Raw genomic sequence first — 142,007 nt, 5'->3', positions numbered from 1 at the left:
AACATAATAACTGTGCGAATGCCAGTAAAAAGTTGTCAGACATCGCTGGACTTTCCAAAAGAAGCCGCATACAATAACAAACTGGCCATTAACATCAAGAAAATGGATAATTTAAAAAGTCTTATCAATTACATTCCCCAAAAATTCAGAGACTTTTATGAAGAGATTTATGAATGGCCAACAACAACAGCAGCTGATGATGATGACGTGGTTCCCGTAGAAACCGACTAGTAAAATCTAAAAGAAAACATCTAGCCTATTATATTGTTTGTTATAATCCATAACATTCCTTAAAATATGTTTGTAGTTAATAAATACAAAGTTTTTTCAGTCAAGTTTTATTATTTTTTATCCTTTGGCACTAAAAAATTAAAAATCTAAAATTTCAATTATTGGTTTGGTGTAAAAACAACACAAGTACAATCATTATATTTATAAAAAAAAGTGTAGAAATTTTTTTTTTTAATTTAAAAAAATTAGAGAAGACCTGCAGAGAGGATGTTAACAACATATTATGAGTACATAAAATAACTATGACCTTTTCAGAAAATAAACAGTTTTTTTAATTTCCCAAAAGTTGTGTTTTTGCACTTAGGTTGTTTTTACAATTCAGCATTCATTTGTTGATAGTGTAAATGTTTTTCATGTTTGTAAATGTAAAAATCATTTATTTTAAATGTAGGCCTAGGGCTAAAGTTATTTCTTTTAAATGTTTTAAAATGGTTTTATAAGGTGGCCACCTAACCTAACTGAAGTTAAATTTGTTTGAAATAGTACATTTAAATGTTTTCGCCTTATGGCAATTTCAGGCCTAACCAAAATATAGCATTTCTAATTTTAAATTAAATTGTTTTTATTAAAGAAATCTTTTAATATTTTAAAGCTTTAATTATTATCTTGGCTAGGGCAATGCCTAATGTTTATTGTTATTTATTGTTGTTTTGTTATATATATATATATGGTTATGAAAACAATCTAATTCTGACCCTTCATACAATTCTGACCCCGGTGGGTCAGGATTGTATTGGTTTTATACAAACAAACACCAGGCGGGTCAGAATTGTATTAAATCTATATTCAGCGGGTGGCTGAGAAAGTAATTTGCAACCCCCCCCCCCTAAATTTTTAACTATTTGAGATATTTGTAATTAGTACAGGTAAAACTCACCTAAGAAAACATAAAAATTAGTCCATTCATGAAACTTGCAGGAAACGTAGTAATTACCATTAGGTTTTAAAATCTGAAGAGTCCCTAGTGATTGTGGGGGTGGAAGTACCATTTTATGGGGGTTAAAGTTTATGGGGGTAGTGATTTTGAGAAAATTTTTATTTATGGGATCCAAGCAAGTGAGGTGTCGTTTTCTATGTTTCTTAGGATGCATAATCGAAAAAGAACATAATAAAAGCAATACAACCGACGGTTTATTAGAAAAAGACTAATTTATTAATGAAAAACTAAATATGACAAATTAATTAAGGTAAAATAACCCAGTTAATATCAATTATTACAAAACTGACCATGAGTCTGTGTCACATGTTAAAGTTGTGAGGAAAATTAACCACCATTAATTAAGCACTTGTAGTGCTTGAATACGATATATAATCCCAGTTTGTCAACGGTCGAGTTTGATTAGGTAATTTCAAAATGGCGGCCGTTAATCACTAAAATAATTAAAAATTGTTTAGTGTTTTGTTTTATCAACTCTCTCCAGAAATCTGCAGCAATCTTTAATTTTCCTTGCAATCATAGGTCGTGATGCCTTCTCTCTATTTCCTGGAATAGGCAAAATACCCCCAGTGCAGCAAACCTGCAGATTAGTGAGTTTCCATTTGCCTGATTTTATTTTCAATTAAATATATTTTAATTGAGTTTAATTAGTACCTAGGTTTGCTGCTACGGAGACAATAATAAAGTGTGTTTTTTTTATTAAAATATTAATAGCCAAGGTCAAAATAAATAAATTTGCCAAGTTTTATCAAAATATAACCTTAAACGAGCAAAATACAACAGTTTTCTTATTCTCCATAAGAATAAAATGAGAATGATAAATTAACAATTTTTGAATTTTCTCGGTAGGTAACCAATATTCGTACAAAAACACTTTAATAAACAAAATTATTGGTTTTTAAGGTATTTATAATCATTATTATATCCAAAATTGTTTAGAGAGATATTGGAAAATTTTATGTGTAGAGGGTTAATCATGACAAAACCCAATTTTGACCCCATAAATCCCCCCAAAAACCCCGTTCCCATGGTCTGATCATGCTGGATTGCGAACTCGCTCAAATCAATCTAAAGATGTTTTGTACTTTTCTATATGACAAAACATAAAACTTTAACAGCGTTAATGATTGTAGACGTGTCCTTTTTAAAGAACGTTAGCACGATAACTCAAGCAAAAATGACCCAATGTTGACGAAATTTGGTAAAAACGTGTAAACCTACGTTTACTCGAACGAGTTTGCGAACCAGCATGATCGAACCATGAGAACAGGGTTTTCTGGGGGATTTATGGGGTAGAAATTGGGTTTTCTCATGTTTGCCCCTCTAAACGTAAAATTTTTGAATTTCTCTCTAAGCCATTTTGAATATCATGATTGGATATTTTGCTAGTTTATGGTTATATTTTTTTAAAACTTTGACAATTGATTTATTTTAAACTACTCATATTTTAATTAAAAACGCACTTTATTACCCTCCCCGTAGCAGCAAACCTAGTTAACACTAATTAAACTTTAGGTTATTGAAATAGATTTAATTAAAAAATCAAATCAGGCAAATGGAAACTCACTTAATCTGCAGGTTTGCTGCGGTGGGGGTATTTTGCCTATTCCATGAAATGCAGAAACGGCATCACAACCTGTCATTGCAAGGAAAATGTAAGATTGCTGCAGATTTCTGGAGAGAGTTGATAAAACAAAACGCTAAACAATTTTTAATTATTTTAGTGATTAACGGCCGCCATTTTAAAATGGCCTAATCAAACTCGACCATTGACAAACAGGAATTAGATATCGTATTCAATAACTTGTATGCCAAATTTCATTAAAATTCTGTTCAGGCATTTATTAATTCATAGCGACCCAGCATCCTCTTACGAGCGCCATATTGATGACGTCATTACGGGCGACCAAGGTCCTTAAAAATTGGGGTCCGAGCGGTTTTACATTCTTGGTCTTATATATTATTTCACCCTAAGTTGCAGGATCACCGCCAGAACTGAAATATTTTTGCTACCCATACTTAGCCGTCAGTGTTAAGTCAAGACGATGATGGAGAACGAGTTAGAGACCCTTCCAAGAACGAGTCTGACCATTCCATGGATGGTGATGATGCATCAGTAGCCGATGAACAATATGACGAAACTACCAGTTTCTTGGTTAATTTTTCTCACAACTTTAACATGTGACACAGACTCATGGTCAGTTTTGTAATAATTGATATTAACTGGGTTATTTTACCTTAAATAATTTGTCATATTTAGTTTTTCATTAATAAATTAGTCTTTTTCTAATAAACCGTCGGTTGTATTGCTTTTATTATGTTCTTTTTCGATTATGCATCCTAAGAAACATAGGAAACGACACCTCACTTGCTTGGATCCCATAAATAAAAATTTTCTCAAAATCACTACCCCCATAAACTTTAACCCCCATAAAATGGTACTTCCACCTCCACAATCACTAGGGACTCTTCAGATTTTAAAACCTAATGGTAATTACTACGTTTCCTGCAAGTTTTCATGAATGGACTAATTTTTATGTTTTCTAATGGTTTTTTAGTATAATTTTACCTGTACTAAATTGGTTTACAGGAACCTCTTATACATGAGAGTCTTCAATAATTATTGATAATTTATAAGATTTTGCCCTAATAAATAACTGTCACCATAAAATGATTCAAATCCAATTAACCACGAGGGTTTAAAAAATAACTAGCACCCCCTGCCCTTAACTTTTAACTATTTGAGATTAGTTTGCGGCAACCTTCTTAGATATGAGGAACTCTAATAATGATGTTAAAAGTTGTAAAATTCAGGCCTTAGGCGTAGTGGGGGTAGGGAGGATAGTTCAATATTTTCAAACGGGAATTATGGTTGAATTTAGTATCATTTAAAAGGTCTTGATGAAACCAAACGATTGATATAAAGAAAATATAAAACTGACTACTTATTTAAAAAGGCAGTCAACAATTAGCCTACCTTTAACAAGTTACTTAAATATTTTTGGCTGTCATTTCGTAATTAGTGATCTGATTTATATTTTCTTTAAATTAATTTTTTAGTTTCGTCAAGACCTGTAAAATGAACCTGTAAAACAGTGAGAATAACGCTTTTCCAGAATGTACAAGAGTCTTGGAACTCGATTTACACAGTGCCCTCACCGTTTTAGATTTTGATAAAGAGACATGGTTCTTGGCTAAAGTTATTGCATTATTACATTCCTGTTATTGTCCCTCATTTGATAACTCAGGAGTGACGGGGAGAATATCTGATGACGTTATAGCTGTTTACTCGTTAAAGACGTTGCTTACTACAAAACATTAAACATTTCAGTGAACTAGTAGGTAAGTTGTGAGTATGAAATATGTTCAATCCTTCGTGTGTAATGTAAATCTTTCCCATACCTTCCTCCCGTACTCGACAATTATTTTTCTGGGATTGAGTACACTGTGTTTACAAATTTCTCAGTCTACCATTACTCGAACCTTTTAGCACGTTTTATTACCCGCGCCCAACTACTGCAGTACCCTAGTGTCCCAGCTGTAGTGCGGAGAGCTATTTGTGCAGGTGACAAAAGGTTCGAGTGTGTTATTTTGTTAAACACATCCTTCAAATACTAGGCTAAAAATGGCGGATGTGTGACTGTGAGTTACTAAGGAATTCTGGAAATTTTTAATATGATATTTAGATATGTTTCTTACCCAGGAACAATGTCCTAAAACATTGGTAGGGAGCTCTGAAAAGCCCTGTATATCGAATAGGCCCTGTTTATGCACGAAGTGCGGTAGTGGGGCGGGAGCCACTACCGCTATCGCTGTAAAACTTTTGCCTAAAACTGTGCAAGCGATAGCGGTAGCGGTCGGTCAATGGCGAACGGAGTGGAGGACACAGTTTTGCCAACTCTCTTCCAAATACACATTTACAGTACTGGTCTAGCCTATGAGTGCAATGGAGTATTTGGTCAAGTTGGTAACCATGGCTGCAGCCGCTACCGCTTCCGCCGTGCATAAACAGTATGTTTTGACTCATTGTAGTTGAAAACCGCTCACTCTCAAACAACCGCTGCGATTTCTAACTACAGTGTTCGTATTGGAAACCGCAGCGGCAAGACAACCGCTACCGCTCTTCGTGCATAAATAGTCTCATTAAACTCATAGGTGTTGAAAACTGCTCCCGCTACCGCAACCGCTCCCGCTCTTTGTTTAAACGGGGCTTTAGGGTAGAAACACACATACAGGGATAGGGAGCGGAGCGGCGCGGGACGGAGTGGCACGATTTTTAGTGACGAAATCAAACCCATACAATCAAGTAGGAACGCGCACACAAACAGCTGTTGCGAGCGCATGTTAATTCAGTTATAGAATTTTTGTTTTACCTTTGACTGTTTACGCAATCTCAGAAATAATGAAAATCCAGATGTGCTGCTAACCGCAAATTATGGTCTCATTTATCCACATATATTCTGTTGGAATTTTGGAATTTTAGAGCAAACAAACAAAATTTATTTTCAAACTCCAAACGATGGCTGTGAGAACTTGCCTAAAATATTTTAATGGGGGGGGGGGAGGTTAGCCTGTGTTCATTGTTTGTTGGAAAGATCGTCCTTGGGTTATCATTAAATTCACAAACAGTTCTTTGATACCTGTGAATCTTTTTTGAATACCCAACTAACAAATAAGTAAAAAGGAAACAAAAACACAACACTTTCTTAACATTTCAGTTTTATTTATGCCATGACTGTTATAAAAACTTTAGAAACACTTAAACTCCAAAATGTGAATAATTAATTATGGATAACTTACAAGTGCAATGCAAGTGCATTAAGTCACCTAGCGGCTAAAAATAATTTGACTCCTGCCACCGACTTGTACTTTAGATGTTCTGATCAGTCATTAAAACCTATGACAGTGGGAAGGAAAGTTCTATATAGGTTCCTTTTTTTACACTCTCAGCAGACATCAGTCCCCCTTTTGCGGCTGAGATAAAAATTCCTCTGATTCCATCATTTTCACGTCCATGATGGGAATTTAATAAGGCTAATTGGTAGAAACCCACACAAATACTAGAAAACCATATAAGTTTTATCCCTCCTATTTCCGAAAGTTAAAGGAATAATTATAATGTGCAATAAGAGGTCCCTCTCAATTCAATTCCTTAAAATAATGAAAACAAATATTACTAAGTATATAAAAGGTTTGTAACATTTAGACTGACGAGACAGAATATTTAAAAGGCTGTGAGTGTTGTACGGCTGCGGCTGGCATTATGAATTTGACTTGTGCCAATCATAAAAACAGATTTAAGCTTTGAAGATGTATACTATCCTAGCCCATTGGTCTGTGTCGGTTTACAGACCTGTGTTGCATGTGATAGTACATAATCAACAAACCCATATATATCTCAGGTTATGATTGTGAGTTTCCTCCGGTCAGGCCAAACAGTCATTTGAAAAAAGACAACATTTGACATCCTAATTGACTGCCATTAGTCAAATAGTGAATTTAACTTTAGGCAACTACAAGACATCTTTAGCTCTCCTTTTTCTACAACCAATGGCCTATCCTGTCACAAAACTCTCAAGTCTGAAAAAAAACACTTAAAATGTTATAAATTGTAACCCTCAGGCTGTTTAGTGTCGTTGTAGCGACTCATAACACACCCGTTGGGGTATTATGATGTGCGAGATATTACGAGCTATTACAAGCTATTATTATAGGCTTCAGCTATTGCTAAGGGTGCAAATTATGTTTTTGATCCATAATTTATTTAGTTGCAGAATCAGCTCCCTATATGATAACATCTTTGAAAACCCCATAAAATGTAGAACTAAGTGGCTATTTTCTTCCTTTTTTTCTCTGCTATTGTGCAATAAACAGGGCAATAATGAGCCCTTTACTGTAGACACTTGGAGGGCCATAAGACATACGTTAAAAATTGTATGTAAAATTAAACTTGTCAAACTTCTTACATACAGAACAATACCTTATGCATAAAATGATACCAGTAAAAGTTTATAAAAATAATATTAATACAGTAATGAGAAAAATGGTACGACAAAAGTTATTTCTAGAAAATGTGATTAATTATAAAGGCAAGTACAAAATAAAGACAAATAAACACTTACAGAAAGCTATATAAAACCAAACACCATTCCTTTCATGAGCTCTAGTCCCATCAAACAATCATCAGATAATACACAGCTTTCAATGATACAACAACTGCAAAATATAACCCAATAACAAGGCTCTCAAGTGTAGAACAAAACACTGGAAATATAATAAAATTGAAAACATCATAAGGTATGGAATAATGATACACATGTAAAAATTCTTAGATATATAAAATGTTAGAAATAAATGTTATTTAGGTAAAATATTATTAATGACAAAAAATGGTACGATAAGATTTTTTTTGTCTGGTTAGTTACAAACCTAAGTAAAAAATGAAGCTAAATAAACTAGTATACACTAACAGAAAGCTATCAAAAACCAAACGCCATTTCATTCATACATATACTCGTATAAAATAATTAACAGATACACAGCTCAGCTGATTTGCTTTTCAAAATTTAGTAAAAAAAATGTGTCACTAATTTATCCTACTTCAATCCTATATGTAAAAATACAATACATATTTTTTGTTTCATCTACGGTGTTCAGTACCGTTAAGACATTCACCACATTTAGGAAAAAATATGATCAATTACAAATACAAAGTTATTTCTAGAAAATGTGATTAATTATAAAGGCTAGTACAAAATAAAGACAAATAAACACTTACAGAAAGCTATATAAAACCAAACGCCATTTCTTTCATACATATACTCGTATAAAATATTTAACAGATAAAGCCCTGTACACACCGGAGCGATACTTTATCGCTAGAGTGGCGCGATACTACTCTTAGAATTTTATCTGCGATATTTGGGCGATAATATCGCAGCGAAAACAGGTGCTTCCACACCAGAGCGGGAAAGGGACGCGCGGGAAAGCCAGTACACCTCAGAGGGTGCGGTGGTTGTGAGACTCTCTAGTTGCAAAAGTGTTGTGTTATAGTTAGTGTTTGTATACTGTACTGTGTGTAAACTTAAAACTATGACATGGTCTGATGAAGAAGAAGCTTTTCTGTTAACTAGCCGTACTATTATAGAAGATGAGAGAGCAAGGAAAATGTGGGTATACGACATAAATAAAGAACGGCTGCGATTTGGCGAGTACCATATACGCTCATGACCCAGTTAAGAAAAGATTAAACAAGATTCTACATATTCTGGAATTAATCAGGAATGTTTTGACGAGTTGCTGAGTTTGATTTCTGGCATTATCGAAAAGGAAAGTACCCACTACCGTGAAGCGAGTGCCGAAGAACGGCTAGCAATCACTTTTTTTTCCTAGGACGCTAGGCACGAGCCTGGGATTGTTTTTCACATTACTTCAGGCTAGACCTAGGGGTTGCGGCATTACCAGTTAGATAAAATCCATTGGTGACTTGGCGGGGATCGAACCCGGGACCTCTGGGACTGAAGTCCCGCGCTCTAACCACTACGCCAGCTCGCTCCCCAATCACTTTAAGGTAAGACTGGTAGGTAGATATATTTTTCAATGAGTTGACGGATCAATTAGCATTCCACCCACCTCCATTACCATTACCATTACCTACCATCTCTCTAGTTCGTCTAGTCTGACTAGCAAAACCTCTACAATATGCTGTGCTATAGCTAATACAATATTGTATGAACTATTAAATAGTAATTTGAATCATCATCAAACCAGTATTAAATACGTTATTCTGTCAGCAATCACCCAACATTGGATTGACAGCGGCACTGGAAAAACTATTGATAATTCAAATCAAATGTTTAAGTGTTAAAATAATTAATAAATCCAAGATGTCTGAATGTTTGGGAATTCTATTGTAAATTCTTCAGAAAAACGTAGTTTAATAACAAATAATGAAGACGAACCCTATTTTAAATTTCTAGTTGCTAAAACGTGATATAAAATCATAGTGCATCGGGTATGTATAAACAACTTCAAGTAAATGTTCGGTGATACACGACATGTTGTTGTTGTTTTTACACGTACAGAGAAAAGACAAAACTGAGTAGTTCATCGTTTGGCCACATTGGTATCGCCGCGATACAGCGCTGCAAACAGTGCATGCAGCGTTACCGCGATACTATCGCTACGGTATCGCATTCGCCTCGGTATCGCGTATCGCGGTTCGCTCTGGTGTGTGCGGCTCCATAAGGCTCCATGGTATCGCACGGACCACTGGTATCGCAAGAGAATTTCCAAGAAAAAGTATCGCGCCCGCTCCAGTATCGCACGGAGTATCGCTCTGGTGTGTGCAGGGCTTAAGCCCTGCACACACCAGAGCGGTACTCCGTGCGATACTGGAGCGGGCGCGATACTTTTTCTTGGAAATTCTCTTGCGATACCAGTGGTCCGTGCGATACCATGGCGGCTTATGGAACCGCACACACCAGAGCGAACCGCGATACGCGATACCGAGACGAATGCGATACCGTAGCGATAGTATCGCGGTAACGCTGCATGCACTGTTTGCAGCGATGTATCGCGGCGATACCAATGTGGCCAAACTATGAACTACTCAGTTTCGTCTGTTCTCTGCAATTTTCAAGTAAGAAAACAGTATTTTATTTATGTGCTTCTTGACTTGTGATTTTATTTGACAAGATCTTAAACCAACGATGCTGGTACCTTCAGGTCAAGTAACATTAATAACCTACTACAGTATTACAAAACTACATGATGTATAAAATTAAAATTAAAGATAATTTATATAGAATTTATAAAGGTATGAGATTTGACCGAAAACGTATCTATATACATTTACAGAAAATAACAAAGTGTATTATAACAAATCATTTTAACTTTTCATTAAATCACGTTTTAGCAACTAGAAATTTAGGATAGGGTTCGTCTTTATTATTTGTTATTAAACTACGTTTTTTTGAAGAATTTGAAATAGAATTCCCAAGCAATCAGACATCTTGGATTTATTAATTATTTTAACACTTTAACATTTGATTTGAATTATCAATAGTTTTTCCTATTATCGCCTAAGTATCGCAGATAAAATTCTAGGAATAGTATCGCGCCACTCCAGCGATAAAGTATCGCTCCGGTGTGTACAGGGCTATACACAGCTCAGCTGATTTGCTTTTCAAAATTTAGTAAAAAAAATGTGTCACTAATTTATCCTACTTCAATCCTAAAATGTAAAAAATACAATACATATTTTATGTTTCATCTGCGGTGTTCAGTACCGTTAAGACATTCACACATTTAGGAAAAAATATGATCAATTACAAATATAAGTACAAAATAAATACAATAGTTGTAGGCCTAACTATCAATATTAATTTTCAAGTAGGCCATAAAAGTACACAATATATTTTAATACGTTCTAGAATGCAATGATAAGTTCTTGTTACACATACCTTATATAGTCTTGACTATTAAAGTACCGGTATATCTTTACTATTATTGTATAATACTGAAGCCTGCATATCTCATAATGTAATTGCTGATAAAATAATTACGGTACATGCATCATGAATGCAATTGAATACATTGATATTTCAATATGTAAAATTTGCTATCAAACACATAAACAAAGACATCATTATTAATGTAAATAGACAAAATTCTTAGCAGTATTTTTTATAGCGACCAATTTGGTTGGCACAGTAAGTACAAATATTCATAATTTTGGAATAATTATTTAAATGTAATTTATAAATGAATCTAGTAAGACATTAACAAATTTAAATATGGTGTAGGCCAGGACATGTAATTCTTTTTAAATGTAAACAATGTTCAGCTATAATAGTGAGTACTTGATTAAACTGCTAAAAATCTAGTCCTTTGACATTTTACAAAATTTTTTTATTTTAGGAGACACACCCAATTGCTGTCTAACGCAATGATTCCTTACGAATAGCATAACCTTTTTAATTTTTTATTTTTGCCTTGTAGAAGTTCTCATCTATCCACTGAACTGGTCTCACATCCCCTTGTTGCAAAATTGTAGAATTTCTAACTCTACTTAGAATGCAGGTGTAACGGATACTATCTTCAATAAATTCAACATCAACTAATGGTTCTGAAATTAAAAAAATATATTTTTTTAGTTTTTAAACTCTTTAGTTTAATGAGATACATACTTACACTGTTTATCTAAGCAAACTGTTATTACCTATACTACTGTAAGTCTGAAATCTACTATTAAAAATGTATTAGAAGAAAATAATTTTATTTACAATAAAATTGAAACACACGTAAAACTGTTAAAAATAATGTAAATAAGTATAGATGTACTTCAAATTATATATACAATAATTTGAAAATATTTCAACTTCTTATCCGTACATAATTTTTGTTTTATCTAAGTCCAAGATGACTTCAACAATATAATTAAAAACATAAGCTTTGTCAAAAAAAAATGTAAACTTCTAAAATTCAGGATCTCTTAAAGCTATAAGAAGGGTTTACAATCATTGTTTATGACATTTCACACGTAAAACCTAATCCATACCAAACTTAATGGCAAACTAGCATGTAGAATACGAGTTTATCCACGTTAAGTAATAAATAAATAAATATACGGTACAAAATATAAAGCAACTTATTTTTAAAGGTAAGTAGTTATGATAGGAGATGATTTTATGGAGAATTGAAATGTATTTGAAAATTTTCATGTAGATGTGTTTGTGTTGATATTTTTGATTGTAGAGGTACCTGTGATTGAAAATTGAGGGTGGGGGTGGGTTATTGAAAGAGAGAGAGAGAATGAAAGAGAAAATGTAGGTGTAAGAAGGTAAATGAAAGAGAGATAGGGATAGAGAATGTGTGGGGTGGTGGGTGTGATTAAGAGAGAGAGAGAGAGTGAATGAGAAAATGGGGAGGAAGATGGAGAGAGAGAATGTGGGTTGGGAGTGAGAGAGAGAGATAGATTGTAAGAGAAAATGTGGGAGGAAGAGGGGTATTGTAAGAGAGTGAGAGAGAGAGAGAGGGGAGATAGAGGAGTGAGAGGGTGAATGTTCATGATGATGATGATGATGTCATTGTTATTGCTATTGGTTCATGTGTGTGTGTGTGTGTGTGTGTGTGTGTGTGTGTGTTTTATTACTGCTTTATTCTGTATTACTTGGTATAGTTTATTATCAATTACTCTGTTATAGGTGTTGTACATTTTAATGGATAGTAGTATGTTTTTATAGTTTGTAAAATTAAAAGATTTGGGTAAATTCTTTAGTCGTGGTATGGTATCTTTCAATGTCCTGTACCCGTATGTTTTACTTCTTACTGTTACAAATTCTAGAATGGGATTATTAGGAGATGTATCTTTGAATTTACCTAAGAGAGTATTAGAAATGAAAGGTTGATCTTTTGTAAATGAAGTAGTATCAGTAGTGAATACTTGTATTGCAAATGAATCGTTGTCTGTGTATATTAAATTGAACGGTGGGAAGTACTTTTTCAAGTTATTGTAATACATGTGGTACATGTATCTCTTACTTAGATCTAGTATTGAAAATCCTACAGGTATGGGTTTCTTGCACTGGACCTTTTTCTTTTTCATGAATATTATATAATTGTTTTCATTTAGAATTAGTCTGTCTATGAACGTGGGTTGTTTTATTAAGTACATGAGTTTCTTAGTGTTGTTGTAGAGGAAGTATTTGTTTAGGTTTTCAGTTACCTTTTCTATTGACTTGCCATAGATTAAGTTTGATTGTAGTTTAAAGAAATTTGAGAGGGTTTTGTCATGTGAGTAGGTTGTTCGTAATTGGGTGTTTATGTCTATGTAGGGTTTTAACCAACATGATTGGTTAAATGAAATTACTCTATGGACTTTCTCTAGTATCATGCCCATTGACAGAGCTTGTTCTAAGGTCTTGTAATGAATCACATAATGTTTTCTATCTTTAAAAGAAGATATTAATGTACCTGTTTTTTCATCGTGGTAAGGGCACAATGGATAGTCTATGTGATTGGTATTGTAAGGGTATTTTAAATCAACTTCTAGAATATAACCTGTACCATTATTATTATTGGTGATGGTGTTGTATATGTTAAATGTTGATGGTGAAATCCATTTGAAATTGTCAAGTGGAAGTGGTTCTGTTGACATTATAGTGGCATATAGACCTATTATATCATAAAAGTATATAAATGAATCTGGATCTGAGGCATTATAGTTTGGAAGAGTGTGGTGGTTTGATTTTGTATAGCTTTTAATTGCAGATGTATATCCACCTCTTATTCCTTTCATTATCATTTTATACATCTCTATGTCATGTAAAAGTTCTATTTGGACTTTAGTGACTTTGAGCATGATGTCAAAACAGTAAGAACCTATTGTCAGGTAGTGGAAGATATCAAGATTATAGTGTTCTAAACAGATTAATCGTATAGTTTCTAGTTTCTGGAATGGTATATCATCGGGGATGAATTGGAAGAAATCTAAAAACTTCATTGTCGTGTTTTTGATTTTTTTGGATATGCACAAGAACTTTTCTACCTGTCCCTTGAATGGGATGAATTTTATGTTTGCATTGACACTGGTGAAGTAGTTTAACAGTTCTATTCCAAAATCTTTAATTATTATAGGAACAAAGTATGGTAGACGATAGTTAAAGTTACACGTTGAATGGGTGTAACCTCTTACTTGTCCATTTATATGATTATGGTCAAGCACATAGTCATTGTCAAGAATATAACCACAGATGTGACAGGTGTCATTGATTTGTGGTTTGGGTGGATAACAGTTGGGAGGGATATTTCTTTTATATATCCTTCCTATTGATTCACATTCACTTTCTAATGATATCATGAATGTGGATATGTCTGGAAAGGTAAGTGTACGTATTATTTTACTTGATTCATCTATGATGTTGTATGTGAGACTAACTATTGAATATGTCCCTATACGATGAGTGAATGATGTATTTGGATTTGGTTCACAGGTATCCTCTTTGACTAACTCAGTTTTTATGTCACAGTAAATGACAAAGGGTATCTTCAACTGTTTGTGGTAATTTTTAAAGAACAGTTTAGTACCAGTTTTTGGTAGTGTGACAATTGGATCTGAGGGAGTTGTTATACAGACAATTTCATGATTCAGAAGATGGAGTTTCTTGTAGAAATGTTTGAAACACTGCCTACAAATGTACAGTCTAGATGATGTTTTCACTAATTGTTTACCTATGAATGCTTCAAAATTTCTTATCCACATGTAATGGTTACTGTACAATAGTATGTCTCGATGATCATGTTTTCTTTGTGGTGTCACTTTTAGGGGAATTATTTTTTTATTCTTACTGTCTAGTGTGTAGACATTAATTGAAATATTATTTGTACTTTCAAATACTTGTATCTCGTCAAGTTTAACAGGAAAGGAAATACACCATTTATAATGATTATTTATAGATACATATTTGAAGTAATTTGAAATATTATGGTAATCCTTTTTATAATCTGCTAATAATTTACCCATTATGGCTATTTTAAAGCAAATGTTGTTACTACAACATTTAGTTTTCATACTACTTGTACGAAAAGGATTTACAAGAGATTTCTTACCATTTATGAAAGAGGGTAGTTTAATTCTTTTGTAACAGTGTGATCCCCAAACTGGTTCATATCTGTTTATGCGAAGTTCAAGTTTAACTATCGTATAAATGGCCCAACCTGATCCACGTAGTTCTAAATTTGATTTTTCAAGTAATAATTTTTCTATATTATTTGTATATTGTTGATTTATATCAGTTAAACTGAAAACTGTAAGGTTTTGAGTTTTAAAACTCTTTATTTGTAACTCATCTTCAGATTTTGAAAACTTACATTCCAACAACATGTTGTATTTTATACTTCCATGAATTTGTTGATAGTGTTTTAGTTGATAAATTACATTATCTCTCAACCACTCCATATAAGTTTTAATACAAACAAAACCATTTGGATTGCCAGCTTTTAGAGTAACAAGTCTACATTTTGCTGCTGATTCAACTTCTATAAAATGGTTTTCAAATGTAGAGTCATGTTCATGCTGTATATCTAGTATAGGATCATAAAGAATTCCACACACTTCACATAGTAATGGCATGATTAAAAATAAAACTTATAATGACAAACATTGCATTAAATAGGTTTATTTATGAAAATTTAATTACTATATTTTTCATTTGTTATTCGAGTTAATACAAGACGAGTAGTGCAATCAGATATTGGTCTATTTAGTTTTAAATAAATATCATATATTTTATTATTTTCCAAATTAAACATATTTTGAATATCATTATCTATTCTTAAACAGCCTAAACATTTGAAATCTTTATTATTCAAATGAAATGCAATTACATAGTTTTCTATGGTTTCTTTAACTTTTTCTGAAATAAAACCTTCTATATTCTTCTTTGTCTTCTTCATATGAACAGTTTAGATATCAATAGCATATTTATATACACTCAAATCAAATGTATGGTGAATCTTGAAAATTATCAAATGATTCTATTTCTTTTTTAAATTCTTCAAGTAAATCTTTAGCATTCACTTCACTAATTTCTTCAAACTTTCTTTTTTTAGATGTTGTAGGTTGATCAATTCTCCAGTCTTCTATTGTTAAAAGGTTGTAGTGAGTGTCAATTATACTTGGGGCTTTTAATTCAAGTAAATCTTTAGAATGTTCTGTTAGAAACAGATTTATCTCTGCTCGAGGAAATTTATTGAGTAATAATAGAGCATGTGCATATGTTATTTCATATGCATTTTCAATATTAATACATTTAACATTTATATTATGTTTGATATAAATTAATTTTCCAAGTACCTCTTCAATATCTGATTTTTCTAAAATACTTTGAATAACATCATGATCATATTTATCTAAAACATCTTCAATTTTACTGAATTCTTCATCACTAGGTAAATTGTCTACAAAGAATAAGTTTAACCTCCGTGGAGTATCAACAGAATCTGACATTGTAATGAATGGTTGTAGAAGCTCTAGGGATATTTATATGTAGCTTTATTTTAAATTTAAGTATATAAAAATGGAAATTATTTTTCTAAATGTTAATAGAAATATTATTGATGAACAAAATGAATAAAGTTACAAATAATATTTCTCTGAAGAATTGTTATGTTATGAAAACTGACCGTTGAGACTGTTGAGAGCCTAGACAATTGAATGGGTCATGGAAGTTAACAAGACTAATAAACTTAGATTAGAAACGCTGGAAACAACCACCATAGTAATATGATGTGAACATTGCCTTTCTATATCTTTTACACCATCCAACTTATAATCTTTTTTGGAAACCTTCCACACTATTAAAAAAGGTTTAGGAGAATAATTTAAATAGTATGGACTACAAGTAAATTATTATTGTTTTATGTTATTTATACAAAAATAGAATATTATCAGTAGGTGATGTTTGCAGAGGCATCCACAATATTAAACAGAGCCATCAGTGTTTCATTTATTGACCTTCACTATCAAACTTCATTAAATACCAAATGAACCCAGAAAAGAAAATCACATTTAACTAGTGGTTTATAGGGACATAAGTACCTAAAAAGTACAAATGTAAAACAAATTATTGTAAAATCTAAACAAAACTCAGAATCAAATTATGTGTATCAGGATGGATATCCAAGTACAATCTATCTTTTGCATGTAAAAAACAGTTTTTTGATTGTTTTTGTTTGTTTTTGTTAATGTTATTTACAATAACTGATCTAAATGACTTCAGAGGCTCATTAACTCTATTAAGACAACAAACATGTTTGTGAATAAATATTGGTTTACTAAGGTAGCTTTGGGGTCTTTTAGTTAATGATAATTATAAGGCTTCTCTGATTGAAATATTAAAAACTGTCTTTGTAAAATATAAAAAGGCAAATAAAGATGTGTTAAGATAAGCTTAGTTCTTGGTCAAAACTACTAAATTAGCACATCAACCTAGTTATTATTTCTAAGTTTATACTCTTTTTGTAAAGGTTTAACAAAATTAGTGTAAAGTAAAGGCATCCCATTGACCAACTTAACCTATATTTGTTTCCAATCAATATTTAAAACAACTACTATTAGCCTAGTGTAAGTTTATGTGGTAGTATTCCTCCTAAGGGTGCATTTGACTTTACATATTCTATTAAAAAAATAGCCTAATCAATACCTGATTACAAACTATTTCATGTCTGGTTAGGGTTCCATTACCTAGTTATCAAAAACAATCACATTTATGGTTAGTTTTAAGAAACGTAAACTACCTCTAGGTTTTACTATTATATATGGTACATTTGAACTTGCGATATTACTTACTTAATGAACAAATACCTATACAAAACTATTTCATATTTATTTCCAGATTATTTTCTAAGAGTGGCCAATGAGGTTATTCTACTTCATACAAAATATTGAAACACTACAATAAATCTCAAATATAAATGTTAGTACTGTAAATTAAAAAAAGTGTAGAATATATCTTTAATATATATGTTTTGAAATCAAAATAAAGGAGAAGTTTTCTATTTAATCTTATTTGAATGATTTATTATTTGGTCAATGTGGTTATTTCATGTTAAACAGAATTTTCAACACAGCAATAACCTTCAAATAGAATAAAAAACTTTGATATTTTTTAGTATTTTAAATTCAAATTTTTTGATTTATGTCATCACCTATGATTCTACTATTTATCATACTTAAATATACATGAGTTTGCTAATTGCAAATTATAACCTTCAACCTTCTAATCTGTAACTAAAAAGTTTTAGATAACATTATTCCTGATTTTATACAAGTATATTGCAGAATTTACTGGCAAATAAGTAATCCAAATAAATGTAATATATTGCTTACTTGTTTGCAAATTCTAACCTTTAACCTTTTAATCTGTAACTAAAAAGTCTTAGATAACATTATTCCTGATTTTATACAAGTATATAGTATATTGCAGAATTTACTGGCAAATAAGTAATCCAAATAAATGTAATATATTGCTTACTTGTTTAATGATAAAATCACAATCAGCTGTATTAAAGTAAACTAAAATCAGCAGCAAATGCCTTCTAATGTTATTCTTATGGAGAATATTTTATGTTATATCTAATTTTGTATCCACATTTTGAGAATTTTGCTGTTTTTCTTCGCTGTTACAGGAGACCTTTATTTTGAGCCCTCTCCTGTTGTTTTACAACTTACCAGTCACCAACAATTTTGACACAAAAATCGGCATCAATATATTACATGCAAAACCAAAGTGAAAGAAAATAAGTACTAAAAAGTTTAAATAGAAACATTGACCAATCACACGACAGATCACCTATTCATGAACAGGTACAAACTTATTACAACAAATCAGCAAGCAAGATACACACTATTAACACTTCCTTGTTTTGTTACAGAACCATGATGATGATGAAGAAGAAGAAAATTTGTAATGTTTCTAAATATTTTTAGAAGCATGTAAATATAAATTGTAGATGTATATATAGTAACATTAAAACATATTGTAAACCAAACAATGTGTATAATTATCCAGGGTATATCACTCAGTAGAGGTTATTTCATTTAGCAAGAGTTGATTATTACAGAGGTTATATAAGTTGACGGGAACCTACGTATAGAATATGTAAGGTTATGCAACTTGGCACGAAAATAAATTTAGACAACATAGGACACCAGGAGGCATGGCTGCCTAGGGGGAGGGGTGATCTCTAATTATTAGCTGGGGCCATGGCCTAGGGGAGGGGTACTCTCTGATTGGCTAGGAGGCGTGGCCTAGGGAGAGAGGTGAGGATAAAATGCTGCTCTCTGATTGGTGGCTTGAAGTACTGCTTTTCCTGTAACCCATGGGCTTTGCCCCATTTAACTTCTTAATTTTCAAGATGATCTCATTTGCATGGCTCAATCATGTCCTGATTGAAATTCTCATTCACCTTTAGGTTGGAGCTCGTTCGCTATACTCACTTACCTTCAGGTAAACTCATTCACTACACTAACTTGCTCCAGGTTGAAGTTTGTTTGCTACACTCATTCACCTTTTGGGTGCAAATTAGCTATTGTTATAAATGTAAAAGAAATAATAGTGCTGCCACCTATTGGTAATCTTTGTAACTTTAATGCTATTGAACATCATAGAATAGAACCAACTTGTTTAATTAAAACAGCTGTTAAGATTCATTTAACATGGGAAACTCCAGAACCATTGGGGCAGAGCCCACAGGTCGGAGGATAAAATCCTTTTTTAGTGAGTGTCTACTACTCAAAAGGAAGATGCCTGCCAAGTTTCAGGTTTCTATAGGTCTTATGGTTTCTGAGATTTCATGATGAGTGAGTGAAGGAATCAGTGGTATTTGAGCTTTATATATAGATTAATATATAAACTAGTGGCTTATAGAAACATAAGTCCTAGCACGACAAATTCAAACTGCACATGGATGTGTATACGCACCCGTAAGATTCAAGAGGTTAATGAGGTTAAATAAAAACTTCCCTGATAAATATTAAAAGGCAAATATAGGTGTTTTGAGATAAGCTTATTTCTTAATCAAAACCACTAGATTATTCCAGTTATCATTACTAAGTTTATACTCCTTTTGTTAAGATTTAACAAAATTAGTGTAAAGTAAAGGTATTCTATTGAACAAACTTAACCCTAGATTTGTTTCTGATCAATAAAAAAACTACTGTAAGTTTACATGGTGGTATTCCTCCTAAAGGTGTGATTGACTTTACATATTCTATTATAATATGCCTAATCATTGGCTGATCTCTACTTATTTTGCAACCGGTTAGGGTTTTATTACTCAGTCATAAAATCATAAAATGTCTTTTGCTCAACATCTTTGACATCCATATTTTTAGTTAGTTTTAAGAAACAGAAACTACCTCTAGGTTTTACTATTATACATGGATGCTCCCTTTACCACTGTACATGCTAGGCTATATTATCTGAACCTTTTTTGTTTAGAGCAAAAGAAAAGCTTCAAATCTCCTCCAAACAATATTGTTTTTTCACCCATTAGAGCTTGTTATAGTACTTACTTAATTGACAAATATATTTCTTATATGAACATATTCTATCTTTATTCCTAGGTTATTTGGTAAGACTAGTCATTGAGGTTATTTCACTTTATACAAATTATTGACTAAAGACTTTAATAAATCCCAAATTTAAAATGTTAGTAAATTTATAAAGAAAGTGTGAAATAAATCTTGAACATATGTTTTGAAATGAAAACAAATCAGAAGTTTTCTATTTAATCTTGAATCGTTAATTATTTTACATAAATTTGAAAAGTTTCACAGTAAAATATTTTTTTCAATATTCTATAACATAGCCTATACAACTAAAAAGTCTTAAGAAATACATGGGGAGCAAATTTTGTTTATGTATAAGCTGTATAAGCCAAGTGGGACTGTAGATATATATGCCGATGCTTAGTTTGAAATCTGTGTATACTGTAATTTAAGACCTCAATTATAAAAATCAATCAGGTAGAAGAGCTAAACAAACTCAGAAAAGAAAACATACATTTTTAAATCATATACTAATTAACAAACTAATTCATAGCTGATATAGGGGTTACTATAATATTACATAATGTTTCCCAAGTAAACCTAGAACAAGCCTCCAAACATAACTTCAATTGTAAATTTAGTTAGATGGACTCATAGCAAACATGTTTATTTTATTATTCAAAATGGAACTGTCAATAAGTATCCTAATAAGATGTTTAAGTTATTAGTATATGATTCAGGCTAGTGTCATAATTTTATGCAAGTATCATTAGTCGGATCAACAATTAAATTGGTCAACTGATCAGCTGATTAGTTGGTGTTCAAAGTGGTTCAAAGCATTACAATTTTAATTCTTTTCTCTCAATACTTGAACCTCATTGGTCCATTACCTGTGTGGATAGGAAAAAAACTATGCTGATGTGAAATGAAACTATGCTGATATGAAAGTAAACAGCTGTTAAGTGAAACTTTTTATTTACAACACCTTGTCTATAGCAAAGATAATAGAAAAATTATTATAGTTTTCTTGAAATAGCCCAAACACTGTATTCATGTGAAAGTTCATTTTTTTTAGGAAAAAATAAGTAAAAAGTAAATATGAAAAAGAAAATAGCTTAAACAAGAATAAGAATATTTATTTGTTTCTATTAAATGTACAATATATGAACAAAAATATTGTTAAAAAATGTTAGGTCTAGGACTTATCATGGTCATAATGTAGATCCACAGGTCTGTTCCTAGATATAATTCTTCTGGGTTACAAGTGGACAACTGGAGTCAAATAATCCAAGGGTTGAGTAGGTAGCAGTCGAGGAGAGATCAACAATCCGTAGAGCTTGGCAGGTTTCTCTTCATCCTGGTCCAGTACTATTTCCTGTACAACCCACAATGATTAGAGATGTACAAAAACAAGAAAATGGGTTTAAGTAGTTTTTTTTTTAAGTCTGAATCAATAGTAACAATGATCTTAGTCTTTGATAGTTTTTCAAATATCACTGTACTACCTAGGCCTAATCTCTGTGTATGAATCTCTTTATTTAATGAGAATATGTTTAGCTGAAAGTTAGGATTCAAATGTCCTATTAGCCTATAATCTTTGCTATTTAATCTATAGTGTCATTAGCAAAATAGTCTCTGAGTTCATAGTGGATTGAGTGAGCACAATACCAGATATACAGTTTAGGGTAGTGACTTAATTGACTACATATATAACATAATAAATCGATAAGCATAGAGCTGATTAAAATAATTGAATGTTTTTAGATCACTAACATATATTGTCCTAAACTGAGAAATTTTAGCCAGGTAAAATTTTAACCAAAGAATGAATAAATGTTTCAAACGAATTTTTTAGTTCTACTATCTATATACCTATACCTATTTTATAAACCCTTAGCATTGGAACAATATAACATAAAAATGTTCCCATATGATTCCGTAGGGTACTGCAATTATTTAAGGTCTTTTAGGCCTTAGATTTACTTAATGTTAACAAACTCAAGACTTGCATATCCATTTTGGAATATAACATGTTCTTCAACATTTTTGAGAAACATAATAAAATTTATAAAATATCTAGTTTTACATTATCTTTCTTAGTTCCAAAAATAACCATCATCAGCATATTACAAGGCCTATCAAACTAAAACTATTTATTTTTATGTCATATGTGTCGTGTGTAAATGTTGTTTGTCGTGTAATGTGTTGTGAGAATAAAATTATTCAAGCAGATCTACATATTCCTGTAATAAAGTATTTGACAATGGCAGTTTGCTAAAACATGTAACACACTGATAAATATAATATAAAACCAAATATTTCTCGGGCTTCAACAATGAATTTTAATTTAATTTAGCTGCATATAAATGTCAACTTTAATTTAAATGGTTTAAACAAATACTATAAATAATTAAAATAACCAAGATAAATCTAAACTCACCCTGATTAAACAAATCACAAGCTAGGTGGTCTATAGAGAAGCAAAGACAAGAAGAAGTTTTTAGTCATCGAAATGAGAAGATCAAACAGGTTGATGGTTCCCAAAGAAGTTCCTGTTGACTCCAAAATAATACAGTATTAATGCTTAAGAAATATAACTTTGGATGTATGTTAATCATTTATTTATATGGGGTTGAGACCATGATAACTAAATTATACAATTTCAGATTATATAATTAAAACTCTTAAAATCTAATTGGTAATTAATAAAGAAGTTAAAATTAACCAATTTTTATATAAGTGGTATAGATTATAAGAGTTTTAATCATTGAATAATTTAATTATCCCGCCTTAATAGAGATATATTTTTTTCATTTAAAATGTATTTACTTTTAAAATTTGATTTTTAAATGTGTGATAAATATATCACATAAAAATATATTAGAAAATATTTTTATAAATTATAATCTATAAAAATATATATTAATATAAAATACAAAAATATATCTCTACCTCTCAGCATTAGCTTGTTATAGAGAGTATATAACATGCAACATGCAATATATAACAAGCATTAATAACTATACAGCTGTAGAATATACACCTTCAATCTGTAAAAGAATCAATACAATTAATATATAACAGTTATAATTTCATTAGTTTATGAATTGATACTTCTTTAATACCTGCAACAAATTTAGACAATATAATTATTATGAAATAAAAAAAAAACATTTGTGTATATTTTATATTTATGATAGAATAAGACTCCTTTATAAGCCAATTTCTTGTATAGCCTAAATTGGCTATTAGAAGTAGACCATACTTCTTCATCACCTGTAACAAAATGAGAAATATAAATATTGTGAATTGGAAAAAATATACTTAAAGTAGGCTACAGAATCTTTATTAAGTATTTTACTCTATTCTGCTTCCATTTCTAGGATATACTCATTTTTTGAAAATGAAAAGATTTTTGTATTTGGATAGAGGATGGAAATAGCTTTATTTCCTTTTGAAAGAATCCTATTTTCACCTAACACTTCAACATTTAGTTTATCTAAATGATTGTAGAATCTTTTAGTAGTTGTAATAAACACATTGTTTGTAAACATTTGAGATAGATTGGTAATTTTTCTGGAAAATGTTTTTTTACATTTATAACAAGCTTTGATAACATATTTTCTATGTAAAGAAATAATTTTAAAATCAATTCTTTTTGAATACTCTACAATATTTTTTTTTTCAATAAGTATTATGTATCTTACTAAAAACCCAGAATTAACCTTAAAAACTTTAAAGATTTGTTCAGTTTTAAAAGGGATGGTCACTGCAATAGTGTTGGCTATATTAGATTGGAACATTAACCCTAAGAATAGCTGCTTTCCTTTAATTGAACATAAATATTCTGGAGATTCAATTTGTTCAAATTGTAAATATGCAGTTGTGAAATTACTGAAATTTAGTCTGGGTATAATGTTGTTGTATTTTAGATAACACCACCAAAAATACGAATCTTTGATCAATTTTACTTTCCTAAATGGAAGCATTTGAAATATAATATAGAAAATTTCGATTGGTAATTTTTTAAATAAGGTGATATCCATTATAGATTCTTAAGATTTGTGAATACAAGTGAAAAATTTGAATTTCAGTGTAATTCTCCTGAGATCTTTTAGTTTAATATCTGAATTCCTTAGAAGTCGAAGAACTGATTTAAATTTACAATATAATTGTGGTAGAAGATTATCTTTTGTATTTAAGATATTAAAAACTCTAGCTATATTTGGATTAGATCTTGTTTTAATTTTTACAAGAACGATCAAATATTTACTTTTATTTTCAATATTTTTAACAAGTTCTTTAATAATTCTATGAATTAACTTGGTCTTAGTCTTGAAAGATCTAATGTATCTTTTTTTTAATTTTATCTTTTTCTTTTTTAATAATAAAGGTTTGAACATGAGTAAGATCAAAATGAAAAGGGTACTTACCAATGTACTAGTCTGAACACTGCTATGTTGTGGTTAGGATAGGATAGGAGTGTGGTTTATACATACCCATCCCACTAATTTGGATAGAGGCATGGTAGGAGAATATGGGCGTGGTTTATACTTGACTAATTTGACAAAGTATAGAGGGATAGAACAAAAGATGAAATATATATTTTTAGTTTTGAATTATAAACAAATTAGTATTATGATTAATAGTATTAAGTGTTTAAAATATATTTGCCATTTTTTATGTTTTTAGCAAAATTTAAAAATATTTTAAATCCAATTTTCATTAATATCTTAAATTTAAAAGAAGTGTAACTATTATCAGGCCTCTAGGAGAATTAGAAAAAATAAACTAATAGATTTATAAATCATAAATTATTAACAATGCTAAAGATTAAGATGTTAAAGTTTATATTTATAAAAACCTTATCTATGAATTCAAAATGGTATAAGAATTAAATTTTTGTATGTTTAGTTTTAAAGTCATTAAAAAAATTTAAATTGTAATAAACTGCTCTATCTCATGGTAATCTATTCATTGAAAATTATTAAAGAACTTATTGACTTTGAATTTAAGTTAAACATTTATGAACTATTTGAGATTTCCCGGACTTTTAGTAAGGATCAATGGGATAAAGGATTGGATGATTTATATCATAAAACCCACTCCAAAATCCTTTCCTTGTTTGTGCTAAAATATTGGTTAGAAAAAGAAGTTTCCTTAAGTTTTCCTGTAAATTTTTTTCTTTCTTCATTTTATGGTATGTTATTGTCATAATATCTATCATATTTTCATCCATTGAATCTCAAATTATCTAAAACAAAAGAAAATAAATTCTATAAATAATTACAAAAAATTTGGATTGTAACAATCTATATTTTTACTTTGTTTAGATTTATATATTTATTTGTTTACTTTAAAACTCTTGAGTGTGTTTTCCTCCATACTTGTAGTTTTTGTTAATATAAATATATATAGTGGATTTGGTAGTATCTAGCTCTACACTTCATACACCTTATCCTGGGAAGTCCCTAAGCTATTTTTACTCCTAAATTTCTCCTCATTGTAGAATAAAACTCAACATGTACCTACTCCTGTTTTAAAGGACCTTGTTTGTTTGTTTGACCTTTATGGACTCCAAAACTGCTTGAAAGATTGTAATGAAACTTTCAGGCATTATTAAGTATTATTTAAGGATGTTTTTTGAGAAGTTTGGTGCAGATCTATCAAAAGGGCTCTGCCTTAGTAGCTTTGGAGTTTCCCATGTTAATCTTATGATTTTTATATTTTAAAAGAATTAATAAATCTCAGTAGCTATTTCAATTAAACAAATTAGTTCTTTTTATGATGTTTAATAGCACTAAAAAGTTAATAGGTTTACCAACAGGGTGCAACACTATTATTTTTTTATATTTATGACAATAGCTAATTTCTAACAAAATGTGAGTGAATGTACTGAATGAATTTTAACCTGGAGGCAAGTTAGCATAGCAAACAAGCTAATCTAAAGGCAAGTGAGTACAGCAAATGAGCTTAAACCTTAAGGTGAGTAAGCATAGCAAATGAATTTAAACCAAGATGGGATTGAGCCATGCAAATGTGCTCATCTTGAATATAAATAAGCATTGACATAAAACCACATTAGGACAGGACAACAATTAGCAAGTATTACAGGTGTTACTTTAAAACAAATAACAATCATAATTTTTGATGACTTTAAAAGATTCGACTCAAAGATTATGGAAATACTTAAGATGTGATGGATTGATATAATCAACATTTCTTGTAAAAATCTTATAATTTTTCAAAAGCTAATCTTGTTTTTTAGTGTTTTCTACAAATAGCCTTACTCATAGTTGCATTAGGTTGTCCACAGTAATGATTTAAAAAAATATATTATTTTCTATTTCTTTAAATATGAAACTTTAAAGGGTCACACTCTTTAATTATTTCCCTGAAAAGATAGTTTCTACAACATTATAGATTTAAAAAGACTAGAGGAATTACTGTTTTTTTAGAACTGGGGCTGTGAGAGAGGTCCAGAGGTGGAGCCTGGCACTGACCTGTAGTACTGAGATTTGGGTTCTAGATAGGATGAGGGGAACTTGGGACAATATAGATCTGACAAATGAGGGTAGTAGTCTAACTGTGGGTTGTATTCAGCCCTTGAATGGGTGACAGCTGAGTAATGGGCAGGGGAGAGATTTTGGGCACTTAGAGATGTGAGTTCAACATAGAGTTGTTTCTGTATGGCTTTCTGCATAAGGTAGAGATTTAAAATATGAGAGTGGTAGTCTAACTGTGGGTTGTATTCAGCCCTTGAATGGGTAGTAGCTGAGTAATGGGCAGGGGAGAGATTTTGGGCACTTAGAGATGTGGGTACGACATGGAGTTGTTTCTGCATGGCTTTTTGCTTGATGTAGTTGGAGAACTCCATGGGTGACATCCTGCAATGAGATATGAGATTAGTATTGGTAAGTGATGTTGGTGTGGGAAATTGGAGTAGACAATAGAATATGAAGAGGTTTTGGACAAATACATTGCATCAAGATAGATTGGTTGATGATTTGGAAAACACTGAAGAGGAGAAAGTTAGAAGGGTTTCTATTTTCAAGAACTGCATTAGCAAAAAATAGTCATTGAATAGTAAATGGAATATTGTGTATTGTAGAGAAATGGATATAGTTTGGCCGCTTAAAAAACAACCTGCATGCTAATGCTAAACTAATGCTGGAGGAGGTCACTTTCTAAGCGGCTGAACTATAGTTTGAAAATATACTAGAAAACTTACATGAAACATTATAGAAATATTATCTAGATGGGATGAATTTGCTGAGATAACATGGACATAAACATACTTCTGAAGAAATCTGTTTTAAGGAAGTTATATTTATTTTTATTATAGAGTAGATAAAATTATAAGTTTTTGTGGAGCTGCATCCATTGAGGAAAAAGAAGAGTTCTAAATATGATTTATCAGTGACAAATAAGAGCTTATAGTTGATTTTATTAGAGACAAGTAACTTTTGATTCTAGATTGAGAGGTTGTCTAGTCAAAGTTTATTGGCTGCATATAAAGTTACAGTATAATAAAACCTTTATTCTATCAATCCTAAATTGATTTAGAAACTCTTGTTTAGTTACTTTTGACATAGAATGATGAATTTCAAATTATAAAATAGATGTTCTAGGTTATGTCTTTTTAATATTTTATCTGTGAATATAGACAATATCAACTTGTGGTTTGACCTTTGAGTTGTATCAATAGTTAAAGATGGAATTGGACTAGCCAATTATTATACATAAGTGATTATAGACCACTAAGAACTATCAACAACAAATATAAAAGACCATTAAGTCATTGGTCATTTAATAAACAACTTTTAGTTAGTGTAAATAAATTTGAAGAAAACTATACCCACCAAAGAAGATAGAATGTACCAAGCTTATCACTGGTTTTTGTACAATCTTTTTAAGTGGCAAAGATATCAAAGAACAAGGATCTAGGTTAGATTTCATTTATATAAAGTTACTAACTGAAGTAAGATGATGTTACTTTACCTGTTAGTCATCTTGCTGTTGGTTTTAGGTTTGGTGCTGTCAAACTTGGTCTGGGCAAAGGTGGTGTAGGTGAAAGTGAGTGGCTGGGTAGGCCAGGTCATGAAGGATGGTGCTAAGCTGAGCAATGTCTTAGGAGGTGCTAAGGATGTAGAAGTAGAGGATACTGCACTCATGGGATGTGGCAATGCTGGCTTGTGAGGTGATAGACTCATGTTGGCTAGTCCCATACTAACTGTATTGATAGGTTTGAAACATTGAGCCTCTGGGTTAAGAGTCTTGTTGACCTCTCTGTTGGCAAAGTTGTCTTTATGGATGTTGGTAGCCTCACTGAAGAGTACCTTGACCACCCCCTTCTCGCTGATCCTGTAGCTAACCTCACCAGGGTCCACCCAAATCATCAGCTCCTGAGGGAGGTTCTCTAAGATGTCCTGGAAAAGTACCCCACTCTTCCTTACAGCTTGCTCCAGCACAGGGTCAATTAAGTTCCCAGTCTTGAGACACCTGAAGGCTGACCCCTTAAATGGCTTCTCCGGGTACCAGTGACCATTGAATTTTTCCTTTAATACTTTCTCTAACTCCTCACCAAAGATGTTGACTTGCCGCCTTGGTACCTTGTTGTACAGGTAGGAGATGATGAAGTTTATTGCAACTTGGACTTCAATGTGCATTGTTGTTTGTTTCTATGTATCACTGAAAGGGGGTAGGCATGAACTTGTACTCACAATAGAATGTGTCCAGCAGTTATTACCAAATTACCTGTCTTAGAAACATGGACAAGTTAATTCAGCAACCTACATTGTCATAAAATATATAATACAATACATACACTATGCATGTGTGGTAGTATTCTATTCAATAATAGAGAAAAATTTGAATTAATTTTGACACTTTCAATCAACAAAATAAACTATTACAGTATCCTCAAAATATTAATGAAAAATATCTTATAATATTTGTCAGTATCTTGTTTTAATTTTTTACTGACCAACATGCAGTGCTGACAGTTTTAATTGTAATGATGAAAATGAGTCTCCATAAAATATTGATATGAGTTTTTTTATTTTATATCCGAAATTTTCTAAACAAGTGTTATAGCTTGATTTGTTTAAACCCAGTTAAAAAATGAAATTAAGTTTAAACACAAACTAGACTAAGACATAGTTGAAAGGAATCCTTATACAGTAAACAGTATATTAATATTGATTTTTGTTTTAAAATTGACTAAGTTTTATAGTTAGAATATACTAAAAATGGTATCACGAAAGAACAAACATTTATTTGAAAAGAACACCAAGAGGTATTTCCTTGAATCCTAAAATATTTGTAAACATATCTTAACATATGTTATTGCATATACTTTTTTAGAAATATCAAACTAACTTCATTTAAAAACTAAATGTGTTTGAATCCACCTAGTTTAAAACAAATCACCACTCACAATCACAAATAAATCTTAAAATCCACTCTCAGCACAAACACTTCATGTTAAAAGCCACCAAATCAGTTTAACTTTTAACTTAACATTAAGTTTAATGAGTACCTAGGCTTGTTGCTACAGGGAGGGTAAAAAAGTGTGTTTTTAGTTATATATTAATTACTTAGTATCAAATAAATAAATGTATCAAGTTTGATCAAAATATATCCATAAACAAACAAACTACAACATTTTATAATATTGTCCATAAGAATGACATAGGTATTTTAAAATAACATTTTTTTTAATTTTCTCCATAACCAATAATTTTACAAAAACATTTTAATATACTAAATTATTTGTTTTTTTAAACTCTTTAAAAAGGTCTAGAGAAAAATTAGGAAATTTTATGTTTAGAGGGTTAAAAATTAGAAAACCCTATTTTTACTCCATAAAACCCCGTTCCCATGGTCCCATCATGCTGGTTAACAAACTTGTTCAAGTTTATCCTGCCTTATACCTTCAAACCAAATTTCATCAAAATCAGACAAAAATTACTAAAGTTATTGTGTTCATGGACACACATATATATATCTATATAAATTTGAACAAATTATGTTTTTGACCTCTGGTAACCTCAAAATCAAAAAAGTAAATCAGTCCTGGACCTAGGTCTTACCATGCCACCTATGATAATAACTACTTCCCTATAGAGAAATTCACTAAAAACAAAGTTGAATAAATCATGACTTTGATGGGGAAGGTCAGAAATGTGTGTAAAAATAGAGAATACAAAACATCTTTATTCTAGGGAATAAAATTATTAAAGGAATGTTTTGGAAATACAAAACTCATATAATGATATAATGTTTTTTTTATTTATGAAGAATTACAGTTATAACAATACATACAGTCCAACCTTGGTATAAACAATCTGAAGAAACCAAACTGAATAGGATTTTAAATACAAGGTGTTTGTCCATCCTACATATGGGAATTGAGTAGTTAATTAAAACTATATGAATGAATGAATGAATGAATTATTTTTTTATTCCAACAAATTATTTACAGAATATGTACATAAATATTTAAAAGAAGAAGAAAACATAAGTGAATTTAAAAGAATAAAATAAAATTAACCTTTACATTACATCTATGTTAAAAAAAAGCATACATGTTAATAGGGAATAAGCTGACATGGGCAGCAAGCCTGTGCATCAACTGTAGTTACGTCCAAACATAACATTTTTTATCAAATACAATAAATAAATAAATGACAGGAGATATGATGAGGTGAAAATATAATGTAAATGGAGTTACAAGAAAAAATTGTGAGATGAATGGCTATGTGAAAAAATATTCGGTGGCATAACTAAGTTTAAATAAAAATAAATGAAATGTAATAGTGACAGGAAATCTACGGCTTTCAAAGTGTTTCTAGAAGGGTGGGGCATATAATAAATGTATATAATATATAAGTATATAATAGCAATACAATACTATACAATAATAATAAGAGTATATAAAATATGTATATAATATAATAATAAATGTATAATTTTATTGTAGCCTACAGCAGAAAGAGTGATTATTATCAATTGAGAAGTGTATAGGCCTAGTCAATGATATCACCTTCCATTTCATACCTGCCTCTTCCATAACCAATATCACCACAATACAATTACTCATACACAATTTCCAGTAGGTCTAAATAAAAACTCCCTAAAATAAAATGATAATATCCAATTAAATTCACAGTACACATATAACATTGGTTTTTCCATACATCATTAAACAAATTGTCTACACATATTCTTGATATCAATTTCACTACATCAATTGTTAAATAAATAAGTGTAAACAAAGAAAAGTAAAAACAACAACATATAGTTTGTTTTTAAACAGCTAAGTCAAAAATAAAATAATATTTGTTTAAAAAAAGAACTGTTCATGTTGAAGGAATTTAAAAGGAAAACATGCTAGTAAGCTAGTGACATAATTGTTTATGTTGATTATCCATACTGTTATCAGTTCTAATATCCTTGATAGTCAAACCATCCTCATTGAGTTGAAATAAAAGTGATATTTTGCCTACATCAGTGCATCCAAACATAACCACAACTAAACACACACCAAACAACTTTTTAGATTTCATAAAATAATAATTAGTCTGATTATTGCAGTATCCTAGGTTGTGTTCAATCTATGTCATTCATCTGTATATCTTTAGCTAAAACCCATCTGAGGTTGTGGTTGTAATTTAAAATCGTATTCCTGAGGGTTCTTGATCTCAGCATTAAAATATTAATTACTGGTATTGCAAACAAAATGCTATACCAAAATGAATTAAACATGTAAAAATTGTAACTTTCTTACTCATTCCTTAAAAAGTTGAGCAGTAAAATAATTTGCATATCCTTTTTTTATGACTTGTGTACAGAGCCTTGACTTAAAACAAATCAAAGATAGCTTTAAAAAATATTTTGAACATCCTAGTATTTTACTATTAATTAATTTATCATCCTCTTACTGAAGAATTGAATGTATCAATGATCAGCATTACACATAGTATAAATAAGTCAACCCTTAGTATGTCTTTTCATTTTTATCCAAATGTTGAATTTGTGTTACAAATACTGAATGTTTACAGCTGTTATGTTAAGCAAATTATATCATACTATAAGCTAGTTTAGAATGTTAGCGTCAGTTAGTTGTTAGACTTTTCAAAAATTAAAACATAATTTCTAAAATACTTGGACTCTAAACTAAAATTATAGTAAACAAATTAAATGTTGATATGTCTTCATATATGTATGCATTAACATTTTGATAAGAGATAATGTTGATAAATATTTCCTCCATGAAAAGAAACAGGCCCACCTGTGAGTCTAAAGAAAACTTCAGATTAAAAAAGATTTGAATCCTATTCTTATTTCAAATGATTAATATTTATCCAAAGGAAGTACATTAAAAATGTTTTAAATTAAAATCAAAAAATTTTCCTGAAAATATACATAATACATTCTATATGGTACATAAAAAATTAGAATACAAATTACATACTTATGAAAAATAACTAGAAACAATTTACATTACCATATGTGCATAATAATTGTACTCTTTATTTGTGTTCATTTTCAAAGATTAAAAACCCCTAACTAAAAATATTTTTACCCAGTGAAATTAAAACTGTGTTTTATTGACCTTGGTGTAGGTTATAAACTATAAGTTTAAAATCACAGCATACTTTAACCCACCTAAAACCTAACCAAACACTATATTGTATAGCAATAAACCACATAAAGAACAAAACAAAGCAGTATAAAGTTGTGTAAGCAACTGTTTGTGATAGGTTAGTAGGCTACAGTATTACTTTAAATCACAACAGAGGAATGTTGATACTGTAATAATCATCAACTGTAGCATTGGTATTGCCTTAGTGTAAACAAATCGTACTAAAAACAATAAAAATATTAGATAAGTTGTTATACAGTAGAACCTTGATAACAAGACTCTCATGGGGATTACAAAATAAGTCTGGTTATCAAGGTTAACTTCTTATTGAGGTTTGCAATAATATTTGTTTAAAGGTAAAATAAATTCAAGGGGATTTAAAAAATACACTTGTTATCAAGAGTGACATGTTATTTAGGGTCTTCTTATCGAGGTTCCACTGTAAAAGTCTATAATCATAGCCAAATAAAAGATAATAAAAAATAAAAACACTTGTAAAAGGAATACTAAGAATACTTTGTTCTTTTTTGTTTTATTTATTTTCTTTCTCAGGTTTCTCTTCATCCATAACAATGTTGACTCTGAGTACTGCCTCACTTATGAATCAATTGGTGGTTTTTTAAATATCTTTTTGTTTTAAAAGATTTTTGACATACTTGGCACTTGAAAGATCTTTCTTCTGAATGAAGAAGTGTATGTGTTTTTACGGTCTCAGATCTTGTGAAGCAATTTCTACATATAGGACACATATATGGTTTTATTCCCATGTGGGACATAACATGTCTTCGTATACAGGACTTTCTTTTAAATTTTTTTTTACAAGAATCACACTCATAGGGTCTTTTGTTATTATGTACAACCAAATGGCTCTTTAAATCTTCTTTTGTTTTGAATTCTTTTTTACAAGTAGAGCATTTGTAAAGTCTCTCTTCTAAATGTAAAAGAGTATGTTTCTTTAGGGAATAGTTATGAGCAAATGACTTGCCACATTTAGTGCACTGATGTGTTTTTTCTCCCATGTGTGTCAAAATGTGTCTTTGTATGTCACTTTTTTTTTTATATATCTTTTTACAACAGTCACACTCGTAGAGTCTTTTGTTGTTATGTACAACCAAATGGTTCTTCAAATTGTCTTTTGTTTTGAATTCTTTTTTACAAGTAGAGCATTTGTAAAGACTCTCTTCTAAATGTAAAAGAGTATGTTTCTTTAGGGAATAGTTATGAGCAAATGACTTGCCACATTTAAGGCACTTATGTGCTTTTTCTTTTGTGTGTTTTATTAAATGTCTTTTCATTTGACTTTTGTAACGAAAACATTTGTTACATTTTTTACATTTATGGGTCTTCATTTGCATATGGTTTTGGAGTTGAATGGATTTCCCACATATAAGAGACTTTCTAGAGTGTATCAACAAATGTCTCTTAACTTCGTTTAGTCGAAAAAATTTTTGTTTACATTTCAAGCATTGAAATTGCTTCTCGTTAGTATGTATTAATATATGATTTTTCATTGTAGATCTAGTTGAATAATTTTGTCCACATATTGGACATTTGAAGACATTTTTGTTTTTTTTGTTTTTCATTATTATGACAGTGAATCTGCAACATAAGCAGTACTTTATCAACATTTAAAAAATTATAGGGAATTGTATGTATTTAAATAGTAATTTTGTTTTTAAGACTTGTTAAATATACAGAAGTTACATGATAGGTTATATATCTCTCATTCAATATTGAATCTTCATGTTATCAAATATTCCTATGTATATTAGAATTTAACAATATGAAGGCTGCAAGGGAAAAACCAACATAGTCAAAATTTTTGTAGAATGAGATATCAATGGCAATGGACTCGTTCAGGTCCATATTTTATAGTGACAAAGTATCTTAGGGAATAACAAACAGAGTCAAGAGTTATTTAGTGTTTTATTTTCAGTATGCCAGGGAAGAAACAACATTGTCAATTCAAAACTAGGGAAAACCTAACAGAGTCTAGCAAACTGCTTCTAGTGCTGTCTTATAACGGTAAATTCAACTAGTTAGCCTAAGGTGCTTGCTCAGTGTACACTGATTCAGTTTTGTTGAGTAAGGTTTATTAAAGGTAATTATTTGAGATTATGTTGATGTTATATTTATGACAAAGTAAATTTCTTATTAAAACCAATATAATTTTAATAATTTTACCAAAAATATTCAAATTACCTGAACATTCTCAACATAGTTTTTTTTGTTTAAGTTACTTTTGACTAAATATAGTAATTGAAAAGATGTTTAAATGTTTAAGCAGATTATAAAGTGTTAAATAATATTTTTGGTCAGAGTTAAAATGATTGAGTTTTGTTTTCAGCCTTCTCAATTAAATGAGAAGAGTAATAGAATAAAATAATTTCTAGTTTACTATATTAACTATAAAGATACCTATACATGGAAATTATTTTATGTAAAAATAGTTTGTATTAATCATTGATGTATAATATTTCTGCTGAAATCTGTGTAAATTTTCATTAGTAGATTTTCCTATACAGGGAAAAATCCAACAGTCATGTAATTTTTGTATTAAATTAATTATAGTTATTTACAGGAGAGATACTAAACAGTGGAAATTAATATACAGATACAGGATGAGTTAATAAATCTATTTCAGTTTTTACTATGTTGATTTTTCTCTTGCAGCCTTCATATATTTGAGGGATTAATTTTTTTACTAAAAATGTGACAGTAATTTTCTTCATAGTAGAGATCATTGATATACAATAGGAATAAAACAGGAGAAATGAACCATCCTTGGGGGACCCTGCACTGAGAAAACATATAGGACAATGAGATCAGACCTGAGAAACTATTTATGAAGACTTTTTGATAATGGCCAGACAAAGCTATTGTCAAGAGCATTTTGGTCTTGTTTTGAGGTTGTGATTGAAAGGCATGGGAAATCTTCACAAAAACAAAGGCTTAAGGTACCTAACTTAGTTAAAAAAAATAAATATCCCAAATAATCTTACTAAACAAATAATTTCAAAAAATCTAGTGTAAGCACTTAAAATCTATTGGGTCTAAAAGAGAAATAACAATGGATGTGGTATTGACAATTTAGATACAGCTGTTTCAGTCTGGTTGATGAAGAGTGGTATAGTTGGAGGGGGGATTCAGTGCAAGGAGTGAGCAACAATGATACAATTGTTTCTCAACAATGAAGGGGGAGTGTTAGGAGAGAACAATGACGTCATGAGGACATAGTGACAAGTGGTTTGGCCTTGAGTGTTTCTAGCCCAGTCAATGAAGATATAAATAACTCCGCCATAGCAAACCTAAGTGACAAGTGGTTTGGCCTTGAGTGTTTCTAGCCCAGTCAATGAGAATGAAGATATAAATAACTCCACCATAGCAAACCTACCAACTACACGAATTTCCATTTGTTTAATTTGTATTTTAATTAAATCTATTCAAACAACATTAGGTTTAACCATCGATGTATAATACTCTACTGGATAGCATGCTGTGTGATGGAAAAACGGTCTGTGCCCGCCAATCGAATTGGCAGGATATCGAGGCGGACAGGCCGAATGAACCTCTGTCTTTTACACAAACATACCTTCACTCAACCTGCCCTGCTTCACTTATTTACCAACGTAAAAATTTTAAAATTTTATTTTTATTTTCTGGGAAAGACAGTGCTTCTTACTGTATAGTTTGTTTTAACCTAAACATATTTTTATAATTTATTTAGGAAAATTAAAACTGATAATTGTTTTTTAACACAACTAAAAACATGAAAAATGTAGTAAGCGAGGAACTTTTTTATTTTTTGGTCAGGAAAAAAATTCCTGCGGCAAAGTTTTAGATTTAAGTATGAATTTTATTTTTTAATCGAAGCTTTTTTTGATACGGAGTTTGCTTGTATCATTTTTAAGCGATTAAAAATAGGCATACGATTGCTAGGAGCTCGGCCGGCTACTGTCAGGGAAATAAATATGTGCATTCAAGTTTGAGCCTAAATATCTCTTAGATGAATTATTCAAGTTTGTTGAAACAAAAATGAAATATAAACTGGTTTAAATACATTTTATGTGGTAACAACGAAAAAAAATCCGTTTACCAGAAAAATTTATATAGTTGAAAGATCCTAAAAAGTACCGGTTTTTAAGAAACTCTGCACTAACACTGAAGTTTAAAATTTAATTGTAAACAAACCAATGAGCTAATCTTTCTGAAATTTTTATGACTTATTGGTAGGTTTATTGTTAACATTTCCATACATTTTTAAATTTTTACTTGCAATAGTTTTTATGCTGCTGTTAATTTTTAAAATGTAAGCTAATATCGTTAATGAGACGCTAAAAATTCCGTTCAAAATACCATTGTGTTTGCCGTGACACAAGAAATAACACCAATATTACAGATTTATAACACAAATAAATGTGTTTTTTAAACAGATTTATATTTGTAAACAAAAATGTCTCCCGTGACTGGCAGCAGGCCACCTGGTGTATGTACAATGTTTAGGGAATGGGCACACGGGAGGGACTAAGGCTAAAGGTGTAGTGATGTCATATCTCTAGTGGCTAATGTCTTCTCTTGAGGCAACACGATTACCGTAACGAGACGATTTGATTTCAACGTGGTATAGTTAATATCATTTCAGATTGGTGTTTAGGAGGTCCTGGGTTTGAAACCAGCCGGGGACATTAACTTTTTGTCAACGATTTTTGCTTGGAATGCAAATACTTCTTAACTGTACATCTTTTGTTAGAATTTGATGCATTTATAATTTTATTTATGAACAGAACTTTTTTTTTTAATATTGAACCTTTATTTGATTTTTATCTTATATCTTTTTTATAGTATCAGCAGTTAGGTTAGGTTAGGTTAGTTTAATTTTATAATACTAAATTTTAAAATTAATTAAAAATTATAAGTAATCATTAATTAGATTTTTATCATATAGCTTTTATATTATCAGCAAGTCTGGTTGGTTAGGTTATGTTATGACAGTTTAATTTTAAAAATTTTAAATTTATTTTAAAATTAAAAAAAATTATTTTATAATTAAAAAGTTAATTTCATAACAAAAAAAAAATAAATTTAAGTTTTTTCAACTTAGTGGTTCTAGTGGCAAACACTGACACTACAAGATATGTTAGCCTTAGTCCCTCCCATGTGCCCCACCACAATATTTAGGCATCAGTTTACGGGATTTAGATACTCAGTTTCTGGCATTTAATTATCATAATACACATTAAATACATCACAACACTCAATCTGTAGAACTCATTTAACTTTCAACGGATAATAAAATTATGTTACTTATCAATTCCCAAATTTTTTATTGCTGAACTTGCACTTTTGTTTATCTTCTTAGATGATTTTTGCTTTTCTTGGGCATTAATAGACCATGTGTTTTTGCCCGAAATCATCATCTCGTTCGATTTTCTCACTTTTAATTCCTTTAGTTGTCCACAGTACAAATTGGCAATAAGTTAAGTTCAATTTGCTTTAAGTTCAATTTGACAATATATTTTTTCAGTACAGGGAAGTTGGTAAAGTCAAGCACAATTTGACTAAAATCGCAAACATACTGTCAAGAAAAACTGAGACTACAGTTATTTGTACAATTCCACCAATACCCAGGTTGGAGATTGGCGAAGTCAACCAACAACGTTATAGGAACTGTCAGTTAAGGTTGAACCAACACATCCTGTCGTTGGCAAACAGTGAGTAGTGATTTATTTTGCTGCACATTACATGAATCACAATTTTTACTTTGTCAATTTATTTAAGCCAGTCTGTATCGTCATGGAAGACTTTTGCATGACAAAACACAAAGCAATAAAGAAATAAATAAATGAAAATGTGATAGAAACCTTTCTAGGCAATAAATTCCAGCTTATTTAAGTTTTATGCATATATAAGATAAATTGTACTGTTAATAGATAAAATAAAAGTTCTGGACATGGACCATCTATTCATCAGACCAAATGGCAGTATAGCAATGGATTGGTTTGAAAGGTAGGTTGTAATATATATACAATTTGACAAATTATGTGAACGTAGTGTTATAGAAATGTTTGTATAGGCTTTTTACTATTTTAACTACGGTAAAAAATCAATTTACATTGTAGATTGGGGTTAAGTGCAGTGCAATTAGCCAAAAGTTTTGATTTGCTTAGTACAAATTCAAGAAGTGCTTTAGTCAAAACGACATCACTTACTAGTAACTATCATCACGAAACTTTCAAAGCATATAAAGTGATTCGTGATGGGGAGTATTTTTCTAAACACATTCGACATAAACCATCTTTAATTTATATAAACTACTTAGCTCTACTTCATGGTAGAAAAACTTATATAACACAATGATAATAAAAAAGGCTAATAATAACAGGATAAAAAGACAACAAAACAGCAGTTCATATTTGGCTGACTGAGCATTGATTGCAATGCGTAAAATATGATTATAAACACTAAACTTGTTTATGAACAGCTCATGATTATTTTATTTATTTATTTTCTGTACTTATTTCACAAGCAAAACCTCAACCCGGAAGGAGTCATAACACTTTTCAACCCCCATTCTAAGAAATTATAATAATAGTATATAAATAGCTAAACAATATAGAGAATTAAAAAAAAAGTAGGTAACATAACAATGTATAGTAATAGTTAATCCAAATTTGAACATATGTAGCAATACTCTTATTATCTACAATATTAGTTTACTTTACTTTACTTTCTAATTTATTTTGTAGAGTAATGGGATCTGGACATCGCCGATGACCAGACATGATTCATTGGAATGGCAGAGGGATGGAAATGGTTGGCCGATATCTATTGGACAGTTTGGTTTAGGACGAATAGAATGAAATTCAGTATCCTATAGACCGACAGCTGTGCTGCGGTTTGGTTAGTGTAAGTTGTGGCGTATACCGCCAGAGTGTAGTGAAGTCAAGTAGCATGTGCACCTTAACTACTAATTACATAGTAAGAAACTGTAATTTTCGTTGTAAATAATTTCCTTTTGTGTCTAATGCAGAGGGCAGCCCACATATAGTTGTTTGTACAATTTACTTTCTAGCACTAGAAAGGTTATTTTATTTGTCAGAATTTAAAACCAGTTAAAATTTTGTTTAAATATATACACTAACATCATAATAAGTGAATATTCAATATAATATATACCATTTTTATAATTGATAATTGTATTTGGGCTGTAATGCAGGGTTCTGTTGTGTTGATTATTTTAACAACAGATCACGGTCCCCACCCTGTCGAAAATTGTCTGGTCCTTACTGACATAATTTTATTTTATGTAGAAAGGTGACTGGTCTGTACTGGGTGACTGGTATTTCGATGTTTAAGGTGAATTTTGATCATTTCTCACCACTTTTAGTTTATGTACACTGTAGTATATGTGGTTTATGTAGTTTTTTAGGGGAACGATTAGGGGAACTTTAACCTATTTCTACCACTTTTATTTTCTTATAACATATGTACACTTTTAGTTTACATATACCTTAACTTATTTCAGAAATAAAATATTTGGGAATTGATAAGGAACATAATTCTTTTATCCGTCGAAAGTTATCTGGACTTTTCAGCGTACATGGTATGGAAACGATTAGGGGAACTTTAAGCAATTTTCCACCACTTTTATTTTCTTATTTCTTAGTTTTATTATCCGTCGAAAGTTATCTAGTTATTTCAGAGTGAGCGGTATGTAAAGGATTAGGGGAACTTTAAACTATTTTCCACCACTTTTATTTTCTTATAACATATGTACACTTTAAGGCGACATGTACCTCAACTCATTTCAGCAATAAAAAGTTTTGGAATTGATAAGGAACATAATTTTATATTCCGTCTAAAGTTATCTGGTTTTTTCAGCGTACGCGGTATGGAAAATGATAGTTTTCTTATAACATATTTACAATTTAAGCTAACATATAGACCTACCTCAACTAATTTCAATAATATATAATAATATAGGGTATATTTAAACATTGAAATAAACATTTATTTATGCTGAGTTTTTATGGTTACTTTTATATTTTAAACAGTAGCTTTATATAGAAATGATTCTATACATTATTTAGGTAATATATATGTATAGTGTATTGCAATAAAAGTAAATAACTATACAGTTTTCCACTAAATGTATACTTTGTCTTTATATATATATTATTTAAGTATACTACATAACAAACAAGTATAGTGAATTATTTTTGATTTGGAAACCTGTAAATTATCCATAGTAGCTATGGTAGTAGGTAAATTTCATTTGCGAGGTCTTTTTTTTTTTGCATCGACTGTACTACTCTAAGCTAGGCGGTATCTGATTGGTTGAGAAGGAGAAGAAGGGAAGTCGTTGTGGGAGGGGAAATAATGTAGGGTCGACAGCTGGCGATAGCTGTCTTCACGATTGTACCATTTTTGTCAATTTTGTTTTTTATAGTAGGCCAATATAGTAGGAGATTGGTTGGCAACACTATCAATCAATTATCAATTATATGGGGACGCCACTGTTAGAATGTTCTAAAGGTAAGTTTTTCAATGTCTTTGGCATGTTATTAATAGGCCTAACTTTATTTACGATTTCCTGAAAGTTCCAATTTTCCACATGTAGGCTATGTTTTCTTTTTTCAGGAAATACTTGAGCTATCTTACTGAGTACTGATTTTTACTCATATTTTGTGTACATATAACTTATACACAACCCCTAGTACTTTAACAACAGCTGTAAACTTTTAAAAACATATCCAAACCATAGACTAACCAACACAAGTTTTATCTATGTCCAAACTATACCATCCTAGATAGGCCTATGCTACAGGAGGTAAGTTATGCTTAAGCCTATCTCATGTATAAAATGTTGGTACAACTGGTTAGGTTAAACATGGGTAAACTTCCATATTTATTGTCAAAACAACCTACTGAAAATATCAATCTATTTTTATTCGATTGTTTCAACAAGGTACAGTTTCTTAACTAGGCTAGATGTTATATTAATCGAAACTAGGCAATTGATTTGATTAGTAAACCTTCATGTAATTTTTTTACCATTAGTAAGTTTGGTTGGTTAGGTTAGGTTATGATAGTTTAACCCTCTGAGTGTTAAGCGTCGCATAATCGACGCACAACAACCCACTGTGGTGTTATGCGTTGCTTTTGCGACACACAAACATAGTTTACGGTGAAGGCTCTGGGACTGGCGGAATCATATTGAACTGGATCGAGATTATCAATCTATTTTTATTCAATTGTTTTAACAAGGTACAGTAATCAAAACTAGGCAATTGATTTGATTAGTAAACCTTCATGTAATTTTTTTACCATTTGTAAGTTTGGTTGGTTAGGTTAGGTTATGATAGTTTAACCCTCCGAGTGTTAAGCGTCGCATAATCGACGCACAACAACCCACTGTGGTGTTATGCGTTGCTTTTGCGACACACAAACATAGTTTACGGTGAAGGCTCTGGGACTGGCGGAATCATATTGAACTGGATCGAGATTGGTATTATTGTTTTCGGCAGATTCTAAGCTTTCTCATGATGTCTTTTTCTAGACGCTTTTCATTTTAGTTCCAAAAATATTGTAACAGACAGCTGTCGTGTGTATTTGTAAACGCTTAGTTAACCTTACACCGATGACTGATGTGTTTTATTACATTTATCATTGTTTTAGTGTTAAAAATCAAAAATAGTGATATACGTGGTGCATTATAAAAAGATTTAAGTGATTTTGAAGGGATGGTTGATGATCCTGAAGAAGTAGGTAGTGATATTGATGTAAATTATCAGCCAGATTCCTAGCTATGGTTAGGCTATATATTCTTAGCTAAACACTATGTACCGAAATCTGTTTTTTGCCCATAACTTATTTATTTACAAACCTACCTCCTTTATTATATTTTTGGAATCCTCATAAAATTCTGAACAAAGTGGCTATTTTAAAATATTTGTAGACCTATAAATTATAAATAGATATAGGCCTAGGCTATTTATAAATATCTATTATTAATCAATATTTTCGATTCAATAGTTTCAATCGATATTAGCATAGCCCAGTTAAAAAACTGTACCCCGATATATCATGTGGTTAACTAGGTTAACCTAACCTAACTAACCAAACAATATATTGATCAATATTTTCATTCAGTTGTTATTGACAACAGATACAGCAGTATACTGTTAAGTATATCTACCAAAATTGAATAGTTAGGTCAAGGTACAGTTGTCTATAGCCTATAAATATAATAAGTATGTACCGGTAATACATCTAGCCATTGATGATTGTTACTGAGTCAATTTTAAACATTCATTGCAACAGTAGAAGACTAATAATGAAGTTTACCCTTCCAATGTATTCTTGTTGGGTATCAAGTTAATGGAAATAGAAGTAGAAAGATAATATTTATTTATATTAGCCTGTTATATTTTAAGTAATGTATATTTTCTAGTTGTTTTAGGAGGTGGTCCCAGTAAGGAACCAAAAGAAGATCCAAATATTGACAGAGTAATTTCCCTCATTAAAACTAATGTAGAAGGTTTCAGCAAAATCTATGACTTAGACTCTCTATTCAAACTTTAGGTAGGTATTACTTTAAACCCAGATTTACAATACCACCATACCAAGTATAGCTGTATGTCATAACTTAACCTCACTTCACAGAGAAGTGTATTGTTAGAGCATATAGTAAAAATGTTGTCAGGGTTAATATTTTTTAAATGCACATCAGTTTTTTTTTAATTTTATTACATAGGCCCTACTATAATTTATTTTGTCATTTAAGATTAAAACTTGAAAAAAAACATTTAAAACTTAAATAAATTAATATAGATAGTAATTTATTTACACATGAGTGAGACATTTTTTTCCTCCAGACAACGACTCAACTGCTGAAAATGGAAACTTTGAATGAGCTCGAGATATGTCAAGATGAGTATAACTATGCTTTGGAATCTGAGGTAAGTTTAAGTTAAAAATTTTAGTTGGATGATTTCTCTCTAAACATCTATCCTAGTTTAAATCTTAACATCAATTTTGTATTCTTTTATTTTCAAAAGTCAACATGTAGTTTTGTATGCCAAGAATATAAAATGAGTAAGTTTTAAGTTGTTTGATTATTTGTTTGTTTAGGTTAAAGTTTTTCTGTTGTAGTTTTGGCCTTCAGCTACATGTTGTGCAGGCTTTGAATAGACTTTGGCTGACAAAAAAACAAGTATTAAGTACCTTCTGTGCATTGGTATTACTTTTTTTCACCAATTTTTTTCAAGGCACTAGACCCATTTCTGAGGCTGGATTTGTTTAGAGTTTAGTTGGATCTTTGGCAAAGCTTTTGTGTAGTCACACCACAAATTTTTCTGGTTAGGCCAGATATTACCCAAAAAACTGCCTTTTGAAACTCACTTTTGTGTGGGCTATGGTCCATTTGTTTTTGGTCCCTGTTAACTTATTATTAAGCCTAAGGCCTAGTTTTTGCTCATTTTTGTGTTGTTATTGAGGCCTACAACTTGTTTAATGTAAATTTTGTCCCTCTGACCTATTTAATAATTGTGTTTTTTATTACCTATTTATTGTTGTAGGCCATGTTACTCAGCCTAATTCTTTTATAGTTAAGTAATGGCACCTTCTGAGGGCCAAACTTGGTCATAATTATTTAGTATTAGTGTTTTTACATGTCCCCTGCCAGTTTCTCAAAATTTAGTTTATTATAGTTGAGTTATTTAAATGTTTTTAGTTATGTAGCGCATTTTTGAAAACTGAGTGATTTTAGGTAGTCAACTCCCTACTTGGATTCAGGTTTTTTTTTAGGCATGGTTTTGTCTTTTAAAAGATGTGGGCACTTATACCACAGCTTTTAAAAGCAATTTCAACAAATTTGGTTGCTAATAACCCGAGTTATTATTAATTTTACCTGATATTGTACCTCCAGCCAAAGAATTTTAGTAGTAATGAGTTTTTTGATTTTTGAAGAATTTATTGTAATATTTATGTATTTGTTTTATGTTTAATTAATGTATTTTATCCTTCTGGACCAGATAATTCATATATTTTTATGTCAACTTAAATTTTTCATGAAAATGTTTGCCAGAATGCGTTGTTAAAATTTGTAAGTTTCAAGAGTTTATTTATTGTTATGTCTTTAAAGCTTTATTCAACTGAATTAATTTATTTCAATCATTTTCTTATTATAACATTTAAAAACTGTTTAAAAAAATGGAAAACCTATTTAAAAGAAAAATAATTTTAATAAAATTGTTTTTCAATATTTTTGTTCATTGTATGAGTGGTGTGGAAATTTTTTTTTTAATTTATTGCTTGAAAAACTGGGTAGGCCTAATATTACATTCAAATGATGTCTAAGTTATAAATTATTGCTAGTTAGATCTGGAACTTGTTTAAAAGGTTCCAAATGTGAGGCTTTAACAACTACTATCCTCAGAGAGGATCACCCGAAGGGACACTCCATCTTCTGCCTCCTTGGGCTGCCAACGACCCAGCTTTTCCAGGGACCACTAAGCCACCATCGCCTACCACCAGGAAGGATAATGATTATGCCAACTTTATTACCGTAAGTTTTATTTTAGTCATTTTAAAAACATATTTTTAATTTACTTGGAAATATTCCTGAAATGAAAGAAGAGTTGATTAAATGAGCCAATGGTTTAGCTAAAACATCTTTAGTACTTTTTAAAACAGGCATAGGAATTTCATCAAAACCACAGGTAAACTTGTTTTCAAAAGAATAAAGAATCTTGTCTACTTCAGCTTCATCAACTGGCTTTAAATAAAATTTTACTGAATTTGCAGGATTTGAGATTGCACCAAGAGCTCCCGAAGACAAGTCCCCAATCCTATCCACCAAACTTACAAAATGATCATTAAATATTTCACATATATCATCGGGTTCAGTGTATTCAAAGTTGCCAATTTTTAATTGGATTTCATTTTCACGTACTCGGTTTCTGTTTAGTTCCCTATTAATAATCTTCCAAGTAGTTTTTGAGACATTACTGGTTTTTCTTATATTGCTTTCAATTGGGCTGCGTAGCTTTTTTTCAGGTCTTTTAGCTTTTTTATTAAAAACTTATCCTTATTTACCCTAATTTCTCAGCTTAATAGTATTATTTCATCTTTAGCTAACTTAAGTTCCGGAGTTATCCAATTTTTTGATTTTGAACAGGCATGAGACTTTAACTTAGGAAAGCAACTATCAAAATAAAACATAAGGATATTAAAAAATACATATTTTTCCTCTACAGTCGCTAAATATAAATCAGTCCATGTTTCCTGTGCAAGATAATTTTTGAATTTGTTTATATTTTCAGGAAGGAATTTTCTACTAGATTTAATAGTAGGTTTGTTAAACTTTTGTTTAGAAGAGATGTCCCGAATTTCCAAAAATTGAGTGTCATGATCAGAGAGCTCAGTGATCAGGCCTGATACTAAAAGATTGTTTTTAGGAATTGTAGTAAATATATTATCAATACCACTTTCACCCTCTAATGTTATTCTAGTAGGAAAGTCTATCAAATATCAAATAATGCATATTATATTCATTTAAAATATTATTGAATATCTGATAGTCCTTGGAAAACTTAAGAACATTAATATTAATGTCTCCAGCCACAATTACTCTTTCATATTTATCAAAAATAAGGCCTAACAAACTATCTAATTTTTCAAGAAAAATATTTTCGTATACAGACCCTGGAGTTCTATACAAACCAACCAATAAAAATATGAAATCATTAACTCTCACCTCAATCATACAACATTCAAAATACTTATCCTTAACCAAATTTTCATTTAGAGGAATTTTTTCTTGAAAACGATACATTAATTTGATAATTTTTTATGTTAACCCTAGTGATTTCATCTGGTTTCAAATCATGCTCAGTTAGTATTATTACATCTGGATTTAATTCATCTATGGTTATTTCTAGTTACTCAATTCTTGATTCTAAATGTTGTATGTTTTGGTGGAAAATTTTGAATTTTGAATTTTTAATTAGTCCTATCTTTTTATTTGTGGTGTCTTGTCCAGTAAGTTTAAAGAAGAATCAAGTGGATTTATTACATAATTGTCCTTATCACTATTGCTACTTTCTATTACATTATTATTTAAACTTTCACTGCTCTGCTTTTTTAAAACACCTTCCGGTATCTTGATCACTTCACTAAATAAAAGATGACCTGGAACTGTTGGTGGGCTGCTGGTGCTGATGGTAGGGTTGTTGGGAGTTATCGGCTGGGGTTGAGGTCTGCTACGTGTTGAGGACACGGCACTCACACTCATACTCTTGGTGGATGCGGTTGTTGGTTGAGGCTGAAACATCTCTTTTTGTGCTGTGTCTGTGATGGTCACACCATTGGACTGGTTCTCTCTATGCAGCTCTTGTAGTGTTGTGTCACTATTAAGCATCTCTACCAACAAACTTGCAGCTGGTGGAGTAGTGGTAGTGGTTAATGTAGTTGAGGATGACATGGGGGTTGAGGTGGCTGTGCTTAGCATGGCTTTGGCTGGTGGAGGTGAGGCTGAAGTATTTATATTTTGCATGCTTGATGAAGTTGTCAAAGTCATACTTGTTTGCTTTTCATATTCTTTAGCTATTGCAGCTCTCAAATCCTGTAGAAAACTACTGTAAGAAAGTCCATTAAAAAGAGTTCTTCGTGATTGTTGATAGTAGGCAACTATTGTGACAAAAGCTTTAGTTTTCTTCTGAAATTTAACTATATTTAAAGCAAAGAGATCTAGGGATATTTTGTCTCTCACACAGCCCATGGGGGAACATATCAGTCTTTTTAGTGATCTCTTGCTAAAATCCTCTGTAAGTTCTTCAAATGCAGCATTGTATTCTTCCTTTGTAGGTTTACAATTATAAAAAGGCTTAGTAACTAGACTGTACACCGAGGGTCCTTTGTTTGGCTTTTGAAATGTCAGACATTTACTACAATAGTCTTTGTAGGATGGCTTTCCAAATCTTTCCTTAAATTTCATTGCCACTCCTGCAGTCATGCTTCAGCTACAATCTAGATCTCCTGATATACAGTGGGAAAAACCTATTTCTTCACAGTGGCTAAAATCATCAAAAACTTGTTTCATATTTGCCTCAATAACCTTAATTTCTTTTGGGGACTGTTAAGCATGACTAGGATGGGTCTCCTGAATTTTTTTAATTGTTTTATAAATTTCTTCACAGAGAACTTGTTTGCCTTGTTTATTAAGGTGTTGACCGTGCTGGGTAAAGTGGAACCTTTTAAACCTTTTGCAGTTTACTAAGTTGACTTCTTTGGTATTCAGATTGAAATTTACTCTTCGAACTGACTTGTTTATTATATGTTGAGGCGGAAGGTCAAACCTGGGGAACAGAGGAACTATTGCAATGTTGGTGTGGTCATTTAAAGCCGTATATTCTTGAAAAACACTTGGCATCCTTTCAGCTGGGTCGACATTTTCATTAAGCATTTGTTCTACACTATTTGAGCCTGCGATAATGATAAGCACATCTTCATTCTTCAAATCTTTAACATACTTTTCAGTATTTTTTAACACATATCCAAGCGGCGCCCCTGGGGATGTGGTAACATGTACGTTGTTGTTTGATGGTAAACTATTTATAAGAATTTGATGTAGGTTCTTCCCATGACTGTCAGCATATATACAAACCCTTACTTCTTCGGCATTCTGAATATTCTGTACAACATGTTTTAATGAAGAATTCTTCTGTTGCTTAGTTTTACTTACTTTGGTGCTTTTGTCAGTTTTTTTGTCTTTTGCATCCTTAGCATGTCTCACACATGAAGATGGTGTAGAACTCATCTTATCCTCTCCTGTTTGTTTGGAAACCGGCATAGAACTACATTCTTCACTGCTTAGCAAATCAAACATATTTGATGTTGTAAAAGGTTTATCCTGCGTGGCAGTAGTGTTGGTTTGTTTTGCATTTGTATTTACTTTGTTTTTCCTTGATACTTCCCTCCACTGATTGACATTTTTGGATGTACAAAAATTGCTATTTAATGTTCTATGTGCATCATTAGTACTCGTTGGTAAGTTATTCTCAGTAGAGTGTTGCTTTTGTTGCCTCAACAAAGCTTTTATAGTGTTGTAGTATGAATTAACGGAAAAATCTTCATTAAACATTCTGTGATTAAATTTAAACAACTTATTTTCAACCATATTGCACACAATCTCAGTGTTATGTATAACAAAAACACCACACTCGACACCTCCCTTCTGTTGTAGACACTTCGCTTCTATAACATGACAATTGTCGAGCAGTTTGAGGCCCTGGGAAAGCTTGGAGGCGAGTTGGATAGCATGATTATGGTTGACTCCAGTTACAGAATCATAGTGGTAAAAATTGGCTGTAGAACTGCAGTACACCAGAAGTGACCAGTGACTACCTCCACTGTGTTGTTTCCCATCATTGTTTACCACTGATATGATGTAGTCATAATTGTGTAGGTTAAGATTGCTGCAAACTTGGTGAATTGTAATTGAGTCATCTTCCACCTTCATAAGTTGACTAACGGACGGCGGTAGAAGAAAAACATTCCCTGGGTGAGGTTGACTGTCAAACCATGACTTTATCTCTTCATCTCCCAACATATACCACAAAGCTGTTATGTCGGTTCTGTCACCTGCATTTACTCTACTGTAAGTTCCGTTATAGTCTTCTATGGTCGATTCTAGATCATTTAGTTTTCTTTTAAGCATCTTGACATCATTCTCAAGAGCCAATTTGTCCTTAGTTAATAGGTCAATCTTAGACAATCCTTCCAATTTATCTTTTTCTAGTTGAAGTATTAGGTTGTCTTTAAAACTGTTGTCTTTCTGCGTCTTGTTTTCAATAGAGCTTATGAGCTTTGTCACTTCAATTTTCTTAATATTATTCTGTTCAGTTAAGCTCAAAATTTCTTGTTGTAGTTTATTTATCTTGTCTTCAAGCTCCCATTCACGCTGGCTTTTTGAATTCCTTAAGTCATGAATAGTTTGTTTTAGAATGTCATTTTCAGCTAACAATATATTCCCTGCTTCTGCTGCTAGACTTAGTGATGTCTCTATATCCTCTTCTTCTTTAAAGTTATTTAGTTTCTCCTTTAAATCACCAATTTGTTTGTTAGTACTTTTCTTGGCACAGAAAATTCGAAAATTCCTGAAAATTCGAATCAGGATGTAAAGAAAGCAAAAAGGTATAATAGATTAAAATGCATTAAATTAAAATAACATAAAACATGAAAAGGTCCTAATTAAGTATGCTAGCTAACTTTCGTAACAAAGTTATACAGTCGTGTCGATTATCATGCAAGCGTAGATGTAACGACGAAGTTATTTCGAAGACGGCATTTGAACGAATAATCCTGTCTTATTTTGAAGACGGCATATGAACGAATAATCCTGTCTTTTAGTAAAATCCTTCGTTCCTGCCTGCTCGAGGCTTACGCGCTCAAGCGGCGAACTTTAGTACTACTAGATAACAGCTGATTGAATTCACTTGTTAAGCTGGTCTAGTTTCGTCTGTCATCTGTCAACAAAACACCAGTTTGGGGGTTATGTCGTCGTCAGCGTTAAATACTCTTAAAGTCAGTCGGTTCAACTTCATTTGGTAAAGTGGAGTGCTAATATGGATAAATATGTATGGTGAACGTGTGTTTGTACTTCACTGTGATTAAAAATAGGCCTACATTCTTTGGCCCATAGCCCAAGCTATGGCCAACACATAGGCCTAGGAGTAGGCTATTGTGGATAAAAATTGGGTAAGTTCTGGTGTTTATTTATTCGCAGTACGTTTTTATCCCCCTTAAAATTTGGTACCTTACATGATAACAGATAGGCTTATCAATTCACTCGTGTATATTGCAGTAGGAAGTAAACTAAATCAGATAATAAAGGAAAGACATGGTCTCTGAATTGTCATCTGTGTTATCAAAAGTTGATATTGGACTAATTGTAGTGACAGAGGAGTGTATTGAAAATATAATGGGATTTATAATTAAGTTTTCCATTCAAAATTATTGACAATAATAACCAATTTATATGCTGGATATAAATGATGGTCTCAAAATGAAAGAAAATATATTAAATACTTTGAGGAGTTTAAAATATATAAATACACAAAATTAAGGACAGCACAAAATTTTTAAGTGAAACACTCAATTAATTATGAATCCCATTATATTTTCAACACTCTTCTCAGTCACTACAATAGTCCAATATCAGCTGTTAAAAACACAGACAACAATCCAGAGACCATGTCTTTCCTTTATTATCTGATTCAGTTTACTTCCAGTCCTATAATATACACATGTGAATTGATAGACTTATCTGTAATCATTACGTGTTTTTGTGTTAAATGTTTGTAACATATTCTGATGACACCTCCAGAAGTGGATCTTTTGTACTATAAATCCTAACAATGGTGGAGTTAAAGAACTGCCAAAACATATGTAGCAAGTAAAATTCAACACTGGTATATTAAGGATTGTCTGACAAGGTGCATTTTTACCATTCTTAGAAACAATCTTAATTACAAACCACATAATGTTGTTGGTGTTGATAGTGAGCTACTTAGAAACACTTGTTCAGGTTGCTTATAAAAAATTATACATTAATTATGACAGCTAGCAAAAATATATCCCCCCAAAAATCCCCTAAAAAAGTCCCCCACAAATATTATTGTGGTATCATATGAACATAAAAAATATAACTGTCCATAATAATGATAGTCAGGGATTACCCTAGTGTAAAAACATCATCCATTTAAATTCATACATATATGTCCATTAGCACAATAACTCAAACAAAAATTATCCAATTTTGATGAAATTTGGTGTAAACATACATTTATTTGAACAAGTCCATGAACCAGCATAATCTAACCATGAAAACAAGGATTTATTTATAAGGTAAAAATTGTTTTTCTTGTTTTTGACCCTCAAAACTTAAATTTTCTCAAATTTTCTCTAGACTATTTTAAAGAGCTAAAAAGAAAATAAATAATTTAGTATATTTTCTGTATGATTTTTAGTTATGGAAAAAATTGTAAATTAAAAATTATAATGTTATTCATATGAAGAATGAATAAACTGTTGTACTTTGTTTATTTATAGATATATATGGATTAAACTTGGTAAATTTATTTACTTTGTACTAAGCTATTAATGTTTTATTAAAACCACACTTTTTACCCTCCCTTTAGGTAGTAAACCTAGGTACTTGTTAAACCTAATGTTGTTTAAATAGATTGAATTAAAAATCAAATCAGGCAAATGGAAATTCGCTTAGTCTGTAGATTTGCTATAGCAGGGGTATATTATTATTGTAAATAATAATTTGATAAAGGTTTTTATGTTTATACATTTAACATTGTATAACTTAATTTAAATGTTGTTAAGAATTTAAACTTTCTAAATAATTGCTGGGTAACAGCTAGTTATAATTATTTGTAAACATTAGCCCACTTAAAAACTTTAAAGATAGAGCCCTTTTGACAGATTTGTACCAAGCTCACTAGCTCACACAAACTATCCTAATCCTATATTAAAATTAATAATATAAATTATTATAAAACATACCTTCAATATTGATGTATGGCACAGACACTAGGGATAACTAGACACAACAATATGGCACAATAACAATAGGCACTCAATATGTAGAAACTCACTATATAACAACCACTAGTTAAATATTGCTATCCTCAAGACATAGGGGCTTTAAATAGTATTCTCCCACTCATTTAAAATTGAATTGCTTCCCCCTCTCTTAATAACAATGCATGCCTTACCAACCTCTGATGTATTCAATTATTCTGTTAAAAAGTTTTTATCTTATAATATCTCAATTAAAATTTATCAAATTTTGATGAAGTTTGTCATAAACATATTTACCTACATTTATCTAAACAAGTTATATTTTATATATTTATAAAAGAGGAAGTTTGTATATATATGTTTGAACGTTATGAACTCCAAAACCGCTTGACAGATTGTAATGAAACTTTCAGGCATTATTAAGCATTATTCAAGGATGGTTTGTGTGATGTTTGGTGCAGATCCATCAAAAGGGCTCCGCCTCAGTGGCTCTGGAGTTTCCCATGTTAACCTTATGAGCACTCATATTTAAATGGAATTAAAGAATCTTAACAGCTGTTTCAACTAAAAAATTTGATTCTGTGATGATCAATAACATTAAAAGGTTATAAAATGTACCAACAGGATGCAACACTATTGATTGTCTAAATTTTTAACATCATTAGCTATAATAAAATAGGAAGTTTGTTTGATAAATAATTTTTGATAGAGTGTGAATAAGGAGTTTTAATTTTTAAGTGCATATCTTATTGACTTTCTTTTTCTCAAATCTTTATAAAAATCAATTTTTGTTTGTATGGTTTATTTCCCAAAAAATAATGTCTGGGAAACGAAAGTTTACAGTTAATATTTGTAAGTTAATACTTTTAGTGATCAGAGGAGATGAAGTGTTTTTATTTACTTCACTCTCCCTTTTGAGGAACTGGGACTACTTCTTAATCTTATTCTATATGACAGTGACGGGAATAATTACCTCAATTCCAGGGAATACTTCTATTAAATGTCGAAGCCGTTTGCCTTTAATAGGTTGTAGCTTCACAACTATTCAAATTTGTTTTCGAGGTTTATCGGAATAGTGTAAATTATATGCCAAGTTTAGTGATGAACATGTTGATGAACATGAAAAGACTCAAATTGACACAATTCCTGTCTAGCAGGCACTTCAACATTTTAGAGCCACAAAAAAGCCTGTTTCTCCCAATCGTTAGTCGATTCCAGAATCTTAACAAAATACAATAAGGCGTAAACGACATAGCAAGTGCACAGACAAACAAAGGAAAAACCAGGTGAAGAACATAAACAAAAGGTATTATAAATTAACTCATCCTGAAATATATTTTCCAAAGATTCAATGGATGGTGAAACATCTATCAATAATGACATATAATCCGAAAATAGAATATGAAGGAAATAGCTTGGTGGTGATAGCTACCATGACGTTCAAATAATGTAGGCCTAAGTACTGCGAGGCCTTAAAATGGAAAGAAGAAACACAGGGCATGTGCAGCAATGGGGGTAAAGTTCAACTACTGTACTATCTTTGCAGCACCTACCTGAACCTTTATGCAGTTTGGTCATGGAAAACCACCCTGAGCATACACATTTTATGGACCGGGTGAGACATTATAATAGCTGCTTTAATATAGAGCAAAAAAGATTTATAATATCTACTTAACAATTTTTTGCTGATTTCAAGACGTTATATCATTCTTGTATCGCTTCTACAACAAACCTAAGATTAGTAAAACATGTTGTATCGCTTAATTAATGTTTATACCTGTTCTATAATATTATGGCTGTACTATAAACATTACATACTATGGCAGGTCAATACAGTGTGTAGTTAGCATAATTAAAAGTCTAACTGTAGACGTTATACTAGGTTTAAACTCTTTACATCAATTAGTCCCAAGTATATAAAACTTTTTTAGACTGTTAAAAGTCCAGAATACAACACAAAGCAACAAACTTAATAGTTTCAATTGAAGAACTTAAAAATGAACAAAACAAGAAATTAGAAAAAAATAGACTTTTTATCAAGGTTCCTGGTCAGACTACCGTTATCTCTTATGTCATTCAGCCTAAATTAGATATTGTGCAGGTTAAATAAATGTACTATTCTCCCCGTGATGACATAAATATTGCATGGTTAGATCAATAAGAGTACCTGGGGACTGAGCTTTACTCGGGAAAAATCATTAGTTTACTCTGAAAACAGTCTTTGTATTGCAGATACATGGATCTATTTCCTACACTCCACACTGCTAGCCTTTACTAATTCTTTCACAATTTCCTGTGTTGTGGACATGTTTCCATCCCTTCTCATAGAATTTCAGTATTGTAGATACTTATTCTAACTACTACAAACTGTTTCCAGTTCCCACACTCTGGACTGCTCACCTTTTCTACTTCCTTCACCCCTTCCTAAGTCACAGACCTGTTTCCCTCCCATTCTATAGCATTTTAGGATTACAGATACATTAATCCATTCCCACACTCAATACTGTTCACCTTTACTACTTCCTTCACCACCCCCTACGTCTTGGACCTGTTTCCCTCTAGTTCTCTCTGTTTCCCATAGCATTTTAGGATTGCAGATACATTAATATAATTGCCAAAGACAATTCCCACACTCTGCACTGCTAGCCTTACTACTTGCTTTGTCATTTCCTTTGTCATAGACCTGTTTTACTCCCTTCCCATAACATTTTTAGATTATAGATACCTTAATCTAATCCTCATAAATAGTTCCCACACTATGGACTGCTCGCCTTTACTATTTCCTTCATCACTTCCTACGTCACAGACCTGTTTCCTTCCCTTCCTATAGCATTTAAGGATTGCAGATACCATAATCTAATCATCATAAACAGATCCCACACTCTACACTGCTACCCTTAACTACACTGTATAGAGTAATCTTCAGTATAATCTTTACTCAATAGTAACAACTGATGTTTTTCCTTTTGTACTGTATTTTTAATTTGCTAGTTACTGTGAATAGACAACTTACAAGTTTTTTGTTTACTATTGCCTTGTTATTTATTCAGCCAAGATGGTAGCTTAGCAACTCATAAGACTAATATTAACAAATATGACTTTCAGTTTCATTTTTTTACATAATTAGATTTTTGTTGGCAGTTTTTAACTATAGTAAACTTGTTTTTAGGCCAGGAATAAACTATATTCAACATTTAAAGAAAATCATTGGAGTCATTTTCAAGATCTTGGTACAAGCAAGTAAGTAAGCAAGTATACATACATATAAGTAAACATTGCTTGTATTAAAGTATAGGATAATCAAAAACTATCTGTAAGTTCATAGAGTACTCTCTTATTACTTAAGAAACCTTCAGGTAAATATCATATCATTTAGGACCTTAGAATTGTAAATAAATATATAATTTCTGACACTTATCTAATTCTCTACATACACTGAATAATTAAAAAAAATAATTTATTGAAGTCTTGCTAGTTCAATTAAAAAAAGCTATATTACATGATAATCATTTCATGGAAATAGATTGAACTTTATATGAAGATGAATTTAGTGAGACAGTTCTTGAGTTCTATTATTTTAACCTTGAAAACAGTTAACTGTAATTGGTCAGACTGGGTCTCTGTCCTTAAACAGAACAGTTGACCTAACTAACATATGACTCAAGTTAGTTGAAGCCTAACGTCATCAATTGTCTACAATTGAAGCATCATGTGGTCAATTGAAGCATCACTTAGAGATGGGAATTATCGTTCACTTGGTGGAGTCGTTCACTCCGGAGTTATTGAGCTATCGGAACTAGTTCCGCGGAGTAGTTCCAACTCCGTTTAGAAGAACGCTGAACACTGGACTTTCGGAGTGAGGAGCGCTTCCACTCACTCACCATCCATTTTGGTTCAGAACTAGATAGTTCCAGTCCATCATTCCTCTTCGCATCACCTCTGGATGATAGTTCCTGGTTCCATTCCAGTAATCGTTATTAAACAAGGAATAAATAAATAATGATTAAGCTAGGCTAGGATGATAGGACCATAGTTAGTGGAGTGAGGAATGACGAAACAGTAGGGCAGTGAGTGAGTCGTTCCAGTTGTATTCTTGTGATGCTTGGTGTTCTGCTGCTCCCCTCTCACCTCTCATTAGTCGATTACTGTATATTATAGCCTACATTCATTTTAAACAGATTTTTTTTTTAATTTCAAATATTTATTTACTACAACAATCTCTAATTTATTACATAATGTATCTTAACCAATGACGGTCTCTTGACTATCTTTAGTTCCTAGAGGAACTAACTCCGATGCAAGAGCTGGAGTTGGACTTGTCGTTCCGGAGTCAGAGTAGTTCTTTCGGAGTAGTTCGTTCCGGAGTTACTCACCTCTGATCACATCATCAGTCCACTAGAAAACTCCAAACCAGATGGTAAGTTTTAGACCTAGATATTTTATAATGTATAGTTTATATTTTTTAAATAAACCTAAAAATTTTTATACATATAAATCTTTAATTAAAGCCAGACTCCTTTGATAAGTTAAACTGCTAATCTTTTTTTAAGTTCAACTTCTTTTAATTGTACAGAATTATAGATAACTAGTGTACATGTTGCTCGAATTCGAGCAATTGCAAAGTATTACAGGAGTTATTTCAAAACGAATAACAGTCATATTTACAATGAGTTTAAAAGAGTCAACTCAAAGATTACCGGCATGTAACTCAGAACACGATTATCTTCGTTATTGATAAACCTAAAGAATTCCGGCTGGATTTCTTCTTCTCAAAATGCCTTGATGTACAGGCAACACAGGTCATTGATAGATGCCCAATTGAAAACGAAAAGTCGTTTTGGATTAGTGTTAGGGTTCATTTGTAACCTAATAGTTGAGATTTGTAGTCAGGTGCTGACTGTGATGAGTTAAGCCTATTACGCGCCACTGTTCTGTAGCTGCAGTCGTTATCACGATTATGCCTCCTGTCTACGTTTCGTTGTTGTCGCGTCAGAGGCATTTAAAAGAAAAAAAAAACAACAAATAAACAAATTATAGCTACACAAAATAACGATAAATTCAGAAATTTAAGTTACAATCGTGCTAACACGACCCGTCGTAGCGGCACAAAACGACAATAAATATACAAATTTAAGATACAACCATACTAACACGATCCGTCTTGGGGGTTATGTTTATACAAACTCAAATAATAAATATTGAATTGAAAAATAAATGAACAACAATTAAATTATACAGCTGATCAAAATGTAAACAATTATGTTCTTTATAAAGATAACATGGGAACTTTCAAAGCCACTTGGGCAGAGTCCAAGGGACTTTTTCAAAAATGTAAGGCCAGTTTGCAAATCTACGCAACATGCTCTTTCCAATGAGACGTCAACAGATAAAATCGGTTAAGTAATGGCGGAGGAGTTTAACCGACAAAATTTCATGTAGCATATTAATTATATAGATTCTAACACTATAAATAATTCTTAGTCTTTCTTAGATGACTATAGTTTCAGGAAATATCTTCTGTCTTATAATATTACATTTGGATTACTCATTTGCCAGTAAATTCTGCAATGTAATTGGATTTTAAAAATAAATTGAAGTTTTAGCTTTTAATTATTGTTTAAATAATATGGGATTACTGTAGTAAGTTTTAAATGCAACAATTTCAATGTCAATGACTACATTCTTTATATAGGAGTTCATTAAGTTGTATACAATTAAGCCTTAAATAACAATGACTTATCTTTGTTTATTTTATCTTGACTTATCTTTACCTTGTATGTTTGTAGATCTGGGTGTAATTTCTATACACTTTTTCATCGAGTATGAGGAACACTTCAATTCTTACCTAGGCAGCATAGAGAAGATACAGCTCGTACAGGTTACCTGAGGTTTTGATGGTGTACAGAGTCTATGACAGACCTCAACATCCTGTCGACTAACCAGATTCATCCGTAAGTAATTTCTATTTAAATTTGGTAATAGTAATTGATTAATATAACATGATATCTTCTACATACAACATCAGAATACAGATATTGAATACATTCAATACATTAAAATACATTTGATACAAATATCAATACAAGGACCGCAAAATATCATTATTTTGTATCAATATGTGGGACATGTATTTTCAACTATGTTTTGCAAATAACCTCAAAACTAGGACCACCATTAATGGAAGTGGGGACCCTCATTATCCATATTATACTATTTAATGTGTAAGTAGCATACCCACCCAGGGACATATTTCCAAATAGGCGGACTAAGCGCCTGCCTAGGGCAGCAAATTTTAGGGACGGCAAAACTTTGAGGGTAAAAAAATAAAAAAACAAAGTTTTAATCTTAAAAAAAATTTAGCAAATAATCTTGGGAACAGCAAAATAGCCATTTCAAATATTTATTTAGTTTATCACACAGCTGTGTAGAGTTGTCCGTGCTGCCCTATTGGTCTGGTGGACATGCTTGCCGTGGGAGCAGGTTGCCATGCCGGCCGCTATGTAGTGATAAACGTAGAAAACACTCCCTTCTGTTCGACTAAATAATATAAGATTTTGACTTACTTCATACACCACTATGCAGCGGCAGCACTATAGCTGAAAGATTCTTTTGCTAGGTTAAAATCAAGAAGGAAAGTGTGAACTAAATACTTACCACTGTACCAAACTTAACTAACTTAAAATTATTTAATATTCTTTCAGTAAAAGTACGTAATTTTTCTTTGCGATTCATGTGTTTTTTGTAAGAAAAAAATAGTTTAAGAATACATATTTCTTTCATTTCAAATCAAAGCCAATAGCACGTCTCTCAAGTGGATCTGACTAATAGTGTTCAATGAAAAGCGTAATAAGAACCATTGTATACAGATGATTTTGTGTGCCGTTTAAAGCTGTAAAATGGGATTGTAAAAAAATACTGATTAGATAAAAAAAAATGGTGCCTTCTATGTAGGCCTATCCAAGTCAGAATGTTTTGCAAAAAATCGGCACAAAAAACGTCCGTTAAAAGGGGTTGAAATAGTATATTTCATACCTAGGGCTGAAAATGAGGTTTCGCTGGCTTGAGATAGTTTTTAGGTTTGAGACGAAGTCAACCTAAAACGATCAAGAGCTGCAAAACCATTTCGGTCCGTGGTATGAACACCATTTTCCACACTATACCTTAATAGCACGAGCTTAATTCACCACAATAATGATGTACACTGATAGTCAACACAACTAGAACTTTAAAGGTTATGTGAAGAAATAATTTGAGGAATCAACAAAAATTAAAATAAATAGTTGCTAGGCAGCGGTGACAATAAAACAATTCTATTGCAATGCTATGGATACTGATTGTGTATTTAATATGCATTCATGTTTAAAAAAGTAAGTGATCAGCTGATTTTGTGGCCCTAGGGATGTAAGAACTGCTCGGTCCCCAAATGATGATGACAGCTGGCATGGCCAGCAAAATATAACTTTCAGCCACCAATTAACACATATAAAACAGCTAAAAACATCATAGTGTGGTGAAAAGTCATTAAATTTGTTGATGCCGCATGCAATATTACCGATTATTTTACCACAAAACCAGCTGACAGGGCATGTATTGGCCATTGGGGTGATATTAGTGAGGTCGGGGAGTGCGTTTAAAAGTGGGAGCGGGAGGGGCGGCGGCAAACTTTGTTGCCTAGAGGCAGCAGATATTTAAATACATCCCTGTACCCACCATCATTATTAGTACTTTTTTGTTCAATTAATTATCCCTGCATAAAAACTAGAAAAACAATAACAAAATGATTTCCAATTTTAAGTGTTTACTGGAATTTGAAGGTTATATATGTATGTTTGATATAAATAAAAAGACACAGGAAGGAAATGGCTTTTCTAAGGTAAGATTACAAACACTAACCCTTTTTACAAGCTTGTAAGTAACATAATATTTGTCTATGCAGCTTGTATATTTAAGATATATAAATAAAAAAAAATAAAAATAAACAATATGATATTTTGTTTGATACAGATAAAAATCAATACATGAGGATATTATATGATACACATATCAATACACCACATTCTGATATGTATCAATACTGCATATTGATACATTGACCTGTATCACACATCACTACTGCATACAGTAAACACAGAGGATATGTGTCTACTCTAGTAACCAGATGTGGATTAGGTGTCCAGTATTGATATCACCGGGTTGTGGGGTCCCAAAATGCCATTACCACAATGATATGATGATTGGCCAGCTTTGTTTGTGGTGTAGTGGATAGAGTGATTGGCTGATATCCAAGAGGTCCCTGGTTCGAAACACATTGGTTACTTTAACTTTTTGTCACAGATTTTATTTCAAATGTAATTTCTTCTGAACTGTACATCTTTTGTTAGAATTTTTGGCATTTATAATTTTATGTTATGAAGAGAATTGAACCTTCATTTGATTTTTTTCATTATCAGCAAGTTTGGTTGGTTAGGTTAGGTTATGACAGTAACTGCTGGACACCTAATCTACGTCCTGTTACTGGATGTGTATCCTCTGTATACAGTAAAACTGCAGCATTAATCATTTATAGTACTTGATTAGGGATAATGTTAGATTTTTTAGTTATGTTAAAGTTGAAATATGTTATTTTCAAGATTAAAGAAATGATTCAAAATTAAATAAAAATCTTCTTTGTTTTGATTTTATACTTTTTTATAAATTTACTTATTTTATTAAAAAAAATTACAATAAACTGGGTAGGGGGGATTTAAAAGTTTTAATCAAGAACTAAGTTTATCTCAACATACCATTTTTGTCTTTTCTTATTTGATGATAGACAATTTCCACTACTACTGTATTTCACTCACTCTTTTTTATTATCCCACCTAATCATTTACTTGTGATGTTATTACAGGAAACTTTCGAGTCAGTGAGTTACTATGGCTGAACGTTGGCTGAACATTGTAGTTCTACTGATAGAGATTACTAAATAGATAAGTATTACAATCATGTGATGAAAATTTTTATATTGAGTAGATATTATTAGGAATTTATTGTTTTAATCACAGAATATATATAGCCTACTGTCTGATATAGATTAATCCTTGAACTAAAATATAAAATTATAGTTGAGATTGTCCAGGGTCAGGTGTTAACTACAGTAAACTTATTTCATGCCACTGTCATTATCACGATTACATGTCTTCTCTATATTTTGTTATCATCGGAGACATTTAAAAGAAAAAATAAACAATAAATAAACAAATCATAGCTACACAAAACAACAACAAATGCACAAATTTAAGTTACAATCATTGAAAATAACAGTAATTAAACACTTGAGATCCAGTGCTTGGTCTATCATATCAATGCCGTTTGTCATTTACAGTGATTCTCAGACAGATGCCTAGTGTCATGTACAACTTAAACTTATAGTGAAGTACCAATTATTGGGAAACTATATTTTGAGTTAGTACATGCCTAGAAGACCAGGGTCTCAGTGGAAAATACACAAAAAAAAAGTCAGTACCTTGATGTTGGACCGCCTAAATGGCCAGTACATGCAGTGGGAAGACTTTAAAGTGTGTTAGTACACGCCTGTGTCTTTTGCTATACTCTGAGAATCACTGTTAATGACAAACGGAATTGATTACATAGACCCAGCAAAATTACATATTTATTTTCTGTATTAGGCCTACTTAAAGATATTACTATTATGTTTTCATTGTCCATTACACTGCAAACTGAGTTTTTAACTCATCAACCAAATAATATTAAATGTTAAATGCAATAATTTTAATGTCAATGACTACATTCTTTATATAGGAGTTCATTAAGTTGTATACAATTAAACCTTGAAAATAATGATTTATCTTTACCTTGTGTGTTTATAGATCTGGGTGCAATTTCTATACATTTCTTCATTGAATATGGAGAACACTTCAATTCTTACCTAGGCAGCATGATGTACAGAGTCTGTGATAGACATCTACAACCTGTCAACTCACCAGATTCATCTGTAAGTAATTTTTATTCAAATTTAAAAATAGTAATTGATTAATATAACATGACATCTTCAACATACAGTAAAACTGCAGCATTAATCAATTATAGTACTTGATTAGGGATAATGTTAGACTTTTTAGTTATGTTAGGGGCGGTTTGGGAGCTCAAGCCTAGCTAATATGTGCCTAGTGTTAAACATACCTAACTTTAGTCCCCGGACAAGAAACCAGGCTTGGGAGCTCATGTCTAAGTTGAAATGGTCATAGATCATAGTCATGACTAAGTTACAGCGCAGCTAGATGGACAGGGAATCGTGGGGAATTTAGGTTTTGATGTTGGTAATGGCCACTGCAGAGCATATTACTGTTGACAACAACAAATGATGAACAATTGAAGATGGATACAATTTTATCTTGGTATATCAACGGTGGCTAATTAGTAGACTATGGTTTAAGTTTCTGCATTATACCATTGCAAAAATTTAGTTTTGTAAGATCATTGATTTACATCTCAATGATGGCTATGTTTTATCTCTGGTACTACACCTTATAAATATGTACAGAGTAGCATAGGCTTCTGAAAATCAATATGATTTCTTTCAGAGATCAAAAACATTAGGTAGCCTAATCATTTAACAAAGATTACTCAGTGTGTGGAACAGTAACATCTGAAACTCGGTTTCATGCAATAAAAAGTTTTAAAATTAAACAGCAATTTCCCTGTATAATATATAGGTATTGACAGAAATAAAATAAAAAATATTTTGTAATTGCGGAGGTTATGATAATATGAAGCAAATGTATATCTGTTAATACTTACAAAAGAATTGTTGTAAATTAAAAAAAAATTTAACATGACACTCTTTTATTTAACTTCCCTATAGTGAAGTAGCTATTACCATAGGCAGCACTTAGTTCCGGGACCAATATACTTTTCCATTTTGATGTCCCTAGAGGCCAAAAACATTTCCTATTCATTCATCCCTATTTGTTCAAGTGTTTATATATGTATAGCCTATATATTATATACACGTCCATAAATGTGACAAATTGAGTAATTTTTGTCTGATTTTGATAAAATTTGGCATGAAAGTGTTAGGCATGATAAACCCTAATAATTTCACAAACCAGCATGATCAGATCATGGAAACCCGGGGTTTTATGGGATGAAAATAGTTTTTTTCTCAATTTTAACCCCTAAAACATAAATCTTTATCTTTAAAATATTTTAAAGAGTATAAAAAACAAATATTGAATAGTTTGGATTACAGAACATATTGTTGTTTACATAGCAAAGCTAGGGAAAAGTGAAAATTGCTTTATAAAGTAAAATACAGTGGTTATTTAATACAGTATTAAACATAAGGAATAAACAGTAGGCCTACTATAAATTACAATTTAAATAACTACAGTGCATATATCAATAAATACAGTATACATACAATAAAAAACTACTGTACTGTGTATAGAGTACAGCAATGAAGCATTCGGATTAGTGGATGTTCAGATTACAGGGGTTTGGATTAAAGAGGTTCTACTGTATCTTAAAATGTTTTGTATGGTTATTGGCTACAAAGACTATTCAAAAAATTTTTAATATAAAATTCCCATGTGATTCTCATGGAGAATAAGTTAACTGTTGTAGTTTTGTAGTTTATGGATATATTTTGATGAATCTTGGCAAATTTATTTATTTTATATAAAACTGTTAATATTTTGGTAAAAAACACTTTATTGCCCTCCCTGTAGTAGTATACCTACACATAGGTAGTTTTAGTTACTTGTTAAACCTAAAGCTATTTAAATAAATTTAATTGAAAGTCTTATTAGGTTATTGGATATTCACTTAATCTTTAGGTTTTCTGTGGTGGGAATATTGATTTACTGTACCAGTATATATTTTTTTATACTTCAAATAATCTAGGTACTACATTTTGATGTAACTAGTACTTGTCAATGACACTGAACTGAGCTCAATCACAACACAATTAAAAGTAAATTATTATGACTGTAAGCTATTTGCAGTTTTTTATATTTTGTTTATTATCTCTTCAATCTTTTGTAAGGGATGAGTGGGGGGGGGGTATGTGTGGTTGCTAATTTTTTCCTAGCTAATAAAATATTTATAATTAAGGTATGGATGCTTATAACCAAATCTCATTTGAAATAAATTCTATTCAGGCTCTATATTTTTATTGAAGTTAACAGTAAAAACAAAAACAAAATAATATTTCATTAAATTACTTCATGCAAGATTTTCTTTTATTTTGAACAAGAGAAACCTAAAAAAAAACTTTTATCAAATATACTTTAAGGGTAATGAAATTATTCAGAATTTAATAACAAATTCCAATATAACATTCTTTTACTTAATATGTAAACAACTAACTTGTTAATGAGGTAATACCAGCATGATATTAACTTAAACCTACCCCCTGGTAGGACTAAAGTTGGGGACTAATCTCACTGATTTTTATAACGAAAACATATCTCTTAGTTCTGAAATTGGTCTCCCAAACCCACCGAGACTATCTCTTAGACTAGCACCTAAGTCTACTTGACTCCCAAATCAACAATATTTAGGCACATGATTATCCTTGTACAAGTTAGGTGCATGTCTAACTGAAATTGAGCTTACAAACCTGTTTTCAAGGCAGCAGCCTAAAATGCCAGAAATATCTGGATTTAGTCACAGACTAGCACTAATACCAAGCTCTTAAACCACCCCTTAAAGTTGAAATAAATTATTTTCAAGATTAAAGAAACTATTCAAAATTAGACAACAGGTTTGCTGAGATTATTAAGCTTTTAATCATTAATTTATCTTGAGAAAGTTTCCAGATGAGGTTCATTAAGTCCAAAAGTAAAATATTAAATAAGCATAGTAATCTTATCTGAAAAAATTATCAACAAAAACCACATATTAGTTATATATATGGTGTACAGTTTACCTTACATCTAATTATACTATAATTTTTTTAAGATTTTACTATTTGTCTAGTCATCATAGGATAGAAACCCTTAACTTAAACACTTACCTATTATTCTATAATTGCCACAATTTTAATGTAAAGAATTGCCTTACATATGCATATGGATGTTTAAACACTGATATATTGAAACGTAGAAATTAGCTAACTCAGGAACTTTCTAACTCTGGAACTGGCTAACCATCTCAGTCAAGAATTGGCTAAATCCAGAACCTGCTAACTCAATTTTGTCTTGTAATGGAATTCACTAACTCTGGAAGCTGCTAACCTGGCCATGCCCACTGCATGGAGCATTGCCAACCTTGTATGATGAAATAATGAAATGTATTTTTTATTTAACTGTACAACGGCCAATTAAATATTTATGATTTTGATTTTTAGTATAAATTCCATCAGTATTATAGGAAAATAATAGAATATGAAAAATATTGAACATTGAGCTTAATTAGTACCAAATAATTAAACTTCTATGAAATTAAGCTAAAATACACACAAGTTCTCAAACATGGAAAACAAATGTAATCATAATGTTGTAATAAACCAAAACTATTAATTAATACAGTCATCAACTATCTTAACTTTCATAACTAATTCATAGATTTAAAATTAAAAGTTTAACGTTGAATCATCCAACTTACATGTAAAAATATAACATAGACTACGTTTCACTGTCTATGTTATGTATAGTCCCGGGTCCAAGCCATCCAACCTTGTTAAACAAAAGCAGCCAGTTATGAGTCTAGTGTTTGACGGAGAACATTATTACTTGCTGAGCATGGTCTGTAAATACAATAGAAATCTGTTTTTGCAACCGCTCTTTAGTTTGGGTGCACTCAGATTTTTTGCAGATTTTTAAGTTCACACTTGCCTTTATATTAGGTTTGCACTTGTATTTAGTCATGTTTAGACTTTTTATGTATTTAAATGTTTGTTTTTTAGATTAAATTTTGTAAATGTGTAAATTGTTTTTTAGGTTGGTTATAAATTTCCTCGTAAAATCCCCATCTGGCAATCTCAAAAATCTACTTTTTGTCCCATCTTTTTCCCTCCATTTGACAATACAATTCCAATGGGACTAACTATGTTCCAAGTAGTGCTGCTATCTGTGGGTATTTAGCAAACTATGTCAACTCTCATTGTAAAGCAGGACATCACCACATGTTATTTGCAATTCATCAGACCAAAATTAAAAAGCCAATTCTATGCGGCAATCGGGCTTGTTCTACACTGAGGGCAGCGCTGCACTGGGGATATACCCGCCATTTGACGTGCCATAGCAAATGTGTTAAAACACCATTTAACTAAATAAAACATTCTAATTATAACTAATAACACATCCCCTAGTTATATAATCAAAAAATAAAGAACAAATCATGAAGTTAACTATAAAATAATAGAAACATAATTTCATCAGCACTAGTAATCAGTGTCACTAGACATAACCTAGACAAGAAAAACAAGCTTCAAATTTTACAATGGGATGTAAAGTTTACTTGTGTTGGTTAGTCTATGGTAAAACTGTAATACATTTTCCATCCTAATTATAAAAATAATATTAAATATACTTCTAAATATATTTATTTTATTGACTATGTTACTCTTACTCCTAATTATTTATAGGATACAGCATTATGATACTGATACAATCATAGGTACTACACTTTTGACAACACTGGCCAAAAATTTTCATGCTTAGCTCCTATTGGATGGTGCATGAGGCTTCTAATTAGGAGTTAGTGAGTTTCACTGAGATACTGAGTTAGCAGTTTCTATTGAGGATAGAATTCACTAACCTAGCTCTAGAGTGGGTTAGTGGGTTCTGGAGTTAGCTAATTCCAAAACTGAACAAGTTCTCATCAACCAAATTTAAAGATAGAGCATTTAATATGGGGTTAGTGAGTTCTAGAGTTAACTATTTGAATCAAAGAAAGTAGAAATACTAAGACACTTTCTAGCAACTAAAAATTATAAATTAATATGTGATTTAAAATTAACTAAATTGTCAAATTCTTAAACACACAATGAACTAGTAGACCTAGATGATAGTATTATATCACACAAAATTAGTCTAGCCTACAATGAGATAATCCAGGATTCTAACGTGTTCATAAATTATTAATCATTTAGAATTTTATTGGCTCAGATTATATATACAACAATACTGACAATGTTTAACATACGGTTTTCTAGTTATTATTATAGCCACTTGGAAAGTATACAAAAGTTTTGTTCTTGTACTTGTTTAACACCAAAGTAACATTTAGAATTTTATTGGCTCAGATTATATATACAACAATACTGACAATGTTTAACATATGGTTTTCTAGTTATTATTATAGCCACTTAGAAAGTATACAAAAGTATACAAAAGTTTTGTTCTTGTACTTGTTTAACACCAAAGTAAAACATACCCTAATAATTAATAATAATTAAATAATTAAACCCTAATACTGTAAATAGCTTAGTTAATCACCAAACGTCCATAAGTAATTTCTATTTAAATTTGAAAATAATAATTGATTAATGTAACATGACGTCTTCAACATACAGTAAAACTAAACAATAAACATTTACAGTGCTTGATTACCCCAAAGCTTTGTTTTAGATTAAATCTACACTTACTTGTGTACACAGAATCCTACCTTGATTTAAAAACTCAAATTTATATGAATTTTGTCAAGTTTTCTCCCAATGTTTATCATAAAATTACCTACAAAAATATTAAATAACAAACAGCTGTTAAATTAAGATTATTTATTCTAGTTGTCACTGATATATTTACAAATGCCACAACTATTTCTAATCAGCAGAGGCTATTCATATGTCAGACATACACCACTACTGCACACATCTGTTCTAAATAGTGCCATATTACATTCCTAATCCAGTTACTTTTATAACTCTGATTCACTATATTTTCCCCAGTTATCAAAACTCAAGAACAATAGTTTCACTTGCGATTAATTAAACCGGTTAAGTAAGGCACACAATTTTTATCTCACTTGGCTTGGATGTATTAATAAAAATATTGGCAAAAAATTTTATAAAAATTAAACAAAATTGGGTTTTTAATAGTTTGTTATTTTATTTTCAATTTCAAAGAAGGGAGGCCAAGTTTTTATAGCCAAAAACACTCTCACTAATCCAGTAAATATAGAAAAATGATTTGAACCTTGATTAGTACTCTAGTTTTCTAGGAATAGGCTGCAGAAAATTATATTTTGGTGTCACAGACAGAATGGACAGACAAACAAACAAACAGACAGACAAAAATTGAGATAAACTTGTTTTGGCTTTTTAGGGTATAAAATGTAAAAATAACCAAAAACTACATCATTGCTTAGGTGTACAATCTAAAAATGGTTTTAAAACATGTAACATTATTGCTAAAAAATTTAACACATTTTAGAATTAGGCAACTATTTACTAGTAGGCCTACAATGTTTTGGTTCAAACTATTAGGCCTAGATAACAACTTAGTCTATGTTATCATATTTGTACACGTAAGTTGGACGGTTCAATGACAAACATTTCATTTTAAATATATAAATTAGTTATGAAAGTTACGATGGTTGATGACTGTATTAATTAATGATTTTGGTTTATTACAACATTACGATTAAATCTGTTTTCTGTATTTGAGAACTTGCATGTATTTTAGCTTAATTTCATAGAGGTTTAATTATTTAGTACCAATTAAACTGAATTTTCAATATTTTTTTCATATTCTATTATTTTCTTTTATACTGATAGCATTTATATTTAAGATTAAAATCATAAACATTGATGGCTGTTGTACAGTTAAACAAAAAAACACTTTTTCAAGATTTTTTTATTGTCTTTGAATTACTTTGGACTAGTTATCTGTTAAAAGTGGAATTGATAACAAAAAACAATAACCTTTACTGTATCTTCATTGTTACCGACATTTTGAAATACAGCAGTGTATGATTATTTTGTCGTACAAGGTTAACAATGCTCTGTGCAGTGGGTGCAGCCGGGTAAGCAACTTCCAGAGTTAGCAAATTCCGCCAAGACAAAATCCAGTTAGCGGGTTCTGGAGTTAGCCAATTCCTGACTGAGACGGTTAGCCAGTTCCAGAGTTAGCCAATTCCTACATCTCTGGTTTTGATTTTATTTGGTAATTACAATAGACAAGCTCCTGAGTCAAATGAGGGGGTATTATTCTAGGTGGATACAATTTCAGTCCATATAAATTTTAATCAAACATGGCAAATCTACTTCCTTTCAATTAAGCTATTAATATTTATTAAAAAATATAATTTATTACCTTATCTATAACAACAAACCTAGGTATATGGTCCTTGGTTCTTGTAAACTACATCTCTTTAAATATAACTATTTTGAACAAAAATAATTCCTTGTATTTTTACCGAGAAATTATAAACTGAATATATTACAAAAGTAAACAAACATTATAAAAACAATATACCATCATCATTTACATCAAAACTTTTTATTGGTTTACAGACTTCAATATTACCTCTTTTTTCAATCTTATAACACAGGATTTTAAAACAAATGAAATAGTAAATTATATATTTGATCTATTTCCACAACATAAACATATTAATGCTCCAAAAACTTGTCTATAAGGAACCTTTTTTGTCTCTGTCTTTGTTTTAACTTCCTTTTCTATCTATAAGTTTTCTAAACCAATTGAAGTTCTTCCACAGTTATAATCATTCATGTTGAATTTCTTTGTTTCTTTATGTAGCATGCTTGACTAAGTAATTGACTAAACTTGTTCCTTCAAAATTTCAAGTCCCAAGTAGTGTGAAACATTCATAGTTTTGATCTTGAATTCCTTATCTATAATTTGATAACATATAAAATAACTATAACTTTTCTTAACTCCTATTGAAAAGGGTATTAAAATCACTTTCTTTTAGACAGTTGCTAAATTTGTCATTCCATTTAACATGACACTTGTATTTCAAGTCATATAAACTTTCCTTCAACTTATAGTATTAACTAGGCTCATCCTCAAAACCCTCTGCTTGTATGTAAATTTCTTCTTCTAAATCATCATAAAGAAATACAGTTAGGACATAGAATTGTTTTAAAACATGTTTTTGTTTGCTACAATGTTTAACATTTATCTCACTGTCCCCATTTTAGCTATTGGACTAAATATTTTATTAAAATCTAGTGTCTTCATTATCATTTCTTTGTACTTACATTTAATCTTGTAAAGACTTATTTTCTGGAAGATATATATCAGGAATAATGTATTCATCTTTATCATCAAATCTTCCAATTATACATATATGTTTTTTTTGAAGAGTTGATTCATTATTTTTAGTTATACTAACTTTGTTTTTCCTAATATATTTTCTCTTTTTTGAAACTCTTTTCCAAACTAAATCTATTTCTTGTTGTGGAAAATTATTAATTAAAAATGAAATAAAGTTTTCAATTTGTAATACATAAATTGGATTTAAGTTTGAAAACTTTGACCTTACAATAAAAAATTTTAAAATATTTTCAATAATTTTCTTTTCCTCTTTAGATTTTAATGTTGACTCCATGTTTATATTAGAGCTCTAAAAAAGCTCTATTTTAATTACCTCTATTGCAACTAAAGTGATCTAAAATGCGTAGTAACTCTTATATCTGGATTTAATTTGTAAAATAAAACAATCAATGTACCATTGATATATCAAATTGATTAATATTTAAATTGTTATAACTTATGTTGTTAGTATTAAATATTGAATCATATTTCAACTAAATATGAAAATATAAATGCACTAAAATAATTGATTGCATAAACAAAATATATTTTTTCTGAATCAAATAAAATTGTAAGTCAAAAATTAAATATTATTAAACTAGGAATATACTTATTGTGCACATAGTTAAATAAATAAACTAAAAATAATAATTTCAATGTGCATAATTATAAATAAATAATTGAAAATTTAATTTAAACCTACATATAGGACAAGTATTATGGCTTTCCAGCCATTCAGCTATACATGTTTTACAAAATGTATGTTTACATTCTAAAATAATATTTTCTTCTGTTACTACCAAACATATTGGGCAGTCAATTCTGGTAAATAAACTAATATAAGTTAGGCAGATTTTATTTTGAACATTTTTACTTATTGAAATCCCCCTTGAAATATATATTTTAAAATCAATTAATCTATAAAATTTAATCAAATCACTTTCAGTTAGAATTTGACATTTTGAAATTGTAGGCCAATGTAATATATTTTTAAATATTTCTAAAAGAAAAGAGTCAAGTTTCTGGTAACCACTTATAAAAAAACCAAAATTCTTTCTATAACATTCTGGACCAGATTCCAATCTTGAATATATTAACATCATTTGGCCACGTGTTAAATTTTGATATTCCAATAGATTTTGCCAGATAAAATTTGTTTTATCATTCATCAATATCCATGTATTAAACTCAGTTGATAACTTTTTATTTTTCAATAATATATTTACATTAAGTTTATTATAATTTTTTAAAAGGTAGGGTTCAGGCACCTCTTGATAACAAATTAAAACATTCCAATCAATTTCATCTTGAAGCTGGTTAAGAACCATAGGAGTTAGGTTTTGGTTTTTAACCAAAAGAATAAAATCAAACTTGTTAAAATATTTTATAATAATTGTTGTAGGAACATTTTGAAATTTGATTAATTCATTAAAGTCTATCTTGTTTTCAAATGTTGTTATAAACCTTTCAGAAAAACATTCATTTTTATATAATTTTTTCCAATCTTGTTGAGACATTTGTAAAAGTCTCTGTTTAACAATGTTAAACTTTTCTTGTACTATGATTTGGAAACTTCCATCAGAAACCTCATTTTTCAAGGTATTATATAAATGATATATATCTGTTGGGTCATTCAAACTACTAACAAAATCAATAACACCTTTCTCTGTTTTTATTTCATTAACCATTTTCCAAATAATTTTTTTTCTATTAATAAGTGAATTAAATTCTACTCTTAAATTCCTTGCAAAATCTTTTAAATTATTTAATGTTAACCTTTCCATATCTAAATATAAGATGAACAAATAATATAAATACTTACTAGATTGTTTTAAATACTAAACAATAATAACCAACCAATGTTGATTACAAACTAATGCATTAACAAAAATATTAATCCTTTATATAGAGTGAGAAAAATAAAGAAACCTTTACTTTGGGCAAAGTATTATAAAAATACCACTTCTCTAAACCAATTATAATTATATTCATCAATACATCAATATATAAATTCTTAATAATTTGTCACTTTCAACCTATCCCTAATATGTAAACTTGACATAATATAATAGTGGCAGTTAATTTATTTAATTTAAATTTATTTATGTAGTATAAAGCCAAAGTATGTATACAATAGAAACAAGTATTATTCTGTTTTATTTTATCTTATATTATTTTAACAGGTTCAGTACCAGCCTGCTGTTATATCTGGGTTTAGAGTCTCCAGACACATGGGAGTAAATGTGAAGATTAATGTATTTACAAAAATTAGTATAATCTAGTAATTGTATAACTTTACCCTAGTGTTTATACTTATTTGAAATAAATTTTATATTTTTTGTGTTTTTTTCCCCCAATTTTAAATCCATCCAGCAGTTTATGTGTGATTGAACTTTAAACAAACACACATAAAGATGAGTCTGGTGTAGAGTATTCCATTTTATTTAAAAGATTATAAGTTATTTGAGTATTACCTGTTAATGTTTATTTATTTTCTGTTCTTTCATAATGCAATGGACCAATTTAAAATATTTTCCATTTATAATATCATGTATTTCCTGTTCAATCAATGGTATTTTCTTCTTAAATTTTTGCATTATTAGTTTTATCTATTCTTTACTACATTATAAAACTTGCTGTTCCAAATGGTAGGGAAGTGTAAATTCAGTAAAATATAGGGTAACTATTTACCATTAGTGTGACAAATAGACTCTATATGTTTTGTTCTAATTTTAAGTTATAGGAGATCTTCCCATCTAGCAGGCCTAAGCAGCAGTCTCCCTAGTGAACAGTGTTGTGAATTAAAATTTAAAATTAAGCTTAACAAGAAGCATTAATTAACTGGTCTAAAATATTTAGTGGGTGTAAGGTCTCAGGTATGGTATTAAAAACCTACAACCCAATCTTTGTTAAATTAAAAGGCACTTAGCCAAACACAAGGTGTTTTTTGTTTGTTTAATGGCCAGATTACTTTTTAATTAAAATCAACACCTTGTAACCAGTGTAGAGTCAGTGTTATATGTTCTATGTCCTGTTAAATAAATTATTTTCCTAATAGTATATTTATTAACCATTCATTTGTATCTGATTTATTCTTGTCTAATTTTTCTGTCTTTTGTCACACTATTGGTCATCCCTAAGAACTTTTTTAGTCATTTGCTAATCTCTGTGATGCAGTTTACTAAAATATAATTTCAATGAACAACTTAAAATAGGTTTAAAACAAAACAGTATAACACATATTAGTTACTTTCTTGTTAAAAGGAACATTCATTGTTATCAATTTTTTTTTCAATATATTTGTTTGCTACACAATCCATATCTTTCTGTTTTAAAATCTCCAAACACATTTAAATTACAAATTAAGGACTTAGATAACCTTGTTTTTGAAAAAATAAAAACTTATACTGAATTAGAAAATGAAACTAGTCTATTCTAAACTAACTTAACATAAAACAACTAAACTGGCTCTAGAAGCTATGTTAGTGTTTCAAAATTCTGTTTGATAACAGAAAAGATAAATCGGAAAAATGGCTATCAACTGGAATTTTGAAATGTTATAGTAAGTTTGGTTGGTAAAGTTAACTTGTAGTTTTGGAATTTTGAAATGTTATAGCAAGTTTGATTGGTAAAGTTAACTTGTAGTTTATACAGTTTATAACTGACTGATAAAAATACAGCCAGAATAGTATATTTTGCCCTATTCGACAGTCACTTGAGGAAAAAGTTGTGATTTTCTGGTCTCAACAACTATGGAGAAGATGACCTAGGTAAAAGGTATAGCCTACTTAATAGTTTCATTTAAATAGGCCTTTATATTTTTTTAATTGTTTGATACTGAACAATAATTATTTTTTATCCTTATTGTAGTTGCCAGCTGATAGGCTATGTTTCAATTTGTTATTATCAATTTATTGGATAGAAAAATAAAATATTAATATTCAAAAAGAAATCATCAATAATAATGAATGTTCTTTTTAACAAGAAAGTGCCCAATCTAGTTTTAAATCAAAAGTTACCTCATAAAAGCAGTCTTAATTAAATGAATGAATGAGATTTTCATGTTATATGGGTGTATATTAATAGACATCTGAAAGATATTCTTAATCAATATTTAATTAGATATCCATAGGACATAAATACACCTCTAAAATGATCTTTAGACAAATGTATACCTTTTTAGATGTTGATCAGACATATAATTTCAAATATTTTATAAATGTTTAGATTAATGTCTTATAAATATTTAAAGAACTCTACAGATATCTTTGGATATAAATAAACATAAATATTAAAATAAATAAAATAATAACATAAATAAAATAGATCCATCAGACATTCTGTGCTATCTGGGTTAGGAAGGCTTGTGCCATTTTATGTAAATTTGTATTTCCTGTTTATTCCCTCCTGAATTCCCACCAATATCCCACTATTACCCCATTGCATCTCATAACCATCATATTAACCACCCTGAGTTCTCCATCACTATTTCTCTCCAGCTACACAATTATATAGTAAAGAGAATTCAAACAGTTTATAAACAAAAATGTTGGTCCCCAATGTCATACATGACTAGATATCAACATAATTATCAAAGTTAATGTTAACTAAAACTTTTAATTTCTTCTTCTCAAATTTTTTTGCCATATTCAATATAAAATATTGGTAAATATTAATTTAATTCATATGAAATAAGTTGGAGGAATAAATCTTATATTGGTTTTTTTAACTATTCAGAAAACATGAACATTTACTTTATAGTCTCACAATGTATTGTAAAATTTACTGTCTTCCTCTGTTGAACTGATCTTTAACAACAAAGGGATATATTCTGTGCTAATTAAAATGTTTTCACACCTTTCAATTGAAAAATAGTTAGGACCTATAAAATCTAATACATGAAAGTCATTAACTAAATTTAGACACTCTAGTGAGGTTAATGCTAAATCTATTACCAATAAACCATTTTATTTTATAAATGTTAATTTACCACTAATATCAGAGGGTGTGTAGCCATTTAAAACTGTTAAGTTATAATTATCACAAAACTTTAGCACTTTCTTGCACCCCTGATGAGTTGCACCTTGGTTTTCAACGTCCTGTAGCTGTGGTGTTGTCACTGGACCCATACCAAGAAGGTGATATGTCTGACTATAATTATTTTACTCTCTTCACACCTTTAGTCATGGTGCATCAAAGTGTAAGTTTAGAATATAATCTTTCTAAAGGTATACAGATTATTTTATAACCAAAACCTTACAAAATGTGACTATTATAGTTGCACTACAAGTTGGAGGGTTAAGCTTTAATTTTCAAAAAGTCTAGCAGCTTATGTTAGAATTCTAAACTAGCTTTTGATTAAATCCATTTGCTTAAAATAACAAATGTAAACATTTATAACACAAGACCCAAATTTAACATGCATAGATACATTCAAAAATACCCATGAACTTTTAAAAAATTAATGTACAGTTGAATTTTTTTAGCTATAAGCAGTTGAGGTGAACCTATTTGGCTGTAGTGGATCATGTGTTTATTTACATCCGTTTCAATTGCGGATTACTCCTTTCCAATGCGCATGTGCAAACAAACTGTTCCATGGGAGCTGTGACAAGCGTTGGATGGATAGAACAGAACCGGTTTCGGTTAACTTCTCTTTGTTCTCCAAAGTCAACTCACTCACTAACTCTTTGTCTGATTCTACTTTACCACCACCACTACCCTCCTAGGCTTGGCTTCCTCCTCCTTGTTCTTAGCAGAGCCTTAGTTGGCAAGTCAAAACGGAGTAAACATAGGTAACTAATATTCTGAAATTAACAGCTAGACTGAAACCACCTATTAGGTCAGGCCAACTTCATCTCTGTGTTACAAGGAACCTAATTTCTCACATTCCTTTTTATTATTCAAAAAGCTTCATACAGTACCGGCCCTAATCACTACTTTATAAACAAGAGTGTTATTTACTTTATTCAGGCCTAAAGACCCAAACAATGTGAAGCAAAGGGCTTAGTTTCAGCACAAACTAAAAAATAAGTATCAATTGATTTGTAAATAATACTTAACTGGCATGGTATAACTTATATAATATTCGTTTCCATATTTTGAGATAAGCCTAGACTAGATTAGTTTACACCAATTAATCCATTAAAGTTCCAAGTTTAATTTGTAATCTATGTCTAGCTTTCAAATACATTACTGTAAAGTTTTTATTGAGACCTCACTAGATCCATAATTTTGAATTGTAATATAGCTGACTCAGAACATGGCGAGTTCAAAGTACAGTAGATTCTTTCAAACCAAGGCAGCAACTAAGGATAGTAAGTCAATATTAAAATTATTGAGATTTTAGAGGAGGGTTAAAATTATTGAGATTTTAGAGGAGGGAAGTTAGAAGGGTGCATAGATAGATATAGGTTAAAATAAGCAAAACAAGTAATAATGCTTTGGGCAACTCACCTACTTGTTCTGCCTAAGTACAATAACAATATATCATTGTATTATGCATAAAAAAGACTTTGTTATGTGTATCGGCATATTAACAAAAACACCATCTGTGGAGCCCTAGTTTTTAGTTGTGATGTGGGGGGAGGACTTGCACATTAGATATTGAGAGATATCCACAACAAATAAAACCAAACCAACAGATGAGCAAGAACCAGGAAGTAGACTAAATAAAAACAAAGCACATACTAATTGGTAAAAGTAACAACCTGTCCTGTGTGCTATATCACGCTATATTCAATTCATTGTAAACGTTGTAACAGATAAATCTCAAATCTGATATCACAGAACTACAGAATAGTTTACTTGCACATGTGCATTATGAGAAGAGTAATCTGCGATTGAAACGGATGTGTTTATTTGTGTCAAATTTTGAGGTTAAAAAATCAAAATAAACAAACTGGCATATATTCTTGGAATTGACAAGTTAAATATACTTTAAACTTACTCCAGCCTAATATGTTTTTATAAAAATACCTAGCAATTTAGATATAATTTACTGTTAGAGACATGATTTCTAATTCCAAATCAACTAATGAATAAGTTGTTACCATACTTAATTATTGTTTCAAATTATAGGTGATAATTACTTTGAAAACAGTTAATTATATAGTAAATTATATGAGTAGGCCCTAAATATTAAAATATTGAATCTTGTTGCATAAGTTAACTTGCATAAAATAACTGTTGAGATATACAGTAATGATGATTTATGTTTAGTTTTGAGATCTCTTATCATCTCATCTCAATAGACCCACATTTTGGGATCCAAGTTAGGGACCAGACTTAAATAATCTTAAGATGACGAGATAAATCTTTATAGACTAAGTTTTTGACCCATTTATACAGGGTGACACAAAGGAACCGGACGTTTTTAAAATAAGTAGTACACAGTAGTTAAAAGGAATAAACTGGTTTTAATACTGTACATAGTGAGGTAAACATTTGCCATTTGTTACAAAACCGTCATTTTTTGAAAATGACGTCATGCATACGGCGGCCAGGTACTTATCTACAAATGTTCATTCTGTTCTAAAAATCCGCTGAAACTCGGGTCAGGAAGTTCAATGCCATTGATATCTTCTGTGATTGCAAACTTCAAATCCTCTAGAGTGCGTGGTTTATGAGCATGAACACGCTCCTTAAGAAACCCCCTAAGGATATAATCACATATAATCACTAGTGGACAAGCCAGATAATTTTGGCGGCCACGGCATGTCACCAAAGCGAGAAATCACCTTGTTAGGAAACATTTATTCAATACTACTCTCCCTCTGGCGATGTTTTTGGGTGTTCTCGTAGTTCTAACAAGGCCTGGTGGTTTCTTTCTTGTTATATTCCCAGTAGTTCGAAACCCTGAAACCCATCCTAATGGCGAATTTCGGCTTGGAACCGTTTTATGGCGTTCAATATTAAAATGCCGACTGAATTCCCGCTGGATTTGACAACGGATTCGCCATTTCGGATCAAAGTATCGTATGCAAAAACGCGATGGTCTAGGGTCCACTGAGCCATTTCAACAAAAATGCCAAGCCTCCCTGAAGGTAATGACATAACTTCAATCTTCCTACCACGTGCAACAACAATGGAACAGCTGTTTAAAAAACGTCCGGTTCCTTTGTGTCACCCTGTATTATAATTAACATCTAATTGTATTGCTGATAATTCATTAATGCAATTACTAATGAGATAAGTTGCCCTCATACAGTTGTACAAACAGGATAATATAACATTATATAATAGGCCAAGGAAACAAGATTCAAGTTTGGTTTATAAAATGTAGTAGTTTAAATACGGATTTTTCTAACTAAATAATTTCATTTTATTTTAAATGGGCATTCTTTTATAAGTAATACAACACGGCCCCTAAATGCTTAATTATTGATTGCCAACATGCCAGTTTGTTTGTTTTGATTTTTTAACCTCAAAATTTGACACAAATAAACACATGATCCACTAAATAGGTTCACCTCAACTGCTTATAGTTAAAAAAAATCTGACTGTACATTCCCCATATACTTAAAATATTTGTCATGATAAGACAATTTGCACAAAATCATCCAGTTTAAAATATCTTAGGTGTATTTGTTTGTTATTCTTTCAATCTATTACCTTATTAAAATCAGATGTAATAATTAATTGCTATATAGTATTCTGTTATACCTATTTCAGCTTAACTTGAACAATCAATATTTTTATCCTATTTCAGCTTAACTTGACCAATCAATATTTTTATTAATATTTATGAAGTCAAACAGGATAAAGGGTTTAGTTTGTAATTCCATAGACAAACTTAATATAAGATTGTTTACCTACTATTTCAGTGGTTATTTATATAACATCAGTGCCCAAATAATGTAGGCCTACGCCTATCTCTATAATAGTAAAAAATAGTTTACAACCATCTCAATTTTATTTTATAACATTGATAAGAGTTAAACTTACTCAGACACCTAGATCTGTCACACATCTATCAAAATCAAACTATGGAGTCATGGTCAAGTCAATTAAGACAGTTGTTCTGGAATTGGCTGAATGACGTCAACATTCCTATTCTCAATTGTCACAATGAGAATAGGAATGTTGACATGGGTGAGTGTGGGGGTAGTTGGTTCCTCAGTCTTTAATCAGTAGCAGAAGCGTTTGGTTGTCTCCTAGGTAAACCTCAACACACACATAGGCTAGAGACTTAGTCAAAGTATAGTTAGCTAGCTTCACTTGTTAAAAATTATTACAAGTCCTTTTAAAAGACTTAGACAAATTTTCAGTCTCTATGTCAGCAAAACTTAGCCAAAAGTGACTATAGCTAGGTTCAAACTTAGAAAATTTTCAGTCTTCAATACATTCACATATGTTAGAAACTTAGTCATATTCAAGTGACTATAGCTAGGTTCAAACTTAGAAAATTTTCAGTCTTCAACACACTCACATATGTTAGAAACTTAGTCATATTTAAATGACTATAGTTAGGTTCAAACTTAGAATATATTCCAATAGTCATCTTTGTTACAATTAGAAATGTTCTAAGTTTTTAAAGGACTTATGATAATTTTGAATGAGGAAATTCACCTATGTTTAAAGAAGGAACTTGTGAAATTTGTTCATATTATCAGTTGCTTGTATTTGGCTAAGTTTTGCTGACATAGACTGAAAATGTTGTAAGTTTTTAAAAGGACTTGTAATAATTTTAAATAAAGGAAACTAACAATATTCCTAAGTTGATTGTAAAAACATGTTAAAATCTATGCTGTATATCCTACTAATCTGGTACATATATCCAATTGTTGCTGCTATAGTAACTATTAAAAAATATTCTAAGTCTAGAAAAGGACTTGTTACAATTTAATAGAATGATCCTAAAATCATTTCAAAGTTTAAAGTAAGAATTTGTTTAGATCTATAAGAGGATCAATTACTTGAATAAGACTAACAGCATATATTTTAAGAATAAGACTAACAGCATACATTTTAACAAGTTTTACAATCCTCTTAGGAATATTGCTAGTTTCCTTTATTTAAAATTATTACACATCCTTTTAAAAACTTAGAATATAGCCAAACAGTCTCTATGTCAGTAATACTTAGCCATATTCAAGCAACTAATAATCCAAACAAATTTTATAAGTATTATTTTGTTTTTTCCTAAAGAAATTCATCACAGATATTCAACACTAGTCTTGAAACTGTACATATATACTCTTGACGAAATAAACCCCTATAAAAACAACTTGGAACCTTCTACCCCTACTCCACCCAGGACTTGTACTGGACCAAGTGATGAGGTAATTTCCAGAGCTTTGTTATTATAAATACATCTTGTTACTGCAGGTTACTTTTAACAATTATAAATGTAAAACTAATTTTTACTTTCCAAAATTTCCATCTAAAATCAAACCATGTTACATAATATTAATCCCTTGAAATGGAAATAATTATCTAGGGGTATTTGTACAACATTATGCAACCACAAATTAACATTTATTTGAACAAGGTTACAAACTAGCATAATTGGACTAAGAGAAAGAGTTTTTAGGGGAATTTTGGCATTTCTCTACAGATGATTTTGGAGAGTTTTAAAAATAAATAATTTAGTATATCAAAGTGTTTTTGTATTGTTATTAGTTATAAATAAAATGCACATAAATGGAAGTTTAAAACTCCCTATGTTATTTTAATTAAAAATAAGTCAAACTGAAATTAATGTAGTCTATAGTTCTTGTATTAGAATAATATAAAATAAATGTTTTTTCATATATGATTGTTTTATTGAAAATATCCTTAAACTTGATAATGGTAACTACTCAATGATTTATAATAATTGACAAGAAGAAGAATAATTTTGTAAGGAGATTAAACCCTTAAACTTGTCATTTACTAGTAAAAATAGGATAGATTGACAAGAGATTAGTAATCTTATTTATATTAGTTCATTTCAATAGATTCCCATAGATTAACACTGAAGCTAAAATAATTTGACACCTCCTCTATTTTATTTGATTGACATTAGCTATATGGGCTATTAATTAATAGCTATGTCTAAGAAATGTGTCAGTCTTAATATAGCTCCACTAGAAAAACATGCCATGCTGTAAGATTCATGACATCATAATAGTGGATAGATTAATTAATAAGTTTGTTGCCCTATCCCATATTTTTTAAGTAAATAAGTTGGTTGTTTGTCAGATTTTAATCTTAAGAGTTAGGTACAACTATCCACCACTGTAATGTAGTGTTTTGTTGCCTACACTGCAGTGTGATTTGTTTTTTATTTGAGCCTTAGCCTTAATCACCATCAATAATAAAAGATCATGCCACTCAACTTTTACTCATATTTATATTAAAATCTATACAAAGTACCATCTTTATTTTTATTGATATACTACAGTAGGACTAATTTTGGGACAGTTTCTCTCATTGATGTATTTAATAGAATAATCTTATTATGATTCTAAGTAGTATAACAAGTATCTATCAGATCCACCAAGACTTGCTCAGACACCCAGATGTGGTGCCAAACTATTGGATGAATTAATTATAGAAATGGTCCTAAAGAGTTGGTGTCAAATAAGGCATTGTGCCAAATATTCTAGGTAGGAGGAGGGGAAGGAGGGGGAGAAAAGGAGAAGTAGGAGAAGAAATATGACAAGGGGGAGAAGGGAGAAGAGGGGATAAGAGGGGGGGAGTCTCATTGGTCATGTATTTCTAAAATGTTAACCCTGTGTGTGTGGGTATGTCTGAATTGGCAAAATAGGAGGAGCTGTTCCTTCAGTCTCTCATCGGCAGCACAAGTGTTTAGTCATCTCCTGGGTAAGTTCTCAACACACACATAGGCTAGAGACTTAGTCAAAGTATAGCTAGTTAAGTTTCCTCGTTCAAAATTATAACAAGTCTTTTAATAAACTTAGAAAATTTTCATTCTAAATGTCAGTGAAAATAAACTTAGAACATTTTAAGTCTAAATATCAGTGAAACTTAGCCAAATACAAGCAACTGATAATCTGAACAAATTTCATAAGTTTTTTTCTTTAGACTTAGGGGAGTTCCCTTGTTTAAAATTATAACAAGTCCTTTAATAAACTTAGAAAATTTTCATTCTAAATGTCAGTGAAACTTAGCCAAATACAAGCAACTGATAATCTGAACAAATTTCACAAGTTTTTTTCTTTAGACTTAGGTGAGTTTACTCGTTCAAAATTATAACAAATCCTTTAATAAACTTAGAAAATTTTCATTCTAAATGTCAGTGAAACTTAGCCAATCTAAATGTCAGTGAAACTTAGCCAAATACAAGCAAATAACAAGTCCTTTAATAAACTTAGAAAATTTTCATTCTAAATGTCAGTGAAACTTAGCCAAATACAAGCAACTGATAATCTGAACAAATTTTATAAGTTTTTTTCTTTAGACTTAGTACAAGCAACTGATAATCTGAACAAATTTTATAAGTTTTTTTCTTTAGTCTTTGGTGAGTTTACTCATTCAAAATTATAACAAGTCCTTTAATAAACTTAGAAATGTTTCAGTTTAAATGTCAGTGAAACTTAGCCAAATACAAGCAACTGATAATCTGAACAAATTTCACAAGTTTTTTTCTTTAGACTTAGGTGAGTTTACTCGTTCAAAATTATAACAAATCCTTTAATAAACTTAGAAAATTTTCAGTTTAAATGTCAGTGAAACTTAGCCAAATACAAGTAACTGATAATCTGAACAAATTTCACAAGTTTTTTTTCTTTAGACTTAGGTGAGTTCCCTTGTTTAAAATTATAACAAGTCCTTTAATAAACTTAGAAAATTTTCATTCTAAATGTCAGTGAAACTTAGCCAATCTAAATGTCAGTGAAACTTAGCCAAATACAAGCAACTGATAATCTGAAGAAATTTCACAAGTTGTTTTCTTTAGACTTAGGTGAGTTCCCTTGTTTAAAATTATAACATCCTTTAATAAACTTAGAAAATTTTCATTCTAAATGTCAGTGAAACTTAGCCAAATACAAACAACTGATAATCTGAACAAATTTTATAAGTTTTTTTCTTTAGTCTTTGGTGAGTTTACTCATTCAAAATTATAACAAGTACTTTAATAAACTTAGAAAACTTTCAGTTTAAATGTCAGTGAAACTTAGCCAAATACAAGCAACTGATAATCTAAACAAATTTCACAAGTTTTTTTCTTTAGACTTAGGTGAGTTCCCTTGTTTAAAATTATAACAAGTCCTTTAATAAACTTAGAAAATTTTCATTCTAAATGTCAGTGAAACTTAGCCAAATACAAGCAACTGATTATCTGAATAAATTTTATAAGTTTTTTTCTTTAGACTTAGGTGAGTTTACTCGTTCAAAATTATAACAAGTCTTTTAATAAACTTAGAAAATTTTCAGTTTAAATGTCAGTGAAACTTAGCCAAATACAAGTAACTGATAATCTGAACAAATTTCACAAGTTTTTTTTCTTTAGACTTAGGTGAGTTCCCTTGTTTAAAATTATAACAAGTCCTTTAATAAACTTAGAAAATTTTCATTCTAAATGTCAGTGAAACTTAGCCAATCTAAATGTCAGTGAAACTTAGCCAAATACAAGCAACTGATAATCTGAAGAAATTTCACAAGTTGTTTTCTTTAGACTTAGGTGAGTTCCCTTGTTTAAAATTATAACATCCTGTAATAAACTTAGAAAATTTTCATTCTAAATGTCAGTGAAACTTAGCCAAATACAAACAACTGATAATCTGAACAAATTTTATAAGTTTTTTTCTTTAGTCTTTGGTGAGTTTACTCATTCAAAATTATAACAAGTACTTTAATAAACTTAGAAAATTTTCAGTTTAAATGTCAGTGAAACTTAGCCAAATACAAGCAACTGATAATCTAAACAAATTTCACAAGTTTTTTTCTTTAGACTTAGGTGAGTTCCCTTGTTTAAAATTATAACAAGTCCTTTAATAAACTTAGAAAATTTTCATTCTAAATGTCAGTGAAACTTAGCCAAATACAAGCAACTGATTATCTGAATAAATTTTATAAGTTTTTTTCTTTAGACTTAGGTGAGTTTACTCGTTCAAAATTATAACAAGTCTTTTAATAAACTTAGAAAATTTTCAGTTTAAATGTCAGTGAAACTTAGCCAAATACAAGCAACTGATAATCTGAACAAATTTTACAAGTTTTTTTCTTTAGACTTAGGTGAGTTCCCTTATTTAAAATTATTACAAACCTTAAACAGTTTTAAACATTCCCCATGTCAGCAATACTTATTTACATTCAATATGATTATACTCTAAACAAATCTGGACCTCAGTGATCTGCCAGTTTACTTTATACCAATCCAAACAACTTTTAATTTGAAAATACAATTTTGTTAATTTTAAAATGTAAATATACTATGCCTATTTACACAATTAGTAAAAGGTGATTAACAAATATTATTATGGATTCTCAAAATTGCAATTCTCCCTACCCTTTTCAATAGGAACCCAAGATTTATACTAGTACATTTAGAACTACTCTTAAGGTGACAATGTAAAATGTGAGGGGTAGTTGTTACTCAGTCTATAATCGGCCGTACACATGTTTAGTTGTTTCCTGCATAAGTCTTCAATACACTCACATATGCTAGAAACTTAGTTGTATTCAAGTGGTTATAGCTAGGTTCTTTCCTTTAAAAATATTTAAGTCTTTTTAAGACAGAATATTTTTCAAAAGTCACAATGACATGAATACTTAATCATATTCAATTAACTGATATATAGCTAGGTTCCTTCAATTAAAATTGAATAAGTCCATTTTCAGACTTAAAATATTTTCAAATAGTTACCATAGTAACAACACTTAGATGTATCCATGTGCCAGATATACAGCACAGATTTTAACAAGTTTTTACAATAAACTTAGGAATATTACTTCCTTGACCAACATAGCATCAGTGATCTACAAAAAGTTTACTTTATACTTTTCAAAATAAACTTGAATTTTAGAAATATAATTTTATTTAACATTATTTATGCTTTTTAAAATAAATTGAATATAAGAAATATAATTTTATTTAACACTATTTTAACTTTAAACAAATAAATTTGAATTTAAAAATTGAATTTTAATAATTTCAAAATCTAAATGTGTTCTATCCATTCCCATAATTCATAGGAGGGAGGTTTACAAATATTATTTAATTGATTCTTAAAATTATAATTCTCCCTACCATTCTCTTGTCAAAGTTTTAATTGGGATCCAAGATATATCCAGTACATTAAAACTACTTTAGAGAGCTTCATGAATGTTTTCTTATGTTTCTTACTGTGGAAAAAATGAATCTTTGTAAACATTTAGAAAAAAAGTAGGGTTGTAGGTTAGTTTTTCATAAACTTAGAAATTTTTTCCTTACTACTTTTAAATCTAGAAAACAGTCTATAACACTGGAAACCTTGCGGTGTTAACTAAAGGTGTAATAGACTTAAACACTTAGAAAATTAGTAGGGTTGTAGGTTAGTTTTTCATAAAACTTGAAAAAAATTTTCCTACTACTTTTAAATCTAGAAAACAGTCTATAACACTGGAAACCTTGCGGTGTTAACTAAAGGTGTAATAGACTTAAACATTTAGAAAATTAGTAGGGTTGTAGGTTAGTTTTTCATAAACTTAGAATTTTTTTCCTTACTACTTTTAAATCTAGAAAACAGTCTATAACACTGGAAACCTTGCGGTGTTAACTGAAGGTGTAATAGACTTAAACACTTAGAAAATTAGTAGGGTTGTAGGTTAGTTTTTCATAAACTTAGAAATTTTTTCCTTAAATCTAGAAAACAGTCTATAACACTGGAAACCTTGCGGTGTTAACTAAAGGTGTAATAGACTTAAACATTTAGAAAATTAGTAGGGTTGTAGGTTAGTTTTTCATAAAACTTGAAAAAAATTTTCCTACTACTTTTAAATCTAGAAAACAGTCTATAACACTGAAAACCTTGCGGTGTTAACTGAAGGTGTAATAGACTTAAACATTTAGAAAATTAGTAGGGTTGTAGGTTAGTTTTTCATAAAACTTGAAAAAAATTTTCCTTACTACTTTTAAATCTAGAAAACAGTCTATAACACTGGAAACCTTGCGGTGTTAACTAAAGGTGTAATAGACTTAAACATTTAGAAAATTAGTAGGGTTGTAGGTTAGTTTTTCATAAAACTTGAAAAAAATTTTCCTACTACTTTTAAATCTAGAAAACAGTCTATAACACTGGAAACCTTGCGGTGTTAACTGAAGGTGTAATAGACTTAAACACTTAGAAAATTAGTAGGGTTGTAGGTTAGTTTTTCATAAAACTTGAAAAAAATTTTCCTACTACTTTTAAATCTAGAAAACAGTCTATAACACTGGAAACCTTGCGGTGTTAACTAAAGGTGTAATAGACTTAAACATTTAGAAAATTAGTAGGGTTGTAGGTTAGTTTTTCATAAAACTTGAAAAAAATTTTCCTTACTACTTTTAAATCTAGAAAACAGTCTATAACACTGGAAACCTTGCGGTGTTAACTAAAGGTGTAATAGACTTAAACATTTAGAAAATTAGTAGGGTTGTAGGTTAGTTTTTCATAAAACTTGAAAAAAATTTTCCTACTACTTTTAAATCTAGAAAACAGTCTATAACACTGGAAACCTTGCGGTGTTAACTGAAGGTGTAATAGACTTAAACATTTAGAAAATTAGTAGGGTTGTAGGTTAGTTTTTCATAAAACTTGAAAAAAATTTTCCTTACTACTTTTAAATCTAGAAAACAGTCTATAACACTGGAAACCTTGCGGTGTTAACTAAAGGTGTAATAGACTTAAACATTTAGAAAATTAGTAGGGTTGTAGGTTAGTTTTTCATAAAACTTGAAAAAAATTGTCCTTACTACTTTTAAATCTAGAAAACAGTCTATAACACTGGAAACCTTGCGGTGTTAACTAAAGGTGTAATAGACTTAAACACTTAGAAAATTAGTAGGGTTGTAGGTTAGTTTTTCATAAAACTTGAAAAAAATTTTCCTACTACTTTTAAATCTAGAAAACAGTCTATAACACTGGAAACCTTGCGGTGTTAACTAAAGGTGTAATAGACTTAAACATTTAGAAAATTAGTAGGGTTGTAGGTTAGTTTTTCATAAAACTTGAAAAAAATTTTCCTACTACTTTTAAATCTAGAAAACAGTCTATAACACTGGAAACCTTGCGGTGTTAACTGAAGGTGTAATAGACTTAAACATTTAGAAAATTAGTAGGGTTGTAGGTTAGTTTTTCATAAAACTTGAAAAAAATTTTCCTTACTACTTTTAAATCTAGAAAACAGTCTATAACACTGGAAACCTTGCGGTGTTAACTAAAGGTGTAATAGACTTAAACACTTAGAAAATTAGTAGGGTTGTAGGTTTATTTTTTTTCATAAACTTAGAAATTTTTTCCTACTACTTTTAAATCTAGAAAACAGTCTATAACACTGGAAACCTTGCAGTGTTAACTAAAGGTGTAATAGACTTAAACACTTAGAAAATTAGTAGGACTACTTTTAAACTTAAAGTTGTAGGTACATTTATAAAATCTTTAGTGTATTATTAATACTTCTAAACAAAGAAATATCTGTAGCACTTTAATCTTAGCAGTGCATACTAAAAATGTTACAGACTTAAAAAATTTAAAACAGAGATTTATAGCTTTTTCAATTAATCAAAGAAACTTTGATACTAATCACTCTTTAACATAAAAACAGTCATTAAAAACATAATGTTTAGTTGCTATTACATGTAAAACACTAATTCTTTGTTTGAAGGTCATTGTTGGTGATGGTGAGTTAATGTTGTTCAAAGGTTTATTGCGGACATTTTCCATCACGAAAGTAAAAAACAATACACAACGTTTCGATAGGGATTCGAAAGGATAGGGAACTTAATTGTTCAATAAATAGGGAAATAACGAGTTCTCCTCAAAATTCGCACGTTATGTTAACTCGTAGTAAAACTCGTGATAGGAATAAACATAATTAACACCCATCTTGCGGCATCGTACCTCGCTCCGCCATTTTGTTGGTTTTACTTTTCCAGGGACCGGAAGCCATTTCTGTTGTCTCCGTGTTTCCGATTGGTCAGCCATGTTGGTTCAGTCTCATTGGTGGAGTCATAGCGTACGGTGTTGTTAGTGTTCCATTGTGTGAGTTTTTTGTACGTAAAACTTTTTATAGATTATAGTGTTTTGTGATTTGTTATTAATTGCATGTTGTATCATGACTTGACTGCTATACAGTGCATATTTTTTGACTACTACCCTCGGTAGTGTATTCCAACTTAGGTTGGACGTTTGTGTATTGTTAGTTGTAATGTGTTAGTTAAGTTTTTTCACCTGAAGACGGGATCAGATTCCAGATCCCGAAACGTTGTGTATTGTTTTTTACTTTCGTGATGGAAAATGTCCGCAATAAACCTAAAACACTAAGTTAGGTCTTTCTGATCAAATATTATATTTATAAAACTCCTTCTTTTTGATCAAATATTATATTTATAAAACTCCTTTAGTTTTCCAATTTTAAAACCACCAAGAATATTTCTATATCTTTCAAGAAAAGAATCATCTCTGATAAAAATACAAATTAATTTTGCAAATATCTATAGAGCACTAATATAAATTTTGTATTTCATGCTGCTATGTTTATTAATCAGAAGTTTAAATATGAAATATTTAATTTAGGGATTTAATTTTAACAATGTACCTATTCTAAATATTATTTAATGTAAGGAATGTTTTATGTAAATAAAGTATGTCTATATCTCTCATATTTTAAGTCCATATACCCCTCTTTACTATAAGGCTTAGTTGGGCTTAATATTAGACACTTAAGGTTCAAAAGGATTAAAAGTATGAAAATTAACTTAAAATCCTTGGTAAAATTATCTCATATAATACAATATATAAGTTTGGATCATTCAACTTCTCTTGATACTCACACCCAATCAAAAATCTTCCCTACTAATTCTACAATATATAAGTTTGGATCATTCAACTTCTCTTGATACTCACACCCAATCAAAAATCTTCCCTACTAATTCTACAATATATAAGTTTGGATCATTCAACTTCTCTTGTACAATACTCACACCCAATCAAAAATCTTCCCTACTAATTCTACTCAGGATAACCTAAACATCCAACCAGACCCCTATTACAGATTTTTTCATATATCATAAATAACTTTGGAACTCCCCTTCCCACTTTATAAATATCAGGATGACCTTGAACCATCTTGTCACTTCTAGTAGCTTACATATTATCACTCAGGATGACCTTGAAACCCTCTTGTCACTTCTAGTAACTTATATATTACCACTCAGGATGACCTTGAAACTCTCTTTGTTACTTCTAGTAACTTACATATTATCACTCAGGATGACCTTGAAACCCTCTTGTCACTTCTAGTAACTTACATATTATCACTCAGGATGACCTTGAAACTCTCTTGTTACTTCTAGTTACTTATATATTCAGGATGACTTTGAAACCCTTCTAAATGACTTAAATATTTAATTAAATATAGAGGTAGGGGTTCTAATTGTCCATCTGTTTAGAGTGGGAAGTTTTGAAAATTAACCTTTAACCTGTTTAAGTGAAATTTAAATGGTTATAGTGATGGGGGTTCCAATTGTCTATCTAGAGTGGGGAGTTTTGCAAAATTAACCCCCTCACTGTTTAAGTGAAATTTAAATGGTTGTAGTGGTGGGGGTTTTAATTGTCTATTTAGAGTGGGGAATTTTACAAATTCCCCCTCTCTATTTCACATGCCCAACAAACATACATAAAGAACCAACCATTCCATGAACAACTCAGTCTGAAATGGTACTTGACATAAGTTAGTTGAGTAACAAACATGTTGAAGTGTTCTAAGTGATAAATATATTTAGTGGGTTCAGATATATGTAAGTTGAAATAATATTTACCCAACTCTTTGTTGTTTTTATAAATATGGAAAGGTATACAGTACAAAATTTGAAAAATATTGCAAGAAATGTTGGTGTTGATGTTATTCCAAATACTAGTCGAAGAAGGATTATTTGGAAGATCATGAACGAATTGGTAGAAGTAGAAAATGTACAATATTTTATTGATCGTTTGAATGATCCAAAAGATTTATATGATTTGTATAATACATTGGAAGAAGAAGTATTTGAGGGGAGTTTACAGAGTAGACTACAAACAAAATTCTACATTGTTAAACAGAAACTATTACGAATGAATCAAGTAGCATGGAAAAAACTATATAAAAATGAATCTTTTTCAGAGAATTTTATGACAACATTTGAGAGTAAAATTGATTTTAATGAAGTTGTAAAGTATCAAAATCTCAATTCTAGAATTATCATCAAATTTTTCAACAAGTTTAACTTTGTGGTTTTAGTTGAAAACCAAAACTTCTCTAGCATTGTCCTTACCCAACTTCAAAATCAAATCAATTGGGATATATTGATCTACTATCAAGATGTGCCTGAGGAGTATATATTGAAAAATTACAATAAACTTTCTCTAAATGTTTTATTAAGAGCCAAGAAATTATCAAGAGAGTTCATAACATGGATACTGATAAATGATCAAATGAGTTTTCAACAGATATGGCCAAATTTAGCTCAATACCAAGACTTAACTAGAGAGCAAATACTGTTAATACATTTACTGTTAAAAAATGGAGAAGAGTATTATACAAAACAGTTTGGACATTTGATTAGTAGGTATCAACAGCTGGACTCTTTCCTTTTAGATTTCTTTCCAAACATATTGCACTGGCCAACAATCTCAAGATATCAGAATATATCTGATGATGATTTGATCAAGTTTAAAGCAGTGATTGATTTTAAAATTTACCTGTCAAGAGGTATACCACTAAGTGACCATGTCAAGCATCATATCCCCAAACCCTATACTGAATCAACTGTTCAATCAGATTGCCCAATATGTTTGAATCAAACACAAGATAATATTATTTTACAATGCAAACATATATTTTGTAGAATATGTATAACAGAATGGATGAAATGTCACAATACATGCCCCTTCTGCCGAAATATTATCCCATTACCAATCATATAATTAAAATAACCCCCTTCAATACTACAGTAATCAAAGTCCCTACTCTACCATCACCCCCCCCCAAGAAAACCAAGATATAACTAAACCCCCTCCAATACTACAATAATCAAAATCCCCACTCTACAATCACCCTCCCCCCCAAGGAAACCAGGATATAACTAACTGCAGCTCTTGGATGGTTACAGTGTTGGAATAACACGGAAGTGTTTACTATAGTATTGAAACATATGAGTGTTTAACACTTAGACGTAAGGATGGAACCAACATTGAAATTGGAATCAACATTGAAATTTGAAGCAACATTGAAATCCAAAGAAGAAAAAAAAATTGTTGAAAACATATTAAGATTTTTAGTTCTAAAATCAAACTTTTCCAAATTAAATCCAATAATAACATCACAAGTTGATACCCTGATTTCATTTCTGATTGGTAATTTTCCACCAAAGGAAATTGACTTGGTATGGCAAAAAGTCTCTAAAAAAAGACCTTACATTAAGAAAACTAGAAGAAGTAAAACAAACAAATATAGAACAAATGTACAAATGGAAGATGGTGAAACCCCTCAAATTATTTGGGAACAAACATCTAACTCCAATAAAACTACAGAAAATGAAGAATATAATATAATTTCACAAGATGAAGAACCTGTTGAAGGACATTTAGAACAAACCCCTAACTTAAATATAACTATAAAAAATGAAGATTATAATGAATATTCAGAAGATGAACTCAATCTTGATAAAATCAAAGTAGAAAGTAACAGCTCAGTTGAAAAGAAAAAAATTATACTTGAAACACCTCATCTAACAGAAGAAGAAATAGAAATGCTAAACCAAATAGAAAAGTATAATAAGAATTATTACAAAACTAACCAGTGTCAACTGACTGAAGAAAAAATGGAATTTAAAGATTTTAACATAACCAACAATGAAATAAAATATATAGACTTTCAAACAGTATTCATGGAAGATACTGAAGAAAAAATAGGATGTACAGAAGTTTTTGGAATAATTAGCAACTTAAATGTAAATAACCAATGTCAACTGGATGAAACAAAAATGAAATGTACAGAAGATTTCAACAACTTTGATGAAAATAACCAATGCCAACTGGATGAAACAGAAATGAAATATATAGAAGATTTTCAAACAGTATTCCTGGAAGATATAAAATTTGAAGATGAACAACTTTCCTTTTAAGATCTATAAATATGAAAATCACTATAAATTGTAAATATTATGTCACAAATTCTAAACTGTATTCAATTTGAATGTAAATAAATTTATTTATTCACTTATAAACTTGTTATTGAATATTACCCAATGCAATTATTCATTTTAAAGGGGTATAATTAGAATTTGTCATGTTTATTTTGCCAATTTTACTTAAATTTATGTGGTAGTTAAACCTGCAATTATGATTTATAAGTTAAAATAATCCCTACCACATACTAGTAAATGAAAAAACCCCACCTTAGTCAAATAGTTTCTAAAATTTCTCATATACAAAACCAGCATCTTACTAAGAGACCAGTCAGTGTTGTATGGAAAACTATTACTGTTTAGATTTTGGTTCAGTGTTATATGGATTATCCTTATTGGTTGTGTTTTGGTTAGTGTTGGAAAATTTGAATATGTCAGATAATATTCAAAGATTTTATTATGAAATAGAAAGATTAAATAGTTTTGTGAATTGGCCAGTTACATTCTTAAGTCCAAATTTAATGGCAAATGGTGGATTCTATTATTTTCAGAGAGAAGATTTTGTTCGGTGTGCATTTTGTGGTGTAGAAATTGGATCTTGGGTTGAAGGTGATGATCCTGCATCAGATCATAAACAATGGTCACCATCATGCAAACTTTTACAAAATATACCATGTGGAAATGTTCCCATAAAAAATAACTCTAAAGATGAGTTATTACTTTCATTTCAAAACTTAGGAATTAATCAAATTAAATTTCCATCCTTTCCCAATTACACATTATTAGATGCAAGACTTAAATCTTTTAAAAATTGGCCAAAAACATTAAAGTTTACACCTGAAATGTTTAGTGAGGCTGGATTTTTTTATACAAAGAAGGGAGATGGTATTATATGCTATTACTGTGGTGGGGGTTTAAATAATTGGAATGAGGAGTCGGATGAACCCTGGGTTGAACATGCTAGATGGTTCTCAAAATGTTATTTTTTATTAACAACTAAGGGGAAAGATTTTGTTAGTAAAATCTGTAAACAATCTTTAACAAAAAAATTAAAACAAGATACTTCAAATGAATGTAAACCAAAACAAGAGGAGGATAATAAAACAGTACTAAGCACCAATTTACAAAATAAAACTTCAGGAAGTAATGAATGCAAAATATGTTATATGGAAGAAGTTGCTATTGTATTCTTACCCTGTGGTCATGCTGTGGCCTGTGTAAAGTGTGCTTTGTCACTAATTAAATGTGCCATTTGCTGTCAAACTATTACTGCAACCATCCGTGTGTTTTTTTCATAAAAATATAAATATATTATATTTATAAATATTATTAAGGATTATACAAGTTTTAATATTCTAACATTATTTGATGTTTGTTATAATATATCAGATGAATAAACTTATGATATCTCATATGAAAATATTTGATGCTATTGTTGAATAAGATTTTAATTTTAGTGAACAAACAAAATTATTCTTTGAACATTGAATGTGGTAATTTAATAATATAAAACTCAGTTGTTATAAAAAGTACAATTTAAAAAATCTATAACTATACAAGTTTCTATAAAAGATCATATTATTCTTGTATAAATAATAAAACTATTAAATATTAAAGAAGGAGAATAATTGTTAAAATACTTTCTTGAATAGATTCTATTTATTAATAAAAAATGTGCTATAAAAGTAGGGTTAGTTTTTACAAGAGGTTACTTTACTACAAAACAGTGTGTGGATAACATTGTGACTATAATAATGGAAGCATTTGACAAATATCTTGAACAAGTTAAAGAAATAACTGGAATCCAATGTAACAATTTCTATGAAGATGTAAGAAGAGAATTTGAATATGAAATCTTTAAAACATCTCCAAGGAATGTACGAGGGATTGTTATTGGTATAATAAGAAATTCTTCAATAATTACAAAAAATCTACTCCTTTCTACAGGAAATAGAGAAAAAAATGATAGATCTATAAGCAAACTTGAGATGATTGATAAAGTTACATCACTCCAGAGCAATGAGAATATTTTATTTTTTAGAACACCAATGATTTTTACCAAGCATAATCAAACTCAAAGAAGATCTTTAATTAGTGCATTCAATCCAGTTTTACTTCATATTCTAAAAATTATTCTTCAAAGTAATTCAAATAATTTTGAATCTCCGATTCCTATTTTGTGTCTTGGACGAAATTCCTATGATTGTGTTTCAAACTGTTTAAAACAACTTCATAGACCCAAGTTTATAATTTTAAGCAGTGTTCACCCTAATAATTTAAAAGAATTGGACATTAAAATAAATCTGACAAATTGTAAAAGGGAAAAGCTACAACTACTAAGGAAGAAACTCTATAGAGAAGATTATTTTTTACAAATATTTGATGTATTCTGTAATCTTATTAATTAAAAATGTATTAATAACTTATTATTAATTAAAAATGTATTTATAACTTATTAATTAAAAATATATTTATAACTATACTGTGTTTAAGTTACTAAACCTCCTCACAATCCTTCTTAAATTAAGTCAAAATTTATCACTAATTACATTTACTTTTAAGATTTCAAGAATACAGTAAGGGGGCTTTGATCTGGGATATCAACCACCCCATTTAAGATCCCACTTCAGTGTTTTGTGAGTATTCTCCAAGATGTATTAGCTTATCAAACTTTTAGTTATTACCTCTTTAGTAGAAAATAACCTTTAAGAGTTCTACTGGAGATTCAAATATGGATAACATAACAAATATCCTTTTATTTTTTGAGTCTCCACAATTGAATTTCATTCAGAGGGATATGATAAAAAATCTTAAATGGTTTCAAGTTCTTTATATTTACATAAAAATTAAATCCCAATATCCAAAGGCACATCTAAAGGAACAGTTGTTAAAATATAAAATTAATATTTGGACCTTAATAAGTAAACTAAAATACACATCTGATGTATTTTTAGAAGATTTTTCCTATAAGATGAACTGGAAGCTAGTTTCAAAACACCACCACATTAAAAACACATTTTTAAAGAAATTTGTACACTTATTAGATTTTTACATTATCAGACAAAGGTATAATATCCCAAAAGAAATTTTATTACACTACTTAAAGATGAAAAAGCAAATAAAAAGATGAAATTAATAAGAAAATAAAAAAAATACAATACACACAAAATAAGAAGACAGTCTCAGGTGAATATAAACAACATACCTAATACTCTTTCTATATATTTTAATATTTATCTTTTATCATATTTAATTATAAAAATTGTTTAAACTAATATTTATGATATCTATGAATGCAAGTGAATAGTGATTTCTGATTGTGATGTGATGTTTAGAAGGTGGTGGTCCCTGAGGAAAGGTTTGTAAATTCCTATCCATTTCAAAAAAATCTTAATCTTAAAGAAATATAATAAAGCAGATTCTTCACAAACATATTAGTCTGAATAAACAACCTGACCTTATTCAGTTGGAGGAAGGAAAAAATAGCAGTGTAGATTAGACATCATCAGTCCAAATAAGTTTAAATATTTGTCAGCTGGAAGAAGTTTTGAACAAATTAATTGTAGCAGTGTACTTTATAAAATTAAACAAGTGACGGTTATTGTTTTTTAATCTCTTGTCTATTTTATTGTTAATATGGAAAGATTTACTTTAAACAATTTAAAAAAATATGCAACAAATTTAGGATTAGAATTTACTCCACAGATTAGTAGAAGATTAATTATTTGGAAAATTATAAATAATTTAATAACAGTGGAGGGTGTAATTAGTTTTGTTAGTCATTTAAAAAGTCCAAAAGATATATATGATTTGTATAATACCTTAGAAAGGGAAATGTGTGATAAGAAATTTCAAAAACTATTACAACAAAAATTCAACATTGTCAAACAGAGGTTATTAGAAATGTCTGAAAATGATTGGAAAAAACTATACAAAAATGAATGTTTTTCTAAAAAGTTTATGAAAACATTTATAAACAAAATTAACTTCAATGAAGTTGTAAAACATCAAACTTTAAATACTGGTAGTATTATTGAATTTTTTAATAAGTTTGAATTTCGTCTTTTGGTAAAACACCAAAACCTATCTAATGTAATTCTAACACATCTCAAAGATAAAATTGATTGGAATATTCTAATTTGGTATCAAGATGTGCCTGAATGCTATTTATGGAAACATTATTACAAAATAAATCTCAATTTATTGTTTAGAAACAAAAAGTTATCCAAAGATTTTATAACTTGGATTTTAATAAATGATAAAACAAACCAACAACAAATATGGCAAAATTTATTACAATTCCAGGAATTATCAAAAGAGCAAATGATATTGATATACTCAAGATTAGATTCAGGAGAAGAGTATTATAAAAATCAATTTGGACATCTTATAAGCAGATATCAACAGTTGGACTCTTTTCTTTTGGACAAATTTAAAAATAGATTACATTGGCCAACAATTTCATTATATCAAAACATAATTGACCTTGATGTGATTAAATTTTATAAATTGATTGATTTTAAAATATATCTTAAAAGGGGAATTCTAATAAGTGAATTTGTCAAGCAAAATATCCCTAAGTCATATACAGAATCAAATATATCTATGGATTGTCCAATTTGTTTGACAGTAACTGATAAAAATGTGGTCTTACAATGTTACCACATATTCTGTAAAATATGTATAAAAGAATGGTTAGAAGTCCATAGTACATGCCCCCTCTGTAGAAATAATATTCTATTTCCAATAATTTTGTAAACCCCCCCTTTTTTAGCCACTCTATAGAAACAATGTTCCCCTTATAATTCTATATACCTTAGTTACCTTGAATATAAAATCAACATCTTACTAGGGGACCAGTCAGTGTTTTTTGGACTATCCTTACTATTTGGATTTTGGTTAGTATTGGTAAATTTGATTACATCTAATAATTTTACTTTTAGATATATTTAGACTATTTATCTTTATTATGTCAAATCACATGTCCAATCATTTAAATTATTTATTAAAAATAAATTAAGATATTTGAATTAAATTTGACATAGAAAATATTTTTTATTGATATGGTTTAAGCAATTTTTCTTCTTATTTTTTTATATTGAATTAAAATGATCAAAATAGATTCTACTTTATGTTTAATCTGAATGAGTAAAATAATAATTAAATAATTAAAATTAAATAGTAGAACAATTAATTGTTAAAATATTAGGATGAAATATTTTCTTGAAAAGATTAAATTTATTAATTAAAATGTGCTATAAAAGTAGGATTAGTTTTTACAAAAGGTTAGTTTACTACAAAACAGTGTGTAGATAACATTGTGACTATAATAATGGAAGCGTTTAACAAATATCTTGAACGAGTTAAAGAAATAACTGGAATCCAATGTAACAATTTCTATGAAGATGTAAGAAGAGAATTTGAATATGAAATCTTCAAAACATCTCCAAGGAATGTATGAGGGATTGTTATTGGTATAATAAGAAATTCTACAATAATTACAAAAAATCTACTCCTTTCTACAGGAAATAGAGGAAAAAATGATAGATCTATAAGCAAACTTGAGATGATTGATAAAGTTACATCACTCCAGAGCAATGAGAATATTTTATTTTTTAGAACACCGATGATTTTTACCAAGCATAATCAAACTCAAAGAAGATCTTTAATTAGTGCATTCAATCCAGTTTTACTTCATATTCTGAAAATTATTCTTCAAAGTAATTCAAATAATTTTGAATCTCCAATTCCTATTTTGTGCCTTGGATGAAACTCCTATGATTGTGTTTCAAACTGTTTAAAACAACTTCATAGACTCAAGTTTATAATTTTAAGTAGTGTTCACCCTAACAATTTAAAAGAATTGGATATAAAAATAAATTTAACAAATTGTAAAAGGGAAAAGCTACAACTACTAAGGAAAAAACTCTATAGAGAAGATTATTTTTTACAAATATTTGATGTATTCTGTAATCTTATTAATTAAAAATATAGTTATAACCATACAATGTTCAATCATTTAAATTAAAGATTATTTACTTGAATATTTAATTTTAAGTTTTAATAAATTAGGAGACAAAATGGTAACAATTTAATTTATATTTCTAAATTTTATTTTTAAGAAAGTTTTAAAAACCTCTGAAAAATGTATTACAATTTACAACTACATCAGTCAGTCTCAATCATGGATTCAATTGATAATTGTTCTTCCTCAATTAATTATAAAAATATGTGGAAAGAGAATACAGGTTGTATAGTTTTGAATTTAATAAAAAAGGGAGAAATAATCCATAGAATTGATTTTGATGGAAATCCATTGAGATTAGGTATTTATTTTGATACAATGTCTATACAGTTTTTTGATGGTAATGTAATGATTAATAGTGGTATTTCAATGTCAGAAGCTTTAGAAAAGACCAATACCTTTTCTAAATATAAAATATTAGATATACTAATTTACAGCAAAGCTGGTTGGTATGAACAAAAGTCATTTTGGGTGAAGCCATTTAATGATTTAAAGGATTTAGATGGCTCATACATTACATTGGATGAATTAGAAGAGATTAAAATAAATGATGTAGATTTCTTAATTGTTAAATTTAAAAAACCTGGATATAAGTATATGTGTTTGGAGGATAACAAGGAAGAAGGGATTTTGATGAGAAAGTGGAGGGAGAATAAGAAGATTGTCACCATGCAGGGACGCAAATTATTTCATAGATTATTTTTTACAAATATTTAATGTACTCTATATATTATTCAATAACAAGTATTTATAAGAATTGTTGTAGTGACTGGAGTGTAACAAAGTTGGACAAAATGACAGTATCACATCTAGAGACCTAATGGTATTAAATTATGAAAAATTGTTCATTGAAACTCTTACCACAACTCACTACTATATTAGTCAGTCTCAATCATGGATTCAATTGATAATGTTTCCTCAATTAGTTATGAAAATATGTGGAAAGTAGAAACTGGTTGGATAGTTTTAAATTTAATCAAAAAGGGAAAAATAATACGTAGAATTGATTTTGATGGAAATCCATTGAGATTGAGCATTTATTTTGATAAAATGTCTATACAGTTTTTAGATGGTAGTACAATGTTTAATAGTGGGATTTCAATGTCTGAAGTTTTAGAAAAGACCAGTACCTTTTCAGAATATAAAATATTAGATATACATGTTTACAGCAAAGATGGGTATCATGAAAAAAAGTCATTTTGGATGGAGCCATTTGATGATTGGAAAGATTTAGATGGCCCATACATTAAATTGGAGGAATTAGAAGAGATTGAAATAAAAGATATAGATTTCTTAATTGTTAAATTTAGAAAACCGGGATTAGATATGAGTTTAGAGGATGGCAATGAAGAAGAGGATTATGTTGAGGAAGTGGAGGGAGAAGAGTAGGATTTTCACCATACAGGGACAGAGAAGAGTAGGATTTTCACCATGCAGGGACACACATTTTCCATAGATTATTTTTTATAAATATTTGATGTATTTTGTAATCTTATTAAATAAAAAGTATTTATAACCTTACAGTGTGTAATTTAAATTAATAAATATTTACTTGAATATTAAACTAACAAAAAACTATGAAAAATAAAATATTTGGTTTGTTGGTTTTTAAAAACTATCGTATTAATGAAATGTTACAAATTACTTTCTCAAATCATATTAGAGGGAATTGTCCTATATGTTTGGAGTGTAAACAATTATGTCATATTCAGTGTGGTCATGTAATTTGTCAAGAATGTTCAAAACAAATAAATACTAAATGTGGAATTTGTAGAGATACAGGATTGGTTTACTATAATTAAATTTATAATATTAATATTATATAAGAGACTCTTGTAAAATCCATTTATATATTAATTTTAATTTACTGTTAATACAGTATATACAATGGATCTGTAATGTTGTGAGAAGAAGTGTTTTTTGGTTCCTGATGATCAAGTTGATGGTCAAAGTTGTAGCCAATGTAAGAGTTTTTCATACTGCATTTGCAAATGTAAGTCATTTATAGAAAAAAAAAGAAACACAGAATATGTAATATATTAAAACTTTGTACAATAGGTTTCATTTGTTGTTATTTAGTGTTATATATCGTTGAATATTGTAATAATTTTAATCACTTTTTTGATCAATAAATCTTTCATGTAAAATTAACTTGTTTCATTATTATTTCCTTTTCGCTTACTTTCTGGTGATCCATCTGGTGATCTCTCTCGACTTCGTTTACGAGGTACATTTATACTTTCAAAACTTGTACTCTCATTTAGTGATTGTACATCTCGTTTAAGAGGAAGACTTACACCAATTTTTTTCTTAGCAGAAATTTCACTATAATCATTCTGCAATACATCATAATTTTCCTGTAACTCATCAAGGTCTTTCTTAAGTTCTTCAAATTGTTGTGTTTTCTTTTGTATCTCTGAAGATTGGTTTTCTTGAAATATTTCAAGGTTGTATTTTTCTTCTTTTAAAGCTTTAATTTCATCTATTAATTTTTTATTTAACTCTTGAAACTTTATTTTCTCTTGTGATTCAATAGACCACTCTTTTTCATTTTCACTTATGGTTTCAACTAATTTGAAGTTTTCTTTTTTAATTTCTTCAAACTCAGTTGAAAGTTTATTGTAATTCTTAATTCTATCCAAGATTACTTTTATTGAGTTTTTATCTAATTTATCTTTAATTTTGGATTGTTCTACAAGTTTTGTTAAAAATTTTACCAGTTCATCAAATGTTATATTTGGACATAGAACATTAAGTTTAGCCAGTAAGTGTTTATTAAGATATTCTAATTTGTCATTTAAAGTATCTCCTTGAATTAGGTCAGTATTAACTTGACATTCTTTTATAGAAAGTATTAATGTTGTAACTTCAGTTAAAGAAATTTCTTCATCATATATATCTTTGAATCTATCCTTTAATTCAACCAACTGACCATGAAACAATTGCCAATTATCAACACCACTTATACTTATTACATCTTGTATCATCATTGTAACTTCAGAAAGAGAATTACATTTTAATATTTTAATTACATTTAACACTTCTTGCATAGTATTATTTATTGTGTTGTTAAGAGAATCAACATAGCTCTTCATATTTCTATTAAATACAGTTACATCTCCTTCTCCAATAATACTATATAGATTGTTAAGTTCTTTAATTGCTGTTACAATATTTAACACTCCAAATTGTTTAAGAAACTCCTCTAATACATTAAAATTCTGTGATCCAATTAATGTTAAAACATCAATTTTGAATTCAGTTAACTCACTATTGTCACCTTGAGAGTCAATAAAAGTTTGAATTTTTTTAAAACATATCCAATCAGTTTTGACATCTATTTCTTCAATATTTCGCAAATTAGAAACAAAATATTTTCTTGAATATAAATTTATACACTCCTTAAAGGATAAATTTTTAACATCTTCTACATTAATGTTGTAATCTAAAAGTAATTTGTTAAATGTACTTGATAATTTTATATCATTTTCAAAGGCAAATAACTCTTCAAGTTTTTTTATATTAAAAGTTATATTTATTTTTTCTATTAATTCTTTAAGATTTATAAATGAATCCACTTGTATAATATATAATAAATCTTCAGTATATGTATTTAAATGATTTAAAAACTGTGAAAAATCATTATAAACTATTGGAAAACGTGAGCCAATATTTTTTAAAATCATTAAACTGCTATTAAATGATGTAACAAATTGTTTAAAATCATCAAGACTGGAATCAGCAGATAAATTAGTGAATGTTTTTAGAGCATTTAATTTATCTATACAGTCTTTATCTTGCAAATATTCAATATCCATGGGCTGTGTTTGAAATAAATTTAATAATTTATGAATAATTTTAAATAATAATTTCTCATTTGAATATTTAGTCATTAATGGTGATGTTTGATGATAATTACTTAAAATTGTTATAGTTGATTTTAAACGATGAGGAAATTTAATATCTTCTATACATTCTTCTAAATTCTTATAGTATGAGTGCCATGACAAATATTGAGTTTCATCTTTTGTTAATAAGTAAAATATAGCATCAGTTACAAGTGTAAATGATTTAATATGATTATATTCTATATTTTTAATTAAAGAGAGGTGATTAAAAATATCTTTTAAGAATTTGCAAAGTAGTTTTTTTGCTTTTTTATTTTCATTTTCAATAATAGACCTTAATATAAGAGATTCTATAACAACTTCTTGCATTTTTATTAATGATTTTATGTGTAGATGGTAACATTGCTTGTGGAAAGTCCACATTTTGTAATAATCTTTACAGTTTATTAAAATCAAAGGGGTTTAATGTAGTGTTATATACAGAACCAGTTGAAAAGTGGAAAAGAGTTGGAGGAATAAATTTATTAGAGGTATATTATAAAAATACAAAGAAATGGGCATTTGTTTTTCAAATAAATGCTTTATTAAATTTTGCTGACATTGAAAGAAATGCCCTTATACATTCATTAAATAATTCAATTGTTATTATGGAACGAAGTTCATTTAGTATATTTGAAATATTTTGTAAATATTTAAGTAAAAATATCTTTAATTCTGCTGAGTCTCTTATATTACAGGATTTTAAGAAAATATATTCTAGTATAATAGATAATTACAAAAAAATATTATTTATCTATATAAAAACTGACTATAATGTTTGTTATGAAAGATTGAATAAACGAGCTAGACGTGAAGAAAGAGGAAAAATTGATAAATTATATTTAAAAGCTCTTGAGGAACTATATGAGGAAAGTTTAGATAAACTTCATGTACCTTATATTATTGTAGATGGAATATCTTATGAAAAAAATTCAATTGAAGATGGTAAGATTATGTCTAAAAATCAAAATGTTGTCAATACAATTTTGACTTTTATTCAATCTTATAAGTAATAGGTGTACCTCTTACTAATAACAAAACCATTATTATAATAAACATTATTATTGACAAACTCAATGAAATTGTTCCCAATGGAAAAACTATAATTAAAGCTACAATTGTACATGTTAAAATATTTGGTTTTATATTGTAGATGGAATATCTTATGAAAAAAATTCAATTGAAGATGGTAAGATTATGTCTAAAAATCAAAATGTTGTCAATACAATTTTGACTTTTATTCAATCTTATAAGTAATAGGTGTACCTCTTACTAATAACAAAACCATTATTATAATAAACATTATTATTGACAAACTCAATGAAATTGTTCCCAATGGAAAAACTATAATTAAAGCTACAATTGTACATGTTAAAATATTTGGTTTTATATTATCTAATTTTATATTTTTTATGTTCTCATTCTGAGAAATATCAATATTTTTAATGTTCACATTCTGAAAATTATCAACAGTTTGATCATCTTCCATATATAACTTTACTATGTCAATAAACTTAGTCATTCCACCATATTTTAGGTCATAAGCTTTTGAGATTTGTTTTTTTAGTTTTAGTTTAACCACTTCAAAGTCTAATAAAACTTCTGGAGTAATGTTTTGAATTTGGAATTTATCATTGAAACTTGTATCAAAATTATTCATTAAAGTTTTAAAATCTGAGGAAGTTAAGGCTTTATTTAATTTAAGAGTATCTAATACATCTAATGCAAATCCTATAAAATACATTATAAACAGTTCCCAGTTACCAACCACTTCAGTACAAACACCTAAGACCTTTAATGTATTCAATAATAATGTGTCTGCCACTATATTGTTCATCTCAGCAAGAATTATGTGTTTAGACATATAATCTGTTATATTATTAGTAAATTTATAAAGATATTGAAGGGATAAATTACTAATATGAAGTGATATTTCTGGTATAGAACCAATTATAAAATCTTTAGTCATATTTGCAAACTCATTCATCACATCACTCAAAACTATCTCTGATTTAGTTTGACTACATTGATATTGGGAAATTAAATCTGTTGTTTTATGATAGAAAATTAATGTGGGATGTAGTATTGATCGAATTAATGTTTTCCCAAATGTATATTTTTCAAAAAAACTTTGCACTCCTGGAAGGTAACACTCATTATTATCTGAATTAAAAGATAAACCAAAATATTGACAATATTCAGGAGACATAAAACATTCATTTAGATTTTGATTCCAAATCAGTGGTGGAATTGATTTATCATTACTAGGCTTTAAACAAAATATCTTTTTTGGTAGATTTATTAATTTACATGATTTATTTTTTTTGTCAAAATATACATCTAATGGTTCACTTGCTCTAAAACAGTTATCTTGACAAAATTGTACTTTATTATTATTATAATTTGATTTACAAATCATATTGTTTTGTAGTGATGGAAACTGACAGTGGGGATACACTACACCTTCAATACAAAATGCAGCAATATTATTACATCCATCTTCGTCAAATGAAAATATATAATCATGTGGATAAGTCTTAAGAAAACTATTTGTTGGTGGTCCATTGTATTTGTTGTAATCCCATGGTATTTTTAATATCATTACATTTCTAAAATAAAAATGATTTGACATCTTCAGCTTAATAATTTGATTACTTATTGCAGCCCTCTGTGAATACTTAATACACTTGTTCATAATTATTATTCAATGTTTTTTTTAAATTTAATTTCTCAACTTAATATTTACTTTCTATTTAAGTTGAGTTAAAGTTTTAATATTTCTTTATTATTAATATAAAATAATAAATTAAATATTTATCGGAATTTAAAAAAATTTTAAATTTGAATAAAAATGTCCTATTTAAGTTGACAGCCATGAAATATTTCTCATATAGTAAAATGACTTCAACCTACTCATACATTGAATACCAAAATATACTAGCCAATGAAATAAGTGGTCGATTGTTTAAATTTAATAATCGTCCATCTGCAAATGTAAAAAATGGAATAATTTATGGATTTCAGAGATTTAATAGTAATAATATAAATGGAATATATGTAGAAAATATGTCTTTTTTTGAAAAATCATATGGAACTGATAACTCTAACATTGTAAAATGTAATTTTAGGGGACATGCTGATATTCAAAATGAAACATTAAGAAATATATTGACTCAAAAAATTAAAACAAATCTTTATGATGTTTTGAAAAAACCTCTTTTTACAGATGATTGTAGATTAGTACTTCGATTTGGTGGAATAAGTACTTGTTCAGGAAATCAAGAGGATTCTAGATATCAAAGTATACATTTTAAATGTTCACAAGCTAAAAAACGTTTTGAAGAAGTCTATTCTACACAATTGTGTTATAATAGACCAAATACAAATTTAGTCCCTTGTCTTTACAATAATTTTGTTTATAATCATAAAGATTTTAATAAGCTACGATTTTATATTGATGAAAGTACGGGTAAATTTATTATGTTCAATCAAGAAGAACAAAATGAACGAAAATTTACAATATCACACCCTAAGATACATCCTGATGAAAATATTTACTTATCATATTCTAATAAATTATCTGGATTAATAAATATTCTTATAACTGGAGTTTACATAAAAGATGATAATGTTTTAAGTGATACAATGAAACTGTGGTGTTTAATACAATCATCTCATATGATATCAAATGTCTCTGATATTACAACATCAAGTGAATATGATGATGAAATTGATGATATTTAAATATTTAAAATGATTTTTAATCATCTAACTAATAAAAATATATAAATTACTTTTAAAATGAAAACTTAACTATTGAATTGTATATATTTATCAACATTTTTGATTTTAAAATAATTAATTTATTAAATTCAAATGTAAAAAGTTCTAGAATATAAAATTATTAGAATGTATATAATATATGAACAAGCAAATACTAGTATCAGTCTAAAAATCTAATTACTCAAGATGAGTTATACTTATATACTGGATTTTCAAGGTTTTAAAGACAACAATAACAATTTTATCATCAAAGAAATTGCAGTGACTGACATCAGCAACAGTTTACTTTTTCATTGGTTTGTTCAACAACCATATGTAATTTCAAAGTTATCACCAACCTACATGAGACAAGCAAACTACAATTCAAAGTTTTATCATGGCATTCCATGGAACTATGGCAACACTTCATTTAAATATGTAAAAAAAGAATTGAATAAAATATTTTCTTACAATTATGTTTTGATCAAGGGGAAAGAAAAACAAATATTTATACAACATCTTTTCAAGAAAGCATATGTAGAAGATTTAGATTACATTCCATCACTTAAGAAATTGAAATCTAAATATATTTATAATAACTGTCCTTTTCATCAATTTCATGTACCCCTTTTTTCTTGTGCTCTTGAAAATGTTCTAAGAATACAAACATATTTACAATTAACTAAGTTATAAATAAATGTTTTAAAATTTAATTAGTTTGTTTTATTTTACCTTACTGTAACTATACATGATATTGGTATCTTTTTTATTTGCTTGTAAAATTGTTTACAAATATAGTTGTTTTGTATGATAATATTTTGTACATTATTTACAGTTTGTAATATATCTAATAATAACCTTTCAAAATATACAAAGAATAAAGATGAAATATTTTTATTTATCATATTTATATTAGCTGAACTATCAGCTTCAATCAGTATTAATGGATTTATATTTATATATATCATATTATCTTCAACTTGTTCATGTTTTATTTTACTATCAATTACTATATTAATGTTATTTAAGTTGTTAGAAATTATTATAAATTTCTCAACTTTGTAGCACAAATTATCAAAACCATTTTGATATTTAATATTATCAACTACCCTATCTATTTGTTGAAGCAGAGTTATACTAAATTTCTCTACATAAACATTTAATATTTCATTAATTCTATTACATTTGTTTTCATCATTATTATTATTTGTCATATTATGTTTTCAACTGATAACTGATTAACTAAAATTTCTTTTATAAACTCATTTTTTAAAATATTAAGTTTATCAAAAGGATAAATAATAACATTTTCAATTTTATTTAAATTTTCTCTGTTATCAAATAAAGCAGATCCTAAAAATATTAGGTGATTTTTTTTTATTTCAATGGAATGTTGTGATTTTACAGTATCTATTTTACAACCATCTTTTTTAAAATCTTTTAGAGAAAAACATTTAGAATAATTGAGTGTTTTAAGCCATGTTTTTAAATTAGTTTGATTAAAACCAAAATAGTAATCTAAAACAATCGAAGGATTTTTGATTTGGGAATCATATGTTTCAATAACTAATATTATCATATTAAAAATGTACTTAGCTACAATATTATGTTTATATTTTATATTTAACTCAATAATTTTAGTTTTATTTCAATCTTGTGATGTAAAACAATTAATACTATATGGTCTAATGGGATTAGAGTTATTATTTTTATACCACCACATAAAATTTAAATATTATTTACTTTATAAAAAGTAAACAATGTTAAAAGCTTTTGTAAAATACCTTAAAGGATCTACCTCTCCTGAATTAAAAATTTACAGTCCAAATTTACATAGAATTCTATCAAAAAATACCATTAATGAAGTCAATATCAAAAACTTTATAAAAGAAATTGAAAACAATAATAATTTTGATAGTGCTTTAAAAAAGTTAATGTTAAATGAAAATCTTCCTAAAAATGAAATTAAACTATTTCAAACTGAACTTGAAAACTCTAAGGGTATAGTTTCTGCAATGGTGGTTCATGATTTTTTTAAAAAATCTCACATATTGGAAGATTTAAATCTACACATTTTACCAAAGAATGCTGATGAATTAAATTCATTAATAAATACAAATGAAGAGTTAAAGAATAAAGTAAAAACTTTTATTAAATTAGTCAATAGACATAAATTAAAATTATCTGTAATAACTTTAACTTTAGCTACTGTAGGAAACTACTTGTTCCAAGCAGCCCACAATCTTTCTGGTTGTTATCGTTATAAACTTACACCATCTGGAGAATATAAATTACTATGTAAAATCAAGGGTTGTGACAAAAACAGTGAAAGTCAATCTTCTATAAATGGAATATTTTGTAATGAAGTCTGTTTAAAAGGTTTATGTACTGAGAATAATTGTATAAAAAGAACAGATGATACTTTTAAGTATGTGTGTGTTGAATTACATTGGTATGATGTTCTTAGTGTTGTTACTAAACAACTATCATCATCTCTAAGTAATTTCTTTGTAAATATTTTAAAATATGTTCTTATATTTTTGGTTGTTTTCTGTACTTTCTCAATTCTAAATAACTTTCACCTTTATTATAGAGTAGTGATTTCCTTTTTAGTTTTTCTAACTCTTTTAATAAAATTATTCTAAAAACAATTACAGTGAAGAATAGATATTTGTAATTTACAAAGATTACAATAATCTAACTTATCAGAAAATCTTTCAAAATATTCACCTTTCATCTGATAAGTTTGATTACATTTCCAACACACTATAGTACTACAATATAAAACATAATCAAATGACAAACTAAAACATTTCTCCATAAAGTTTATACAATACCCTCTAGTTTTATATTTATTACAAATAATATAACATATATGATCTTCAATTAAATCATCCACAATAAAATTAGGTAAGTATAATTTTGTTAAATATTTTCCATTTTTATATATTTTTAATAATTTAAATTTACATAATTCATACAGTGTCTCCATAGGTATTATATATAAGTTTTGTCAAAATTCTATTCAACTAGTAATACTATGTCAGATGAAAATGTCTTATTGTATGTGAAACTTAGTGAATTAGCCCCAAGTCCTTATAAAGCTACTAAAAACATTGTGGGTTTAATTAATATAGCCCAACTTTTTATGAGTTACTACCAAAATCTATAGTTTTAATTATTTTGGATTTAGTTTTTGCATTCAGCTCATCAATAATTAGAAAATTAGTAATAAGATAAAACAAACAAACAAGTAAAACTTAACAAGTTACAGATCTGACTTCAACAGAAAAAATAAAAAGTTTTAGATCAAATGAAAAAAATTATACTTTTTAGATTATTTTAGGTACCTAATTTAGGTACCTCAACAGGCTCTTAAAATACCATATTTAGGTGTTTAAGGCTCTAATTTAGGTTATTTGGTATTATTTTTACCTAATTTATGTATTAGAATCTTAGAAAATATATTTTAAAAATTATGTCAATTGTAAGTTTAATTTAATTTTCAAATAAAAATGTGAAATAAATTTATTAAATGTATTAAAAAATATTTTAAATCTCAATCTATAATATTTCCATTGAATTTTAACAAATTCTAAATATCTTAATGTAAATATAAATATAGGTCCAATATCAGATAAACACATTAACCCATCTATTCTTTGAAGACACAAACTGTAAATATATTTATAAAAACTATCAATTTCTTGAATAATTGTATTAATTGAATCTATATAAAAGTCAATGTCTGTAATATATAATTTATAAAATTGGTTTACTTGGATGAATTCATCTTTAATTGACTGTAGAGTTATATATTGTAAGTTTTGACTAATTAATTTTTCTAAATTTGATTTCATCACTATATTTTTAAATATATTAATAAGTTAATACATGAAGAATTAAATAAAAAATAAATTAATATACAAATATATATACTGTTTATAACTTTTATGACATTTAATAAATGTATTTACAAATATTTGAAAATTTTAATATTGATTTATTAATTTCATGACATTCCTTTAAAAGTATAAATAGAAAATTATTTTTTTCTGGTTTCCAAACAAATGTTACACCAGTTATACTAGGTGGAATTTGATTGATATTATTTGTTATTGTTGATATATAATTAAAAACCTTTTTTTCATATTTGATCATACACTCAGTACTGTTGTATATCAAAGATACAATTAATAATATATACTCTAAACTTTGATTTTCTTCATATGTATACAATTTTTTTTCTGTCATATGTATTTGAAGATATTCTTTCAATTTTATAACATTTTCTAAAATATTCATATAAGTTTTTATTAAACGTTTATGATATTGACACCATAAACATATCAAGTAAACTAGATTTTGTAATATTTCACTTATAGTTCCATTTATCATTTTTATAAATATACATATATATATATATATAAAACAAAACATATGCAAGAAAATTTGGTCTTGTTATTTAAAGTGGTTTTGATATCTATTGGATAAGGATTTATAATTTTTATACAATTGATTTTATAATAACACTCTTGAATGAAAATGGAAACCCTACGATCAATTATTAATATTTCAGAATCAAATATGATTTCATTACTTACAAAAAACTCCAAAATAATAGATGAAATAATATCATCATATTTTAGAATTATTGAGCGACGTAGTGTATTATATCCTAATCCTTTCAGAGTTTGGTCATTTGATTCTTTTTTCTTTGAAGCTTATTGTCAAGGAGGGTTTCAACGTGTAAAAAAATGGAATAAAAAAATAAACCTCTTCTTGAAAGATATTATATTTTTTCCAATTTTTATAACAAATGAGAGCCACTGGATTCTTGCAGCAGCTTGGCCAAAAAAAGAAATCATTCATTGTGTAGATTCTATAGGTAAATATAGACTAGAAATTGGCTTAAAACTAAAAGAGTATTTAATTTGTTTAGCAAATGAATTAAATGTATCATTCAATAAAGATATGTGGATTGTAACAGGATCCACACCTGCTATTCATCAATTACCAGGAAGTGTAGAATGTGGGGTCTATGTATGTTGGTATGGAGAACAATTAGCAATAAATAAACCAATTATAAACATTACTTTTGACAGTAAGTCTTATAGAAAATATATTGCTTCAACACTACGTTATTGTAGAACACTGAAAAAAACATATTTCAAAAATAAAAAAATTATGAAGCAACTGGTTATAGATGAAGATAATCTTAATCTACTTCCCATCAATCCTAAACTGAAAAATAACATGGAATTTAAATTAGTTAATATCAAGTGTAACATTCGTGGTGAAACAAAAACATTTGTTTCCTCATGGGATCCTCTCTTAGAAGCTTTAAATGAAGTAATTGATAATGATTATAACAATATCTATTCACCAATCACATTTACATCCACACCTCCTTTAAAGGGAACAATTAATAAAACTATAATTAGAAATGATATTGCTGTACAAACTGAATTAATATTAAATGAGGCTTTAAATGAAGTAATTGATAATTACTACAACAATATACATTCACCAATCATGTTTACATCAATATCTCTTCCAAAGGAGGTAATTAATACAACTGTAGTTAAAAATGATATTGCTGTTCAAACTGAACTAATAAGAATAAATATTGAAGATAAAAAATTTAAAGAATATCCATTTTATAATTTAATGGGAAATAAGACTTGTCATTTTAAAAACAAACAAAAATATGTTCAAAAATCACTAATAACATTAAAAAAACATAAAAAACATAAAGTACAAAGATTTAAAGTCTTCTTCCCAGATGGTACATTTCAAAGGATAAATATAAAACATTTACAACAAAAAAAAAGCATTGGCTAACTTTTGTTAAAAATATAGTTAATGTTTAGAGAGTTTTGAATATAGATTTCAAAAGAATATTTTTGTTTTATTATTGCAATTCTATTAATATTATTTTGATGATTTTAACAAAAAATTAAGTTTTTACTTAACCTATATTATTATAAATTGTCATGTACATTTTAAATTCTATTTATATTTAACTAAACAAAATCAAAAATTATAATAATAATTTAAAAATATATTTTTAAATTCAATCTTTGATTATTTAAGGAGTAATAAGTAACCATCTAACTACACTTACACTACAAATATCAATACATGTTCACACTAATACATAATATCTTGTACAAGATAGTTGTTTAGTATAAGTTATTTTTATTGTAAAGCTATTAGGTGATACTAAAAATAGAATAACACAAATATTACTTTAATATTTGTTGAAACTTTTCCATAACAACTATAATTCAATCATTCTAAATCTCCTCTCAAACTAAGTCACCAGTTATTTATTTTTGCCAAAAATAATTATTTCTAATTGTCTATCCTAATTTTAAGTGATATCATCATTTGGAATCCAAAAGTAGATAGTTACTAGTACTCTTGCCTGTGATAATGGGCTTTTTTACTATTTACTTTCAAATATTTTTTTATAAATTCCCCTTAAACTGTGTTGGCGGTTACAATCCAACACAGACATGTAATGATGTATGACTGGTGGACCTTAAAAGTGTCCTACAATCCATCATACTGAACATACCTCCTCTATGTCAGCCTGTGATAATGGGCTATGTCAAATCTTAGAATTCCAATGGTAATATCATAAATAAGCAGTTTTTTTTATTGTCTGCTATTGTGAGTCTTTTTTTATTATTTTGCTATCGAAACTGGTGCTTAGTTAATCTAATTAAACTCACACACACCCAAGAATATAATTAAAAATTAAAAATTAGGTAATAATAATGTTGGTTTTATTTTTACTATTGCCTTATAGTTCAATTTTGTATCTAGAGATAAGGAAATATTTGTCTGAAAAGTAAAGTTAGATGTACACTTTACTGTTCTATAATCAATCAAAGATGGTATATTATTGTAAGTAAACAAGGTTATTATATATTGTAAAATTATTGGGTAATGTTAAAAATAGAATAACATTAATATCACTTTAAAATTTATTTAAACTTTTCTATAATAATTACAATCCAGTCATATAAAATCCCCTTATAAACTTAGTTACCAGTTTATTTATTTTTACCTATAATAATAGGTTATTTTCAATTGTCTTTTTTAATTTTAAGTGGTGTCATCATATGGAATCAAAAGTAGATAGTTCCCCAAACCCTTGCCTGTGATAATGGGCTTTTTCTAATTTACTATCTACTTCTAAAATAATTTTTAAAAAAACCTTAAACTGTGTTGGCGGTTACAATCCAACATAGACATGTAATGATGTATGACTGGTGGACCTTAATAGTGTCCTACAATCCATCATACTGAACACAACTCCCCTTTGTCAGCCTGTGATAATGGGCTAAGTCCAATCCTAGAATTCCTTTGGTGACATCATAAAAAAGGTAGTTTTATTATTTTACCATCTAAACTGGTACTAAGTTATTCCAACTAAACTTACACACACCCAAGAATATAATATAAAATGGAAAATTATATAATAATGATAGTAATGTTTCTATTTTTAAAATTACCTTATAATTTAAAGACATAGTTTATTAAGTTACATATGTAAGGTAAGATGTAAACTATGATTTACAATATTTTATCTTAAGTATACAATTGTAAATAAATTTTATTCTATTTTCAATTTTTATTTCATTTCCTTATTACTTATATATTAATATATTTTTTTTAATATGACTCATTTACAATGTAATAAAATAAAATATAAAGCAAATGGGGAATGGGGTAGGGTTGAATACAAATACTCCTTCAAATACTTACATCACAGAATTGTTTATTTCTTAGATATAAATCAAAAATTATTTTAAATATAGTAAAATATTTAAATATTTTACAGTCATAAATTTATGGGAAATACTATTAAGAGAGTGTTAATATAAAATCTTTAAAATATGTAAGCAAGTCTTTGAATAAAATAGTTTTTAGTGTATAAATAAAATTATGAAAAGATCAAAAAAATCAAAGACTGCATTATGTACATGCATAAAAGTCAAAAGGAGAAAACCTTCTACTGTTGGATATTTAAAATATACTGATGAAAAGTTACCAAAATCATTTACTAAACTTAGAAAAAAAAGATGCCCAAGAAGAAAACAAAGAAGGTCAAGGTCACGTAGTCGATCTCGTTCTAGAAGTAAATAAAGTAGTAATTTAATAAAATAATATATAAAAAATGTCTGATTTATCTGAATGTGTATTCGTAAAATATAGAGATGTATTAAAATTTGAAAATTTTTATATGAATTATCCTGCTATATATTTACCATTTGTGATTTATAATTGGTTAACTTTGAGTATTTTACCAAATCTTTATGTTAATGAGGGAAATGGTATTGAAGCTAGTAGAATAGAACTCCTACAAAATGAAACTTATCTATTTGATGTTTTGACTTTAATTATTAATTGTGTTTTAGATATAGAAATAGAACTAAATTATGATTTATACAAACAAAATATACAAAAGTTAAAAAAAATTAATAGTTTTTTAATTAATGAGTTATATCCATTTGTAACAATTGAAAAATATATGTCTAATGAACACTCTAATTTATTTCTCAATACTCTTTCTAAATATTTCCCTATGGGTTCAGTGAAACAATCAATAGATGCAATTCCAAGCTATGAGCTATATAAAACTATAAGTAATAAAGTAAGTGGAACAGCTATTTGGGGTAGCTCATATTGGGTGGTATTACATTATACAACATTAGTTGTAGATAAGATGACTATATCAAAATTAAAAGAAAAATATCAGGAGTCTTTATGCATTTTAACTGGATTTTTAGATTTATTACTACCTTGTTCAATATGTAGATATCATTATTCAAGTTTATTTAAATTTAATGAAGAAGAAGATTTTAACCGACCATTTCAATTAATTCTTCCAATTGAATCATTAGTTTATGCAAAAAATAATAATCTTTTTGAATTTTATAGTTTACTTCATAATAATTGTAAACCTATGAATGAACGTGAGCAATTGAGTATGGACCAATATAAAGAGCAATATGAAAGGTTTTACAAACTTAGAAATAAATAATATACCAGAGTAAAATTATAATTAGGAATGAAATAATATTTGACTTAAAAATCATACTTGTACTAAAAGGAATATTTTTAATATTAGAATAATGTACAAAATCTACTATACAATTAGAAAACATAGTATGTTTTGTTATATATTTTAGTTCAAAATTATATTCAAAGATTGCTCTATTTGGATTAGAAAACTCATGATTTGCTATATTATAACAAGTTGGAATCCAATGAATAAGATGGGGATTTTTTAATACTAAATCAAGTCCAAATCTTTCTCCTTCAATGACTGCATTAGAACCATGAAAACGTTTAATAACCATTATTTTTAATTTTTTTTAAAAATAAATGAGTGTTAGTTTTTATGACTGGATATTTGTAATAGATGGTAAGAGTAAAATCTTTTCAGAATTATGTTCAATCCAAAATGGTAATAATAATTGTAGAACTATATTACAAAAAAAATTTGATAAAGAAAGATTTAGAAAAAATAAAATTGAAGCATACAATGGAGTAATTACCAAAGTCCTTATAAATAAAATAAAAAAATACAAAGAAAATGAAAAATGTTTTACTTATTTATATACCAACCAAGATATACTTTGGCAATTATTTGGAATTTCATCACTACCCGACGATAAACACGAAAAATCTAAGTTATTAAAATGTTTTGAATTATACAAAATAATTAAAAATATTAAATATTATAATAACAAACTTAAAAATAAGGAATATTTTTTTAAAGCTATGAATATTTTAGAAAATTTTAATAAATAAAAAAATTATGAAAATTATTTCTGGAATTGAATTATTACAAGACAAAAGAATAACAAAAAATCACTCTATTACTGACAGATTTAAATTATTTCAAAAACATATTTTATTTAATGAAGTAGATGATTTAAGATATTTACTTTATTGTTTAAAATTCAAAAGAATATTTCACTGGTAATAGTTAACTAACCCATAAATTTCTTATATGCAATATAAAGTAAAACTCCAATTACTATCCCAACAGCTGCACCAAGTCCAAGAGACATAATATCAAACATGTTTCTATTTTTTTTATAAATAAAAAAACATTTTAGATATTGAAGTTCCTAACTAATATTATATTATATTTTTTAAATAATTTGGATTTATTTATTTTATCTTCTAACTTGTTGGTGGGGTTTCCTTTTTCTTACCACCAGCTCCACCTCCTGGGGAATTGGTATTACCAGCTCCACCTCCTGGGGAATTGGTATTACCAGCTCCACCTCCTGGGGAATTGGTATTACCAGCTCCACCTTCTGGGGAATTTTGTCTCTTATCATCTTGTTTCTTTTCTTCATTTACATCAGTTTTAGATTTATATTTTTTATATACTAAATATATACCAATACCAAGTACTATAACTAAGAAAATAATTACATATAATGTCATATAATTAATCATTGGTTATTTTTATTATAATAAAAATATGATCTTTGGCAAAACAATTCTTTTTACATCTATTGGGTTACTTTTAATATTATTATTTCAAAATACTGAAAAACCTAAAATTATAAAAAAATCTCTTGAATATGAAAGTGATAAAAATAATTTATCAATTTTTGATGATATATTATTAAGTGATCATAAGTATGAAATATCTGACTGTCTAATGAAAAAGTTTCATTGTCATTCAGATAAAGAATGTTTACAGGTTTGTAATAATAAAATATTATCCTGGACTTGTTCTGAGGGGATTTGCACTGAAAATATATTAAACACACCAAAACCTAAATGTATTTTTGGTAATCTAAGAGCAATATATGATAATAATAAAAAATTGGTTGTATATAAATGTGTTTGTAATTTGTTATATTATGGAGAAGATTGTTCAAAACATACAAGATTTTGTGATTATGTAATTAATGATAAATGTTTTTGTAAAAAGGATAGTATATTATTTAAATATTATGATCAAACTGATGTTTGTATTCCTCAGAAACATTACTTGCTGTTTTTAAAACAAGACCATTTCAAACAACAATGATATCAAAAAGATATGGAATAATTCTTATAGATAGATACTTGAAAAAGACTATAGTCCTAAGTAGGATTAATTATGCACTCTATAATCGATTGAATAATAATAATAATATATCATATGATAATTCTAAAATGGATATGACTTTTAGTATGTATATTGGTTATAATACTATTTTAGAATTTCCAAAAGGTGTACAAGAAAGAAATGAAACACCTTTTAACTGTGCATTGAGAGAATTTTCTGAAGAAACTGGAATTAATTTGAATTTAAATTCAATTAAAGTTATAGATCAAATTAGTTATAAATATGTTTCTGGTAATAATAAATCTTATAAATGTATTTATTTTGTAATTGATATACCATTTACATTTGACAATAATTCAACACAAATTTTAAAACTACATAATTTACCAATACTAAGTGATAATTTTAATATTTTACTTTGTACAGATTGGTTTAATATAAGAAACTATTTTCTTAAAAGACAATTTAATGATTTAGTGATACAATTAGACAAACTGTTTATATAAAAAGGTTAAAAAACTTAGTCACACACATATTTAACCATGGTGCAATCATCAAATACTACAGTATGGAGCTTAATTTCACAAGAACCTAGAGTCCCTCAAGGAGTTTTAACAGATGAATTTGTTCAAAAATTTGATAGATATATAGATTGGGAAATTCTTTCATTGCATTATTTTTTTACAATTGAGATGTTACGAATATATTTTCATCGTGTCATTTGGACTTATATTCTTAAAAGACAACAATTTCCAGAATATTTCCTGACTGAAATTACAAGCATTATTGATTTTAATAAATGTTGGGATGTTATTAGTGAATCTCAAAATCTTTCTGAAGACTATATTGAACATTTTAAAGACAAACTAGATTGGAAATTGTTATTTGATCATCAACATATGAGTGGAAAATTTATAAGAAAACATAGCAACTATATGACATTTATACAATTTAGTAATGAAAGTGACAGTGATATTGTAGTTAATACAAAATCAGGAACTACACAATTATTATTTACCACTTCTCATTTATACTTTTACTATTTTTATGTACTATGTTTATTAATACATAATCCAATATTTTATTTATTTGACAAATATATTGCATTTATTTGTACATGAGAACAAGTTTTTTTTCATTTATCATGATATTTATGAACAACAACAACTCTATTATTATTAAGTATGATTCTGAAAAAGACAATTTACCTAAACATCATTTAATTACAACTATATATATAGATAATATATATTATGGATTTTATTTAAATAAAATTGATATTGAAAAATCTAAAAGCATCTTATTTATTGGTAAGTGTATACAATTTCCAGAAAATTATAAACAACAATTCAATTTACTTCAACATGTTAAAAAATCTCCTTCAATAAAAGAAAATAAGATTATAAATGTCTCAAAGATTAGTGATAATCCTAGAAGCAATTTTATAAAAAAACATTTCCAAACACATGAAGATATTTTTAAAGCTTGTTGTATTTTTCATGTGGATAAAAATCCTAGTATGAGTATAAATTTAAAATTAGGTGTATTTCATTGTTTTAGTTGCAAGACAGGTGGTTCTATTACAAAACTTTTTAATAAAATTAACAAATAAATCATTGAACAACATTTTCTTTTGGTATCCAAGAATTCCACTTTGTATCATCAAACCCTAACCATTTTACAAATAAAAATGGTTTTTTACGAACTTTTTTTTCTTTTATTACCTTTTCCACAACATAAGTCAAGCCATGTGTAGCCAATTTTAGTTCTTGTTCATAGAAGGTTCCTTTAATAGGCTCACATTTACCTTCTGTGTCTTTTAATCTGTAAGTTATAGGATCATCTTCTAATACCACCTCTCTTATTTGAAATACAAGTGGTGTAAAATTAAAAGTTCCCTTTTCAAAAACATGTTTCTTTTTAGATATATGTACATAATCACCCACTTTAAATTTAGGTTTTTTTTTCTTTACTTTTTTTTTTGAAGACAGACGTCTTAGAATAATTTTTTCATTTGTAAATGACACCTTTGAAGGTTCTATTTTAGTTACACTATGAATTGTATTATTATATTTATCTAGTATATCCTGTAAAAAATCAATCCACTTTGGAGAGTTTCTGTAATATGTTTCTTTTACAATCATTTTTCGTAAAGTCCTATGGAATCTTTCTACAAATGAAGCTTTTATTTCTGAATAAACTGAATACATATTAATGTGATGTTTGTTCATCAAAGCTTTAAACTTCTCATTGTAGAATTCTGTACCTTGATCAACTTGAATGTTTCGAATCATTGGAAATACTTTTAATAATATTTTACTCATTGCATCTGTTACCTCTTTACTTGTTTTTGTTTTTAGAGGAACAGCATATGCAAATTTACTAAAACAATTTATTGCAGTTAATATATATATATACCCATCATTAAATTCCTTATACCTTTGCAAGTCCATAAATCACATTGAATTAAATCATTTATTCCCTTTAATACATAACGACGTCTTGGAAACCTCTTCCTTACATCAGCAAAATAAATATCAATCAAATCATTTTTCACAGATGATCCCATTTCTTTTATTATACATAATAAATTAAATCAATAAAACCATAATCACATATTAAAGGTTTTTTAATTATATTCCCCTTATCTGAGTCTAAAAAAACCTCATTGTTGCAGTAAATTTTTACCATTGTTTCTAATAAACATATTAAACATAACCTATTATTGATTTTAATGTCTTTTAAATACTTAAAATTATAATATAAATTACAATTTTTACAATAGTATATTGCCATTTTTATTAAAACTTATGAATGTATTTTTACAAATTTAAAGTTAAAATCTTTTAGTGTATAGTAATCTTTTCCTCCATTACAGGGTATTAGATAATGTTTCATATCTTTCATATATAGGTTTTCATTATAACAGTTTATTTTTATTGGAATATTCTTATCAATATCAGTGTTGACAACAACACAAGGACTAGTTTTATCTTTCACAATCAAGTTTTGAGTATTTTCTGTACAGTCACATAGGCCAGTATCAACATTATATCCCTTAGTAGGATTGTTTATAATGTTGTTTAAGCAGTAATCCTTAACACAAAATGATATTCCCCCATTTAAAGTAATTTTTATGAGTTTGTTTTTATACTCATCATATAACCCACTACAATCAATTTCATATTGAGATGGATCATTGTAATCAACATGGTTTACAAGCATATTGATATTTGTGTGTGGATATTTTCCTGCTATTTGTTCACCAGATGTTGTAAATATCCCATTATAATTAGGAAGACATTTCCAATGCTTATCAAATACATAAGTCCCAAATTCTTGATTGCAACCCCAGTAATAATGTGGAATATAACAAAAGTAATTTATATTATTTTTATAAATTTTTGCATCTTTATTATTACAATACTCTTGACAGTCACACTGAACTCCTTCATGAGGACACTTCTTTGGTTGAAACTGACAGTTTGATTTTACAAGTGGAGACAGTTTACCGGGAAAATTTGAAAGGTTTAGATATATTTTCTTATCTATGACTAGTATCAGGTAAAAACATATTAAAATAATAATACTAATTATAAAACTCATATATTTTATTTAATCTTTGTAATTTTATATTTACACTCATCTCTAAATTTAAATATTTTAACTTTAAAACTTCCCTTCAGATTATTTGTTTTATAAAAAACATCACGAAAAGATAAATCAAACTCTTCACAATCAATCAAATGCTCACAGTCAAAAACACCATTGACACCACTATCTAAATGATGTATTTCCAATTGAATAAAATCATCAGGATATTTATTGGCTGCTATTTCACTAAATATAAAATATGAAAAATCTTTAGGCCAGTTTATGACATCTAAAAACATACTTTTTGTTGATACAAAAAAAATAAATTTAAATTTTTCTATTCCATATTTATTCATTTTTTTATGTTTTTTCAACACCACTGATATCTTTGATCGTGACTCATCACAGTAAAACATCATGATTATGACTGCAGTTGATTCTCTAAGTCTGCAATATAATCATGCATTGATTTAATATGTTGTTCACCTAAAACTAAAGCATTTTTAAATTCTTCATTTTCTCTTTGGCTGTCTGACAATTCATCATAAATATGTTCTTTTTCTAATATTAATTCTTCTATTATCTTTTCCTGCTCTTTAATCTTTTGATTGCAGTGTATAATATCAATTTTTAATTTATTAACATCCAATAATTCCTTCTCTAAATTTGCAATGTCAGTTACATATTGTATATTATCAGATTTTAACTTATTATATTCTTTTCTAGTCTCTTCAAACATTGATATTCTTTTTTCACATGCATTGAAAAAATATTTCACATCTATATTTAATGGTTTTTGTTTATAAATCCTATTTAGAAAATCCACTATTTCTATCAAGTCAATATTCATTTCATTTTCTAATGATAAAATTGGTTTACATTTCATTGACAGTTGTTCATATGCATATGTTTTAGTAGTAAGTTTATGTGTTAACAACTCAACTTGATCTATATCCTGTTTACATTTTTTCAAAATGTGGTTTATACTTTCTAATGAAAATACCAGTTTAAAATCACACTGTAAAAATGTATCAAATAATGTTTTAAAATCCTTAACCAATTTCACCAAACTGGTATCATTATTAAGAGATAATAATGTATTAATTTGCTCTTGTACAAGTTTATAATTTGAATAATTTAAATTTAATGTTTTAACTAATTTATTTTGTTGATCAATTAAGTTAAATAATGTTCCTTCTTCATTAACATTAAATAGTGTAAAAAGTTGTTCAACGAGATCATTGTTGGATTTGATTTTATTAATTACATGTTTAAAGTCCACTATTTTCAATTCCTCTTGAATAGTTGAAAATTGTTTACACATTTCATCATATTCTAACAATTTACTTGTAATACCAACATTAGGAATATTTTTTTCTTTTTCAGGCGACAAATTCTTTTTTAAATAGGAACGGACATATTCATTTAAAAATGATTGTATCATACTATAAGTTAATGTTTCAAACTCAACATTTTTTAAATCTAAAATATTAACAACTGTATCAGCAAAAAATATTTTACTACCATCTATAGTTAAATTACTAGTTTGGGTAGCTTTATCAAATAGCACATGTATATCTGTGGAAGTTTCTTTATCATGTGTAAATATAGTTGTATCCATTTCTTCTATTTGATTTTCTTGTTTTAAACGAGACCAATTAAAATCTAGCCCACCAAATAATTCAATCACTTGAATAACTCCATTTTTCAATTCATATAATGAAGAAGATTTAGTTTTTAATAATAAATCATTAATTATTTCTATTGACTGCAAAGGAGAAATATCCATATTTTTACTCAATTGTTTTATTTGTGAACTAGTTTTTACTAATGCTTTAATTTTTTCATCAATATTACATTTTATTAAAATATCGAAAACATCTTTTCCACTTTTAATAAAATTATCCAGTTCTATATAGTTTTCAAATATTAATTCTTTACAATTTAAAACTTTAAATACATTCTCACTTAAAAATTGTAACATATCTTTATATTGTACAATATTATTTTCTAATTGATTACAATTTTTGTATTGTCCTGTATGAGGTAAAGTGGTTTGATTAGAAAGTAATGTAAATATCAATGATGTTATACAACTATCATCAGTTGATAAAACAATTGTATTTAAATATGCATCATCATATTGTGATTGTAAAGTCTGTAAAACCTGTTTTAAAAAGATCAAAAGTTTTTTTTTTGCATTTGAATAACTATAGGATTTAATGTAAAATAAAATATCACTCTCATTTGTTTCCATTATATATTTTATTTTAAATTTTATCTACAAATTGTTTAAGTATATGATTATAAAACTTATTAAATAAAATACCATAAGTTCTATTTGTCAAATATATTGTATGATTAATAACAAGGTCAATCCCCTTCCTATATACTGGTAACAAATCACCATGTGCCTCTAAGCGAATGTTTTCAATTTCCTTTCTTATATATTGATTAAATTGATTAAACCCCATCTCTAACATAACTGCATATAGTCCAAGCTCAATTCTATTTACTAAACTAAAATCTGAATATTGAAGAAGATTTGTAAAATAAATTGGTTTAATTGGATCAATAAATATGATTTTTTTTTTATAATCTTCACTTTCTTTTGGAATAACTTTTAAACACCCATTTCCATAATAATTGTCATTTGTAGCAATAATCTTTATCTCTTTTATAAGGAAACATATTTGACCTGACAACTTGGTTATCAATTCAATGTTAGATGTAAAATCTAATAAGTAATCCTTTAAAATTGATTGAAAATTCTGTTCAGTTATTGATCCTTCTAATTCAGAAATTAATAATCCACATAATCTAAAAAATAATGTTTTTTGTACTGATTCAAAATTTTTCTGTTGTAAGTAAGGTATTAAATGTATTTTATTCTCCTGGTCCATTTCTTCTTCATCTGCCCATAGATTTAACACATCATTGTCGTCGCAGTCTAATATGTCTTGCTGTGCCATGGTTGTAAATTAATAGTGAGTACCGATTGTTTTTATATGGTTTAAATATGGTTTTATTTTCTAAAAGTAACTTTTCAGTTGTAAATATTCCAAATTTATAAATATTTTCATATGATATTATAGAGGGAATGTTATAAATATAAGTATCATATGTAAAGACATTCATTTTTATATTATGAATGATCTCATCACACTTATATACAAATACTACCAGCTAAACAATTTACCTGGGTTTCTTACAAATACAGATGACGATTACAATAGCATAACAAAATCAGATGTAGTTTTGAAAATTCAATCATATGTTTTTAAATGTAATGCTTGTATTTTAAAACATTATAATAGTAAAGTAATAGATTATATTTTATCTTTGTTAAATAGAAACATAGATTATTGTATATGTATAAATTTAAACCATTTAGAATTTCATCATGTTGTAATTGATGTTGATTTTAAAAAGCTTCAAAATATTGATACTAGTTTTGTAAAGGAAATATGTGATGATATTTCAAAAGTATGTAAAAATATTTTAGGAAGATTAACTGAAAGTAAAGAGTTTGAACTAACATTATTTGTAAAAAAAACTCTGGGTACTTCTGATGTTGACAATATTTTTAAGGCTGCAAAAGGTGGTGTACATTTTGAAATTAAAGATTTAGTTCTATACAGAGGAGACAATATATGGTTTATAGAGGTACTAAAAAAACTTTTACAACCTAAATACTCTGAACTAATTAAAAATAATATTATAGACCAGCCTACTAATTGGAACTTACCTCTCTCAAAAAAACTAAATAAACAAGTATACATTCCTGTGGGTACCTATAATCTTGCTGAAGAAATTCAATTTTGGCAATCAGGAAGGGAGTATATTATGAATGATGAATTTGATCAATCCTTTATAAAAGATTTTTCAATAATCAAAAATTATAAACAAGATTGTGTTCAATTATTTTTCCCTTTAGATTTTTTAAAACTATCTCATGGGTATTATTTTGGTCAATGTAATGACACTAAAATCTATAAACACTCAACACTTTTTAAAGTGGAAAATAATATTGAGGGTGTAATAACAGTTAATAAAAGTACAATTCCATTTGTTGAATATGCAGTTTCACGATTTTATGAAAAAAACTGTATGTTTATAATAGGTGAGTCTCAGTTAGAAAAGTCTCTTTCTCCATTTAGTTTATCTTATTTAAGAGAGGAACTATTATGTTTTTATACAGATATATCAACAAGTGATATAGTAGGAAAATCACAAGCAATATTTAATACATATATTTTTATAATATTGTTATATGATATAATTTGTAAATCTAACATCTCACTTGTTGAAGAGATATTAAATGAAACTTATAATAGTAATTTTATAAATTATTTCAAAAATATTTCTAATAAAATATCCAACCTAGTAAAAGAAACCGTTAAATTAAGTCAAAATTCTGAAAAGCCATACAGAAAACTCAACCCTTTATTATTTTTAAAATGTTTATTTGTTCAGTCTTATAATGAAATGGATAAAGTTGAATTAATTTTTGATGATTCTACAGATGAAAGTGTATATGTATCACCAAAAATCTTAACACTGGTAAATGAAAATAAATTGTCTATTTTAGAATTAGTAAAATTAATGTATCCAATATATGCCACTCAAAAAGATGGTTCTATATTCTATTATGAAAAGAATTCATGGTCCATATCACTTAATAGATTAGAACATGTGTTTTTACCTTTAAAAATATTAAAAAAATATGGTTGTAATGAAATAGAACTTGAAACTGAAAACATGAATTTAAAAAAGAAGCGAAAATTAAATAAACCAGAAGAGAATCTTCCAAAAATCTATAATTATTTAATACAGTTTTGGGGAAGAGTTAATACTATTGATTTTCCAACAAATGTTGTATCATTTAATGATTGTTTTGTATTAATTAGCAATGAATATTTTCATTTTACACATACACCCCTATTTAAAGGCTATCCATGTAAACTTAGTTGGAAAGGAATGAGGGAAAGGATTCAACATATTAGTAATTCACTTTGTACTTACAAAGGAATATTTAATATGTTAAATGAAAACACCTATTCCAAAAATGAAAGTTCACTCTGTCCCGATGGTGTTATTGATTATTTTCGATATAGTTATATTAAAGAAAACAGCCCAGAATATTCAGTAAATGATTTAGAGAAATGTGAAAATTCAGGTGACTGTCCTGTAAACAGTTGTTTAAAATATTTCCTGACACTGTTTTCAAATGATTTAGAATTAGTATTTTTTATGTTGTGGACACTTAGATTTGTACTTTTGGGAATTAGTATTAAAAGAGCATTCATATTTTATGGGCAGGGCCAAAATGGCAAAAGCTCTTTAAGTTGTGTCATGTATGCTTTATTTGGGAAAGCAATGAGTTTTATCGGTACAGATACAATTCGTGGAAAAATTTCAACACTTGCACCAGATTTATATAATGCAAAAGATGCAAAAATTGTATATGCTGATGATTTACAAAAAATTAATCCAACCACTTTAAAACAAATAGTATCAGGTGCTCATATGTATTTAAGAACATTATATAATAGTGGAACTGATATTCAAATGAAATGGTTGTTTACTGGAAGTTGTAACTCTCTAAGATTAAATGCTGATTTTGCTACAATGAAACGAATTTTAATGATTCCATTTTTAAACTTTTTTCCTGATAATTCTGATTATTATTGTAATCAAAATACATTTCAAATAATAGCAAGTGATATATTAGCTACTATATTTTGGTTGGAAAAATATGCTTCAGAAACAAATATTTTCTTTAATGATAAATATGATATTGTTAATCCTCCCAAGTCAGTAAAATGGTATTCACATGAGCTGATCTGGAAAAATGATTTAACAAGTGGAATTTTAAATGCTTTTAATTTGATTGAATCTCCTAATTTATTTATTAGAATAAATGATTTATATTCAGAAATTAATGCAATAAGAAGTTCTAATAAATGTCCTAAACTTCAAATGAGTCTTTATAATGAAGATATAGAGACTATAGTGAACTTATTAAAACATCGATATTCAGTTGGAACATGTCTTAATAAATCAAAAAAAATATATGAAAAGGTAATAATTGGCATATCTATTGATCGTTACAAAATATTATATGAAGAAGCATTTGAATTAATATAGTATTGTTCAATTTTTTATTAAAGAAAATGGATGAAGATGAATTATCTGAAAGTATTTATCCTGTTGAATTTGTAACTACTACTAAAAAAATTGATCAAACAAATGATTCTATCCTTCTCTCTACAATTGAATATTTATTAAGTTTAAATTGGCCCATAAGTCCACGACCACCACCTGCTATAGATATTGGAACATCTATGGAAAATTTTCTCACAAATATTATTAATAAAAACAAATTAAATATTCAAAATGAGACAGTGGATTCTAGATGTAAGCTACCAAAAGATTTTGAACAACCTTTAAAAAAAACATTGGATTACAATGAATTTCTCAAATCATTACAAACCATTTTAGACCAATCAAAAATAGTTTCTAATAAGATTGTAGATGGCAAAACGTCTTAAATTATCAAATGTATATATGGATGTATAAAATCTTCTAAAGTTTTCATATGCTATTATATCTAATCCATAATATACAGTACCATTATTATAATATAGTTCAGGCAGTACATAACTTAATTTATGTGTAGAGTATCCCATTATTTCAACTCCAGATTTTGAAAGATTTGATCGGCTACTAAAAGCTTCTTGCAGGTATTCTATTTTATTTAATCCTCGTAAACATTTTACAGTCAAGTGTAAATGTCTTGTATTAAAACGATTGTTATTTGAAATCATATAGTGATTAAATAAAGAGTTGCGTGTTGTATTATTTTTTGTCCATTCAATTATAAAATTTTCTTCATCATAACTTTGTAATAAAAATATTTTTAAAATATTATAAAACTCTAAATATGTAAATGTTGGTTTTACAACAGAATTTAATTTTACTAACCCATGTCTTAAATTTTCAAAAATTGTTAAAGCTGTATAAGAATTATTTAATAAATATTTTATATATAACCAATTATACAAATTTTGTTTTTTTATTTTAAAAAAACTAAACATCATTTCTAATTGTTCATGGGTTAGATTAGGTCTTATCTCCCCCATAGCCACAAAGGAAAATTCAGGATTTATTAAAAAAAAACATTCAGAAATTGACATACAACTATTGATTGCATAAATATTTAAAGTATCTCCATCAAAATCTACATTATTTTTCTCTGTTATTGATGTTGGGAGCCCAACTACTGGTGCATCCCAAACAGTTTTCACTTTGTGGAAAGTAAAAGCTCTAGTATCCAAAACAGGATATCTTATTGCCAATACATATTTAGGATAATTCATACAAGCCCATATTTTTTTATTGAGAATTATTTCATTTGTTTTACAATTTGGTGCTGGTATAATAACACTGCGTGCAGAAAAATATGATTTTTTACTCAAAAGTATTTTTCTAAAACAATTATTTTTACCTTGTCCAATAAATGATGAAGGGTCTGGCTTAATATTTACCTGTATCTTTTGTTTTGAATCGTATGGTTTATTATTATGTAAGAGTTTTTGTATTAGTTCACAAAGTACAATATTAGTGTTCCATAGAAATGATGGGGGATAGGTATAATGATTTACTTGAATGCGAAATTTGAAATTATCAAGAGCATTATTTAAGTTATTTTTAAATAATCTTAGTTTACCTTTATAAGAATTTTTAAAATTCATTAAAATACGCTCCATTTTACTTTTACACGTTTTACACTGAGAGATTATTTGAATTTTTAAAATTTTTTGTAAAATCTTTATAAATTGATCAGTTTGGGGCTTATAATAGATTTGACAGTTATAACAATAGTTATGTAAATTTGTACAACTACATTGTAAATAGAAACAATTTGGGCATATTCTATTTAGACGAAATGATAAAGACTTTGGAAGTTTTTTATAATTTGAAAGTTTAACTTTTTTGAATTTTGCATAAGAGGTTAATATTTCTCTTGTAACCCTAATAGGTGGTAATCCATATAAATCATCTTTTAATTGGTATGAGTTAGAATGTGATATTACACACGACCTTATAATACCATGTTTCATATTATAAAATAATAATATTCTTAAAACAAAGGTATATATATATAACTAAACAAATTTTCAAAAGTAAAAAATGAATATTCTTTTCAAATGATATATATATGGAAGATTAAATTTGACAGGTTTAAAAATGGTAGACATTAAAGGTTTGAAACTATTTAAATGGAGGTTAGTAGAAGAACCTTGTTATTGTTCCAGTAATGAAACTGTTTCAAATTTTGAATGGAATATTCGTGAATCATTATTAAGAACTCTACGAGTAGAACGTGAACAATTTGATAGTATTTTCAAAAATTTTCCTAATGTTGTATTTATTTGTGGGTGTAAAAGTATTGACTATTCAATTAATAAACGTGAAACAATGGGTGTGTGTGCAAAATATTTTGATCATCAATTGTTTAACTGTCCTGTTTTAGTTGGTGGTAAAATGTTTTCCTTACTTACAAAATATGATCATATAGATTCTAAGTTATGGAATTATTCCAAGTGGGAAGATTCATTAAAATGTTTACTATGTGGATACAACAACAAAGCAAAACCAACAACATTTTTCATTAAAGGTAAATGTTATACATTAGGACAGTTGGCATGGACAAATTATGAAAAAATTGTTTGTCTTAAAAAAAGAGGTGGAATTACACTATTTAAAAAAAAACCAAATCTTATAGTTTCAGTTAAAAATTGTCCAATTTTAAATGATTTTAACAATATAAGACATCTATTGGCATGTAGTATTGGAAATCGTAAAATATTTCATGGTGGTTTTATATTTACTGAAATGTTAAAACAAACTTTAAGTGTTGTGCAGAAAGTTTATCAGTTACCTAAAAAGAAATTATTTATAAACCAAATAAATAAAACACAAACAAAACGTATTAATACTGGAACTATTGATGCAGTTATTGGTAGAAACACTGTTTTCAATATGCAAGATTCTTTAGACTCAACATTGGGAGAGAATTTAAAATTCTATAATAGTAATATAGGCAGATATAAAACCCTATCAAAACTAGATATAACAACATATTCTAAAACCTTACAGTTGGACATATTAACAACAATGTATTCTAAAAAAATTTCAATTGATTTTAAAATTGAAGATTTAGGATTCATTGACATAACATCTTCAAGTGAGAATTCTCCTGGAATAAGTGGATTAGAATCAGTTTTGGGGACATTTATTTCTTCTGAAAAAGATTGTATGCCTCATGATGAAATTGAAACATGTTTAAGTAGATATGTACATTTAGAATTAATATCTTTTGATAATTATCCTGGTTGGTGTTTAAATAACTCTTTAAATTGGTGGTATGTGATAATTAATCAAAATATTTATACACATTTACCAAAATGTAATTCAGTTAAAGAATGGTCTGATAATTTGAGAAAAATATTTAAATCTATTTATCCTTGTGTTGAAGTTTATCACATCAGCAGTAGACTATATACAATATATTCTCTTCCTTTAACAATGTATAAGATATTACCTGATGGGTTTGCATACTCAGCAATGGAAGTTGCTCAGTCAGAAAAATTATTTATGGATATAATTTCAGAAGATTGTAATTTACATGGTCCCACATCACTATTAATATTCAATATAAATTGTAACAATTTAGTTAGAAACACAATGATAGCACATGCAATTAAACAATGTGTTAGTGGGTTATCAGCATGGCCATTTATAAAAAATGAAAGACTGTTATTAAAGAAAAATGCATATCAACTAATTAAAGGAGTTCCTTTTTATTGTTTAAAAGCAAATATTTTAATACTACCCCTAGAACACAATATAGAAGATTCTTGTGTTGTAAGTGCAAATACTATATATAAAAAAAATCTCTTCACAACAAATAACAAAGCAACTGTAACTTTACACTTGCAAAAAGTTTCAATAATAAAAATATTAATTCAAAAATTTCCCACTTTAATTAAACCTAATATGGTTTTATTAAAATTTAAAAGTGATAAAATATCTCATTTAGGTAAATATTTATCTACAATACCTGATCCTTTAAATAAAGAAATAACTAACTTGATTTGGACTCCAAATCCAGATTTAATAAAAGCTAAAAATGTATATTTAAATGAAATTCAACTTAATTATGATTCCTATGACAATTTATATTGTGATATTACAATTTCCTATAACCAATATGGTTGCTTGGGAACAAAAATTTTTATACTAAATGGAGCACAAAAATCTGTTATTGGGCATATTCTTGATAAAGATCATATGCCAATATTACATAATAGTTTGTCAATGGATGACATAGTACACCTTGATATTGATATTATTCAACATCCATTTTCACTAAAAAGATTAGCTTTTAATTTTCTCTTTACTCCTGAGATATCTGCTCTATATAATGAGTGTTTCAATTATACCCCATATGATAAATTAAAAGTTTTAGAAAGTAAAAAGGATTATTTTGTCAGTGACCCTATATTAAAGAATTTTTATGTAGATACTGATGGAAATCCAATTAAGGCAATACTATATGAGGGTTTTGTGGTTATAATGGGTAAACAAAACCCACATGCATTAATACATAGTGCAGAAATAGAGTCAACACCAATATCAATTTTGACTGGACAACCAGAAGTTAGTTATCAAAAATATAGCAATAAAAATAATCATGCATTTGGGTTGTCTGAAAGTGAAAGAGAAGTTTTAGTAGCTCTAGGGTTAAATAGTTTTATTGAAGAGATGTATGATTTGAGTGACTCAACAAATATAACTCTTGAAAATAACATAGGTGATACAATGTGTATTCCATTTTCTACATCAGCAGCCAGAGTTTTAGATATGTTGTCTTTAATTGGAGTGGATATAAAATTTTCTGTTGACAATACTGATGGAGTGGATATAAAATTTTCTGTTGACAATACTAATTCTGATTAATCAGTATCAAAATTATCCCTAAACCATAAATATAATACATTTAAATATTCATTAAACATATCATATGTAATATAATAATCATTGAAATACATTTCTCTGTTGTCATTTAAATAATATATTTTTTCAGCAAATTCATTGAAAACTATTTCTATTTCTCTAATATTTCTTAAATTAGGTGCTAACATTGTAGTATTAAACTGATCTTTTTCTATAATAGAAATTATTTCCTTTACCCAGTCAGGTGAAGTTAAATTTGGTTTTGTAAATACTAGTAAAATTAAATTTACAATAAATTTTTTATCAATATCAACATTTGATATGTACTCCAAAAATTCATTAATTTCATCAAAGTATAATAAATGCTCAATGTCCTCAATACTGATAGACATTTTCTTTAATAATTTAAAATTTATCATCCATATATTTTACAATTATTGTTGCAATATAAGAAAATATAATCCATAAAAGTAGTAGTATAATATTAGTGAGTGGTGAAGTGCTCTTTAAAGGTGTAGTAAAATCCATTCCAAGAAAGTTTGAGTTAGTTTTTGTTGTCATTTTTTTAAACATGGGTTTCTCATTCCTGCACAGGTATATTTTTAATGACCAGGTTATTTATCCAATACAAAACCATGTCAATGATAATAATAAAACTTGTAGAATATATTTTGATTGTACGGGACTATTATATCAAATGTCTTACTCTATACCTACCAGTGTCATAGAAAACAATGTCAATATCTTACTAGATACAATGGCAGAGAATTTATTTTATTTTGTTAACATTGTAAGACAGTTAACTTCAAATTCAATTTTAGTGTATTTATTTTTTGATGGAAAATCTCCAAAACATAAGCTGCATTTACAAAGGAAAAGAGATGAAAAGAATAAACAAATAATAATTAACAATAAAAAACAATTTGGGCTTAGTTTATTAACAGATCGAAATAAACGAAATATAATAATTTCTCATGTTGCAAATAATATTACAAGTAAATTATGTAATTTGAACTGTGAAGAAATTTTTCTGTCTTCGACAGATCTAACAGGTGAGGCAGACATTAAAATTATAAAAACAATTTTAAACCTTAAACCAAATGAGTCAATTCTAGAGGTAATAGTAACAGCTGACACAGATATATTTATTTCAATGAACTCACTTAGAAAAAGAAATGTCTTTGTAATAGTAAAATTACCACATATTGGTTTACAATGTCTCACATCTCAATCTTTAAATAACTGGTTAGATTCTAATGCAATATGTTATAAAAAATTTTTGTTTTACTATGTATTTTTTTGTGGAAATGATTATGAGTGTCCTATTATTTCTGGAACAAAAAAACAAATTCTCCATATATATGATTATGGAAAAAGGTGTAGTTTTAAAGTAACTATTTTTAATTTACTCTCTCTTTGGTCAATGTTAAATATAAAACCAATAAAGTCCATTATAATTTCAGGTTTATCACTAAATGTATTATGTAAAATTGTAAAGCTGAAAATTGAATCTACTAAACAATCCATAAAGTATTATAGTTTTGGATATGATTTGCCCAATAATCATATTACATTACTTCCTATATTTGACAGATGGAAAGTTTTAATTAAAAATATAAATCCTAAAATAATAAGTGAACAATTAAGACAAGTACATCATAGCAAGACTTGATATTTGAGAAACTACTGATGAATATAAAAGAAGATATTTTATAGTATGAAAATCTGATTCAGAATAATCTAAAAAGCAATAACATGAAATCATTATAAAACTAATATACATAAGTAGTTTTGCTAATAATTTATAAATAAACTTTTTTCTTAAAACCGCCTTAAAGTCTGTATTTTTTGAATTTTTTGCTTTATAATGTAACATATTTTTTATATAAATAATAGAAAACAGGGGCCATCTATCATTTAATATGAATCCGTCTTATGGTTTAAAATTTGACCAAAATAATAATATTTATAGATTTAATAACTACCCTGTCAAAATTACAGAGAATGATACATCATATATTTTTAAAAACTATGATACTGATGAAATGGTATTTTTTATTGATTATAACCAATTATTGTATAGAGTTAGTGAAGAAGATGTAATTAAAATAGCTATTATGTCAAATGGAAAACAAATGGTACCAACAATACTTTTAATGCCAAAGAATTTAGACTTATTTGTTCATTCAAATATCAAATCTAATTATACATCATTAAAATATCTATTTGCTTGGATAATATTTATAATAAAAAAAATCAATTCATTACAACCTGAAGGATTTAGACCATTTAATCAATTACAAATTGAACAAATATTTGCTAATTTAAATATTAATGAAATATCTGAAGAAAATAAAAAATGTTTTACAGACTCTGTAAATTTATTTGATTTTAATAGTAATTTAGAAAAGATATATTGGTTTGATGAAGTTTTAGAAAAATATAAAATAGTTATCCCATCAATTGAAACACTCTCTTCAATACATCCACGTGAAATATTTATATTAGCAAATAACTTAATGAGATACATATGTGTTTGGGAAGCAGCTAACAAAAGCATTGACTGTGTAATAGCAAGTAATATAATATTTATTCAATTTTTACAAGATACAGGTTCTTCTACAAACCAATATTCAGCACTATTACCTAGTATGTGTGCATTGGCTGTTATGGCTCTAACACCAACTACAGCAGAACCTTTTCCACGAGATTTAAATAAAAAAGCAAATCTGTTATTCAATAGGGCTAAATTTAATAGAGATGATAATTATGGTTGGTATAGATTTCAAATGAAAGTAAAAAATTCTAAGGCTATTTGTAGTCGAGAAGATTGTTTGGATATTTTACAATACCTTTTCTTTCAATTTAATATTTTTAAGGATCAGGAATTTGATGTAATTTTAGCATACATGAGAAAAGTATTCAATTTTTATGAAAAACCAGAACTTTATATTTATATTATTATTTTTGGAATGAGTCTATCAAGTTTACGTGTAGCAAAACCTATAAAAAATATTACTGGTATACATAACTTGGCTAATTTTGATATTAAAAACATTGAAATTCGAAATGTAACTGCTGAATTAAAACAAAATCTTTATAAACAAATGAAAAAAGATATATCTGTTATTTTTGATTTTATTGATCCTTACAAAAGATACATTTTAAATTTACAAGAGATAAATTCATCCTTTAAGATTGATAATCTTACAGATGAAGTATTATTTTATTTTATGAAAACAGATAATTCATTTTCAGAGCTTATAAACTATATATTGAAAACAATTTTACCACTGGTAACATCTCAGTTAATTTAAATTAATTAAATAAGATTGTAAATTAGAAATATATTTGGTAAAATCAGTGTAAAGAGTGTTAGTTTTTTTCATAATATTTGGCATATTATTTAAGACATCTACACATATAAAATTATGGATTGTATTTTTTAAATTAGTATTTGTATGATTTTTTGAAAGTAAACATGTACCAGCACATTTTTGATTTTTTTTCACTTTTGGGAGCCATTGTTTTTGTAATTTCCATAGAGTTCCTATTGTTGCAAAATAATATATTATGGAACTTAAAAAATGAACCCTATCAATAATAGCATTTCTTTCTATTATACGAATACATATTTGTTTCATTTTTGTTGGGTTATATAATCCAGTATTGGCAATGGTGTTATTACTATTATTTTTAATATGTTTATTATATTTTGAAACAATTGGGTGGAGTTTGTTTTTAAAAATGGTAAATAGTTCTTCTGGAATTGGATGAGTAATTGATACTATATAATTATAAGAAGGTAATAATATATCTTCACTGTTCTTGTCAACTAAAAAAAGATTTTCTGAAAAACAAAATACACTTAAATGATATTTTAATATATTTGTTAACTTATCTAAGTAACTACAAATTACATTTGGATTATAGGGTTCGATTCTAATATACTCATATAAAGTTAATAAACATCTACTATGTTTAAACTCATTAAAATATAAACCACTATAGGAAAATGACGAATTAGTAAATTCTTTAGGAAAAAAGCTTACCAGATACTTTTCATATTTTTCACCCCAAGGTTTTCCATCTCTATCATTTGAAACATTTATTTTATTTGTGACATATAAAACCATTTTTTTATCATCTGTAATGTATAAAGTTGTAATATTATTTTTACTTTTATTGCTATATAAATTTACAAAATTACATTTTCCAATCCATTCTGGATTAATTTGATCTACTAGACACCTAATATAACAAGCCTGAATATTACTATCTATCATTTTTTTTACTAGATGGAAAAAATAATAATATATAAGAGAGCCACAATGTCTATTTTATATTATAATCTAGAGATATTACCATTTCTTATTCCCTATGATTTTATTCTTTTTCATTACAATAGAGTTATAAATTTTGATGATGAAAATATTATTGCAAATATTGACTTTAAAAAATGTCATTTGTGGAATGTTGAAGAATTATTTGAATTAATAATTAGACAAATTACATCAATGAATTTAGACTTTATATTAGTTGATGAGTATGATGATCATTATTTAAAAGATGAAAATGTAAATTTAATATTCAAAAAAATCAAATCAAATATTATTAGACATTATATGGCAACATGTCCAATGTGGGCTTTAAACCATAGTAAAATTATAAAATTTCCAAATCAGATAATTAAAGAACTTTGTATTTTGAGAATAAAATATAAATCTAAGGAAGAATATATATTCAATCTAGTTAAGAGGTCATTAGTAATAAGAGATTTTCTTTTCAAACATGGAAATTGTGTGGAACAGAGAAGAAAAAATTAAAAAACTATCAGATAAATTGTATTTAGTAGGAATGAAACTGTTTGGCAAAAAGGTTTTCAATGAAATGATAAACATTGAAATGAAAAATGTAATTACTAAAATGTGTGGTTTTCCAAGTGGAAGAACTAATATAACAATAAATATGATTAAAAAATATCAAAATATACCCACACAAGAAAAATTAGATTCTGTACATATCTTAAAAACTGAAAGAGTGAATTGTTATAATGAACAGGATCAACGTGATATTAACTTGTATCAACAATTAAGTGATTTTATTGACCTTTTGAAGCCAAAAAATATTGTTGTTATTAAATTTCATGGAGAACCAAATCCAATATTTTGTTCTTATAAAAAAACCCAAACACATCATATTCCCTGGTTAACTATGTGGTATAATGATTACCCTGAATGTGGAATTGAATACTGTACAGATGTTCATAATTATCTTCGTGTAATGGGACCCTTATGTCTATGATTAATATTTCAAACCTTATAAATAGAATTGAATCTAATGAATTGAATTACACTTTAATACTACTGGCATTGACAATATTTCCTGAAAGTGACATTTCTCCAATAACTAGAAATGCAACATTGGAAAAAAATGAAAATTCTTAAATCAATTATGTATGAAGATGTTCAAAGGAAACTATTGCGAACTAACAACAAAGAGATGGACTGACCTATTCCCGTAGTAGAAATATGTTAATTTACCTGCTCTTTCTGTACAAACATTTTTAAGACATAGGAACCACTATTCTTTTTATTTCATTTAAATCTGTTTGAAATGGTTGAAATGTTTTACCAATATTAAATAAAATTTCAGCTTTCATTTCTTTAATATCAGTTTGAAATTTTTCAAACTTATCTTTTGTTTGAAAATTTATGATTGAAATTTTTTGCTGTATTTCCATATTTATTTATTAAACATTTTATCATTTCTATAGATAATTTGAGTCTAAGGTATCAAAAAATTTATTAACAGTCAACTTTTCATTCATATTTTTCTAAAATACTTTTTAAATTCTTCATTTAAAGTTGTTAGATTAAATAACATATCAATTGCATTTGTCATATCTGATTTTACATAATTTCACGAATATAATGTATTGCATCTGATAACTCTTTAGGGAAAGAAGGTATTTTATCAAGTTCTGTTTTTATTTTTTCATAATCTGGTAATGTTTCTAATTTATTTGCAATAGCGTTTACATCAGTAGGAAGTTTATTAACTATCTTTATTTGATTATTCATTTGATTCTTTATCTTTTTTACAATTGCATCAACACTTAGTTTATGAACTAAAGTTTCTAGTATAACATAATCAAATTTATGTGGCATTGAAGCATTATACTTTTTAAAAACACTTGAGACACTTGAGGTTCAACTCTTGGTAATCCTATTAAATCACGTAAGTGATTGTCAATATGAAATGGTCTAGAATACTCTACTACGCACAGGTTATTATCATAGGATATTTTAAAACTATTAGGATCATATTTTAATTTTGACCTTATAATTTTTTGCAAATCTTCTAAACGATATAATCCATTATTAAGGTTTATTAATAATGGTTCTTCATCATTTCATTTTTAATAATTATTGCACCATCTTGTAATAAATTTCTAGCCCAGGTTTTAGGACATCTAAAACCCTTTTAAATTGAGTTATTATTCTTCAACATTCTTTTGAATTTTATTTAATACTTTTATATCGATTGATTCGATTTTAATTTTAACATCATCTAAAATAGTTTTCAATCCTGTCAGTAAAACTTTATTTTCAGATATATCATTTATAATTTGAGCAATATCATGTAGTTTAATGTTTTCAATTATTCCTTTTATCGTATTTATTTGATTTAAAATTGAATCCATACTGTCAAATGTTTTGGTAATATCATCTGAATATTTGGTATGAAAATTTGTCAATTCAGTTTTTAACACAGTGTCTAATTTTGTGGTAGGGAATTAATTAACTGTTTAATTTCACGATTAAGATCAATGATTTCTGACAGTTTTTGACAGTTTTTTTAAGTCTACCCCTATATTTTGAATATCTGCAGTTAGATCAACTTGTTTGATATTACCAACTACTTTTTGACACTGTTTTATTTCATTGCTAAATTTACCAATTGATTGTTCTACTTTCCCTAGTAAAGTCTTAATATCATCAGGTATTTTTATATTAGAAATCTTTGAATTAAAATCATTAAATTTTGTATTCAATTCTGACCAATTTTGTACAAACATTATTATTTTTCTAACTTGTTTTAATATCTCTTAAAATATCATTTAATTCACTATTGCTTTGCTGATTTATAAAGCTTTCAATAGTTTCCAACTGTATTTTTAATTTTGGTAAATCATTCACTGATGTATTTAAATCGTCATATATCTGTAGTAATCTTTCAAGTAAACTAATTGTTTTCTGAATATTTGCTATAGGTGTTTTCATGTATTTTTCAAATTGATTAAATCCATTACTACATTCAATAGAAGACAATTGATTTAATGAGGGTTGTTCAACATTATTATATTTATTTTTGGTATAATATACTAAATATGTAATAATACAAATGAGAAATATTATACTAATATATATTATAATCATCTTTTTATTTATAGTTTGAATAAAAATGAATTTAATTTTTAGATTTGAAAGGTTATACAAATGATAATGTAGTAAAGTGTATGTATGATAGAGGTCCTTTAGATTTTTTTGCAATTGTTGGAAATGATGAAGTTTTAAAATGAACAGTTACAAATCTTAAAATGTGCTTGGCCAAATATTACAAAAAAAACATTTTTAGAAGATGTTTGCTCTTCCACTTTAGAAAAACGAATATGGTTAAATCGAAAAAAATTAGTGTTCAACTGTAATTTAAAATTATTTATTAAAGAAATTGATATTGGTGATATTAATGATGTATTAGAATATAGTACATTAGAAAGACCATTTACTAACCTTGTTGATATAAAGGAGTATTTTAATAACTTAAAATACCCAACCCTTGAGGTAGACTTTCTTCCATTGATATTAAAAAAATGTGATCCCTATAGGGCTGGTTTAAAAAAGAACATGTTGTATTACCTATCAAAATCACCCGAATTTCAAGAAATTTAATACTATATGAATAAATATATTTTTAAAGATTATTTACTGAAATAAAAATGTTAAAAATAATACAATCAAAAAAATTTACAATAGGAAGTTATAAGTTTAATTCACAGTGGGAATATAGAATATTTAAAAAGATATATAAAATTCTTCCAATTGAATTTCATCCATTAAAGGTCAATAAAAAAATTAAAGGTCATAATTTTGAATTGGACATTTATATACCAAAATTAAAATTAGCATTTGAACTACAAGGACCATTTCATTTTCAAAATTTAAAAATAATTTATCATGATTTATTTAAATTTAATATTTGTAAACATAAAAATATTAAAATTATACATTTATTTTTTAATAAATATTATAGGCAATGAATATTTTCAAAATTTAATTAAATTCCACCTTAATAAATACTTGTTCCAATATAGCATCAGCTCATACAACTGCAATGACATCCAACAGTGACAACACTATGTTAAGCTCCTCCACCTTTCAAGATCAAGAAAATACTTACTCTTTAGAAAACTCTCCTACAAGAAAACAAGAACAAAGTCTAAATGTGCTATTAATAATGACTCTTCAGATCTTCTTTTAGAATTGAATCCACAAGAAATATTAGAAGATTCATATAGTGACAATGATTCTGAAAATTCCTTATTATTAAGTGATACAAATGAAAACCCACAAAAGAAACCCAAAAGAAAGATAAATAAAAAAAATAAAGACAAAATACAGCAATATAAACGCACATTGAATGATCATTATAAGAATATTGAATCAATACAAACAGAAATTTACCAGCCAATTAGTGTTGCTATAAAGATTTTTCGAGACCAATGTCCTGAAACTACAGTTCATGATTCATCTATAAAAAGACATATTATAAAAAATTACAAAAATATATTAGATTGTAAAAAGATTAACAACAGATGGATGTGTAGCAATGAAAGGTTAGAAGAAATAAAATTTGATTTATCAAACTTATAAAAATAGTATTAATACTGAATAAATAAAAAATACAGAACAATCATACAAGCAATGGATAATAAAGAGATTCTACTGTACAATGATTTAAAAACAGAATATGAAATATGTGTAAAAACATGTAAAACTATTCTTGCAACAAATCAATCAAGTCAAATAGGTTTTATATTTTACAGATATATTGATTTTGTATATATTTTTGAAATAAGAAAAAAAAATAAAAGTTTAAAAAATTTAAAACAGATTAATATTATTCACCCTTCTTCAAAAAAATACTCTGAACATCCATATAAATCATTTTGGATTGATAATAATAATTCAACTATTTTAAATATTGTATCATCCTTTGCATTAATTTATATTTCAAATCAAATATATCTACACACTCCACCTGTATGGAAATCATTTCTAAGAAAACTTATACAACTATTCCGAGGAGTCAAAGTTAATGATATTAGATTCTAAATTAGACACATTACCATCTTCTTGAACTTGAATTTTTTTCTTTTTTGGATTTAAACTTTGTTTTTTCTTAAGAAATTTATTTTTCTTAGAATTACATTTTATACACATGGCATTTAAATGATGTGTTTCACGTTTCACTATAACAGGATCTTTATTAGCTGTAAAATTTGTAC

The 142,007-nt window shown here is 28.4% G+C and overlaps 3 protein-coding genes and 2 long non-coding RNA genes across 6 annotated transcripts; 3 read left to right on the top strand and 2 right to left on the bottom strand.

Annotated features, from left to right (window-relative positions):
- Positions 1–21,402: 21,402 nt before the first annotated feature.
- On the bottom strand, positions 21,403–23,005 carry LOC128982399 (uncharacterized). The gene is made up of 2 exons (XR_008489663.1): positions 22,723–23,005; positions 21,403–21,657 (listed from the first exon to the last, which is right to left on the bottom strand). It is a non-coding gene; the product is annotated as an uncharacterized LOC128982399 (long non-coding RNA).
- A 3,731-nt stretch (positions 23,006–26,736) lies between these two features.
- Positions 26,737–28,951, bottom strand: LOC128982397 (protein Tob1-like). The gene is made up of 2 exons (XM_054401357.1): positions 28,284–28,951; positions 26,737–27,169 (listed from the first exon to the last, which is right to left on the bottom strand). The coding sequence occupies exons 1-2, from the start codon at positions 28,949–28,951 to the stop codon at positions 26,737–26,739; spliced, it is 1,101 nt and encodes a 366-aa protein (XP_054257332.1).
- A 12,389-nt stretch (positions 28,952–41,340) lies between these two features.
- On the top strand, positions 41,341–61,459 carry LOC128982394 (uncharacterized). 2 transcript variants are annotated; one of them, XR_008489661.1, is made up of 8 exons: positions 41,341–41,466; positions 43,385–43,515; positions 43,809–43,892; positions 45,334–45,499; positions 55,697–55,767; positions 56,802–56,944; positions 58,314–58,478; positions 61,418–61,459. XR_008489661.1 is itself a non-coding variant. In XM_054401355.1 (7 exons), exons 1-5 carry the CDS (start codon positions 41,436–41,438, stop codon positions 56,864–56,866), a joined length of 402 nt encoding a protein of 133 aa, XP_054257330.1. In that variant the 5' UTR covers positions 41,341–41,435; the 3' UTR covers positions 56,867–56,944; positions 58,314–58,478; positions 61,418–61,459. The 2 variants fall into 2 exon arrangements, 1 of the variants encoding a protein (XP_054257330.1); XM_054401355.1 differs by lacking the exons at positions 43,385–43,515; positions 43,809–43,892 and adding an exon at positions 54,074–54,142.
- Positions 61,460–62,008: 549 nt separating this feature from the next.
- LOC128982395 (uncharacterized) lies at positions 62,009–73,099 on the top strand. Its single transcript, XR_008489662.1, has 2 exons — positions 62,009–62,521; positions 72,938–73,099. It is a non-coding gene; the product is annotated as an uncharacterized LOC128982395 (long non-coding RNA).
- A 6,744-nt stretch (positions 73,100–79,843) lies between these two features.
- Positions 79,844–94,346, top strand: LOC128982396 (death-associated inhibitor of apoptosis 1-like). The gene is made up of 2 exons (XM_054401356.1): positions 79,844–79,847; positions 93,463–94,346. Exons 1-2 carry the CDS (start codon positions 79,844–79,846, stop codon positions 94,344–94,346), a joined length of 888 nt encoding a protein of 295 aa, XP_054257331.1.
- The last annotated feature ends 47,661 nt before the right edge of the window (positions 94,347–142,007 follow it).

This window comes from Macrosteles quadrilineatus, unplaced genomic scaffold (assembly GCF_028750875.1).
Source record: "Macrosteles quadrilineatus isolate MER2022 unplaced genomic scaffold, UCM_ALF_1.0 Scaffold_243__1_contigs__length_143693, whole genome shotgun sequence".
In the NCBI taxonomy this organism is placed as follows: domain Eukaryota; kingdom Metazoa; phylum Arthropoda; class Insecta; order Hemiptera; family Cicadellidae; genus Macrosteles; species Macrosteles quadrilineatus.
This window is presented reverse-complemented; position numbering and strand designations above follow the sequence as displayed.

Excerpts from the sequence above, each read along its gene's own strand:
- LOC128982397 (XM_054401357.1), bottom strand. The coding sequence starts at position 28,951 with ATGCACATTGAAGTCCAAGTTGCAATAAACTTCATCATCTCCTACCTG. Across the intron at positions 27,170-28,283 it reads AACAGCAAGATGACTAACAG|GATGTCACCCATGGAGTTCT; the intron begins GTAAAGTAACAT and ends ATCTCATTGCAG.
- LOC128982394 (XM_054401355.1), top strand. The coding sequence starts at position 41,436 with ATGGGGACGCCACTGTTAGAATGTTCTAAAG. Across the intron at positions 54,143-55,696 it reads ATACACATTTTATGGACCGG|GCCAGGAATAAACTATATTC; the intron begins GTGAGACATTAT and ends ACTTGTTTTTAG. Across the intron at positions 55,768-56,801 it reads CAAGATCTTGGTACAAGCAA|TTCCTAGAGGAACTAACTCC; the intron begins GTAAGTAAGCAA and ends GACTATCTTTAG.